A 144,179-nucleotide genomic window follows, 5' to 3' on the forward strand; every position below is an offset into this window, starting at 1 on the left:
TAAATAAAATTGAACTCACCTTATTTGGGTTGTAAAACGAACCACAAACAACAATTTTTCTTGCTTTTCTAGGAGAGAAAATTCTCAATTTGGATTGTAAAAAGAACAAAACAATATTTCTTTTGGCAAAGATAGCTTTAAAAAGAACTTCACCATCCTTTGGTGCATAAAAGGATTCACTTCATTTTTGCAAAGTAAAAGAATCACACTTGTCCTATTTTGTTCAAAATAAAGAGGGAAGTTCTTCCCCTTTTCCGATTTTCTTTTGTTGACCACATCGAAGTTTTGCTTTGTTGACCACATTCTTTTGCTAGATTAGATAATCATTGCTTTGAGGAAATAAAAATAACACCATGCTTGTTGGAGCAACATCTCCAAGTAGAAGTTAGCAAATCATTGACTTGAAAGGTAAAAAGAACTTTGTTTGCCTTGTCTCAAAAGTGGAAGGTATATGCTCTCCCCTTAACTGGGTGACCAAAAAGCTAAACCACTCTTATGCTTTCAGTATTTCAAGCAATAAATCCTTTAGCAGGTCTACCTTCCCGAGGAGTTGAAATCAACTCTTAAAGCCATTTATGGCCAGTGTCAAGGGAATGACTTAAGTGGGAAATGACTTTGATGCCAAGTGTTCCAATCCACTATAATCAAAAGTGGAAAGTGATGAAAGTCCTTTTCAATGGTTGTGCGCAGCTATTAGCCTTCCCCCAATATCCTTGTGATATGTAAAGTCTTTGTTCTAAAGGTTGGGAAGCCTCCTGAGGGAGTTTATCACTGATGGCCGAACAGGAAGCCTGATTATGAACCATAGAAATAGAAACCTTGAGCCAAGTCAGTAACCAGACATTTGTAATATCATAGTGCAAGGGTGGAGAAGAATCCGCCCCCAAGATCGCTCACCATATATCTCCCAAGATAACTACTCAATTGTGAAGCAATTCACTTTGAGTTAATTTCTGGCAAAAGGTTAAAAAATGGGCTCCCCCTAGGGGGTGACACGACTGTTTGAGCTGACGAAGTATCGAGACTAGTGGGCTATGATATTACTTATGACCTTTGAATAAAGAGTCTTCTTGAAGTGTATTATTTGTATCCAAACTTGTTAAAACATTGGGGATTTGAACACATCCTTGCAGAACATACACTTTTTGTTAGATTAAGCAAGATGGTTGTCTCTTTGGTGCTATGTTTGCATTTATTACTTCAGAAAATCATCCATCAAAACTGAAAAACTCATAACAAAAATCCAAAAATTGCAAAAAACCAACCAAAGGAAAATATCAGGACAGTCTAGCGCGTGAGAACAACCTCTTAGCGCGTGTGGTACTTTTTTTAGTGCATCAGAACTTCAAGTTAGCATGTCCAGTTGAAACAGTAGCGTTCTACCAAAATTTCAAAATAGCATTAAATAGTTAGCGTATCCAGAAAATAGCCTAGCGCATTGAAGCATCAGCTTAGCGCATATGAGTCAAACAATAGCACGTAAGCTTTAACAGTTAGCATGTACCAGGCCCATATTAGTGCATAACTTTTTGGGCAAGACAAAAAATCAGATAAGTAGTCTAAAATAGTTAGCGCGTAGCCGAGGGAAGCTTAGCACGTGTGGTCTTTTCCTTAGCGCATTGAAAACTTTCTGTAGCGCATCCCGTCTCTGTTTTAGCGCGTGACCAAACCCAGAAAAACAAGGGGAAAAATAGTGAAGAATTTTGAAAACTTAGAAGACATGTTTGGAAACCTCTTTTCATCAGCATCATTTTTCGTCAAAGCAGAGTATCAAAAATAGCGTTTTAAAAACTATTTCTTGAACAAAATTTGTGTCAAACAAAAGTTGTAAAAATCCAAAATAGGTTGCACGATAAAACATATCTATCCTATGAAAATCAGGAAACATCATCACAAGTAACAAATAGGTCCTTTATCATCTCACGAATTTTATCTCAAAAACACTTGTTTAAAACCTCAGGTTGTCAAATCAAGTTTCCATATCAGGAGACTTTATCCATATCATTTGATACGCTTTGTTGTGAGGGGGCATCTAAACCTTCACTTTGATAAAGTAAAACTTGAGTTTTCAAAGCAAGATCAACTGAATCCAAAACAATTCAAAGGAAACCATTGATTATTTATGCATGACTAATCCCCATATTCTAAGAAGAAAGAATATTTATCGTAACACCACGTTGAAGAAACAACAACCAAGTTTTTCCAAATTTGTCAAAAGAAACAAATTTTTATACATCAATCGTCAACTCTTCAAATCTCATCGAACATTCCTTCACCACGTCAAACTTTATATCCAGAACAAATCCAACAAATTTAACAAAGAGCCTTTAAAGACTAGAGCATATTGTCAAAAATCCTTATTCAATCAAATCATAAACCGTGGAGGAAAGATCAATCCAGCATTCTTTCCCAATGAGTGCATCACTTACAACATACCCCAATTTGAACCACCAACCTCAGAGCAAAATATCAAAGGGGATTTCATCCCCTTTGTCACGAAAAGTTTCTACTAAAATGCTTGTTACTCGCTCTCAACAAAACAAACAAAGCAAGGCACAAGCAGAATCTAGTATGAATCGGAGGTTATCAAATCCTTTTGAAGGTCCACATATAGAGGATACTGAAATTTATGAAGAACTTCTTCAGGAATGCCAAGAAAGTGCTTCACTCCAAAAACTTGTGGAAAGACTCATGGAAAATGACAAGGAAAAATACTTGCTCATGCTCACAAGAAAAGGGGTCAAACTCCCTAAAGATTTTGACACAGACGTGTTTAGAATGAGACCTCAACATTACAAATATCAAGAACGACAATGAGAAGGGGAAGCACACGACCCTGAACAAGACATCCCCAAGCAAAACATACCGGAACAACATACACTAGGGCAAAACATCCTTGAGCAACACATCCCCGAGAAAAACATACCATTCCATACACCATTTCAACCCAGGATTAATGCAATGGAAGAACTCTTCCCTCGGCAAAACAATGCGCCTTTGGTTACCCTTACTCAACAAATGCAAATGTTACAAAGACAAATGCAAGACATGCAACAAGGGATGATAGTACGATACTCATTAAATGAAATTTGTCCTTATCCCTTTGACAAAAGATTGCACATAATCCCTTTTCCTCCAAACTCAGACATACCTAAATTTGACAAGTACGATGGAAAAAGCGATCCCCGTGATCATGTCAAAGAATTCTGTACCATGAGTCTTAAATTTTCTCATGATGACACCTATCTGATGAGGTTATTCCCAAGAAGTTTGGGAGGACAAACAATGGAATGGTTATCCAAGATCACACCTCCTATCAAATCATTTGATGAATTGGTCAACAAATTCATAACACAATATTCCTATGACATTCAACATGCTATAACCATGCTAGACGTCTGCAACACCAAATAGAAAAATAATGAAACATTCATGATATTCCTTCAATGTTGGCGATGTATGGTTTCACGATATCCTCGAGACATTCCTAAAAAGGAGAAAATGGAAATTTTCATCGACAACTTGAATGGTGAGATGAGTTATAGGCTCAAACTCCAATGCATATTGTCTTTCGCTAAATTGATTGAGAACAACATTCAAGTAGAAGAGGCATGTGTCAAAAAGGGAATGCTCAAATTCTTCAAAGAAGGAACAAGTTCATCAAACTATAATAATCAAAACAACAACAACTTAGAAAAATCTAGATTCTGGACTTGAAACAAAAACGAAGGCGGTAATGAATCATCTGACCCAAAATCTAAACAACCAGTGCACACATTATCAAGAAATCCTCAAGCTTCAAAAAATCCTAAAGGTGCTAACCCAGACGCTAAAACATACGCACCGAATACCAATCAAGGTCAACCCAACATAAACAACACCAACGATACTCAAAACAAAGCCACAAATCGAGGACCTAATAACAATTCGCAAGATGGCACCAACAATTTCCAAAAACATGTCATCACACCACTAGGACAATCACTGGAGTCAGCATTAAGAGAACTCCTGACAAACAAGATTATCCCTTTACCTACAATCAGCAACTATGACCCCAAATCAAACCACCTTGGTGGAAAGACTCACACTTTTGTGATTTTCATCGCAACAAAGGTCATCGAACAAATGATTGCATGAGATTGAAAAACATTGTTCAGGACATGATTGATCAAGGAGATTTAACGGTGGATGGTCTCAAAACAAATGGTGACCATGAGGCCTTTAGAAATCCTCTTCCAAACTACAACAAAGATGGAGCTTCAACCTCGAATGATACATGTGGATCTCATATCAATCACATCTACAATAACACCATCAATCACATATCAGCTGAAGACAATCATGTAAACGTCATCACAATCTGAGACCAGCATAATCATGAATCTGTCAATGAAACAACCAGAGCTCAGAAATATGTATTGAAGGGCCACACAACAACAATAAACACTACACCAAAAATCCAATATGATTTAGTCAGCCAACTACGCAAAACTCCTGCTCAAATATCTATACTAGAATTGCTGAAACTATCACCAAAACACAAAGACATATTGGAACAAGCGCTATTGGAAACCAATGTATGTCAAGATCTGGATGCTGACAAATTCTAAGCCATGGTCGCTCATATGACAGGACCTCATAATCTCACCTTCTCAGAGCATGATAATACTTCCTTAAGTCATCCACATAACACTCCTCTCCATATTGAAGTCATCATCTATAAGCACCGAGTAAAAAGAGTATTGATAGATGGAGGAGTTGGACTTAATATATGTACCTTAAAACTTATATGCGCATTAGGCTTCTCTGAGGAGTCTATTGATCCACATAAAAAGATTACCATAAAGGCATATGATGATGAGGAAATATCATCTAAAGGAACCGTGATGTTACCCATTCAAGTTGGACTAGTGCAAAAGGATACTATTGTAGGATTTGAGAAATACAAATCCACAGAACCCAAAGAAACCTGCATGCAAGAAACCTGTCACAGAGAAAGAGAGAGAACAAAACAAGGGTTTTGGCTCTGACAAAGTGAAAAGATTTATTATCAGAGAAAAAAATGAATCAAGAAGTAGAAATAATACAAGAGATCAATCCTTATAAAGGAGATCAACACCGAAAGGAAAACCTAACCCTAAGGTGAGTGCATTTAATAATTAAATATTAATTATTAAATGACTAATATATGCATAAAGTGAAATCTTAAGAGGAGAGTAAAGTTAATTAATTACTTTACTCTAACACCCCCCCTTAAGATGAGCTACAATGTAGCTACAAACAATGCAGAAGAAAGCAAAGGAACTACAATGCAATAGAGGGTCCTGGCAACAAGGCCTGATCAGGTACCCGAAAACAAGAAAATCTCTATAAAGTGGAGTAAAGGAGAAAACCCAATGGGAAAAAACTCCTCCCCAAAAAGAGATAAAGAATCATGCTAAAAAGAAAACATGAAGGAAGGAAGGCCTCACTGAGACCCCTCTAGGACAACTTCCTTCACCCCAAGCATGGAGCGCAACTGAAGATAGCACGAAGATGCCAAAGGTTTAGTGAAGATGTCTGCAACATGCTCCTCTATAGGAATGTACTCCAAGATGAGAGAGCCATCCTGAATCAACTGCCTGGTGAAGTGCATGTGGATTTCAATGTGCTTTGTCTACTGATGCTCCATTGGGTTGCGAGAAATGTGAATGGCACTCTGATTGTCACACCAAAGAATAGTGGGACAATCTGGAGGAAACCCAAACTCTGTCATCAACTGCCGAAGCCATAAAGCCTCCTGACTGGCTAACATTGCTACACGATACTCAGCCTCTGTAGATGATAATGCAATGGCAGACTGGTTCTTGCAAGACCATGTGATAGGACTAGAACCATGGCAAAAAACAAAGCCAGAAGTAGACTTCCAATCATTGACATCACCAGCCCAATCGTAGTCAGTGAAGCCAATGATGTGAGGGATCCTGAAGTGTAGTGAATGCCATAATGAGTGGTGCCCCGAATGTACCTCAAAATATGTTTGGCTGCTTGCCAATGGCTCTCATGGATCATGGGAGAATCAAGAGACAAGGCCAACTACAAAGGAAATATTAGGATGAGAATGTGTCAGGTACAACAAATTGCCAACCAACTACCTGTATAAAGTGGGGTCTACTGAAGGAGTAGAGCAAGTGGAAGACAAAACAACACCTAACTAAAATGGAGTGGGGGCAAACTTGCAATCAAGCATGCCAAATCGCTGAAGCATATCAAGAGCATACTTCTCCTGAAATATGGAAATCCCATCCGAAGACTGAATAACCTGTAGACCTAGAAAGAAGTGTAAGAGACCAAGATCTGTCATCTCAAACTGCTCCATCAAAGCTCTCTGAACACGTTGAATCATAGAGGATGAGCTACCTTTAAGGATGAGATCATCTACATATAGCACAAGAATCAAAAGATCACCCTCCTGACACTGAATATACACTATGTGATCGAAATGACAGCGTGTGAAGTGAGAGGAAAGCAAGTAAGAGTCCATCTTCTCATACCAAGCCTGAGGGGCTTGTTTGAGACCATACAATGAACGTCGAAGTCTGCAAACCAAATAAGTGTCCTGCACAAATCCCTGAGGCTGCTCCATATAGATCACCTCATGTAGGTCTCCATGCAAGATGGTACTCTTCACATCCATCTGAAACACTGTCCATCCCTGTGAAGCTGCAAGTGAAAGTACCAGGCATATAGAATTCATCTTGGCGACAGGAGCAAAGGTCTCAGAGTAGTCAATACCCTCTACCTGAGAAAACCCCTTCGCAACAAGACATGCCTTATACTTATCAATAGAACCATCTACAACATACTTGGTATGATACACCCACTTGCACCAAACCAACTTTCTTCCCTTAAGAAGAGGACAACAATCCCAAGTATGATTCTTCATCAAAGAAGAATACTCCTCACCCATGGCCCTATCCCACTCAAGGTGTCATGTTACCTCTGAAAACTTTTGAGGATCATCTGGAATGGCATGACTCAAAAGAATAGAATCAGATGTCTGAACACGAGTGCGATGAGTATCTGAAGGATCACCTACCAAAGAACTAGCTACATCAATAGTGACACAGGCCCACCTTGGCAAAGACGGAGCAACTGGTGGTGGTGGAGATGGTGGATCATCATCTACATCATCCTCAAGAGATAAGTAATCCTCAAGAGATGAAGAGGAAGGAGTAGGCAATGAGGGAGAAGCTGGTGATGGAGAATCCATCTGAGGATAGTGCTCATCAAACTGGACATCCCGCCGAAACAAGACCTCTCTGGAATCAGGATCAAACAACCTGTATGCCTTAACATCCTCAATGTAGCCAACAATTATGAGTGGTCGGCTCTTCTTCTCCATGGCTTTCCGCTAAGCATCAAGAATAAATGCCCAAGCCTCACTACCAAAAACTCATAATGTAGAAACATCAAGCTTGACATGGGTCCAAGCCTCCTCAGGAGTCATATGTCGCAATGCCTTATGAGGCATCCGATTCTGAATATAATTGGCACAATTGACTACCTCAGCCCAAAATGAAGAACTCATAGCTCGAGACTGTATCATATAATTTTCCATCTCCCGTAAGGTTTTGTTCTTTCTCTCAGCAACACCATTCCGCTGACGGGTGTAAGGAACTATAAACTGATGCTGTAAACCATGCTCAGTGCAAAAATCTCTGAAAGCCTGATTAACATACTCCCCCCCATTATCTATGTGTATTCTCCTGATAGAAAGTCCAGATTGCTTCTCCACAAATGTCTTAAAAATCCTGAATGAGTCAAAGACATCAGACTTGTACTAAAGAAAGTACACCCATGTACGTCTAGAGAAGTCATCAATAAAAGTGAGCACATAACGGGCCCCTGAAAAGGAAGGAGTCGGAAAGGACATAAGATCACTGTGTACCAACTCTAGGGCGACCTTAGCACGAGAGGCTCGACCCTTAGGAAAAGGATCTCGATGATATTTGCCAATGACACAATCATGACATACACCATCAGTACAAGAAATCTGTGGAAGCCCAATCACAAGTGCCTATGTACTCATCTGTTGTAGATATCTATAATTGACATGGCCAAAACGCTCATGCCAAAGCCTGCTCACTGAATCTGCATGTGCTATAAGAGAGGAACCAACAGTGTCTGAACTCTCAAAGCCATCAAATCTATATAAGTGAGATATAGAATGCACACTCCCAGTAGCCACAACCAAGTCAGGATCATGAAGATCTCGAATAACCACATCATGAGGTGAGAACTCAACTGTCTTACCAGAGACAGAGTGGCAAATCTGATAAATGGATAGAAGGTTTGTCAAAATGTCAGGAACCAAAAGCACATCCTGTAGACAACCACCATCCAATGAAACAGTACCGGAACCCTAAATGAAAAGTTGTGCTGAGTCACCAACTACAACATGTCTAGTTCCTGTAGGGGCAAGAACAGTGACCAAATCCTCTATGTGTGTCATATGGTGAGAGGCACCAGAATCTAGAATCCAAGTGGATGCTGAGAATAATGCTCGTGCAGAAAGAGCATGACCTTTCCCTGTGGGCTGTGAAGGAGGCTGAGGTGCACTGATATTATGTTGCTGCATGGCTTCCTCCAAAGCCTCTAAACATTTCCAACACCTAGAAACGGGATGGCCTTCCTTGCCACAAAAACTGCAAGGATCACCAGAGTTCTTCTTAGTCTTGGAGGAAGACTCACAAGACTTTGAAGATTTGCCCTTTTTAGAATTGGACTGTGGTTTTGAATCAGACTTAGGTGGTGGCTTGGAGGGATTCTCACTAGCCTCTGAATCTTTCTTAGGCTTCAATTTCTACTTCTGTTTTCCTTTGGAGGACTGGGCTACCAATGCTTGGTTCTGTGAACCTGAAAGTGAAATCAACTGCTTAAGCTTAGCTTGCTCACGAGTCAGACGATCACAAAAGACCTCAAAAGAAGGCATGACATGTCGAGCACCCAAGACATCCATGGTGGAATAGAAGGTTGAAGAGAAGATCTGAAATGGACCCCGAAGCACTCTGTATAAGTCTTAGTCTTACCACAACCTTGCAAGATAGATCTTTGTTGTTTGAACTTCATCAGAAATTCCTCAATAGAGGGAAACGAATTAGGTACTAAGGAAGTTAACTCTGCCTCAAGCTGCAAAGCTCTGAACTCATTGACAGTACTAAAAAGTCCATCAAACTTGGTCCAAATGGCTCGAGGAGTGAGACAACCCTCAAGATGAAATAGGAGACTGTCGAAAATGTGTAAAGCCATCAATCCCATAGCCTGATTGATATTGTTCCTATGCTGCATAACCTCAAAGGCATGTGTCAACTGAGGTTGAACCTCATCCAAACAGGACCATAACCCTCGAGACTAGAGAAGAGTCATCATGTGACCCTTCCAAGTGTGGTAATTATACGGTGTGAGAGGTTCAATAGGTCTGTCGGCCATCCTGTGAACTGTGCCTCAACTGCTCTGAATTTTTTTAATTATTATTAAGTGGTCTTTCAGAACTAGACAGAAGATGCAGAAGGGGTTTGTTTGTTTTGTTTTGGTGTTTGTAGATTCTGGTTTTCTGATGTAAATAATAGAAAGCAAGAAAAAAAACACCCCCCCATAATGCAAAAAACTAATCCCCAGTACGAACTGAAAGCCGAAAAATGATAGAAAGCAGTAACTAGTTGAGACAAAATTTTGAGTACCTAAAGAATTTACTGATGAAACAGACTATAGATCTGGAAAGAGCACAGAACCACTTTTCTGACGCTTATTCGCTTTCAAAAAAAGAGCAAAAACGAGCAAGTTATGCCCCTCAAAGTGCAAAAAGGCTCATCAGAATTTGACTGCGAAAAAATGTAATCAAACTGGAAAAATCTGAAAAAATTCCTACACTATTAGAATGGGCTCGGATCCAGCTTTCCAACGCCTATTTATTTTTGAAAAACAGAGATCAGACACCTGATTTATACCCGATTTTGTAAAGCAGCTCCAAAAGGTCCAGTTTGACCATTATAGCCCTCAGAGGCTTAAAAAAAAGTGGCCCCTGGTCTGCTGGGCGACCAGGAGCTGGCGCAAGAGCTGGTGGCATGGGGGCGGCGTTGTTGGTGCTGGCAGAGGGTGGGAGTCGCGTGGGTGGCGCAGTGAGCGGCGCTCTCGCCGGTGGCGTGGCGGTCGTTGCCTGGTCGTGGCCGGTTGTTACCGCCGACGGCGGTGGCCAGGCAGTGGCTGCTGGGCTGCACACCGGCGGCACAGGGGTTGAAACTAGCAGCACCCAATTTTTTTCAAAACTTCATTTTTTTTTTTCAATTTTTTTTTTTTTTAAAATTTTTCTCACCTCAAACTGCGTTCCTTGGGGTCGTACGGCCTTGGGGCAAAATTTTTTTGCTTTCTGGAGCAACTGTGTCCGAATCAGACATATATTATATTAAAATAGGGCTTTTTGGGCGCTATGAGCTCAACGGTGAGGTCCGTTTGGGTGCAAAGTGCACCAAAAAAGAAAGTACCCCCCTATTCCAAAATAAAAAACAAAAGACAATCACAGATCTGATGCAACCAAAACCTAGATCTCAAAATCTTTCAAAAGACTGAACAAGCTATAGTAGATCTGGCTTTGATACCATGTAGGATCTGAGAAATACAAATCCATAGAACCCAAAAAAACCTGCATGCAAGAAACCTGTCACAGGGAAAGAGAGAACGAAACAAGGGTTTTGGCTCTAACAAAGTGAAAAGATTTATTATCAGAGAAAAAAATGAATCAAGAAGTAGAAATAATACAAGAGATCAATCCTTATAAAAGAGATCAACACTAAAAGGAAAACCTAACCCTAAGGTGAGTGCATTTAATAATTAAATATTAATTATTAAATGACTAATATATGCATAAAGTGAAATCTTAAGAGGAGAGTAAAGTTAATTAATTACTTTACTCTAACAACTATGTGTCAGGTCTTAGACATAGACCTTACGTACAATATTTTATTAGGTCGACCCTGGATACATGAAATGCAGGCAGTGCCTTATACATATCACCAATGTGTCAAATTTCCCTATAACGGACAAGAAATTTCTATATCATCTTATCACAATCCATTTCAATATTGTAATGCAATGGGGGCAGCCCAAGATAGTTTGGTTCCCCATAATAGGGAAAAATAGAGATCCTCAACATCAGATCTATAGAAGGCAAAGTTCGAATCATTACCTGGAGATTTCAAGCAGAAAATGCAAATCAGAGAACAAGGCATGGGGGAATACTCTTTGAAACCCATGTGTTTAGCCAACTTACCAACATCACCCAGATCTCATGGATTACCCACAACATCAACACATCAGGTAACTCAGCCCATCACCAAATTTGATGGTACCTTCATCCAACTCGGCACTCTAGCACATGAATAAGAGGAAAAGGACATCCTTAGCTGGTTATACAAAGATGAGGAAGAAGATAATAGAGCAGCTGCTCTGGACATAGTTCTACCAACACACCTCTATGGAAAGGGCTACTTAATCATGCAACAAATGGGATATGGTAAAGGACCTATTGGAAAATGCAAAGAAGGAGTCACTGAACCAATAGACCTTCCTTCGTAGCTCAGTAGAGACAAAATAGGATTGGGCTGTAAACTCACTTTCCTATTAAGAAAGATACCATGCATAACTCCAAAACTTCAATGGAAAGAAAAGAAGAAGTACAAAGAAGAATCCTAGCAGGAAGCACTATTTGAGTCAGCAACAACAATCTGCAAGGACTGTGAACATAAACAACAAAAACAACATCAGGAGAAACTTCTCAATCACAAGAAGGCCATATCTACAGCAGTAGCTCATATTCAAACACCAATATCTAAAAAACCAAAACTACCTCCTGATATCATTATTCCTCCCCAAGGAGGAAGAGCATATGAGCAAATACAAAAGGTAGAAGTAGGATCTGACACATAATCAACAAAGACTATCAAACTGGTCTCAATTATCAAAGATCTCTTTTCATCATACAACATACCTATTTACAGCACTGAAAAGATCTAGGATAATACCTCTAAGACTGATTCCAATGAATATGAATGGGGTAGCTACTCAAATGCTACTGGAGATACTGCTAACAATACGAGCTCCATATCCCTTTCTCAAGAAGATTATAATGTAGAAGATGGACTACCTGAATTTGGACCATAGAATATCTATAATGTCAAGGAAAGTGAACTGAAACATTATGAATAAGTCTATACGAAGGATGATACCATCGAAGACCTCGACGGAATCCTGAACTTCTTTAGCACCTAAACCAATCACGATGAAACCTCTGTCTTGACACTTACAGTAGCAAAACTTGATCCACCAAATGATTCCTTACCACTTGTCTTTCCCAACCTCATTGACTGGGATGAACCTGAAATGCATGATATACCAACTTTCTCAGATGATGAATCTATTATCCACTACCTATGTACCATTAACCCGGAAATAGGCTCTACTAGTAAACACGATGACGATGTCTGCAAACCAGGGAGTGCCAAGTCTCTCACTCATAAAAATGAACCAAATAAAAGATCGAATGCTGAAAACCAATCAATGGCAGCTCTAGATCACAAAAAAGTAAAAATAAAGGACTCATTTGAGGGTGAAAACCTTTTTAAGGCACCTAAGGATGGGCGACTTGACACTCTTCCTAAACATTTTCATGACTAATTTCCCATATTGATTGAGCCCACTCAATCAATCAACATTGGTACTACAGAAGTAGCCAAAAACATATACCTAGCAGAATCTCTGACAGAGGAGGAAAGATCAACATTTATCATCTTTTTTAAAGAAAAGAAAATTAACTTTGCTTGGTCATATGCAGATATGCCCGGAATTGATCCACACTTGATCATGCATCACTTGTCCATCTCTCCAGGAGTTAAGCCAGTCAAGCAAAAACTATGAAAGATGAATCTGTAGGTGGCACTCATGGTCAAGGCTAAACTAAAGAAACTATTAGATGTCGGATTCATTCAACCCATCAACTATGCAGAATGGATCTCCAACATATTACTGGTATCAAAACCAAATGACAGTATCAAAATCTGCACTAATTTCAGAGATGTCAACAAAGCCTATCCAAAGGACGACTTTCCTTTACTTAGTATCGACATAATTGTAGACCTCATAGTGGGCCATGCAATGCTATCACTAATGGAGGTTTTTCCAGGATATAATCAAATCAACATAGCCCTAGAAGATCAAGATAGAACAACATTTACCTATCCTTGGGGAACGTACTGTTGGAATGTTATGCCTTTTGGCTTAAAGAATGCAGAAGCTACTTATCAACAACCAATGACAACAATCTTTCATGACATTATGCATACCTTCATGGAAGACTATGTGGATGATTTGCTAGCTAAATCCTTCACTACAGCAAAGCACCTCAGCATATTAACAAAGATTTTTGATCGATTGGAAAAATTCTAGGTTCGGCTCAACCCTAAGAAGTGTGTCTTCGGGGTTACATCAGGCAGGTTACTAGGCTACATAGTCTTAGCTAAAGGTATTGAAGTGGATCCAACAAAGGTACAAGTCATTATGGAGATGCCACCACCAAAGAATATCAGTCATCTCAGATCTCTACAAGGATGACTCCAATCAATCAGGTGATTCATCGCTCAACTAGCTGATAAAAGTCTACCATTCAATCATTTGCTACATAAGAATGTACCTTTCAGATGGGAAGCCAAGTGTGCAGAATCTTTTTATCAAATCAAACAGTATCTAATGAACCCACCAGTTCGAGTACCACCAATAGTAAGAAAGCCACTCATTCTATACATTTCAACAATAGATATATCACTAGGGGCACTATTGGCACAAGAAGATCAACAAGGAAAGGAACAAGCCATATACTACATCAGCAGGACATTGAATGGCTATGAACTCAACTATACATTCATTGAGAAGGCTTGTCTGATAGTAGTCTTTGCATCTCAAAAGTTCCAAAATTATATGCTAGCACACATAATTAAGCTAGTGGCAAAAATTGATCCTCTCAAATATCTACTCAGCAAGGCAGCTGTTACAAGCCGATTGGCTAAATGGGTCATGATTCTTAGTGAATTTGATATCCACTACACAGAATGAAGAGCTATCAAAGGACAAGCAATTGCAAACCAACTAGCTAAAGCACCGCTACCAGGAAAACAAACTATGGAGATTGAATTTCTAGATAGAGATGTTCTTGCTATTTCTACCAAACAATGGACCCTATACTTTGACGGATCCTACACCCAACATGGTTCAGGTGCTGGCATTCTTTTCATCACTCCTGAAGGACACACTATACCAAGATCATATCGGTTTATGTTTCCATGCACAAATAATGTGGCTAAATATGAGGCATTGGTTATAGGCATAAAAATGGCCATATAATGGAAAATCACGGAGTTAAAGGTCTATGGAGACTCGCAACTAGTCGTCAATCAAATCAATGATGACTATCAGACAAAGGATGACAAGCTACTACCCTACAAACGAATGGTGGATGATTTCAAACAATATTTTGTATACATCACCTTCGAGCAAGTACCAAGGTTGAACAACAAAGCTGCTGATGCAATGGATACTATCACTTCATTACTACAAATTCTAGAGCAACAGAGTCGTTACGAGTTCCTAGTAGAGCAACTGTTCTCCCTAGCCTATGACCACTCTAAATCCCATGTTATCTATGCCTTGACTGGTTCAGATTCTCCTTTGTATGGACCGATATATGATTATCTAAAGAACAACATCCTACTCATTGACTTGTCCCAAAACCAAAAGCGTAACTTTATCCAACAAGCTGCCTGTTATACCCTTACCGCTGATACTTTGTACCATCGAGGTCTAGATGGTATTCTTCTTCATTTTCTTGATCATAATGAATCTGATTCCACTTTACACGAACTTCATGAAGGTATTTGTGGCACACATTCAAGTGGGACTACTCTTGCTAAAAAGCTTCTAAGGATGGGATACTACTGGCCTACAATGGAAAAATATTCTTACCACTTCGCCAAGAAGTGTCCTAAATGCTAGATCCATGGCAATCTGATACATGTACCAGCACAAGAACTACAGCCGTTTACAACATCCTAGCCCTTTTGTCAGTGGGGACTCAACTTGGTCGGCAAAATTCATCCTTCATATTCACATGGACACAAGTTCATTATAACTGCAATAGAATACTTTACCAAGTGGATAGAAGCAGTCCCCAAGGCTACAGTAACTGGAAAACAAATTGCCTCTTTTATCTTGAACTATCTAATCTATAGAAATGGTATTCCAAGTTCCATCATCACTGATAATGGACAACCATTCAAAAACCAAGAAGTTCGAGAACTATGTGAACAATTAAAAATACAACATCGGTTCTCTACACCATACTACCCCCAGGGGAATGGTCAAGCAGAAGCATCCAACAAGATAATACTGAAAATCCTAAAGAAAACAGTGAATGATGCAGGCAAAGATTGGCATGTACAACTCAATCCAGCACTTTGGGCATACAGAACTAGCATCCATACACCTACAGGAGAAACACCTTTCTCCTTGGTCTATGGATCAGAAGCTATTTTACCACTGGAGGTAGAAATTCCATCTCTTAGAGTCTCTCTAAAAGGCTTAATCCTAGATGAAGAGTATCGAGTCAACTGACTGCAAGAATTAGAATTATTAGATGAAAGATGTCAGCATGCTTACACTCATCTCAAAGCATATCAGCAACGCATGTGCAGAAGCTACAATCACAAGGTCATCCCTCAAAACTTCAAAGTTGGTGACCTAGTCCTCAAGGAAAATCCAAGAAATCAGCAAGATCGAGAAAAGAAAGGGAAATTTGAACCTAATTGGTTAGGTCCCTATGTCATCATATCAGCCTATGGATTAGGTGCTTATCAGCTTACAACTTCAGAAGGAGATGTGCTCGACGAACCAACTAACAACATTCATCTGAAGAAATACTACACTTGAGTAGTCTAATGCACAGAAAAAGTCAAAAAAAATAAAATCAAAAAATCAAGAAAAAGCATATAAAAAGGTACAATAAAAGCAACTGGTGAAAACTTGGTAAAAGGCGCTATTGTGAGAGGATGGCTCCTTTATCTATATCCATATCTCCACACCCAAAAACTATCGGCCATCACCCGACACTTAGCAAATATCCATTTAGGACATACTTAGCGTAGTCACTATCCTAGTTTATCCCTATATCCTTTCACCATATCTCACCATGGCTTGGTAATCACTATACATATCCACATTGAGAGACACACTTAGATAGGGGCAATAATCGTCAAAACTTGCAGCATGTTCAAACCATCCAGACTATTTGCAAAATTCAGAACACCACATCCAACAACCAAACACTTACTCAATCATAGAACAAAGCATTGAATCGCTAAAAACAAGAATCACAAAAACAATACGATGGATGATTTTCTGAAGTACCAAATGTTGCATTTTGCATAAAGTCTTGACTATTTTTTTGCATTTGTACCTTTTAAATTATTGGATTCTCTACATTTTCTCAACAATGCTTCCAAGCTAGAGATCATCAGGAAACTCCAATATTTTCTTAGTCTTCTGTCTGTGAGGCGATCATTTGTACTGTGTAAATACTTGTCTTGAGATGTGATACAATGAATATCACAGCAGACATGATTCCACTTTACGCATACATATGGTTTAATCTTGTCTATTTATACGCAATCTGCACTCTGGTCGTCCTAGTTCAATTATACCTTGATGCTTGTGCTATCTTGCAAAATCAAACATCATGTAAATTTTTCTCAGGTCATTATGGTTCAATTATACCATTATGCTTGTATAAATTTTCAACATATCCCAAACAAATCAATGCTCAATGATGATACCTATATCAAAAGAAAATAACATATGGTTATATCGAGATGACAAATGCAGAATGAGGATGCTCCAAAAACAAGTAGTTGCATATCATTTTACAAGTAGTTGCATATCATTTTACAATTAGTTGCATATCAAATCATACATCTCATTTTCAAGATACATCTCATAGCATATAAAATCATACATTTCATTTTCAAGATACATCTCACAGCATATCAAATCATACATCTCATAAAAATCATACATTTACATCATGCATTTCACTTCATCATATCATCTATCTAAGCATTGCATCATTATAAAATAAACACAAGCATATAGAAAGCATCATCCATAACACATCACATGATCAACGAAAAATGGTGTCATATATATATATATATCAAAAATGATCAAAATGTACAATATTTGTCATGTCTGTGCCCTGTACAATAAAAACAATGATCCAAAAATACAATAGAGACATTGTCTCTCAAGTATGACTATCTCCTGAGGGGGATGGTCTCACCGCTCATGTCCCAGGCCCTGGATCTCCAGGGGGGTCCTGTCTCGAAGGCCCCGTCACGCCTCTGCCCTCTGACTGCGACCCAGTCTCTCGAGATCAACTCGATCTCGACTGCATAAAGCTCTGCACTCTATGCTCCCTAGGCACTGCATCCTTATAGTGGCATCAATAGTACTCCGCCTCCTTGACTCTCAAGGACATCTCTTTCATGATGTCCCTCATCAGACCACCTGATGCTGCTCTCTGCACACTCCCTACCAGCTCCTCTGCTCGACCTCACCGCTCTATCTCAGTATCACACTCTAGGGTCAGCTGGGTAATCTGACACTGCTATGTCAATAGATGTGCCTACAGCTGCTGTACTATCAACTATAGGGTCCTGATCTGGGCGTCCTCCACATGCGTTGGGATCTAGACCTGTAGGGGCACCTGTGATGGGGTACCCCCTATCCCTCTACCTATCCTCGGTGTTGGTGGAGGTAACTCATCAGTCCTCCTCCTCTGCACTAGTCATCTCCACTCATCAATCCCTCCCACCACTTCTATCACCTCTCCCACTCTCCCCTCCTCCCCTACTCCAATCACCAAACCTCCTCTCCCTCTATCCATCATAGCTTGTCAAACTGCTCTCTCCACCCGCACTCCCCTATCACCCCCATCCCTACCTCTATCTCCTCTCCTCCCCCGATATCCTCTCCCTCATCATCCTCCTCCACCTCCTCCATCATCTCCCTCATCCCCATCTCCCCCTACCTCATCTTCGTCATCATCGAAAGTAGGCTGCATCACCACAGGATCCGATATCCTAGCCATGACATGAGCTGTGAACAAACCAGCAAACTCATGTGTCATCCCAGCATCTAATATCTCAGGAGCATAGTCCCATATCTGGCCCGTTAAGCTAGAAAACTCCTCTACAACTGCTCCACTATCAATAGTCAGACCCCAATCCAGTATATCCTGCCTCCGACGCGCATACAAGCAAGTCCCCTGTGGTATCCCCTGCTACCGACCATACTGCCGCAAAACTCTGGCCACCTGAAATCTCTCAATCACAAAGGGCATCCACCCTATCAAAAACCGACTCATAAAAACATATGGCATCTCCAGCCCATCCTCGGCCCATACCTCGCAATCTGTATATGGTTGCCAGATGACCGTATCGATGTCATCCAATACCCTCCAGTGCTCAAGCTTTCCTAGATTCTGCTGGACAACTAACCCTCTATATCTATATGCATATGCTCGCCCAATAGGCTTGTCTCTATCCACCAGTGGCCTAGTTGCTAGAATGTACTCCCAACACCATACCTATAGGAGTGTCACGCTAGCTGACAAACTGTCGTAACTCAGGTATACCACCTCATGTAAGTCCCTGTACAAATGAGCTAACATGGCTGATCCCCATGTGAATCTACGGCCCTGTGTCACCATCTCCTCTAGCACCAATCTCCAACCTATGAAAAATCCCTTCGACCTACGGTCGAGATATAGGAATCCACCTATAAAACCTGCTAGTACTGATGGAAGAGGCACGTAGTACAAATCCAAGAACTCCTGCCAAGGGATCTCATATCCACAAACTGTCTCATCATGAAATATGCGACGCAGTGCCTCTGTCTTGCCCTCCTCTATCTGCTCATAAGGCAATAATGCACCTGCTACAAGAATCCACAATATCCTATAACAATCCTCAGGAGTCACCGTCATCTCACCTATGGCAAAGTGGAAGGTGTTCGTATCACTATGCCATCTATCTGCGAGCGTTGTAAGTAAACCCCAGTTCATAGTAAACTGAGGCATATCTAATAAAGATGACATGCCACATCTCTTAATAATATCTCAATCAACCTATTGCAACCATGGTATCAATGCCCATGGTCTAGGAAAATGCTCGTGTGACTGAACAACTCCTAATCGCTCCTGTCAAAAAGCAAAACAAGTCTAATATCAGTTTCCTCATCAAAAGAAAGATATCAAAATCAAAATCACATCAAAAACTTGAAACATTTTGTAGATATAATCAAGTTCTACATCATATCATTCCATATCAACTTGTAACACAACTCAAGTTTTCAAAAATCATATCAAACTTGTAACACAACTCAAGTCTCCACATCACATAAAATTGTAAAATAATTTAAGTTTCCCACCCGTATCAACTTGTAAAACAACTCAAGTTTCCAATCCATATCAAACTCAAGTTCCACAATCATATCAGCTTGTAACACAATTGAAGCTCCACACATATTAACTTGAAACAATACAAATCAAATCAAGTTAAGATCACAAACACATTCATAACTACATAAATAACTTGAAAATTCACAAATCAAACCAAGTATATCAGTACTCATATTGTACAAACTATCAAAAACATGATAGCTGACACAACAAATGGTAATAATCTACCTCTCCAAGCAAAACTGACCTTATCCTATGTAATTTTCTACATTCACAAATCATCCTATCTTGTAAAACCTATTGCATGTGCTAATTAAATTTGGCTACGCGCTAAACCATATCCATGTGCTACCCTGTATTCTCCACGCACTATCCTATCTACCATATGCGCTACCCTTTTTTCTCCATGCGCCAACTAATCTACCCTAAGCACTAAACTTGATCCATGCGCTAACCTATCCTGTGTCTGCGCTACCTATTTAACCTTATGCGCTAGGTCTAACCTACGCGCTACATACCCCTACCCATGCGACCCACTGTGTGCCCTATGTGCTAGGTTTACCTAATGCACTACCCTTTTAACCCTAAGCACTACCCTGTGTCCCTCATGCGCTAACCTAATGCCATGCGCTACCATAAACATTTTCAGACGCTACCATAAATTACAACCCTATGCGCTACGAACTTTTTCATATGTGCTAAACTAAGACCCCTATGCGCCAAAATGTGAAAACTGCATTTTAAAATTCAAAAACTGACCAAAATGATCAAATTAAAAATCAAAAAGGGGTAATAAAGGTTGAATTACCAGTGGTCCATACACAGCAGGCCTCTGATACCTCTAAATGTGCTCAAATCGATGCGTAGAATATGGAATAGGCATTTTGTCTTCTCTCCAAAAGTCTCTTTCTCCAAGGTCAACAATGCACTTTTCCCCTTTTATAGGGTAAAATAATATTAGGGTTAAGGAAATGAGCATGTAATTTGCTCATGGTCTCCCTCATACCCTCGCACACGTCAATTATCAGGAGATGAATCAATTTAAACATTCCACCTTGCCAAAATTTTGCACAACAAACACAATTATCAAATCAAATCAAATTTTCCAAAATTTTGATTCATTTCCCGAGGGGGCATTATCAACATCATTTATCAAATCTGGGGCATCACACATAAAATCTAGGGCATGACATGAAAATCTGAAAATACCATTGATTATAATCAAATTTGACGACACATCATTTTCTTTGAAATATGACAAGAAACCAAATGTAAGTTATTTTAAAATATTTGGAAGTAGATGTTATGTTCACAAAGATGACAAAAATGGAACATGTGAACACACGTCACTTCAAAGAGGGGCAAAATGTAGACGTATAAAAATCACCATATTCCTAAATGAAAATTTTATGTTCACTTATCTATTTAATTAAATCCAATTTAATTGAATAACCCACATTCCTCTATTTAATTAAGTAAATTACTCAATTTATTTAAATTAAATTCACTATACCTCTTTTACCATTTAATAGAATAAATCATTTTATTCAATTAAAACCCCTATCCACTTTTAATTAAATTCAAATTTAATTAAATAGTTATCCTAAATTGAATAAATTTAATTTATTTTCCCCAATTGCAACCAAATTGAATTAAATTCATTTTATTCAATTAAAATCCTATTATCCCTTCATCCACTTGCAAAATCCTACACCTCCCACTTGCTTCCTAAACCCTAGTCCTAACCCCTTCTAGATTCTTCTAATCACTTCCAATTAGCCTAAACCCATCTCCTAAACTTTGTCACATCCCTAAACAAGGGGAAGTCACTTCTCAAACCCTCAAAGTCCTTGAAAACCCTTAAAGGCTTCAACCACTTAACTTTGGAAGTCTCCCAAACCATTAATGGTTAACTCAACCCTTTAGCATGGTTAAAGAATTTCCATAAACTCAACCTCCATGTAACCCAAGGGTCTCATCAAGAATTTATTGCTTTGACCATAGTTATCTCTTTAACCTTTGCACAAGAGTTTATCCTTTGGGTAAAAGCTTTATCCAATGGATAACCCTAACTTAACCTTAACTCTTAACCCCTAGGGTAACCATGAGGTCTTCTCAAGTATTTAATGCTTCTTACATCTCCTCTCACCCAGTCTTATATTGACATTTGTCACCATTTCATTGGTGCCAATTGCAAACATGGATTCCCAACTTTCAAACTCAACCTTTGATTAACTCTTTCAATCCTGACCATCCATTGCCCTAGTTTTGCTATAAATAGAGCTCTCATTCCTCCATTTTTGATCATCCAAGTCTTTAGCATCACACTTATACTCAAATCCATGCAAGTTTTAATATATCATTTGTGCTCATCATTTAGCCTCTCTTTTAAATAGGAATTAATCTAAATATGCATGTTTAGAGTATTTTTCTTATGATTTAGCTTAATCATAGACTAGTATACCATGCTAGGATAGTCTTGCTACTAATCTTGTCATCTTATAAGCTAGTTTATTGTATTTTATAGGATCATGCATAGCTTAGGATGCATTTTATCTTAAAATCAATCAAAGCATCTCTCGTTCTTGCATTTGTCATCCCTAAACCACTTTGCTCAGTGATCTAAGAGCAAAGACATTGGTTTGAGGGAGCTTGTGAGATAGAGAACCATGGAACCAACTTTGGGAAGCAGAGCCATACTTCATGACTCTGTAGCTTGCACCAAGAAGTTCTGTGGGTGTGTGAGCAAGGCTCCTTAGACTCCATTTTTTTCCACATATTGAGTTCTATCGACCCACTTTTCCCGCATACAACTTGTAATGATTTATTGAGTGCATTGTGGTTGCAGGTACAGGTACACTTCACAGAGCATGACAACAACTATCCCCCCCCCCTCTCAGTTGGACATCGATTATCCCAACATTTAGTACTTTGAGCATGTTCTACGAGGCCTGTGAGCTAGTTATGCTATAACCTAGTTGTTACCAGTTGGTTGTAATCAATTTTCATGTTATAATACAATCTTTTATGCATTGCCTTCATCATATGTTTGTGTTTTTGTTATGTTACTCTTGTTGACTACTCTGGATTGATCTCTTTGAGGTCCCTCCTCATTGGTGACTACTTCAAGTGGTATCAGAGAGAGTTTCACTATGGAGGTTGTGAGTCTTGAAATTTTGTTGTAGGGTTGCGGTTTGTGGATCCGACCTACAGCTGCAGAGGACCGACATGAACGATGGCATGAAGAGGAGCTAGCAATGGTGGAGCGCATGGGAATGCAGACTCTATTGTGATGGAAATGTTGCAAGTGATAGCAGTGTAGTTGGAAGTCATGGAGATAGCCTAGAGAAGAGGCCGACATATTGAAGATGTAAGTGAAAATGAAGGAGACGAAGCCCTGACAGAACAAGAAAATCCATTGGTGGTTGATCCGGATGAGGAAAGGTTTTTGAGGGTTTTGAGTAGGGCAAATACTAAACCTCATTTTACCCCACCGGAATATGATGGGAAGTTGGATTTGGATGAATTGATGGATTGGATGTTGGAGATGGTGAAATACTTTTATTTTGAAAACACTGCAGAAGAAAGGAAGGTGAAATATGTCTATACCCGGTTGAAAGGTCATGCATCTCTTTGGTGGGAACATTTGCATGTTGATAGACAAATAAGAGGTAAAGAGAAGATTTAAGACATGGGAACAGATGATTGTTAAGTTGAAATCAAATATAATGCCAGCTGATTATCAAGTGAATCTATTCTAGAAGTTGCAGAATTTAAGACAGAAGGAATCTAGTGTGAAGGAAAACACAGAAGCATTTTACATGTTGAATATTAGATCTGGACATGTTGATGATGAAGTTGAACAAGTTTCAAGATATTTGAATGGATTGCGGATGTCTATAAAAGATGAACTAAGTTTGATCAAATTGGAGAGTGTTGAAGAAGCTTACCAGTATGCCCTAAAGGCTGAAGGGAAGTTAAACACAAGACATGAGCAGAGGCAAAGTGGAAGAGGTGGAATGCTTATCGGAGGAAGATTTCAAGGAGGAAGAGGTTATACCGGAGGTAGAGGAACTTGTACAGATCAGAACAAGAACAAGGAAGTGAAAAAAGAAGGCAATTCATACCAGAAAGATGATAGAAATTTTTGTTGGAGGAAAGAACTGGATGGCTACTAAAATGAGAATTTTGGAAGACAAGACAAGAGAACATTAAGAGGAAATTTCTATAGGTGTGGAGGAGAAGGATATCATTCTTTCAAGTGTATAAAGACAGAGAATATCGGAAGAGAAATAGTGGTGGAAGAAAACCCCATTGGATTAGACAATAAACCAAACGATGGAGAACGATCGATGATGAGGAGAGCTTTGTGTTATACCAGAGGAGATGAAAAGCCCTTGCAGAGGAAGAATTTTTTCAAGACCAGATGTAATGTATCCGGTAAGTGTTGTAAAGTTCTTTATGATTGTGGTAGTTTCGATATTCTTGTTTCAAAAAAGATGGTGAATAAGTTGAATTTGGAGAGATTGAAACACCCTAAGCCTTATCAGATAGCATGGATTCAGGATGAATATAAGTTGTTAGTAAGTGAGCAATGTTTGGTGAAATTGAAAAATTAGGAATCATCATGATGAAGTCTTATGTGATATTATGCCTATGGATATTTTTCATATTTTGTTGGGTAGACCTTGGCAGTTTGATAGATAGGCAGTACATGATGGGAGGAAGAATACATACATTATTGTGGCCAATAGGATGAAGCAAACCTTGTTACCTTCAGAGGAACCTTTGAAGAATGAAGTCTGTATGAATGCTAGAATCTGTTTGGTAGATGGAAGGGAATTCTCAGATGAATTGAGACATGAGAATGTATGTTTTGCCTTAATTACTAAGAAGACTAAGAATCCAAATCATGAAGAGGAACAACCAGAAGAGATAAAATATTTGCTAACAGAATATGAAGACATCATTTCAGATAATGTTCCTAATGGATTGCCACCTGTGAGAAGTATCACTCATTGCATGGACTTGGTTCTCAGAGCTAGTTTGCCTAACAAAGTTGCACACCAAATGACACCAACAAATAACACAAAACTAAATCAACAAGTAAAGGAGTTGTTGAAGAAATGTTTGATCAGGGAAAGTCTAAGCCCTTATGAAGTACCATCAATATTAGCACCTAATAAGAATGGAGAGTGGAGAATGTGTACTGATTCCAGAGAAATAAATAAGATCACAGTGAAATACCGGTTTCCTTTTCCTAGGATGGATGACATAATGGACTGTTTGAGTGGAGCAAAATACATTACAAAGATAGATTTGAAGAGTGGATATCATTAGATCAAGATCAGAGAAGGAGATGAGTGGAAGACAACATTCAAGACAAATGAAGGACTGTATGAATGGTTGGTCATTCCTTTTGGATTAATTAATATACCGAATACTTTCATGAGGTTGATGAATGAGGTATTGAAGAAATTCTTGGGTAAGTTTGTTAATGTGTATTTTGATAACATTATGATTTTCAGTAAGACAAAAGAGGAACATTTGTTGCAGTTGAGACAAGTTTTGTAGAGGTTGAGAGAAGAAAAGTTGTTGATAAATATCAAGAAGTGTAATTTCATGAAGGAGGAGTTAGTCTATTTGGGATTTGTGACATCTGAGGATGGTTTGAAGATGGACCCTGAGAAATTAAAAGCAATTGTTGAGTGGGCTACACCAGAAAGCATTGGAGAGGTAAGATCATTTTATGGATTGGCTAGTTTCTATCGGAAGTTCATCAGAAATTTTAGTTCAATTTGTAACCCTATGACTGAGACCATGAGAGGATATGAAAAGGAATTCAAGTGGACCATTGGAGAAAACAAAAGTTTTGAAGTATTGAAGCAAAATGTGACTGAGAAACCTTTGTTATCTTTACTAGATTTTAATAAAGTATTTCAAGTGGATTGTGATTGAAGTGGAATAACAATAGGAGCAGTCTTGAGTCAGTAAGGGAGACTAGTAGCTTATTTCAGTGAGAAATTGAATGATGCTTGAAGGAGATATTCGGTATATGATCAAGAGTTTTATGTTATAGTTCAAGCCATGAATAAGTAGATACATTACCTATTGCCTAAGTAGTTTGTGTTCTATACAGGTCATCAAGCTTTGCAGTATTTGAATAGTTAGAGTAAGTTGAATCAAAGACATATGAGATGGGTAGAGTTTTTGCATAGTTATACCTTTGTGTTGAAGCATAGAAGTGGGAAATCTAACAAAGTTGTTGATTCATTGAGTAGGAGAAGGAATTTGCTAACAGAGATGAGAGTGACAGTATTAGGATTTGAGGAATTGAAGACTTTGTATGATGATGACCCTGATTTTGCAGAACCTTGGAAACCATGTAGACAACCGGTTATGGTAGATAGAAGCAAGTGGTTTGATTACATCATTTAGGATGGGATGTTATTTAGAGGCGTTTAATTGTGCATACCTAAGAGTTCTATGAGGGATAATGTGATAAAGGAGAAATATAGTGGAGGATTAGTTGGACATTTTGGTATTGACAAAACAGTAGCATTAGTGAGTGAGTAGTACTTTTGGCCCCAAATTCATAAGGATGATAAGAGATATGTTTAAAATTGTAGAGTTTTTCAAGTTTCAAAGGGTAATAGTTAGAATGTGGGATTGTATAAACCTTTGGCAATACCAGTAAGACCTTGGGACGATATACACATGGATTTTGTACTTGGAATGCTTAAAACACCGAGAGGGAATGATTTTATATTTGTGGTAGTGGATATGTTCTCGAACGTGGCTCATTTCATACCTTGTAAGAAGACATCAGATGCATTACATGTAGTAGACCTATATTCCAAGGAATTAGTGAGATTGCATAAATTACCTACAAGCATAGTTTCAGATAGAGATACTAAGTTTGTTGGCTATTTTTGGAGAACACTTTGGAAGAAGATGAAGACAAATTTGAAGTTTGGTTCTAATTTTCATCCATAGACTGATGGACAGGCAGAAGTCATTAATTGGAGCTTGGGAAATTTGTTGAGATGTTTAGTTGGAGATAAGACCAGAAGTTGGGATTTGATCCTTGCACAAGAAGAGTTTGCCTACAACAATTTAGTAAATAAGAGTACCAGAAGAACACCTTTTTAGATTGTTATCGGAGTGCCTCCTAGAGGTATATCATAATTAAGAGATATCAGTAGTGAAGACCGGAGAAGTTCAAAAGTAGAAGACTTTGTAGATCATATGGTAGCCTTGCATATTCAGGTTAAGCAACATTTGGAGAACATGAAAAACAAGTATAAGGAGAAGGCAGATGAGAAGAGGAGACATAAGGAATTTGAAGTTGGAATGAAGTGATGGTATCTTTGAGAAAAGAGAGATTCCCAGTTGGAACTTATAACAAATTGCAGATGAAAGAGTTTGGACCTTGCAAAATTTTGAGGAAGTTCAGTTCTGGAAATACATATGAAGTGGAGTTACTAGATAGTCTGAGTATTTCACTTGTGTTTAACATTGCAGATCTTCATGAGTATCATGAACTAGAATTCAGTGAGGACAGTATTGCAAACTTGGATAAATAGTTACCTCTAAAGGAACCAGATCAGATTGAAGAAATTTTGGATAATAGGATTGGGCGTAGTACCGAGATTAGTCAATATAAGGAGTATCTTGTGAAGTGGAAGGACAGACTAGTTCAAGATTCATCTTTGATTTCTCAGGCAAAGGTAGACCGTGTTGGTTTTCTTCTAACCCTAGGAAAGTGAGAGGCTCACTTTTTCAATAATCCTGGATGTCTAATGCAGGATAGTCCTCGGTTCATAGCAATCTTGCATCAACCAAAAACATTTCCTTTCTATTTTTCTTTTTGTTTGTAGTTTCAACTTTTCTTTCTATGTGTCTCGGTTTTGGCTCACCGGATCCTATGGAGTTGGATTCTACTTGAAGACTTCATCATCTTTTGTATTTCCAAATTGCATCGTATTTGGATCATTTTCTGGCAAGATGTCACTATCGGTTTCCTTGACAGTTTCCTATTACCAGTTGACAGCTTCTTGTTACCGATTGCCTAGACCTATTTTGGTGATCTACCAAAACCCCATGTCAAGCTTGTGGAGTCTTGGGAATTTATTCTGATGCTCCTTGGCATGTGGCCGACCTTTTCTGACTATCTACACTTCATCCTTTGGATTTTCAGAGGAATATCTTGGCAGAGCCCGACCTTGTTTATTTTACACATTAGGTCTTTTTTTGGGGGTTTTGATCGCTTTTGGGATGACCAGATGCCATGGATCATATATATAATTGTAATTGCGCATTAGAATGTAATAAGAAATTGAAGAATCAAGTAGCAAGACTGTACGTAGAAGATAGATCTTCAGATTGAAGGTCTCAGTTGTGACCTATTATGTACTTTGAGCATGTTCTATCAGGCTTGTGAGCCCGTTATGATGTAACCTGGTTGTTACCGATTGGTTGTAATCAATTTTCATGTTATAATACAATCTGTTCTGCATTTCCTCCATCATATCTTTGTGTTTCATTGTGTTACTCTTGTTGACCGGTCTGGATTGATCTCTTTGAGGTCCCTCCTCACCGGTGACTGCTTCATAACCCTCTGCTGCATCGAGGGCCTATTTATATTATGTATAAATATGCCTTTGACCACTCTCCCCATCGTAGCTATTTTCTTACCATTCTTGGAAACTCGAAACCTTAGGAAGAGGCTCATGGCTCCTTTGTTAAAATTGAGCTCATAGAGACTAATTCTCTTCCTTCACCTGATAGTACCCCTATGACCAAATCCAGTGGAAAGAAACCCTATGCTACGCAAGAACAAGAAACCATTGAGGTGTCCTTGCTTAAAATCAATCCTGATAAAAGAAAATTTGAAACCCCCTAAAAAAAGTCTTGTTAAAGCCAGAAAGCTTGACAAAGATTCCTCCAAAAAAAGCATCACCATTAACCTCAACCTACATGACTCTAACCAAGAAGAGGAGAGGAAAAAGAAGAAAAAAAAGGAGGATAGTTATGGAGAGATAAGTTATGGTCGTCTCCTAGCCAAAGATAGAAGGGTTATGATCGAGCTTAAAGTGATCACTCATAATTTAGCTGAGGAATTTAACCCAGAAGATGATGAAACTTCCTCTAATGAGGACACTAAGGATGAGGAGTTTCATGTGGAAGAGGAAGAACAAGAGGAACACTACAAGGAAGAAATGGAAGAGGAGAGTGAATCCTTGGAGGATAGGGAGGATTATATCCTAGTTTCCCCACCCCATAACTATCTGGCTAACATTGATATGGTACCCTACTCCTAGGATTCACCCTCTAGTATGGGTAAGAACAACACTAAGAATATGCAAGAGTAGATAATTGATCTGCAAGTTAGGGTGATGAACATGGAGGCAAAAATTGAAGAGTACGGGCAAGGATTTCAGCAAATGGACAACTCCTTAAGCTCTTTGTGTGCCATCCCTTATGGCATTATGAGGAAAGCGACTATGGAATATGTTTCTGGATAGAGTAGGATAAAAAAACAAAATTAGGAAGCTATCGAAGCAAGGAATACTAGATGGCGAACACAAAATAAGGAGACGATTCCCCTAGACATATAGAATGAATAGGTGTAGAGATGGGAATGTAAATGGAACTTCATCAGGGAAGATTAAGCAGTTCCTATTTTACTTTTTTCTATTGATGATATCTAGTATAGTTAGGTGTAGGTGTTATATTGAAGCTCTTTTGAATAGGCTTGTGTGTCATTTACTTCAGACTTTTATTAAAACTATTTTCTCTGCTATGTTCATGGACTCTTTATGTTGAGTTATTCGTAGCTATACTTTAAGTACATGGGGTCTTGATTAGAATAGTGTGTTTAGTTATATGGACATGATGATTTTGTATTACTTTTGAGAGATGATGAAGTGTTTTGTTGCTCTGGATGTTTGACGTTGAATTATGTGATGCTACTCTCTAATTTTGTTGTTTTGTTGGGTTCAAATCCCTCTCCCTACTAATATAATAAAAAACATTTCAAGAATGACATTATTGGTTGATTATTTGTTAACATTGAGTCCTCTTATCAATTAGTTTACTTAGAACATTATATTTTTGTAGTGTTAAATTTGTTGTCTTTGTGTATATTTGAAGGTTCTTGCATGGATTGATAAGTTACTAGCTTGGGTGCCTAAGTATTCCTTAAACTTAGTGTCATCCTATACATCGATTTAATTTCTCTAATCTACTCTATCTCTTTATCTTTAATTTATCATGAGTGTGACTATAAGTTCATACTCTTGCTAAAGTCAAGGCCAAATGTAGTGTCACAAAATATAACCCCTTAAAACTTCACACACTTTCTTTGGTCCTGACTTTTAGTGAGAGTATTTTTTCCTTATCAAATCCAAATTGTCATCATATAATCCTGAGGTGACCTAATCTAATGCCTTTGGAATGTGCACTCTACAACTAGCTATACTTTTGAGTGGACTATGGTGCCTAGAACCATACTTTGATTGACTATGGCACCTAGATCAGTAGTCCTAGTGGGATATGGTGCCTAGATCCATAGTCCCCCTAGAAGGGACCCAAATTTGAATATGTTTGACTGTCGACTCCCACAATTTTAAATTTAATCCTAATATTTTGATGACTATTGGAAGTCAGCCTAAAATTTAAAATACCTTGAGAACCCTATATAATGACATCATCTCTAATTAATTTCATCATCTAACAATTTAATTTTAAGAGCAAGCATTTCTTCATCAAAAGAAGAGCTATAAACAAGGAGCATCAAGCTACATCAGGTTATCTTAAAGAATATTTTCATATTTAATTTTGTTAATATTTATCATGTTGTTAGATCAAACACTTGAAGGAATTATCTAAAGAGAATTTCATCACCACTTTTATCAATTCCAACTATATAATCTTGACAATTCAAAATTTCATTTAAGATTTAACCTACACCCTAATAACAATAAAGTTTCTTGAAATCACCATTTGTTACAATGGAGGTTAATACCTACCTAGGGTTTGACTTAGGAAAACCACTATATAAAGTTGTATATTTGTGAAATATAGATGAAGACACATAGTTCCATACTTTTAACATGATAAAACCTTGAGATTAATCTTATTAGCTCTGTTTACTAATTATTTTTTGGATAATTTTCAAAGACATTGAACTATAGAACCTCTTGGTCTAAGATCCTTGGCTTTTAGGGAACTTGTTAATACTATCGTACCTATCTCTATTGTGTGGCTATTTTAGCTCTAGATTTTAGACGTAGGTTCATCTCTGCATCCCATTTCTAGGTCTATACTTTTGATTTAATTTTGAATTATATTATCAATTAGTGCCTATTTCGCATCATTTCTTATCTAATCATATCTTATCATATCAAGTCAAAAAGTCAAATAATCGATCATAGTGCTGAACTCTCTTATGGGACTGAAGATGAGCTTGATTGGTTCTTCAATAATGAAATGGTAATTTTAATTGGAAATTATTCCTATTTTGTATTTCTAAGCTAGAGACAACCATTTTCATGCTTTCAAGTTCTAAATATGTTTGATTTTTATAGCCTTTTTTATGGATGGATGGAATATGGTTTCAAACGTTTGATGTATCTATTCTAAATAGTATGTTTGAGGAAGGCACTAAGAGTGTTTTTTAGCATTTCAATTGTGTTCTTGTTGTCATATATAGATTAGTTTAGATTCAAATGATATTTGTTATTTATTTGGAGCGAGATAATTTATTATTTTTTTTAGTCAAGTGGTATATAGTTTCCAAGTTTTTTTTTCCTTTGTTGCTTATTATTATGGGTTTACTTATAATAATGATTTATAATAGGAGAATAATAAGATATATGTGCCATCTAACTTGTAAATCTTGTATCATTTTACTAGTTACCAACACTTTTGGAAAGTGTCTATATACAATTAAAGTGAAATTGAAATCAAATTATAATATTTAATCTACTTAATTACAATACACTCATAAGGAAGGAGGGTCCACTAGATGTGGTAAATCGGACTTATAAATGAAAACTAATTAATTAAAAATTCAACTTGCATGCAAAACTATTGGGAAAGATTACATAAATCTTTAGTTATAAACTTTTTCCTTTCAAAGTTCCTAAGTTTGGTGCTTAGGAGAGAGGAATGAATTTTGGATATCCAATGATGTGTCTTTTGGAATTCATAAATTTGGGCATATTTGAAGCTAGGAAAAAATATTTTTAGGATGTATGTAGTGACCTTACATATTCTGAGAGTAAACCCAAATGTTGGAGATACGTAATATGAGAACAAGAATTTGGGTACCATCTTTGATCATTTTGACTTCTCCTTTATCTGTTAACTCTATTAATTTGTTCCTTTAACAGTAAAGCTGTTAAAGGGAGATAACGAGAGAGAAATATATTAAATAGTTTGAAGGAACTAAATAGGCAGTTTGATGTATTATGATTATTCATTAGTATATATGTGCTACTAGAATAAAGGAAAGAAATTGAATAAAAGTTTGATTATACTGTAATCTTAATTTGAAAGTTAATAGGTAGTTGGGATGTCTTCTTGTAGGAGTTTATTTTGAAAAAAAAGTTCATGTAAATTGTGTTATGTGATGCAATGATGAGTTTTTTCAAATTTTGGTTTTTTGTTGATTTGAATCCATTAAATTTATTGAATCTAATTTCAAGGTTACGAACACTTAATTATATATTTGTATGGAAGTTCCAATATTTTATTGTTTTGTAGCATAAGCATTTTATCTCAATAGTTGACATCATAGCTTGATAATGAACATTTTATCCTAGACCATTAGATAATAGACAAAAATTAATCAACAAAATTTCCAATCCTTGGTCATTTCCTTAATTCTCAAGAATAATTTCACATATTGTCAAATGAAACTATATTTCTATTCTTTTTAATATTCGTTCCCCCTTTCCTATAGTCATTCATAGCCAACTTTTGGAATACATTTAATTGACTTATTGTTAAATGTCCTGATATTTAAATATTTTTTAATCATTTAAACACATCTAGAGAATTTGATCATTTAATGTAATTAGAAATATCATTAGCCTTTATGCATTAGTAGACATTAGAGAGAATGATAAATATAGACATAAAATTGAATACATATCTCGATCAGTCCTATAAAATGATTTTGTACCTTAGAAGACTTCTCTACATCATACAAAAAAGTCTAACATCTATCAATTTTATATGCTAAAATTTTAATTAATAAATACAACATATTAATAGATAATCCTACTCTTCCTGATCACTTTATATTATACCCCATAATTCCCAAGTCTAAATACCCATTTCCTCCCATTTAAATTAAAAATGTCTTTCTATTATGAATTAATAGATAATGCAAATGGTCGAGAGTTAATTTCTATTATGAATTATGATGTAACTTTATAGTAGTAATATTTCAAGTTATGTAAATAAATATACAAAATATTTTTATATCTTAATTTGTAACATAATATAATCTCTCTTAATAGCTTTTAACAAACAATAATTTCTTTTATAGATTGATTTAAGCAAATATGAAAAAGTTGAAAAAAGAGGGATGTAACAAAAAAACAAGGTTAGCATAGATATAGAGACAAGAATGTCATGAAATAGTGATTAATGAATGATGACATCTTCCACCCCTTTTTATGGATATCAAATTGTCATCTCCAAAAATGTCATGTCCTCTTCTCTCCCCTGCCATTCATAATCTGAAAACATATTAATGCAAATGGTCGAGAGTTAATTTCTATTATGAATTATGATGTAACTTTATAGTAGTAATATTTCAAGTTATGTAAATAAATATACAAAATATTTTAATGTTCTTAATTTGTAACATAATATAAACTCTCTTAATAGCTTTTAACAAACAATAATTTCTTTTATAGATTGATTTAAGCAAATATGAAAAAGTTGAAAAAAGAGGGATGTAATAAAAAAAAAAGGTTAGCATAGATACAGAGACAAGAATGTCATGAAATAGTGATTAATGAATGATGACATCTTCCACACCTTTTTATGGATATCAAATTGTCATCTTCAAAAATGTCATGTCCTCTTCTCTCCCCTGCCATTCATAATCTGAAAACATGTTAATGCAAATGGTCGAGAGTTAATTTCTATTATGAGTTAATGCAAATGGTCGAGAGTTAATTTCTTTTATACATATTAATAGATAATGCAAATGGTCGAGAGTTAATTTCTATTATGAATTATGATGTAACTTTATAGTAGTAATATTTCAAGTTATGTAAATAAATATACAAAATATTTTAATGTCTTAATTTGTAACATAATATAAACTCTCTTAATAGCTTTTAACAAACAATAATTTCTTTTATAGAATGATTTAAGCAAATATGAAAAAGTTGAAAAAAGAGGGATGTAACAAAAAAATAAGGTAAGCATAGATATAGAGACAAGAATGTCATGAAATAGCGATTAATGAATGATGACATCTTCCACACCTTTTTATGGATATCAAATTGTCATCTCCAAAAATGTCACGTCCTCTTCTCTTTCCTGCCATTCATAATATGAAAACATGTTTTTATGTCTGTTGGAGAAATCAAATACTTGGGAATCAGTCTATTAAAAAACTAAGTCTAATTAAATGCAAGATTCCAAAATCATAAAAAATGAAACTAATGTATGCTCGCTTCTTATCTCTCAATCATAGATTTCAATTCAAGAATAAATACAAAGATTAGTAATAATTTGAAATGAATCTATTAAAAATCAAATCTTATGAAATGCAAGGTTATGATATCTTAAAAAAGAAACTAATGTATGCCTTATCCCTCAATCACAGATTTCAACGCAAGAGGACATACAAGACTCGGGATATTTAGTAATTATATATGAAACTCAAAATCACATTTGCTGAATAGACAATACACTGGATAAACATATTAACTCTTTATGTTTCAGTTCCAGCCATACACGTCAACCCATGTGGATAGATCCCTCTTCTTTTATCTCACCTGCAGTCATGATTGATCATGTACAATCAAAATTTATGTGTGTACAATCAATCTTCCACTGATCGGTTAGGACTCCAGACGTTGTTGCTCCTTTCATAATCATCCATGTCTACAATTTGAAAAGATGGGTTGTTTATTTTCGTTCCTAGTTTGCTAATCTTCAGCCCATGTTCATGACAAGGTATATGGAGAATAAGGAAGCCAATTTCAACATCTGTGTGATGTTGGAAGTGGATTTACTCTGAGAGGGGTGAATTAGAGTAATGATAGATTTTAACAACATGGAAGAATATGATCAACTTACATAAATGCTTTCACAGTGATCTTTTGACAATGCATCATTTTTAAATCAACCAGACAAATTGACAACATCAACTTGTTAGAGCATGTTTTTTTTTAATTGTTCATATGAAACTCGTTGAATAATACTTTTACTGCTTTGTATTTAACATAATTTCAAGACTCCTACAACTATTCAAACATAATATAAAAGCATATTAACAAATTTATTATGACCAATGAATGTATAAGATCATGACACTTACTAAATATGAAAGCATGAACCCAAATCACACAAACAATAACAGATATTCACATGACCGACCACATAACATAGAAATTTTCCTAAGTGAAAAAATCCTCATGGGGTATAAAAAACCACTCGAAACCTATCACTTTTTTCAATCCAAAACACCAACTCTTTACAATGGTGGAGTATCAACTCAACGCCTTTTCTGAAATGTCAACTTCATGGGAGCACCAACTCCTCAAATTAAAAAGTCACTGTCTATGGCTGTAGTCAATAATGATCCTACAACTGCATCAAATTTGCAATCCTAACACCATCATTGAATACAAAAAAATGTATGATTTTTAATGTTGCCAATTACAATATGTATTGAATGCAACAGTACAGCAAAATAATTTCTCTCAAATTGAATAAACTTCTCTGTTGTGAAAACCAGAGACAACAAAACCCTCTTTCAATCTTTTCAAATATAACTCAATAAAACCATCAATAATGCTCCATTTCATCTTTTCAATCATCGATAGAACAATGGTTTGAAGCCATGAATTTCTACCAAGCCATCAATAAAACCCTTGTCAAAGAGTGTATATACTCGAGTCATGAATCAAACCCTCAAGTTAGGGTTTAACATAAATGAAATTGTCAAAAAAAAGGTTGAAACCAAATTTCATTTTTTACTTTCAAACAATCAACTATAAATTCCTTTCCAAGAAACTGGTATTCTCATTTTCTTGCATTTGATTTGTTTCACAAACATGCTACCATAATAGATGTGAATTTTTGTAATGTGAATGACGGCTAGGGTCTCACAAACCCTTGGTGAACAAAATGCAATAAGATTGCCTTTTTTTTTTTTCTTCACATAGTTTCAAAATACTTTGCAAAATTCAATAATCACTTCAAGTCTGGTAAATATATCATCACGAAACCAAAATATGTGGATGACCGGCATAATTATGTGATAAATAAAATGCCAAATAATATTGTCTAGCTCAAAACCCGTGACCTATTAGAATATCCATTTGCTGCTCATATCAATAACCAAATATCTTCAAATGTCATGTTGTACTACATATCTATCCACATGTCAGTAGTGTCATGATGCCTATCAATTGAATGAGCTCAATAACAAGTGATAATACACTAATCAAAATCAACAGGTTAATACTTAACACACTTAACTCGAGCCCCGTATCATATACCAAAGTCATCTTAAGTGGCAACTTAAATGCACTTTAATCTCAATAAGATATGTAACATAAATGAACCCGACATTTATGAAAAGTGTATAAAGTGCTATGTGTTATGTAAGCCTGATACCAAAGAGTAAGAATGAACTACCTTAATTCTTAATACTAAGCATTATTTCATGCTAAGAAAATCAATATAACCAAAGAACTAGATGAACCATGATTACCATTTTGACAACCACCAAAAACATATGAGCAATATGTATGGATAAACTACTTGCACCAAGGATATTCAGTTGAATATGAGGTGCAGTTTGTATGAATCTATGTAATGGCCAACTCATGAATGCAAAGTTGAGTGTGAGCCAATACAAAGTATATCATAAAATATACTGAAATCAAATGTATATTACTCTCAATCTGAAAACAATCACTTGAACAGTGAACCATAACCCTGTAATCAAGATCTCTTTTAATATGTGCATGGAGCCAAAAGATCAATACCATCAAAACTAAATAGAAACCATCTCAATATGAACAAGTGTGTCAATGTCATATGTCAATATCAATCACCAAGATGCCAAACCAAGCCAACAATTTTGACATCAAGGACAAATAACAGAAGAGAAGTCAACAAACTCCCCCTTTGTCCTTGATGGCAAAAAAACTGAGCACAAAGTATACCAACTGAACCAAAACCAATTAAGCCATCTAAATCAACCAATTGAAATGAATCAACACATATTTCTCCCCCTTTTTTGTCACAAGGAAAAAGGGAATACTATAGAATACCAAGAAAACTGAACTGAAAGAGCTGCAGATATAACTTGAAGCAACAAATAGTAACCATCAAAAGTAGCAATAAGCTACTTAGAGAGCCTAGAAGCTCCCTTTGAATCAATGATGAGACTTTAAGAGAGCAAAGATTGAGAGACAACTCCTAATCGCAAACGAAGCCTTTCAAAAGATTTTGTAGCCAAAGGCTTAGTAAAGAACTCAACCACATGTGCTTGAGTAGGAACATATTGCAAAGGGACTTTATTAGCCAACACTTTTTCACGAAGAAAGAATAATTTAATAGCAATGTGCTTCATTCGAGAAATCATGACTGGATTTTTGGACAGACTTATAGCACTAATATTATCACAGAATATAGGAATAATTTTTTTAATATTAATACCCATATCCAATAGAGTTTGAGTCATCCATAGTAGTTGAGTACAACAAGATGTAGCATAAATGTACTTTGCTTATGTTATAGAAAGAGAAATGAAATCTTGTTTCTTTCTTTTCCATGCCACAAAACAATCACCATGGAAAAATGAAGCACCATTTGTGTTTTTTCTATCATCTAGACAACAAACCCAATCAGCATCAGTAAAATCCATTAAAGTAAAATTGTCACTTCTAGGATACCAAAGACCAAAATTAAGAGTGCCCCGAATATACTTAAATATTCTGTGAATAGTTGTAAGATGAGACTATTTAGGAGCAGATTGGAATCTAGAAACCATACAAACTAACTGCATTAAATCAAGTCTTGATGCAGTTAAGTATAATAAACTGCCTATCATAGACCTATATTCAGTTTGATCAACATCAGGAGATTCATCTACTTTAGAAATTTTACAGCCAATTACCATAGGAGTGCTTACTACACAACAATCAGCCATCTGAAATCTTTTTAACATTTCTTTTGCATATTTTGTTTGGGACATAAATATTCCATGTTCAAGTTCAGAAACTTGAAGGCCAAGAAAGAATTTTAGTTCACCTAACATTGACATTTGAAATTCTGATTCCATAATCTATGAAATTTTTTTAGAGAGAGCATCATTATTGCATCCAAAGACAATATCATCAACATATACTTCTACAACCAGAATATCATTACCATCCCTTTTGACATAGAGATTTCTATAGACACCACCTCTTAAGAAACCATTTATTGTCAAATGTGAATCCAGTCTTGAATACTAAGCTCTAGGAGCTTGTTTAAGACCATACAGGGCCTTTTTCAACCTATAAACATGATTAGATTTGTCTTTTACAATAAACCCTTCAGGTTGTTCCATATACACTTCCTCATCAAGATAGCCATTCAAAAATGTTGTTTTAACATCTATTTGATACTTTAAAATTCTTGAAACATGAGTATGCTAAGAATATTCTAATAAATTCAATTCGAGCAACAGGTGCATAAGTTTAACCAAAGTTAATACTTTCCTCATTATGCATACCCTTTGCACAGAAAACATGCTTTTATTTTGAACCACCTTTCCACATTCATATAATTTATTTCTAAAGATCAATTTGCCAACAATGACATTTTTATCATCATCTTGGGATTAATTACCAAATTTTATTCTTCTCAATTTGGCTGATTTCTTCATGTATAGCTTTCAACCAGTAGTCATCATTTTAGACATCATTAACAATTTTAGGCTCAAATTTAGTTACTAGACAAAAGTGTTCAGCAATTTGAGCTTGTTCCTCTAGTGTAGCTTTTCTTTTGGTTAAAATTCCTGCATCTCTATCCCCAATAATCAGATTTTGAGGATGCCTCTTGGTAACAATCCTGGAGGGTGTATTTAGATGTGTTACTACTTTAGAGCTTGACGCATCCTCCTATTGAGTGTTATCTGTTGCAGTAGATTCAGGACACCTGTCAAGTCCTAATGTAGGTTCCTCCTCAACATCCTGCACATTATTATCATCTAGAAGCAACTTCTCATCAAATGTGACATTTATAGATCCAACAATCTTATTGAGCATCATATTGAAACATTTATAGGATTTACTATGTGTAGAGTATCCTACAAAGACACCTTCATTAGATTTAGATTGAAAGATGCCAACATTTTCATCATCGTTTTTTATAAAACATTTACAACCAAAAATTTTAAAATATTTGATAGTAGCTGAAGGACCATGCCATATCTCATATGGAGTGAAATTGGATTTCACTCTTATATGTACTCTATTTAAGATATAAATTGTTGTATGAACAACTTCTTTCAAGAAATTATCAGGCAATTTGGCTTTATCTAGCATTGTTCTTGTCATTTCTTTCACAGTTTTGGTTTTTCTTTCAACAACATCGATCTGTTGAGGTGTCCTAGCAGCATCATACTGACTTTTGATACCATGTTATTCACAATAATCAATGAACTCTTATGAGGTAAAATCACCTCCTTTATCTGATCTCAAACATTTAAGTTTGAAATCTGATTCTTTCTCAACCATTTTATGAAATATATTGAATCTTTCAAAAGCCTCTGACTTATGTTTGAGAAAAGTTACCCAAATCATTCTAGTGTACAGTCATCAACAAACAACATGAAGTATTTCTCAACATTTAATGAACTTGTTCTAGTAGGACCACACAAATCGGTGTATACAAGCTGCAAAGGTTTAGTTGAGGAGTGTTCCTTTGATTTGAAACTTACCTTTGTTTTCTTTCCTTTTAGACAACCTGTACAAACAACATTTTTTGGTTTACTTAGCATTGGTAAACCTCTTAAATTTTGGTATTTACTAATTCTAACCAGATTATCGAATTTTATATGCCCTAAATGTTTGTGCCACAATATTTTTCTTCAACTTGACCCATAAGACACATGCCTTCATTTATTTCAATATTAGAAGAGTTAAGAAGATTTTAAATATTTTCATGTGTTCTTAATCTAGTTGCAATTGTTTTACCAGACTTAGTCTTGATTGCACAACCTTGTGAGTTAAATGAAACATTGTATCCACTATCACAAATTTGACTAACACTTAAAATATTGTGTTTGAGACCTTCTACATAGTACACATCATGAATAAGTGTATCATCATTGATAATCAAGGAACCTTTACCATTTATCTGTATCCCTGAGTTATCACCAAACTTCACAAAACCACCAGAATAATCTTCAAGTTGTAAAACCTTGTCCTTATCCCCTATCATGTGGTTGGACAAACCACTATCAACTACCCATAATGTCTTCTTATTGGAGAGAAAGGCTTTTTGCACAAGCATGGATTATTCTATGCTTGGAATAAGTTTTGTTCTCCAAACCTTTTTTGTATCTTGTTTATTATTTTTGCACTATTTGTATGTATGCCCAATAGTATTACACTTAAAACACCTAATTGTATTTGGAAAGCCAAAGTATTGTTTGTGACCAAATCTTGGTGTTCTAGGATTCATGAATTTACAAGCACTCACTTTGTGGCCAAATTTATTGCAAAAGAAGAAATAGCCATTGAAAAAGGAGTTAAACCTGAAATTGTTTCGTTTATACTCAAATGATTGCTTTTTGCTATCTGTCTTGAAGTTCTAATTTACAATTTTTCAACAATCACCAGTGTCACTATGTTGGTTTTTTTTGCCAAGAATATTATTCAAGTGAATAGTTCTTTCATGCTCTTCAACTTGCTTAGTAAGAGATATAACTTGTTGTTTAAGATCTTGAATCTCTTTGTCTTTATCAATAATAACTGATTTGAGATTATCCATAACTCTTTTAGAGTAATCTAACTCAACTTGCAAAGATGTAATACTCTTGTTTGGGTTTTTCTCTTGAGAAGCAATTTGTTTCTTAAGTCTTTTGATTTCTTGTAGGGTACAAAGCAATTCACCCTTAAGATTTATTTCACAGTTATCTAGAATAGATTGACTATTTGTTTGATTATCTAGTTGATTTCTTGAAGCTTTTTATGCATCAACTTCAGCCATGAATAAGCTTTCACCTTCATCACCTAAGGAATCATTTGATTCATCATCAAAGTCTTCTTTGTTGAATAGACTCTTTTTCTTTCTGAAGTTGTTGAAGTTAAATTTCTTTTTAGGACTAAAGATATTTTTCTTGTAATGATTTTTAGTATGATCATCATCATTGTTTTGATTAGCATGAGGACATTAGGCTGCAAAATGGCCAACCTTACCATAGTTAAAACATTTGAGTGGCAATTTTCCTCTATATTTATTTTTTAGTTTTCTCACTAGAAGTGCCTCTAACGAATCAGACAAATCTGATTAACTATCTACGTCCTCTTTCTTTCTTGTTTAAAAAGCATCTTCTTTCAATGATGAATTAGCATTATCAACTTTGCTTGTTCTCATTTCAAAAGCAGTTAATGTTCATTGAAGATCATCTAAGGTAAGCTTGTTAAAGTTTTTCTTTTCTTCAAGGGCTGAAACCTTGGTTTGATATTTAGGTAGTAAGGTTCTAATGACCCTCTTAACAACTATGAACTCATCTACTTCTTCACCTAAGCCTCTCATACCATTAACAGCTTTGTCAATCCTCAAAAAGTATTCAACATCATTTTCATCATCTTTCATTTTCATTTCCTCAAATTGGGTTTTGAGGGTAAGAATATTTGACTGTTTAACCTTTTCATTTCCTTGATAAATATTTTCAAGGTTTTCCCAGATTTCATGAGTAGATTTACAATGCATGATTTTAACAAAGACATCTTTAGTCAGGCCACACAATATAGCATATTTGGCTCTTGCATTCATTTCATGTTGTTTTTTTCTCATCAGGGTTTGTAGGTATGGTATCAGGTATAGTGTACTTGCTACAAACTATATTCTAGACATCAAGGTCTATAGAAATCAGATATGTTTCCATTCTGATTTTCCAAAACACATAATCAGAACCATCAAATAATGGAGCTCTAGTAACAGATGACCCCTCTGGAACATGTGACACGATGAAAGACTTCCAAGACTAGGACCAATCCTAGGAAAGACCTAATGCAAGACCCTATGCTTTGATAGCACTTGTTGGAAGTGGATTTAATCTCAGAGGGGGGTGAATAAGAGTAATGCCAAATTTTAAAAAGATGCAAGAATAAGACTAAATTACAAAAATACTTTCACGGTGATATTTTGGCAATGCATCATTTGTAAACCAACCAGACAAATTAACAAGCATCAACCTTTTAAAGCATGTTTTTTTTATTGTTCATATGAAACTGGTTGAAAAATACTTTTACTGCTTTGTATTTAACATAATTTCAACTCCTGCAACTATTCAAACATAATATAACATCATATTAACAAAATGATTATGACCAATGAATGTATCAGAGCATGATAATTAATGACTATGAAAGCATGAACCCAGATCACATAAACAATAACAGATATTCACATGAGCAACAACATAACACAGAAATTTTCCTGAGTGGAAAAAAATTCATGGGGTATAAAAAACCACTCAAAACCTCTCACTTTATTCAATCCAAAAGACCAACTCTTTCCAATGGTGGAGTATCAACTCAACACCTTTTCTGAATTACATTATATATTGAATGCAACAGTACAACAAAATAATTTCTCTCAAATTGAATAAACTTCTCTATTGTGAAAACCAAAGACAACAAAACCCTCTTTCAATCTTTTCAAATTTTTCAAATGTAACTCATTAAAACCTTCAATAATGCTCCATTTCCTCTTTTCAATCATCAAATAGAACAATAGCTTGAAGCCATGAATTTATAACAAGGCATCAATAAAACCCTTGTCAAAGAGTGTATATACTCGAGTCAAGAATCAAACCCTTGAGTTAGGGTTTAGCAGAAATGAAACTATCAAAAAAATAGTTGAAACCAAATTTCATTTTTCCCTTTCAAACAGTCAATTGTAAATTCCTTTCCAAGAAACAACATTATTTCCTTTTTCAAAAAATAAATCACAAAATTATGAAAGTAAAAACTCTTTCATTTTTTACTGCTTATCAAACTCTTAACCAATTTCAATTTATTTCATTATAAACAAATCACAGCTTCAAACTACCTTAAAAAATGAAAAACCATTTTTCCATTTCACATTGAAATGATTTAACTTCAAACTATTACTTCCAACTGAAGGAACAAATGAAAGAAACATTGTTTTCAATTTTCACTGCAAAATGACCAAAGAGCTTGTAAAGATGTTACCTTGTTTTAAATTGGCCAAATGTCAAAGAGAAAGAACATAGAACCTGTCCAAACCTCCATTTATGGCTTCAACAAGTCAATTGCTATTCTCATTTTCTTCCATTCGATTAGTTAAACAAACATGTTGCCACAATAGATGTGAGGTGTTGTAATGTAAATTACGGCTAGGGTTTCACAAACCCTTGGTGAACAAAATACAATAAGATTGCCTTTTTTTTCGCATAGTTTCAAAATACTTTACAAAATTCAATAATCACTTCAAGTCCAATAAAGATATCATTACGAAACCAAAACATGTGGATGATCGACATAATTGGGTGCTAAATCAAATGCCAAATAATCTTGTCCATCTCAGAACCCATGAGCTATTAGAATATCTATTTTATTGCTCATATCAATAACCAAATATCTTCAAATGCCATTTCATACTACATATCCATCCACGTGCCATCAGTGTCATGATGCCTATCAATCAAATGAGCTCGATAGCAAGTGATAATACATTGATCAAAATCAATAGGTTATTACTTAATACACTTAACTCAAGCCCGATATCATATACCAAAGTCGGCTTAAGTGCCAACTTAAATGCACTTTAATCTCAATAAGATATGTAACATAAATGGACCCTACACTTACAAAAAGTGTATAAGTTCTATGTGCTATGTAATCCTGATACCAAAGAGTAAGAATGAACTACCTTAATGCTTAATACTAAGCAATATTTCATTCTAAGCAAATCAATATAACCCAGGAGCTAGATGAACCATGATTACCATTTTGGCAACCACCAAAAACATATGACCAATATGTATGGATAGACAACTTGTACCAAGGATACTCTATTGTATATGAAGTCTGTATGAAGCTATGTAATGGCCAACTCATGAATGAAAAGTTGAGTGTAAGCCAATACAAAATATATCATAAAATATACTAAAGTCAAATGTATATTACCTTCAATCTGAAAACAATCACCTGAACCGTGAACCATAACCCTATAATCAAGATGTGTTTTAATCTACACGTGGAGCCAAAAGATCAGTACCATCAAAACTAAATATAAACCATCTCAATAAGAACAAGAGTGTCAATGTCACATGTCAATATCAATCACCAAAATGCCAAACCAAGCCAACAATTTTGACATCAGGGACAAATAACAAAAGAGAAGTCAACATATGATGTGTGGAGAGATATACAAGGTTTCCATAATTTGAATATTTTGCTTCATTCTATGAATAGTGTGTGACCATGAGCGCAAGAGTTCTAGTTATTGTAGAGATAAAGATATTGTTGCAAGTTTAGGAGAACGAAATGGAGGGTTTGAGCATAACGTTTACTAGACACGTCTTAGGAGCTACTCTATCAATGTTGAGTTCTTATGACACAAAACCAATCCTTAGAGATAATGATTTTATTGATGCTCATGTAATAGTGTTTCCCTTTGCCTTTCCAAGTGTAGGAAATCTTGCATTTGCAAAAAAGGTGGAGGAGATTGGTCTCAAAGTTCAGAGGCTTGTAAACAATCGAGACGTCATTGCATTTGCATGAATGAGATGATGGAGATTTTTAGCAGGTGGCTAAGTTGACTTCCATGGTCATACTTTCACCTTGGAGTTAGGATTTGTTCAGTTGACAACTATTCCCGTCGTAAGCCTTGGCATAATCTTTCTTTCTTTCATAATTTAGATGTTTATCTGTGTTCACCAATTACTTATAATAGGGACAACTAATCCTAAAAAAATTAGTATATGTAATATGTGGAAGCCATAAATCTGTGTGTATGTAAGAAATTATCATAAAAAGTTATTCTTTTAGCATTTATTAAAATAAATTTTAATATTATATTGATTGTTTTTAGAAATATATGTGTAATTTGTTCATTTAATTATAATATGATCTATTTATTTAATAGTAAATTTATATTTTGAAAAATTTATGTAAACTATGCCAAGAGATATCATTTTCGAGAAGACTTAACCCTTACTATAATTGAATCTGAACTTCAAAATATCTAAGAAAATCTAAGATGTGTTATTCATGCTAGGAAGCAATCCATCCACACAAGGCAATGGAAGCTCCTCCAAATTCATAGTCACTAGAACTTTCTCTTTAAAGATAGCTTATTCTGGGAAATATATAGAGGTGTTGAAATAATTAAGATTATTAAATTGTCCCTATCTAACAACCTGTCTAAGAGCTCAATACCTGGAAAATGTGGCCATGTTCAAGCCAAGTGAACATAAATTGACATAAAGTTGTCCACCATTGCCAGGCTGATCAGAGTTGTTACAATTCAAGGAATCCATTAAATTAAATAAGTAGATAATTCAATAAAAAATGGATAGAGAAAATTAAAGGTTTATGTTACATGAGATGTTTGGATTGTATATGTAGACACCTAAAATTGTCCTGTCTAATTAAATAAATATCTTTATTTATTTAATTATTTGAGCATAATTCTTCTATTAATTGAATAAATCTTTTATTATTTAATTAATTCATTTATCCTCTTCTAGCCTTATTTCTCATTTAAATAAATACTTTTATTTATTTAAATTATCCTTTTCCTAAATTAAATAAATATTTCATTTATTTAATTGATCCCACTTCTTCTATTAATTAAATAAATCTTTATTTATTTAATTAATTCATTAGCCTTTTCTACCCATGACACATGTCATTCATCTCTTAATTCCTACACTACCTACCCTCTCATTATTTTCTTATTTTCTCTACCTACCCTCTAATCATAGCCAACCTATCTTTTATACCTCTCAATCTTATCCCTCCATTTCTTATAGTGTCTTCTATATAAGGAGATGCTTCCTTCATTATCAATCCCTCAACTACGCATTCGGACCTGACTACTCTACGCTTTTGAACTTTCATATGCAATCTAGCTATCAACCACATTTATGTTCTTTGTTGAGCTCTTGTGCACATATAAAATCTTAGAGCAAATATATCAAGCAAGATCAATGGAGATAGGAAGAATGGAGATCAAAACCCTATTAGACATGTGATGGTATAATCTTTGTGATTTCATTTGATTTGCATTGTCTTAGGTAATCTTCATATGTTATGGTGGATCTTTATTGATTGTTAGGCTTGGGTTTTGTGGTTGAATTCATTTAGTCTTTCAATATCATTGTTATCCATTTTCACCATATACATTTTGGCATGCCCGGTGGGACTCTTGTCCCTTTTGCATTTAACATCTTTTGTTGCAGATTTTGTGTTTTTGAAGTTGCAGATCTGACATTTTCGACAACATTTCGACAATTTCCGTGTCTACGCATTTTGAGATCGTGTTTTTGATTTTCTACCATGTCTATGAACCTCTTAATCGCGTCTGTGTTTCCGACAATATTTTTCATTTTCCAATTTGTAGGTTTTCATTATAGGCGCGTCTGTGGGAGATTTAATCGCGTCTGCAAGATTTAGCCGCGTCTGTGATCATTTTAATAGCGTTTGTCTTGCAGATTTTACTATTTTACATTTTTTTGTAGAAACGCATCTGTGGGGTGTTGAAACATGTCTGTGTTGTAGAACTGTGTTTGTGTTCTAGAATCATGTTTGTGTAGGGTAAAATCACGTGTGTGTTTCAGCTTTTACAGTTCAGTCTTTTATCTAGTTTTAGAGTTTTTACTTCATTATTCGGATTTTAGATCTGATTTATTTTGAGCTAACATCTTCAGATCTAGCTAACGAAATTGGTTCAGCTTGTCTTGAAAGAAAAAAATGTTTTGTCGAAGGCCCCTATTTGACAAAGTCTTTTGGATCCAAAATTTACCTAACGTGTGTGCTTGTAGGAAGGGGTGATCATTTGAGACAATTCCAACTACTAACTGTTGGGTGAATATTTTGTCACTAGCGTATTGATGACAAAACATAAAATTCACACAATGCTATGCTAAGAAATTAATCTCTCCTCTCATCAAGGGGAGGTTCCCTATGAAATTTCTCCTCTAATTAATAAGAAATTAAATTTGTGGGTTGGTGTTGGGCATATAACTCTTTTTTTTTAGAGTTTATGTATTCTCCCTTCACCTAGTTACAATTTCTCTACCTCTTCAGATACTTAATGAAAAGAACTATTAGTCTAACAAACTACACAAAGAGTTACTTTTAAGTAGCACAAAGTCTCCTTTATGGTAACACCAATTCACACTGACTGTTACAAATTAAAAAATTAGAAACTTAGCTCAAATCTCAAAGTCTTCAAGTATCGATTTCTAATCTATTAAACTACAAATAACTGCAGCAATACAAAGCTTACTACAAGTCACTTAATTTATTAGCAGATTTCTCAAGTATGCTAAGAGCACAAAGTCTATTGGCAAGATTTGAGAGCTCTCTAACCACACAGCAATATCTTAAAGATCAAAGAAGTAAAGGTAATATGGATTCAATGGATATAGGAACATTAAATAATATAAACAACTTTCTTGAAACAACACAAAGTTTGCAATCAACAAAACTGTTTTCTTTATTTATTTGATTGAATTTTAACCACAAAAGCCCAAAGTCTTAATTGGGATAAAATCCAGCAGAGTTTTGCTAAGCATGAAAAAGATAAAAAATATTTACAAAAAGGTCCTCCTTATATAGGAAAAGGAGTTGAGAAAAAGGTGGGCACAACTGACTTGTTCAACCGCATAGTTCCATTTTAATACAACTACTACATAAAGACAACGTGCAGCTGCACAAAAATTGACAACATCTATCGGTGCAGTTGCATGAAGAAAGAGTGCCAAAAGAGGGTACTTCATTCTTGATTCTCTTCTTCATTGGATTTCTGGAAAACTTCAAATTTAACAAGGATGGCTTTGACCTCTGCTTTGTTCGGCATCAAGGTAGAACTTTTGATGATTTGGACGTGGGACATTGCATCTTGAATCTTCACCTGTTTCTTTTTAACATCCTTCAACATGGATGCGAGGAATTCAATGTTGACCTGAATTTCTAATAGTTTATCAAAGGTATCAAGCGAGAAATCCTGTCTTGTGCATTGGTCCATCAAGGAAAGGAATTCTTGTGTGACAACTTCAGTAGTGATGAGATTTTGATCACTATCATATAAATAGCAAGGGAGATCACCAACTTTAGAAAAAATAAGGTCAACCTCATCATCACCTTCTTTCTTCTCCCGGTCCAGCTCTGCAATCATTAACTTCATTATCTCTTGTTTATGAGACAATAATGACAAGATCTAAATGTACTTCTCCCTTGTGGGAATTACCTTGTTCTCAACCAGGACATCTATCTTGAAATACTCCATTTTGCTCCACAAGGTAGTTCTTTTCACAACTTCCTCAATTTCCTATGATAAAGAGGTTTTGAGTCTTTGCATTCGACTCTGGATCACCTCATAATCATACAATAGTTCAACTATTGAGCTCAGAAGATGAGAGCCTTCTGACCTTAGCCGTGAATTCCAATCATCCATGACTTGGGCTTTAGCTCCTACCCGTTCAATATTTTTGAGAGCATCGATGTCTATTGATGATCCTATAAGTTCAACCTCTTGAGAAGATTGTGTTACCTTTAAAAGGACGTTGGTCAATTGTTCACACTTCTATTTCAAGACATTTTTCTCATCCCTCTCTTGATCCAATCTTCTCAATAAAGAATTAAGGATTGTCTGAGAATCTAATTTCACACTCTCATGTGTTTCCACCCCGAGCTCTACAACCTGCATGGTATAATCTTCTGATTGTATGTTGCCTTTGTCCTTGTCTGATGATGGCACCATAACTTCAGCGTATTTCCTCTTGGAAGTTGGGTCTACAACCACTCGGGATATTGTCTTTGGCTTTCTCGTTCCCTTAGGCTTTGGAGGAACTAAAAGTTCAAAGTCAAATTCATCAAGAGATATTACCTATTTTTTCCTCTTAGGGGCCACTACTTCCATCCAAGGGGGTAGTTCTGGATTGGATGATGGAGTAGTAGCTCCTTGCTAACTTGGGGTTGAAGATTCAGGGGCAGGTTGACTGGAACTTGGAGCAGTTGTGAGTGTTACTGATGGTGCTGATATTGAAGCATTTAGTGTAACATTTGTTGCTGCCACCTCTTCAATTACAGGTGGGAGAGTCGAGGGTGCTGTGAGTGTAACTTCAACACTTACCAATGGAGGAATTGTTGTGATGGTGGTAGTAGTGGCGGGTAAATCTACCGAAACCTGTTCTGCAAGTGCATCTTGTAAGGTTTCATTAAAATCCATCATGGTAGACTCAAAAGTAGATGAAGGGATATCATCTAAATTAGAGAAGGTGGTTATTGTAAAAAAATTGACCAATGGGCTTTGATTGTGTCATGCCAATACTTAGATCTCCATCTTCATGAAAATATTCATCCTCTTGCTCAGAGTCAGAGTTAGAGTCAATAGAATGGACGATTACCTGTGAAGTAATCGGGGCATCAACTTCAGATGGATGTGATACTTCCTCTGCCTGTACTTCCTCTTGTTGAGGAATTTCAGTTTCTTTGACCTCTTTTCCCTTTCCAGCTTCACTGGTAGGCAGTTGTTCTGACTCCTTCATCACTGCTTCCTATGGTGCAGATGATGATTCACCCTTCTTCAACCCTTTAACTATAAATTTGATTTTGGGCCCTTTAGCTTTTGATTGTATCACAGTAGCTAAGGATAGTGCTTGTGAGTCTGCCCTGCTCTTTGTTCTTTTTTTAGCTATTGTTGTCTTGCCCAATGGACCATCACTATTGTCATCATCTCTTGAACTAGTGGGAAGTTGTTTCATCCTGAGATTCTTTTTTAACAACCAAGCATTGGTGTTTTCTAAGATAGGAGAGATCCTTTGCGTAATGGACTTTCTTTCCTTCTTCGACCATTGCACAAGTGGAAGTGGGGAGTCTGCAATCTTCTTCTCATAATAAATAGGATCCACTATGTCATCTGTGTCCTCCACAGTCATTGGGATCTTAGCTAGATCCAAATTTTCAATTTGTTCTAGAGTAAGGCGGTTGAAATCCATCCTTCTTATATCCTCCTCATTTTGACAATCCGCCCAAACAACCTCAAACCTGTAAACATGAGTGTAAGTCCTTTTGAGCTTTCTCTTTATACCCTAGAAATCAAAATCGGTTTGGGCCTTGAACCTTCCCATGGTATTCCATTTCATTTCTTCCTCCATAATTTTGGCCTTGGGGTTGGTTAGCACTAAATACTTGCCATTTGACTCTGGGAATTTCAGCCCAGTCTTATGTGCTTGTGATTGTTTCTCATGCACATTAATCAGTTGTCTACATAGCTCAATAAGAACAATTTTGTCTTAAGGGAACCTTGGAAGAATAAAGGGCTCACCTGAAAAACATCTAATTCAGATATAGGTGAATGTGGGAAACTGTAGAAATATGCACCAAAATGAGACACCCTGCTGTAAGCAGCCTCTGATATTCTTCTCTTGTGTAGGCCTTTATAAAAAATGCACTTCCATACACCAAAGAAGGCATCATTAACCCTCCTGTAATGATTACCTTGATTTTTGATAGTTAGCTAGTCATAGTACTCCCAAACAGGCACCAGTCGTCTATCACCCTTGGTTGACAAACTTGGATACTGCCTCATTGAAGCAGCTACGTAAACCAAGTATGAGGTCATATAAAACTTTAGTGTTACCTTGACCTCTTTCAATTGGGCACAAAGCACATCATTGATCTGTTCTCCCCAATCAATTCTTGCAGCTCCCTTTCTAATTATATTTATGTAGTAAGTCATCTAGCTTTGGAAATAATGAGAGTCCTTTAATCCTCTCATTCTAGATAACATGGTGACCATGTCGTTATATTCCTCATTAAAATCACTCCTCTGGAAAGACTTAGGCCATCATGAGATGAGGGAAGTTCTTGCAGTAGAGAGATAAATAGTATTGATTACTTTTTTGCATTTATCCTCATGTTTCTCTTAGTACTCTTGAGCACTCTCTTGAGAAATATCAGCTACTTCTTCAACTGGTGAACCTTTAAAGACACTATTGAATAATACACTATCTAGAGTCATGATGACATTCTGATTTTCATCTTTCACTTGCCTTGTTCTTGGATCAAAGTGATCAGCTATTGCCAATACAAATTTAGGATCATGAGCTGCAACTAGGAAAGATGCATACTTATGTAGCTCAGATTTGATTAAACTGGTTAGATGTGCAGGAGCCCTTTGAACTCGGTCAACAAATTCCTCCATATCAACATGCCCAATTTTCGTGTCTCTGATCTCCTTAATATTTGAGTCCATTGAATTCTCTAGGTACATATTCAAGTACCTATCGTACTTGTATTTCATCTTTTTTGATGATGCTTTACTTGGAGAAGGTTGTCCTGAGGAAGACTCAGGTTTGTTGTGAGAGAAATTTGACATTCGTGCATAATGACTACATTCAACACTAATGATTAGCTATTCATCATAATCAAAATCAATTTTTCTCAAACAGATCAAAAAACGGGACTCAAAACAGGCTTAGGAGTAAAACTACCAAAAACAGTAGGTCGGAGAAAAAAGTCCGATCTGTTTCTTTACAAACAAAAATTTGCACATCGGAGTTTAAAGTACGATGTGCAAAAAAACATGCATCTGCACGTTGGACTTTAAAGTCCGATGGGCAATTTTGTGAAAGGTTATCAACACATCGGACTTTAAAGTCTGATGTGTCAATCTAGGGAAAGACATTTACACATCGGACTTTAAAGTCTGATGTGTAGGGAAAAACTTAAAACAAGCACATCGGACTTTAAAGTCCAATGTACAATCTAGGAAAGCTTAGAGGCACATCGAACTTTAAAGTCTGATGTGCTTCTAAGGGGAAGGATAACTGGTTGACATGTCGGGTTTTAAAACCCGACATGTCAACCTATACCCCTCTACATATCGGATTTGAAAGTCCTATATGCGGAGGTTAATAGGCCACATATTGGACTTTAAAATTCGATATGTTGAGGGACAAATCTTGAGCTACACACTAGACTTTAAAGTCCGGTATGTAGCTTTAGATAGGGGGATCTGGAGGACAATCGGGTTTTGAAATCTTATTGTTCTCCAGAACAAAGGAGGCAATCAGACTTCAAAATCTGATTGTCCTTCGGATCGAAATCCAAAAAAGGCAAACACCAACAAAAAGAAAAGGAAAAAACAAAAACAAGTGAACAAGAACAAATAAAAACCCAAAAACAAAAACCCCACCTCTTCTGCTATGATGATCAAAAAATCTAAGTATGGAGCGATCCGATCGAGCCACGGAGAAGAAAATTCGAGTCACGGTGAAAGAAAACGGAGGAGGGGGCACGCGATATAGACCAAAACGAAGATTAAAATGCAAAAATTAAATTTATAAAGCATTTTAACCAACCCTAATTAGCAATAAATGCGTCATTAAAACAATGCGCAGTCATAGTTCGGACTTTAAAGTCCGAACTGCAGGCAAATACCACCTACCTTTAAAGTCCGAAATGAAGGCAAAGACCACATGTAATTCAAACTTTAAAGTTTGAACTACAGGCACAAAGACCAGCAAATACACACTAGACTTTAAAGTCCGAAGTGTATTTGGCCAAAAGAACACTACAATTCGGACTTTAAAGTCCTAACTGCGGGTAAAACTGCAAACTTAAGAAACAAGGAAAACAATAAAAATGAAAAGCAAAGAATGAAATGAACTAACCAACCAAGTCGATTAAGCTCTCCTGGAGACCATAAGATATGAAACAGACCAGTTTCATAGGTTTGCCTCATGATTTTGGTCATGCTGAAATTGAGGACAATAGCTGGCTCTAACTGGGGAACAAGCTACACCACTTGAAGCTTGTAGAATCTAGAACTCCGAGTGCCTATATCCATTGGGCTATAGAGTCAGGTGATGAAAAGACTGAAAAGAAAAGACTGTAAAATATGTACTTCCTTTACATCTCTCTCTATTGAATAAAGAGCTTCAAATGTTCTCCGCTATGTGGTAGCAAGAATGGGGTACCATCTGCATATGCAAGTAAGTAGCTATTCTCGCCACATACTTCATGAATAGTAAAGGGACCTCTCCATAAAGAATCAAACTTTCTGTGCAAACCCTTTGGTTCCCTCCTTTTGTCCCACAACAAGACTTGATCACCAACTGTGAAGTCATGGGGAGTTGTTTTCCTATCAAACAACACCTTCACTTGGCTCTGGTGTGCAACAATCCTATCTACCACTTCAACCCTTGTTTCTTCTAGCTGAGAAAGAAACATAATCCTCTTGTCTAGTGAATCTTGATATGTTTCATCTTCAATGGCCTTGGTGAGCTTTAGTGCTGGAAGTTCCACAGTGATCGGAATCTCGGCATTCAACCCATACAAAAGTTGAAAAGGTGACATACCAATTGCTCTTTTTGGAGTTATACAATCTGCCCATAGCTCATCATAAAGAGCTTTATGCCAAATCCATTGTTTCTCATCAACAAGTTTCCTCATAATAGTAACCAGATTCTTGTTGCTTGACTCAGCCTGACCATTTCCTTGCGGATAATAGTTAGATGAGTGTGAAAGAATAATACTATGATCAAAACAAAAGTCAATTATCTCATAAGATGAAAAACATGAAGCATTCTCAGCTATAATCTTATGAGGAAAACCAAACCTTGAGATGATGTTCTCCTTTAGAAATTGACAAACCACCGCCGAGGTAGATTGTTTAGTTGGAATTGCTTCCACCCACTTGGTGAAGTAATCCATTTCTGTGAGGATGTATATGTGAGCTGCACTTGATGTTGGATTGATAGGTCCAATGAAGTCCAATCCCCACTATTTGAAAGGCTCTTTAATTATTACTGGCTTTAGTGGGAGTGTAGCTAGTTTAGGCTTGCCAACAAATTGCTGACATTGCTCACAATTGCGAACCCAACTATATGTATCTTTAAATAGTGTTGGCCAGTAATACCTAGCATGCAATATTTTGTGTGCAGTAATAGGGGCAGAAAAATGTCCTCCACAAGCAAGATCGTGAAAATCTTAAAGTAATCTCACTTGTTGTTGTTTGTCCACACAGTGCAGGAAATTGCCATCCAGACCCTTCTTGTACAAACCATTATCCCATAGGACAAAATTCACTGCTTTAAGATGTAAGGTTCACTTTTCTTTCCTTGACAGGTGTGCAGGACAATCTCCATATGTCAAGAGATAAGCCAGGTCAGAATACCACTAATCAGTAGTGCTAACAAATAGAACATGAGGAAGATCTTGATTAATACCTTCTTTTTCAAGTACCACTTCATCTATTAATTTATTGTCAGCTATCAACTGACATAGACATTTTCCATGAACCAACTTAGTGGGCCTTATTTCCATATCATATTCTTGAATCTTGGCAACCCAATTGGACCTTTTAGTCTCAAACTTTTATTGCATCAGAATCGACTTGACAACAACATCATGAACAAGAGAAATGACATGCAAATTCAGAATATAAAACCTGAAATGTTTAACCACTTTCACCACGACAAAAGCATGCTTCTCCATTTCTGATTATTTCAACTCATGAGCCTTCAGTGGATAACTCATGAATGCAATAGGTGATTCCACACCTTCCTTATTTCTTTGCATTAGTATAGTCGAACAAGTATGATCTGATGCATAGCTATACATAATGAATTCTTTAGTATAATCTGGGCATACTAAGACTGGAGCGTTTGCCATGGCTTCCTTGATTTGATGGAAAGCTTGCTTCCCTTTAGGATTCCATTTAAAGAGAGAATTACCTTTCATCATATTGACTATATGACAAGTTTGTTCAGTGAAGTCTGGAATGAATCTTTGCAGGAAATTAACTTTTCTGAAGAAAGAATGAATGACAGTCTTTCTTGTTGGCAAGGAAAGGTCATAGATAGCTTTTACCCTTTCCGCATTAATTTTTATACCTTCCTTTGAAACAATATGCCCAAGCAATTTACCTTCAGTGACCCCAAAAATAGATTTCTTGGGATTGAGGGAAATTCCATGTTGACGGTATTTTTCTAAGACTCATTGTAGGTGAGAAAAATGATATTGACGTTCCTTAGAATAAATTGTCAAATCATCCAAATAGACCACAATGAACTTACCAAGAAAAATTCGGAAGGCCAAGTCCATTGCATGTTGGAAAGTTGCTCCCACATTTATTAATCCAAAAGGAATCCTACAATATGCAAAGGTACCCCAAGGTGTAGTGAATGCGGTCTTATGTTGATCTTTCTCCAGCACTTCTACCCGATTATAACCTAAAAACCCATCCAACATGGACATCATTAGCTTGTATGACATGGTCCATGATAGGTAAAGGATAATTATCCTTCAAGGATGCTTGATTCAAGTTTCAGAAATCTACACATATCCGAATTTCACCATTCTTCTTATGTACAGGTACAATATTGGCTATCTAAGAAGAATGGTGGATGGGGAAGATTATCCTTGCTTTCAACATCTTTTGTACTTCAGAAAAGATAGTGTCGGAGATTTTTGGGTTGTATTTCCTTTTCTTTTGATGGAAAGGTATAATACTTTGTTTCAATGGAATGTCATGGCAGAGCTCTTCGGGACAAAAAGACTTTAGATCTTCACAGGAGTATGCTAAGACATCAACATACTGCTGCAATAATGCAACAAATTTATGCCTTTCTCCTTGTGAACAACACTTTCCAATGTTGATCATTTTTGGATTGTCTTCAGTCCCAATGTTTATTTTTTCATAATCCATTGACCCTATAGTTGACCTTTGTTGCTTCTTAACATAGCGATCATGCTTGTCAAAAAGATTTTCTAGCGAAACTAGACCCCTGGGGATCTTGTTTCCTTTTAATTGCAAAAACTTCTCTCATGTTTCTGCGTCAACACTTTCAATTGCATCCTTTGAAGGGCAGTAACTACCTTCAAAGTACAAATCATCAAAATTGTTAGAAGTTTGCAAGAAATTTATTACATGATGATCATCATTAAACACCTGCCAATGATCAAAGTTGTCAGGAATGCTTGGCCGAAAAACTAACTCAACAACATAAGTTTATCCTGAAAAATCTTTGTGAGGAACCAAAGATGTTGCTGATACTGCTAATGAGTCAGCCCTATCGTTGAATTCATGGGAAACCACAGATATATCAAAAGCTTCAAATATTTCTATTAGATCCCAGACAAGGTTGCGGTAATGCTCCTTGTTTGATAAATGTTCCTTATCTGATAGACTATTCACTTGGCATCTCTTTGAGCATGCAAGTTCTTGATTCCCTTCTTCTGAGCAACATTCTTTCCCAGAAGGAGAGACTCGTACTCAATAGTGTTGTTTGTATTATCGAACTGCAATTTAAAAGAGAAAGGGAAAAGATTACCCTTAGGAGAAATTAAAACAATACTGGCTCCTGATCTGGTAGAAGAACATCTGCCATCAAACTCCAGCATCCAAACATCATCTAGACTACCAATGCTGATGGTATCAAAATTGAGAATTTCTTGTTGTGAAGTTGCAGATCCTTTTGATTCAATAACACTACTTTCACAACTACTTTCACAATCAACAGGGAAATAATTGAGTGAAGTATCAACTTCACTCTCAGGAGTCATCTTTAAACCATCATTAGCATGCATGAAATAATTACCCATGCTAGATGATTTGAAAAGAATCTGGGCCCGCTGATCATCAGACTTGACAACGGTATATTTTGATTCTTTTTCTAGAAGTAACCTTTGGACAACTCCTTTAATTGGGATACGAGCCTCAGTCATATCCATGTTTAACTCACCCCAAACATCTCTATAGAAATTTCTTCCCAACAATAGCCCATAGGAAGCCGGTACATCGGCTACCAGTACTATCATCTTGATTTTATTTTCTGGGAATGAAGCAAAGGCAAACTGTGCATCCTTGATTTGACCAATCAAAGGAACTTGTTTGTTCCACAGAGAAACACCTTCCAAATGTTTTGGTCAAAGTTAAACCAAGGGCATTGGCAACTTTTGATGGCATAACATTATCAGATGCCCTAGAATCTATTACATAGTTACTAAGCTTGTAACCATTTATTAACAAAGAGATGTAAAATGGTTCTATCTTCTCGACAGGAGAAGGGGAAGATACTAGATTGTTTTGAAGAAAGTTTGATTTTGGAAGATTGGTAGGGGTAGTATCTTTTTCTTTAACAAATTTGACCAAGCGCTCAAATTGATCTGGGTTAGATCTCAAAAATTCAACTTCAGACATTTGTATTTTGTTTTTCTTTGCATGATCTAAAATATCAAATGACTGAAAGGAATTCATCATCAAAGACGGATTTTGATTCTCATTTTGAGAATTAAAAATATTTGGTACACTAGTCTTTGATGCATGTGTAGAAGAATTGACAGGTGCAGAAAAATTGATAGCAGTTGAAGAATCACTTACATTTTTCTCCTTCGTGGTGTCCATTGAGATAGTGTTGTCCTTTGCAAGATTTAGTATAGGAGCCCCACTTCGCAATAGAAATTGGCAAACGTTGAGAGTCCTTTATTTGAGTAGAATCGTCACTCTTCTCAATGATAGGTGGCTGAGCTGCCTGTGTTTGCAAATAGGTGAATACTGCAAAGACATCTTCATCATGTGCAACTGGTGTATCATCTTCTTGATATTGTATAAACCTGATATTAGAGTCGCCAGCCAACTTTGCATCACATTCTTGATGCGAATTAGCATCTTCTTCACCGAAAGGAGGAAGATCATTCTATTCAGCTTCATAATATCTAGTAGCTGAACTTTGGGGTGGTGCTTCCAATGCAAGCCTCTCTGGAGTAGGAGGTAATTTATTCTGATTATGCATGACATAATTGGAAGCATTGTTTGGATAAGTCCTTCTTGGAACATCATGATAAGAAGTATTTCCTTGTGAGGAAATTTGCTTCTTAAGCGCCAACAACTTATTTGCTAGCTTTCGTATCATAGGATCTGCAGAACTAGTTGAAGGGAGAGATGCATTGGCAACTTGATTACTCCTAACCTTGTTAAGATCTCTCCTTATCTTTCCAGCAAGGATAAGATCATCTTCAACCGATATGGCCATTTGTTGAGCTGCAGCCAAATCTATAGGATTGTTCCTTCGCAAAAGGAAACTCACCTCTGGCAATTGGGAGTTGATGAAAAAGCATTTCAAGTTTCCAGTAGTAGGTCTTGAAGCGAGTGGAATATGATTATGTAACTTGTCGAATTTTGCTACAAACTCACGCATGGGTTCCTGAGGCTCTTTCTTCAACTAAGTTAATTGTGCCAATAAAGCATGATCATCTTCGGCGGACTTGAATCTCGCCTCAAACAACATTCTGAGAGTTGCCCAATTTGTGATACAAGCATTAGTAAGATGATAGAACCAATCAGTAGCAGCTCCATGCAAAGTCTCAATGAGTAATCTCACTAACGTCTTTGTGCTCAACACCTAGGACTCCACATGCGATGTAGAAGGCAACAATGTGTTTGTCTGGGTGCTGAGAACCATTCCCAAAAAATTTGGGTAGATTTTTCCGCATACCTTTGAGAAGTTCATGCAAAGGTGCGGTCGGGTTCAGAGGACCAAAAGCAGTGCCCCAAGGGCCAGCAATAGCCATCCTTAATGGATTATAAGGTGGTATTACAAAATGATTTGCAAATGGAACAACTGAAACTTGCAAACTTGATGACTTGGTACGGGAGATCGTCATGCAGATGGAGGAAAACTTCATGTCCGCTGCAAAGGAGAAAGTATCTGTCGAGGTGTCACAAAGGGAAAATTGAATTGCTGCAATACTTCAAAAGTAGGATCAACAATTCTTGCTAATAGTTTCCCACTAGTGTAACTTTGATCAGCTAGATTATGATTTGAAGAAAAACAACAATATGGAAATTACAATGAAAGCGCACTGCAACCCAAGAGACAATCCAGTTGCACGTCACTCCCTAGCAGAGTCGCCAAAAAACTGTTGGGTGAATATTTTGTCACTAGCGTACTAATGACAAAACATAAAATTCACACAATGCTATGCTAAGAAATTAATCTCTCCTCTCATCAAGGGGAGGTTCCCTATGAAATTTTTCCTCTAATTAATAAGAAATTAAATTTGTGGGTTCGTGTTGGGCATATAGCTCTCTTTTTTTAGAGTTTATGTATTCTCCCTTCACCTAGTTACAATTTCTCTACCTCTTCAGATACTTAAAGAAAAGAATGATTAGTCTAAAAAACTGCACAAAGAGTTACTTTTAAGTAGCACAAAGTCTCCTTTATGGTAACACCAATTCACACTGACTGTTACAAATTAAAAAATTAGAAACTTAGCTCAAATCTCAAAGTCTTCAAGTATCGATTTCTAATCTATTAAACTACAAATAACTGCAGCAATACAAAGCTTACTACAAGTCACTTAATTTATTAGCAGATTTCTCAAGTATGCTAAGAGCACAAAGTCTATTGGCAAGATTTGAGAGCTCTCTAACCACATAGCAATATCTTAAAGATCAAAGAAGTAAAGGTAATATGGATTCAATGGATATAGGAACATTAAATAATATAAACAACTTTCTTGAAACAACACAAAGTTTGCAATCAACAAAACTGTTTTCTTTATTTATTTGATTGAATTTTAACCACAAAAGCCCAAAGTCTTAATTGGGATAAAATCCAGCAGAGTTTTGCTAAGCATGAAAAAGATAAAAAATATTTACAAAAAGGTCCTCCTTATATAGGAAAAGGAGTTGAGAAAAAGGTGGGCATAGTTGACTTGTTCAACTACATAGTCCCATTTTAATACAACTACTACATAAAGAAAATGTGCAGCTGCACAAAAATTGACAACATCTATTGGTGTAGCTGCATGAAGAAAGAGTGCCAAAAGAGGGTACTTCATTCTTGATTCTCTTCTTCATTGGATTTCTAGAAAACTTCAAACTTAACAAGGATGGCTTTGACATCTAATTCGTTCGGCATCAAGGTAGAACTTTTGATGATTTGGACGTGGGACATTGCATCTTGAATCTTCACCTGTTTCTTTTTAACATCCTTCAACATGGATGCAAGGACTTCAAAGTTGACTTGAATTTCTAACAATTTATCAAAGGTATCAAGTGAGAAATCTTGTCCCATGCATTGGTCCATCCAGGAAAGGAATTCCTGTGTGACGACTTTAGTAGTGATGAGATTTTGATCACTATCATATAAATAGCAAGGGAGATCACCAACTTTAGAAAAAATAAGGTCAACCTCGTCGTCACCTTCTTTCTTCTCTCGGTATAGCACTGCAATCATTAACTTCATTGTCTCTTGTTTATGAGACAATAATGACAAGATCTAAATGTACTTCTGCCTTGTGGGAATTACCTTGTTCTCAACCAGGACATCTATCCTGAAATCCTCCATTTTGCTCCACAATGTAGTGCTTTTCACAACTTCCTCAATTTCCTATGATAAAGAGGTTTTGAGTCTTTGTGTTCGACTCTAGATCACTTCATAATTAGACAATAGTTCCACTGTTGAGCTCAGAAGATGAGAGCCTTCTGACCTTAGCTGCAAGATCCATTCGTCCATGACCTAGCCTTTAGCTCCTACCCGTTCAATCTTTTTGAGAGCTTTGGTGTCTATTGATGATCCTATAGGTTCAACCTCTTGAGAAGATTGTGTTACCTTTAAAAGGAAATTGGTTAGTTGTTCACACTTCTATTTCAAGACATTTTTCTCATCCCTATCTTGATCCAATCTTCTCAATAAAGAATTAAGGGTTGTCTGAGAATCTAATTTCACACTCTCATGTGTTTCCACCCCGAGCTCTACAACCTGCATGGTATAATCTTCTGATTGTATGTTGCCTTTGTCCTTGTTTGACGATGACACCATAACTTCAGCATATTTCCTCTTGGAAGCTGGGTCTACAACCACCCAGGATACTGTCTTTGGCTTTTTCATTCCGTTAGGCTTTCAAGGAACTAAAAGTTCAAAGTCAAATTCATCAGGAGATATTACCTATTCTTTCCTCTTAGGGGCCACTACTTCCATCCAAGGGGGTAGTTCTGGATTGGATGATGGAGTAGTAGCTCCTTGCTGACTTGGGGTTGAAGATTGACAGGTAGGTTGACTAGAACTTGGAGTAGTTGTGAGTGTTACAGATGGTGCTGATATTGAAGCATTTAGTGGAACATTTGTTGCTACTACCTCTTTAATTACAGGTGGGAGATTCGAGGGTGTTGTGAGTGTAACTTCAGCACTTACTAGTGGAGGAATTGCTATGATGGTGGTATTAGTGGCGGGTAAATCTACTGAAACCTATTCTGCAAGTGCATCTTGTAAGGTTTCATTAAAATCCATCATGGTAGACTCAAAAGTAGATGAAGGGATATCATCTAAATTATAGAAGTTGGTTATTGCAAAAAATTGACCAATGGTCTTTGAATGCATCATGCCCATACTTAGATCTCCATCTTCATGAAAATATTCATCCTCTTGCTCAGAGTCAAAGTCAGAGTCAATAGAATGGACGATTACCTATGAAGTAATCGGGGCATCAACTTCAGATGGATGTGACACTTCCTCTGCCTGTACTTCCTCTTGTTGAGGAATTTCAGCTTCTTGGACCTCTTTTCCCTTTCCAGCTTCACTAGTAGGTGGTTGTTCTGACTCCTTCGTCATGGCTTCTTGTGGTGCAAATGATGATTCATCCTTCTTCAACCCTTTAACTGTAAATTTGATTTTGGGCCCTTTACCTTCTTATTGTATCATAGTAGCTAAGGATAGTGCTTGTGAGTTTGCCCTTCTCTTTGTTCTTATTTCAGCCATTGTTGTCTTACCCAATGGACCATCGTTGTTGTCATCATCTCCTGAACTAGTGGGAAGTTGTTTCGTCCTGAGATTCTTTTTTAACAACCAAGCATTGGTGTTTGCTAAGATGGGAGAGATCATTTGCATAATGAACTTGCTTTCGTTCTTTGACAGTTACACAAGTGGAAGTCCGGAGTCTGCAATCTTCTTCTCATAATAAATAGGGTCCACTATGTCATATGTGTCTTCCATAGTCATTGGGATCTTAGCTAGATTCAGATTTTCAATTTGTTCTAGAGTGAGGCGGCTGAAATCCATCCTTCTTATATCCTCCTCATTCTGACAATCCACCCAAACATCCTCAAACCTGTAAACATGAGTGTAAGTCCTTTTGAGCTTGCTCTTTGTACCCCAGAAATCAAAATCAGTTTGGGCCTTGAAACTTCTCATGGTATTCCACTACATTTCTTCCTCCGTATTTTTGGCCTTGGGGTTGGTTAGCACTGAATACCTACGAATTGACTCTGAGAATTTTAGCCTAGTCTTATGTGCTTGTGATTGTTTCTCATGCACATTAATCAGTTGTCTACATAGCTCCATAAGAACGATTTTGTCTGAAGGGAACCTTTGAAGAATGAAGGGCTCACCTGAGAAACATCCAATTCTGATATAGGTGAATGTGGGAAACTATAGAAATATGTACCCAAAATAAGACACCCTGCTGTAAGTGGCCTCTGATATTCTTCTATTCTATAGGCCTTTATCAAAATGCACTTCTATATAGAAAAGAAGGCATCATTAACCCTCCTTTAATGATTACCTTGATTTTTTATAATTAGCTAGTCATACTACTCCCTAACGGGCACCACTTTTCTGTCACCCTTGGCTGACAAACCTAGATACTGCCTCATTGAAGCAACTATGTAAACCAGGTATGAGGTCATATAAAACTTTAGTGTTACCTTGACCTCTTTCAATTGGGCGCAAAGCGCATCACTGTTATGTTCTCCCCAATCAATTCTTGTAGCTCCCTTTCAGATTATATTTATGTAGTAAGTCATCTAGCTTTGGAAATAATGAGAGTCCTTTAATCCTCTCATTCTAGATAACATGGTGACCATGTCATTATATTCCTCATTAAAATCACTCCTGTGGAAAGACTTAGGCCATCGTGAGGTGAGGGAAGTTCTTGCAGTAGAGAGATAAATAGTATTGATTACTTTTTTGCATTTATCCTCATGTTTCTCTTAGTACTCTTGAGCACTCTCTTGAGAAATATCAGCTACTTCTTCAACTGGTGAACCTTTAAAGACACTATTGAAGAATACACTATCTAGAGTCATGATGACATTCTGATTTTCATCTTTCACTTGCCTTGTGCTTGGATCAAAGTGATCAGCTATTGCCAATACAAATTTAGGATCATGAGCTGCAACTAGGAAAGATGCATACTTATGTAGCTCAGATTTGATTAAACTGGTTAGACGTGCAGGAGCCCTTTGAACTCGGTCAACAAATTCCTCCATATCAACATGCCCAATTTTCGTGTCTCTGATCTCCTTAATATTTGAGTCCATTGAATTCTCTGGGTACATATTCAAGTACCTATCATACTTGTATTTCATCTTTTTTGATGATGCTTTACTTGGAGAAGGTTATCCTGAGGAAGACTCAAGTTTGTTGTGAGAGAGCTTTGACATTCGTGCACAATGACTGCATTCAACACTAATGATTAGCTATTCATCAGAATCAAAATCATTTTTTCTCAAATAGATCAAAAAATGGGACTCAAAATAGGCTTAGGAGTAAAACTACCAAAAACAGTAGGTTAGAGAAAAAAGTTCGATCTGTTTCTTTACAAACAAAAATTTGCACATTGGAGTTTAAAGTCCGATGTGCAAAAAAACAAGCATCTGCACATCAGACTTTAAAGTTCGATGTGCAATTTTGTGAAAGGCTATAAACACATTGGACTTTAAAGTCAGACATGTCAATCTAGGGAAAGACATTTACACAGCGGACTTTAAAGTCCGATGTGTAGGGAAAAACTTCAAACAAGCACATCAGACTTTAAAGTCCGATGTAAAATCTAGAAAATATTAGAGGCACATTGGACTTTTAAAGTCCGATGTGCTTCTAAGGGGAAGGATAACTAGTTGACATATCTGGTTTTAAAACCCAACATGTCAACCTATACCCCTCTGCATATCAAATTTCAAAGTCTGATATGCGGAGGTTAATAGGCCGCATATTAGACTTTAAAATCTGATATGCTAAGGGACAAATCTTCAGCTGCACACTGGACTTTAAAGTTCGGTATGCAGCTTTAGATAGGGGGATCTGGAGGACAATCTGGTTTTGAAATCTGATTGTTCTCTGGAACAAAGGAGGCAATCAGACTTCAAAATTTGATTGTCCTTCGGATCAAAATCTGAAAAAGGCAAACACCAACAAAAAGAAAAAGGAAAAAACAAAAACAAGCAAACAAGAACAAATAAAAACTCGAAAAACAAAAACCCCACCTCTTCTACTATGATGATAGAAAAATCCGAGTATGGAGCGATCCGATCGAGCCACGGAGAAGAAAATTCGAGTCATGATGGAAGAAATTGGAGGAGGGGGTGTGCGATATAGACCAAAACGAAGATTAAAATGCTAAAACTAACTTTATAAAGCATTTTAACCAACCCTAATTAGAAATAAATGCGTCATGAAAACAACAGGTAATCGTAGTTCGGACTTTAAAGTCTGAACTGTAAGCAAAGACCACCTGCATTTCAGACTTTAAAGTCCAAACTCCAGGCAAAGACCACATGCAGTTCGGACTTTAAACTCTAAAATGCAGGCACAAAGACCATCAAATACACACCGGACTTTAAAGTCCAAAGTGTATCTGGCCAAAAGAACACTTCAGTTCGGACTTTAAAGTCCAAACTGCAGGTAAAACTGCAAACTTAAGAAACAAGGAAAATAATAAAAATGAAAAGCAAAGAATGAAATGAACTAACCGACCAAGTCGATTAAGCTCTCCCGGAGACCATAATGTACGAAATAGACCAGTTTCGTAGGGTTGCCTCATGATTTTGGCCGTGCTGAAATCGAGGACAACACTGACAAATCTTTATTGCAGGACCTTGGCAGGGGTTTTTGATCTTTATTATGTGCCTTGTTTTTATAGATTATCAACCACTTCAATTGGTGCTCTAAAATTGAACCAGTCGTTTATGTCTTGAGCAATAGGCTCTTTTTGTTTAATCTCTAGAGGGCCTATCTCCCTGTGTGGTCATTAGGACTACTTGTGAGGAGAGGATGACCCAAGTGGTAGTGAGGAAAACCCACCTCTTTCAAACCACTATAAACAACTATATTAATGGTGAAAACTATGGATAACGTGTGCTAATTAGTTCATATCGATACTATGTCTCCCCATAAACCCGTTTGATCAAATTTATTTGATCAGTTGTAGGGTGTAACCCCTACTGGCTGGGAGCCTTTTGTATTTACAAATCTGAAAGTGCCGCATGTATGGCCACACAAGCGGATGCCCTTGCTAGCGCCCTTTTGTTTTAGAAGCCAAAATCCTTCTAGTTGTTGGGGTAGGAGGTCAGACCTATGGAGTGGCCCACACACATACGGTTATTAGTAAAGATACAAAGTTCGCCACAGGCAATTTTCGTGGGGACTGATGCTTGGCTGTCGTGAGAAGTGAGTGCCGAGGGTGGAGCCAGTGGGGTCAAGCATCTAAGTATCCACTCTGAATAGCGTAGCCTCAGGGGAAACCCCATGTGGGATCAACAACTATTGTCCTGGCCAGCCATAAGAATTGCGCTTGTCTTATTTTGAACAATCAAACATTCAAGACCAAACATCATAACATTGTGTCTTTTGTGTCTTCAAGTGTATGCAAAACAATTTTACATCAAACAACACACTTTTCTTTGAGTCATTTTGAGTCTAAACACTTGCAAACATTGAGTCTTCATCAACATTGTGTCCTCTTGTCACGAAAAACAGTTAGAAATTCAGATTTGGTCACAACAAACAACTTTACACATTGGAAAAATTGCACTAAGTTTTCAAAAATGCGTCTGTGTCTGACAGAACCATGTTTGTGTCATTAAACCGTGTCTATGGAGGGCAGAAACGCATCTATGTTCTTCTGAGCAACATTCATTTACAAACCCTCAGAAATGAGTCTATGTCTTATAGAACCACGTCTATGTCATTAAATCGCACCTGTGAAGAATACAAGCATGTTTGTGTTCAGTATTGGGAAAAACTCATAGTCTAGCAAACAAGAGCAATTAGTTTCAGATTTCTTGAGCTTCCTAGGTTATTTCTCCTAGTTTTCATCTAGCATTCAACCTATCTTTGGGTCTCACAAAGTTCATCATTGCTCTACATCTTCCATTACATTCATATTTGTCTAAACTTGAGTCAAAAGGTCACTTGCTTATCCTCATCATACTTTGTCAACATACTACATACAACAACATTTTGCTAAGTGGTCCCTCATCAAGGTCTATCACCTTTGGGTCTCATTTAGTCTTACTTAGAGTCAAGGTCAACTTACCTCATCAAGAGAAACTATCATCTCTTTGGAAGCCACACCTACTCTACTACACACATACTTGGTCTTACACTTTGGACATTGCAATTACACTTTAGATTCATTTACATTCCATCCAACTCTTGGTCTTCCATACTCTTTCCATTTTCATCTAGTCTCTCACATCTTGGTCAAGACCTAGTTCATGGTTGAAACCCATTCCCAAAAATATAGGAGAGAAGCTAAAGAGGCTCAAGAGTCCGCAAACATGAGTGCCTATGAGTATGACAATGATGTCTTTTTCAATTCTAATCATAACACATTACTCGACATGGATGCCTATAGAAACATTCCAAATGTTGAGAACATGGACACTACAAACAACAATGACACACACAATGACAATATGGACAACATTTCAGTATATTCAGCAGAAGTGGAAGACTCCATTATGGATCTCCGTTTTAATAGATTAGTTAACAAAATAATGAGGAGAGATAGACAATACTCCTTACAAGTGATGGCACAAAGTGGAGCCAAGATCCCTCATGATTTTGACACATCTCAAATAATGGAAAATCAACCTTTGCAATAACCTCATCCCAACATGGATCAAAGGAGGCCTAATAGTGGAGGCAATAGAGGACCACATCTTGTGCCTGAATCACCATCATCTTTGTTTCAAAAACTTGAGGTCCCATACACACATGGTCAAGCATATGATACTTAGCTTCCCAGAGCATTATGGAAGTCTTATGCAGAAAAATATACTCAATCACATACAGATGCTAAGGACCAACCACCAAAGAAATTGGATATCCAAAGGCATGTTCAAAATTTGGACACAAGGAAACCCCATGTCAAATTTGGGGGCAACACATTAGAACAAACTCATGACATGCCTGTAGAGTATGGTATACATGGACAAAACAGATATTCCATTCCTCATCATGACTCTATACCAAGTGGTCCTTATGCACAACATCACTATAGACATCCTCCATATGAACATGTGTATGATCAATATCATCCATATATGCAACATACTCCTCCTCCAAATAGTGGCTCAGGCATGGGATATGGTCTAAGAAGTCGGTCTCCACCGAAGAACAATTTGGAAAAGCAAATCCAGGACTTGCAAAAGAAAATAGAGGACATAAATACACCAAATCCGACTTACACAATGAGAGACATATGTCCTTATCCATTTGACAAAATCATTCCAATGCCTCCATTTCCTACACACTTTGTGACACCTAAGTTTGATAAGTACAAAGGCAAAGGAGATCCTAAGGCACATATAAGACAGTTTTTCATAGCTTGCATTGAGGTAGCAGCAGAAGAGACATATTTGATGAGATTATTCCCACAAAGCTTAAGTGATCAAGCTATGGAATGGTTCTCCCAAATTCCAGCTAGAATTAAGTCATGGGGTGACTTAAAAGAGGCATTTATCCAACATTTCTCATACAACATAGAGACAGACATATCAGTCACTACTTTGTGCAACACCAAACAAAATGATGGAGAATATTTTTCATCATTTTTACAAAGATGGAGAAATCTAACCAGCAGATGCTCTTGTGAAATTCCACAAAAACAAATGGTAGAGATTTTCACCCAGAATGTCCATAGAGAAATTGGTTATGATCTAAGAAAATCTTGTTTGTCCACCTTCAAGGATGTCATTGAAAAAGGCTTAGCAACAGAGAAGGTCCTAATTGAACAAGGAATCGTTAGGATATTCAAGGAAAATAAAGAGGACTTTAAAGAAAAAGACAAGCCAAGATTTTGGAATAAAAACAAGAACACAGTCAATGATGGTGTTGTTGATGCCAATACTATATGACCCAAAATCATTTTTTTCTAGATCAAGCTCTACAAACAATCAGGTGAATACTCAAACAACTTCCAAATCATGAAGGAAGTACACTCCATTGGGAGAACCACTAGAGTCGGTTTTCAAAAATCTAGTGGCAAACAAAATAATAACAATTCCAGATTTGCCTCCATATGAGCCAAAGGTTAAACCAAATTGGTGGAATGATGATCAGTATTGTGAATTTCATAAGAGCAAAGGTCATAAGATAGGAAATTGTCATCGACTGAAGAACATCATACAAGATCTCATTGATAGAGGTGACATTGAGATAGAGAGACACTCATCCAATCAAGAACATGAGATGTTTAAAGAACCATTTCCAAAACATGACAAGGGAAAAGCTAAAGCCACAGATGATCAAACCAACTATACCAAAGCATCCTATAACTATGATTCAACTATCAATCACATTTCGATGGACAATTATGTCTCTACCATTATCATCAAGGACAAAACACCTGAGAATTCTACCCAAAGACCCAAGATTGTCCTAAAAGGCATTGGATCTTCTTCCAAACCTACCTTTGAATGTAATGTCACAACTCATCAAGGTAAATTCACCTTGCAAGGTGCTCTAGCTAAGAACACCACTTCCTCATCAACCAAACCTGTGTATGACCTTGTAGAACAGTTAGGGAAGACACCCGTGCTCATCTGCATCCTTGAGCTCTTATGCATATCCCCCGCACATAATGCCATTCTTGACAAAACCTTGAGAGACACTTCTATTCTACTGATTTGAACATGGACCAGTTTCAAGGCATAGTGGGACACCTTTCCATTCCACACTCCCTTACATTTACAGAAGCTGACGACGCCTTCGTGAGCCAACCACATAATGCACCTTTACACATTGAAGCCTTCCTACACAAACATCGAATAAAATGAGTCCTGATAGATGGAGGAGCAGGTCTAAACATTTGTACATTGAGCACTATTAAAAAATTGGGATATTTTAATAAAGCTATGAATTCTACAAAAAAAATTACCATCAAAGTATATGACGATGAAGAACTTTCATCCAAAGGCATAGTCACATTACCACTCAGAGTTGGGTCAGTTACAAAGGATGTCATTTGTCAAGTCCTAGATGTAGATCTCACATACAATATATTGCTAGGACGTCCTTGGATTCATGAGATGAGGGAAATCCCATATACATACCACCAATGCATTAAGTTTCCTCACAAAGGAGTTGAAATAATGGTTAATTATGATCCTAATCCATTCATATATTGCAATAACTTGAGACCAAAAACTGAGACAATCATTCCAAGTAATAGAGAAGTTGTCCCTTCTTCTACATACATTGATCCTGAATCATTGAAACCTTCGACATCAAACCAAGGTGAGCTTAAAGGGAAATATCAGGACAAAGGCATGGGTGAATACACCCTAAATCAAACCATGTGCTTACAAAAAGTTATGAGTTCACCAAAAGAATATGGATGACCACATCCTTCTAAATGGGTATCCATCATTACACTCAAATGGGATCCTACTATCTTCCAAAAGTGGGGTGAAGTGGAGGAAGAACATTTATACAAAATGCTTTACAAAGATCCTGAAAAGGATACACAAGATCACATCACCATACCATGTGAAAAATATGGCAAATGATTCAAGATCCTACAAAAAATTGGGTATGATGGCAAAAGTCCTCTTGGCTTAAGAAAGGAAAGCATCATTGAACCTTTACAACCTGAATTGACATCCAAAAAGGAACGCTCGAAAGGACTTGGTTTAATGTCTCCCAAGGTAAATACTCGAAAGACAGGAAAAATATTACAAATCAAAGCTGCCAAAAATCAATAAGAGAATCGCTATTCCACAAACTCCAATGAATGGGAATGGGATTCAAACAAATCCTCTAGTGACTATGAACTCATTAAGACATTCAAAGAACTAGGTGAACCCATAGAAGAAGAGGAATTTTATATAATATTCAAAGTGGATCAAGAAACAACCCCTGAGGATACCACATTGTCCTTGCCTCTAGATGCTAGGTCAAAATCATGAAGAATGAAGACACCTGCCTTGGAATGTGCTACTAGTGATGACAATTTAGATTCATTCACGATCGAGATAGATGAGGAGAGTGCCAATGATGACCTTGATAACTACCTTGACATACCTGAATATAACTGCATTTTCACCCTTAGTCCCGCTAACTTTGAAAACATCAAAGGCCTTCCCCTTGTTCATCACCAACTTATTGACTGGGACCATGAAGGACCTACACAATTTGACACATTCCAAAATGATGAGGCCTTTATTGACTATCTAGGCATACAAGATAATCTTCCCCCTGGGGACCATAAGGCAGGGTACACTATAGAACTCAACAACATGGCATATTTTGGTGAGGGTGTTGGGCCTTCCAGTCGCAAAAACATAAAAATAAAAATAAATCAAGGGTCTTATGGTGAAAACCATGTTGTGGCATTGTTTGACCCCCAAAAAGTTAAAAGAAAGAATGTATCTGAAGGTGAAAACCTCTCTAAGGCACCCGAAGATGGAAGGCTTGACATTCTCCTAGCATCATATGAAGAAAAATCATCTATGTTAGTGGAGGAGACCATCAAAACAAACATTGGTATAGAAGAAACTCCACATAACATATTCTTAGCACAATCTCTGACAGAGACAGAAAGACCAAAGTTCATAAGTTTCTTCACAGAGCAACAAATCAATTTTGCATGGTCATATATTGATATGCCTGGACTAGGTCCTGATTTGGTAATGCATCATTTGACAGTCAAACCGGGGGCAAAACCAGTAAAATAGAAATTAAGAAAGATGCATCCATAAGTGGCATTATTAGTCAAAGCAGAGCTTGAAAAAGTATTGGATGTCAGATTCATACGCCCAATTGACTATCCTGAGTGGATTTCCAGCTTAGTACCTATCAGTAAACTGGATCGAAGCATCAGAATATGCACAGATTTGAGAGACATCAACAAAGCTTGTCCTAACGATGATTTTCCATTACCAAATATTGATCTAATCGTAGATCTCATAGCAGGTCATGCGATGTTATCTTTAATGGATGGATTCTCTAGCTATAATTAAATAAAAAACACATCTGAGGATCAGCACAAAACAACATTTACTTGTCCTTGGGGAAATTTCTGCTGCAATGTCATGCCCTTTGGGCTAAAGAATGCAGGCGCTACATACCAAAGAGCCATGACTACTATCTTTCATGATCTCATGCACATTACTGTGGAAGATTGTGTTGATGACCTCTTGGGCAAATCAATAGACATAGATACACTTTTGGACATACTTTCAATCATTTTTGATTGGTTGGAAATGATAGTTCTGATACGTACTATTAAGTATAGATGCCAAGCTAACAAGATGAGAGGGGGTGGTGAATCATACAAACTTATTCTTCCATAAAAACAAAAGATTCAACCTCGGTAACATATACTTCAGTAATATAACCAAAACTGCTAAACATACAAACTCATAAGAATATAAACATCATAACACTCATAACACCAGATTTAACGTGGAAACCCAAATAGGGAAAAACCACTGTGGGATTTTGGACCCACTAAGAAATATACTCTTCTAGAGTATGCTTGGTTAAAAGCAAATCCTATTAAAGATTACAAACACATTGCTAGATGTGACCCGGTTAAGGGATTTCCCTCAGGTTTGTTAGGAACTTCACCTTATTAGAAGTGACCTTGTTAAAGGATTTCAAACACTCAATCAAAATATCACCTTGCTAGAGGGTTTTACAAATAAGACTGTTAAGTCCACTTGGTTAAGAGATTTTCTGTTACTTTACAAAATAACAGTAATAAAAATCTATCTGTAACTTCACATCTAAAATGCTAAAGCAGATTCTTATTTTCTCAATACAATTTAGTCATAGGACTTATCTTGTCCATCTGCTGGGCTCTATACTCTGATATTCAAAACAAGTCTTCAAGCTTATGTCCTCGGTAATCACTATGTAGCATCCCTGTGCATACACTTGCCCGCATTCATTGTTTATTAACAGTTCCTTATTTATAAACAATTTGCCAATCGCTTAATCTCCTTGATCACATATCCCATGATCAATCATAGCCATCAGATCTTCAAACTTGACTAGGTTCAATGTATCCTTCGATCTGAAAATGTTTTACCCCGCCTTGGAACTTGCATACATTTATTGGAACTTGTGCTAGGGTATTGTGGTTCAATCTGAACTGTAGATCTTCCTGCTGACTTTCCTTTGCCATAGATTCTTTAACAAACTTCATGCATGACATACCAGTTATTCAATCAGTTCCAGCTCATCAGCTTCCTTCATTAAATAATGCTTTTATTCATTCAATGTATTCTGTTATTACTCAGTTGCAACTGGGTAAATACTAAACTTCACTCGGTAGACATTCTGCCTTCATTAACCGATAGTGATAACCTTGGGGTTTACCGACTAGGTTCCTTGCTCGGTAACATAGTATAGTATTAACCTTACAATCAACAACATATGTAGAATATCAAAATAATCTAAACATCATGATCTCATCATTGTCTAACCTGGTAATAGTTGCCCATTGAATAACTTATTTCTCCCCTTATTCATCACATTCTTTCTGTGTCTTTTACTGACATCTTTATACTCATCAAATCATACTTCTTAAGATATGGCGACATCATACTGAATTAGAAAATCAATTTCTTGACATCAATGACAAAATAATAATACTAAGACAGTAAACATCCTTAATCAGTTATATCCATAATCATCAACAACCTTCTCAATATCCTTATAGAAATGCCAATAATCTCCCTTTGTCTGTTATAATGCCAACAATCTCCCCCTTTGGCATTGATGGAAAAACCTATTGATTTGACCTAATTGATTCGGATTGCTATGAGATTCTGAAATGCTCTCCCCCTATCACCAGTTTTCTCCCCCATACATTAGTCTTCTCCCCTTTTCTTCAGTCTTCTCCCCCTTTGACACAATGTCAAAAAGTAAAGAACGAAAACATAATTTCTTCCTATATGAAGTGATTTCCTACTGTTATGTGTCAATTTAGTCTCAGTCAGAGCATTTTGTCTTCAATTCCTATTCCTTGTTATTGTTTCCTGCACACCTTTAGAAAAAATTCTAAAGTGTGTAAATCAGCATCAACTCCTAAAAGATATTCTGTAGAGTCATCGAATTGATGCTTTCACTGAACTTGGTCAGTGAATAGAAGATAGGGGTAGGACCCCTAACTTACTTCTGAGATACTCAAAAGTGTCCCTTGGTAGTGGCTTGGTGAACATATCTACTATTTGTTCCTTTGTGCTAACATACTCCAACACCACTTTCTTCTCTTGAACTTCTTCTCTAAGATAATGATATTTGATAGAGATGTGCTTTGTCTTAGAGTGCATAACAGGATTCTTTGAAATGTTTATGGCACTAGTACTATCATAGAATATAGTTACTGGCTCAGTAACTTGTTCATTTATACCTTCCAACAGTTGTTTGATCCATGCTATATTGGTACAATTCAATGTTGCAGCAACATATTCAACTTCTGTTGTTGACTGTGAAACACATCCTTGTTTCTTGCTAAGCCAACTCACTAGTTTTTCTCCTAAAAAGAAAGCTCCTCCACTTGTACTTTTTCTGTCATCAATGTTGCCTGCCCAATCAGCATCAGTATAAACTTTCAAATCAAAAACATTTCCTTTCTAATATACTAAGCCATAATCCTTAGTGCCTTTCAAGTATCTGAAAATTCTCTTGATTGCTGTCATATGTGTTTCCTTGGGATTTGCAGAGAATCTTGCAACTATACCTACTACATGTGCTATATCTGGCCTGCTGTGAACAACATATTGTAGCTTTCCAATCATGGATTGGTAAAGTGTCTCATCAACAGATGCAGATTCATCATTCTCTGATAGTTTATAGTTGGTAGTCATAGGAGTACTTACTGGTTTTGAATCCTCCATTCCAAATTTCTTCAAGATTTCCTTTATGTACTTGGATTGAGTAATGAAAATCTCATCTTTCATTTGCAGTATTTGTAAGCCTATAAAATACTTTATCTCACCGATTAATGACATCTCAAATTTTTTGCTCATTTCATTTCCAAAGTTCTTGCATAAAGAGTCATTTCCACAAATATGGCTAAGATCAGTATTCCATTTTCATCATTCTTCATGTACATATTGTTGTTTTCACTTGTCCTTATAAAACCAATCTTGATTAAATAATAGTGCAATCTTTCATACCATGCTCTAGGTGCTTGTTTCAAACCATATAATTCTATGTTCAATTTACATACCTGATCTTTATTTTTGTCTTCAACAAATCCTTCAGGTTGTTCAATAAAAACTTCTTCTTCTAATATACCATTCAGAAATGCAGATTTGACATCCATTTGATATACCTTGAAATTCTTGTAAGCAGCATATGCCAACAATGTTCTTACTCCTTCAAGTCTTGCCACAGGTGCAAAAGTCTCACCATAATCAAGTCCTTCTTCTTGGGCATAACCTTTGCAAACTAATCTTGCTTTATTTCGAATGACCTCACCTTTTTCATTCAACTTGTTTCTGAAAATCCACTTTGTACCGATTACATTTTTGTCCTTCGGTCTTGGAACCAATGTCCATGTGTCATTCTTCTTGATTTGATCAATCTCTTCCATCATAGCATTTATCCAATCTTCACTGTTAAATGCCTCTTTCACTATCCTCAGTTCAAATTCAGATATCAGACATGTGTTCTGTATCAATTTATTCCTTGTCGTCACTGGATCATTCTTATCTCCTATAATCTGACTTGATGCATGATGTCTTCTGACATACTTGGCTAATATAGGCTCTATAGGCTCTATATGATCTTCTTCATCACTCAGTAACTAGATATTCTCTTCATTTTCTTCAACAGTTCTCTCGGTAAGACTTGTTGGTTGAACATAGACAAATTCATCATAATCTTCTAGTTCCTTGGAATTTCTTTCATCATTTCTTTCTGTAAATTCATCAATTTTCACATTTGCACTTTCTACTATTTTGTTAGATGATTTGATCAGACATTTAAATGCTTTGCTTCTAGAAGAATAACCTAGAAATATTCCTTCTTCACTTTTCTAGATCAAACTTTCCATTTCTATCATCTTTTTGTACATAGCATCTACTTCCAAAGATTTTGAAATAACTTACATTAGGTTTCTTGCCATACCAGATCTCATATGGTGTCTTCAAAGTTCCTTTCTTCAGTTGTACTCAGTTCAAGGTGTAAACTGCTGTGCTTATTGCTTCTCTCCAAAATGTTTGTGGCACTTTCTTTTCAACTATCAGGGTTCTGGCATAATCCACAATAGATCTATTTCCTCTCTCAACTATCCCATTTTTCTATGGAGTTCTCAATGCAGAGACTTGTCTTTTTATACCATGATCATTGCAGAATAAGTTGAACTCATCAGAAGTGAACTCACCTCCTGTATCAGATCTAAGACATTTTAGTTGTCTTCCTATTTCATTTTCAACTCTTGCCTTGTACCATTTAAACATTTGAAAAGCTTTTGATTTTTCTTTTAAAAACATAACTAACATCATCTTTGAATAATCATCCACAAATAATATGAAATATTTATCACCATAATAACTTTGAACTTTCATAGGACCACAAAGATTAGTGTGCACAAGATCTAAAATTCCCTTAGAAGTATAGGACTTACTTGTAAAGCTTGATCTTGTCATCTTACCCATCTGGTATCCTCAGCACATAGCATTCTCAGGTTTTTCAAGACTCGGTAGACCTCTTACTCAGTGCTTCTTGCTTATTTTGATCAGATTATCAAAATTTACATGACAAAACCTTTTATGCCATAACCAGGTATCATCTATCTTTGCATATACACACTTATTCCAAGTTGAGTCAAGGTGAAATGTATTACCTTTTGTCTGTGTCCCGGTAGTAGCTAACTTTCCATGCTTGTCATGAACTTTGACAATTCCTTTCTGAAATTCTATTCGGTAACCTATATTGTTTAACTGTGCTACACTCAACAAATTGTATTTCAAACCTTCAACCCAATAAACATCATTGCATTTAGCATTGTCAAGAAGTGTTATGGATCCTTTACCTTTTACCGGACATGGTGCATCATTACCAAATCTTACATAACCTCCATCATAATCTTCTAATATAACAAACTTGTGTTTATCACTTGTCATGTGATGTGAGCATCCACTATATATGATCTAAAAATCATTAGTATTTATGTGAGATATTAGGGCTTTTTCTTCATACCTTTCTTCATTTGATCCATCTTTGATAGCCACATAAACTACTTCCTCTGTATCAGTTTCATCTGATTTATCATCATTGGATTCCTCATCAGCTATTAAGCATGACTTTCTATCTCTTCTTATGAAGTCTCGGTGTCCTCTGTAATTATTATCTTTATGTCTGTCATCTCGGTAATCTCTCTTTTCAGTAGATTCTTTGTCAAGATAGTTAGAAGGCATATGTCTTATCTTATCACAATTGAAACATTTCAAAGGTAGTATGCCTTTATACTTACCTTTGCCTCTCGGTAACCTTCTAGCTAATAGTTCTTCAAACTCTTCTTGCTTTCTGATTTCCTCATTCATTTTATGTACTTCCTCCATGTTTTTACAAAATCTTTCACTTGCTCCACTATGATCTCCTTCTGAATACTTATTCATTCTATCATTGTAATCATTAGATTTACCAATATGAAAAGAATTGAATGCAGATTCAACTTTATTTACCGATGACCCACTGTTATCAAAATTACTTAACTCAAATGCATGTAGCTTACCAATAGTAGCATCTAAAGAAACTGGCATATTGGGTACAGACCTCAATTCATTTATTGCAGAGACGCGGATTGCATAAGCTAGTAGAAGGGTTCTTAACAACTTACTTGTTATATCCTTTTCTTCAATAGTTCCACCTGCTCCTTTGATTTAATTGACAATCTCCTTTAGTCTTTTACTGTATTGGGTTATGTTCTCACCTTCATTCATCCTCATAGATTCAAGTTGTCCTCTTAGACTATCCACTTTTGCTCTTTGAACATGTTCATCTCCACCATACATAGATATGAGCTTGTCCCACATTGCCTTTGCATCATTGCAACCTTCTAGATCATTAAACTCTAAGTCAATCAATGGAGATGTTATTTCAATCATTTCTTGGATATGTTCTTGCTTTTCCTTTATCTCTTCCATTGTCAATGGATAGGTGCTCGATGTAATGAAATAATTCTCCAGATAATATATAGCATATTCTCCAACTCCTGATAGGTGCAGCTTCATCCTTTTCTACCATGTAGAGAAACTCGACTTGTTCAGCTTTGATGCATCCCTCTTGTACATCTTTGAATCTTTTCCTCAAGTACCTTTAAACTTTTCTTCCAGAGTCCAAAGCTCTAATACCAATTGATAGTTCTGATACTCACTGTTAAGTACAAATGCCAAGCTAACAAAATGAGAGGGGGGGGGGGTGAATCATACAAACTTATTCTTCCATAAAAACAACATATTCAACCTCGGTAACATATACTTTAGTAATATAACCAAAAATGCTAAAAATGCAAACTCATAAGCATATAAACATCATAACACTCATAACACCAGATTTAACATGGAAACCCAAATAGGGAAAAACCACTGTGGGATTTTGGACCCACTAAGAAATAGACTCTTCTAGAGTATGCTCGGTTAAAAGAAAATCCTATTAAAGATTACAAACACATTGCTAGATGTGACCTGGTTAAGGGATTTCCCTCAGATTTGTTAGGATCTTCACCTTGTTAGAAGTGACCTTGTTAAAGGATTTCAAACACTAATAAGAATGTCACCTTGCTAGAGGGTTTTACAAATAAGACTATTAAGTCCATTCGGTTAAGAGATTTTCTGTTACTTTACAAAATAACAATAATAAAAATCTATCTGCAACTTCACATCTAAAATGCTAAAGCAGATTTTTATTTGCTCAATACAATTTAGTCATAGGACTTATCTTGTCCATCTGCTAGGCTCTATACTCTGTTATTCAAAATAGGTCTTCAAGCTTCTGTGCTCGGTAATCACTATGTAGCATCCCTGTGCATACACTTCCCCGCATTCATTGTTTATTAACAGTTCCTTATTTATAAACAATTTGCCATCCACTTAATCTCCTTGATCACATATCTCATGATCAATCATAGCCATCAGATCTTCAAACTTGACTAGGTTCAATGTATCCTTCGATCTGAAAATGTTTTACCCCACCTTGGAACTTGCATACATTTCTTGGAACTTGTGCTAGGGTATTGCGGTTCAATCTGAACTGTAGATCTTCCTGCCGACTTTCCTTTTCCATAGATTCTTTAACAAACTTCATGCATGGCATACCAATCATTCAATCAGTTCCAGCTCATTAGCATCCTTCATTAAATAATGCTTTTATTCATTCAATGCATTCTCTTATTACTCGGTTGCAATTTGGTAAATACTAAACTTCACTCGGTAGACATTCTGCCTTCATTAACTGATAGCGATAACCTTAGGGTTTACCGACTAGGTTCCTTGCTCAGTAACATAGTATAGTATTAACCTTACAATCAACAACATATGTAGAATATCAAAATAATCTAAACATCATGATCTCATCATTGTCTAACCCAGTAATAGTTGCCCATTGAATAACTTATTTCTCCCCTTATTCATCACATTCTTTCTGTGTCTTTTACTGACATCTTTATACTCATCAAATCATAATTCTTAAGATATGGCAACAACATACTGAATTAGAAAATCAATTTCTTGACATCAATGACAAAATAATAATATTAAGACAGTAAACATCCTTAATCAGCTATATCCATAATCATCAACAACCTTCTCAATATCCTTATAGAAATGCCAACAATCTCCCTTTGTCTGTTATAATGCCAACAATCTCCCATTGTTTGTTATAATGCCAATAGGAAAAATACAAAGTAAGATTAAACCCCAAGAAATGTGTCAAGGCCAAAGTAAGATTAAAGGAATTGAAGTCGATCCAGCAAAAGTCAAGGCCATTCTATAGATGCAACCACCAAGAAATATCAGTAAACTTTGCTCTTTGCAAGGGAGACTCCAATCCATTTGAAGATTCATAGCACAACTTGCAAATAAATGTCATCCTTTTCAGCATTTGATACACAAAAACATCAAATTCAAATGGGATGATAACAGTCAACAAGCTTTCCAAATACTCAAAGATTATCTTCTGAATTCACCAGTCTTGATGCCACTGGTTTCGGATCAACCCCTATTATTATACATATCCACTACTTCAACAACACTGGGGGCACTCTTTTCACAACAAGGTACTGAGGGCAAGGAAAAGGCAGTCTACTACATTAGTCGCACTTTGGTGGGATATGAGCTAAACTACACACCCATTGAGCATGCATGCCTCGTTGTGGTCTTCACTTCAAAGAAATTATGACATTACATGCTAACTCATAAGACTAAGTTGGTCATAAGGATTGATCCATTGAATTGTCTTCTCAACAAAGCAACACTTACTGGGTGACTAGCCAAATGGGTGATGCTCCTGAGTGAATTCAACATTGAGTATGTGGATAGAAAAGAAATAAAAGGACAAGGTATCATAGATCAATTAGCAGATGCTCCTATGATAGATGATGCTCCTCTAACTTCATAATTTCAAGATGAATCCATTTTGACAGTATCACACACAAAGCCTTGGCAACTATACTTTGACGACTCATACACACAACATGGTGTTGGAGCTGGCATACTCTTCATCACACCTTAAGGGGATTCCATAGAAAAATCTTATTGATTATCATTTCCTTGCACTAATAACATAGCAGAATATGAGGCATTAACAACTGGGTTACGGATTGCAGTTCAGTGGAAGATCCAAGAACTTCATGTTTTCAGGAACTCTCAACTTGTAATTAGTCAAACAAATGATGACTATCAAACAAAGGATGAAAAATTAATGCCTTACAAAAGAATGGTGGATGATCAGAAACAACATTTTGTGAAGTTAAACTTTGAGCAGAAACCAAGAGAACAGAATCGAGCTGCAGATGCCATGGCTACTATTGCTTCATTGATCGATCTACCACATAATGAAACCCACTATGAGTTCTTGGTGGATAACATTTTGGTTCCCTCGTATGAGATATCACTAGCTGAGATGATATGTGTCGTTGGTCCTGATTCCTAGTTATATGGTTCCATTTTCACATACCTTCACAATAATACCCTTCCTCCTGACTTATCCAACAATCAACGTCGCACTTTCATTCGCCAATGCTCCCAATACATCATTTTAGCTGACATCCTATACTGTCGAGGTCTAGATGGCACTCTCCTTAGATGTTTGGAAAGGGACGAAGCTTAGATTGCGTTATGCAAAGTTCATGAAGGGATATGTGGTCCACATTCTAGTGATCCTACCTTGGCCAAGAAACTCATTAGGACTAGATATTACTGGCCCAATATGGAAAAAGACTTATATCAGTTTGTTAAGAAATGTAAGCAATGTCAAATCCATGGAGACCTCATTCATGTGCCAGCACAAGAACTCCAACCAATTGCGACTCCTTGGCCCTTTTGCCAATGGGGACTCGATCTCATAGGCAAGATTCATCCTCCTTCCTTCAATGGCCACAAATTCATCATCACTGCTACCGAGCATTTCACAAAATGGATTGAAGTTGTGCCTCTTACACAAGTCACTAGAAAACAAACTGCTACATTCATTCTCAATTACATCATTTGTCGTTACGGTATTCCTACTTCCATTATCACCGATAATGGGTAGCCCTTCAAAAATCAAGATGTTCATGAACTCTGTGATCGCTTCCATATTACCCATCATTTCTCCACACCTTATTACCCCCAAGGTAATGGCCAAGCTGAGGCATCTAATAAAACTATTCTTAAAATCCTAATAAAGACAGTCGATGACACTGGCCGCAATTGGCATATCCAACTTAATCCCGCACTTTGGGCTTACCGCACAAGAATCAGCACACCTACAGGAGCCACACCTTATTCACTTGTCTACGACGTTGAAGCTATCTTTCCTATCAAGGTTGAGTTACCCTCTTTATGAGTCTCTTTGAAAAACATTATTAGTGATGAAGACTACAGAGTCTCTCTCTTGCAAGAACTTGAACTATTGGATGAACACAGAGAAACTTCTTTTAATCATCTCAAGGCTTATCAACAATGAATGAGTCGCAGTTACAATCATAAAGTCAAGCCTCGCATATTTGAGGTAGGTGACTTAGTTCTGAGAGAAAATCCTAAAAATTAGCAAGACAAAGAGAAGAAGGGCAAGTTCGAACCAAATTGGCTTGGTCCTTACATCATTACAATAGTCTATGGATCTAGTGCATATCAACTTTCAACACTGGAGGGCGAACCTTTGGAGGATCCTATCAACAGCATGCACCTTCACAGGTTTTACACATAGCTCTTCGAAATATCCTAATTAAAAAATACAAAAAAAAATCAAAAATTCAAAAAGACAAAAAAAAATCATAAAAATAAAATAAAATTGGAAAACAAAAAAAAACATTTCCGTCCAACGGTGAAAACCACTTTGGTGGCGCCCTGGGCAAGTACCATGGTGAAAACTAGGTCACTGGTGCCATGCGTAGAGACATTTCTCCTCTTTTAGGATTCACTTTTCATCCCTTCACTTTGCACACACTCATGACCTATTCATGCATAATAAACTTACTCATTCCCATCATGGCTTGTTATTAATCTACCCAAGATTGGTTAGCCATTCATAATAAACATTCCTTTTTTACTCCTATCCATCCATAATAAATCAGCTCGTATCTATGGCTAAGGCAAATCCTACGTCTCGTGATGGGTGTGGAACTGAGAGCATCACATGTTCCGAGGAGTACAGTTTCTTCCAAATTTTCTTCAGTCTATCCACACACAATCCACAATAAAGAAGCATTTGCATCACCAGTCCACAATAAAGTTTTGTCTTCTCCATAATAAAGTATCAGTTGCATGGATTCAGTCATTTTCAGATGAGACACAACAGCAACAATGGGCTTCAACAAATCAATCTTTCAACAGACTCAAACAACATTATGGTTCAATGCTATCTATCATTTTGTGAAAGTAAACATTGTGACCACAATCAAATAGACTTATACAAGTGTCAAGAGACACTAAAACTTGAGGACTACAGTGGATTTTGGTGTCAAGTCTTGGTTTTCTTTTGATTTTATCTTTCTGGTGACATGTCTTTTAGCTTTTCCAAGATGTCTCTGACTAGAGATTCTATCTCCGGGATGTCTTTGAATAGAAAGGCGAGGATGGGGTATCGTCACCTATTTTTCTTTGTTGTTTGTGGATTGTCTCTTAGTAATGCTATGACTTGTCCAAGGATATGAGGACACTTCAAGTCTAGTATAAACTGGGACATTCCTTGTTTGCAACTATCTTATCTCCATGCAAACAAGTACAATGACTTTCTGGGTCGAACATATGCCTCAATTGTCATAACCTATTTTGCCATAATAAAGCTCAATGATGATAATGCACAAGAAGCTCTTTCACTTCCATATCTTCTATCTTCCATCCCTCTTTCTTGATTTACCTCCATTTTCTTTCTTGAGTCTATGTAGCCCACTAGCACATGACTAAGTATAATGACACACCAAAAATATCTGCATTTCATGTAGTTTTCACCTACATTACCACATATTAAGCATTTCATACATACATATAGATATCACAATTACATCACATCATGCACACAACACATGTTAGCACATTTTACATTCTCATCATGTAAATAGTTATTTGCATTATCATATTCATCTGCATTTCATACATTCACATTCACATTTGCATAAACATATAAAACATAAAAGAACAAAAATATTGCATTCCATCATGTACATATTTATATCCATATCATAAAACATATAGAAGCATCACACGGGTACACATGCATATAGCTACTGCAAGGATGAATCATCTCATATATAATCATAAGTGCCATGATACAATGATGTCAAAATCATATGGCTACAATCACCCACAAGTGTCTACATCATCATACAAAATGGTACAAAATTGATACATAGGGAACCCTCTAAGGCTATCATGAACTCCCTCCCTTGGAGCTGCCTAGCCTCGACGAAGTCCGAGCCCTAGAAGGACCCATTCGAGGACCATCTCTCCTACCCCCTCTATCTGGTGGTGGTGGAGAACCCATGACCCCCCTGCTAGACATCTGTCTCCTGTCTCTCCCTCCAGTGGTCGTCGCTATCCGCGATGTCTACGAAATATCCTAGCCTATTGCTCTGATGGCACAAACCCATAGTATAGGTCTATCCAGTAACCTATCTCGTCCCTGGCTCGCAGAACATAGGCGTATCCAGCTCTTGTGTTCTCTATACCCTATCTCCCTACCCTCAATGTTGTCTCAGCCTTTGTATAACACTGGATAGCTTGATCTCTCTCCCACTCCATGTCCCTCAGCTGTCTCCTGAGTCTAGTTGTCTCCCTCTCCAAATCCTGGATCTCATCTACCTGTCCCTAGTAGATCTCCCTCAACTCTAGTATCTCATCCTCCTCCTCCCCCACTCACCCTGTGGTGGCTCCTGTGGTTGTCCCTGTCCCTGTACCTATGGCTACTCCTATGGCTGCCCCTGTCCCTATCCCTGTCCCTGTCTGGGACCCTATACTACTGGCACTTGTAAAGGCAATCCACCTCTTCCTCTCACCATGTGATCCTACTGACCTTGCCTCTCCTCTCCACCCTCTCTCCATGGAACCACTCTCCTCCATCGGCCTCTACCCCTGCCATCTCCATCATCATCCCCATCCCCTCCGCCATCTCCATCTATCAGCTCCCCTGGATCTGTCAACCATGGAAACAGATGCTTAGCCCACTATGAAATATAATCTACATCCATCCCTACATCCTCTATCTCCATCCATATATCCCAAGGCAAGGGCACCATCTCTACCAGCTCCCTCACTGTCCGAGCATACATCCCAAAAGCCCATGGCATCCACTAAATCCTATCAAACTGCCTACCCACTCTGTCCAGCAATGGCCTCTCCAACACATATGGCATCCACCCAATTAGATACCTACTCCAAAATTTATATGGCAGCTCCACTACATCATCCTCCCACTCCCCGCACTCTTAGTATGGCCGCCATACTACAGTGTCAATCTTATTGATCACCCTGTGCCAGTACTCCAATTTCCCAATCCACGGCTGTGATGTAATCATATCATATAAATACACAAAACTGCACCCTTGGCCCCTGCCTCTGAAGTGAATCGATCGGGTAACCCACAGATGCTCATAAGCCCACACCTGTAACAATGTAACTCCATAGCCCAATCTTCTTGATCCATGGTATACAAACTGATGAAGCTCATAATACAAATGTGCCAGCAGACACGGTCCCCATGCAAATCTGGTATGTTGTGTCACTAGTGTCTCTAGTGTACTCCCCCAGCCCATAGCCAATCCTTGTGTCGCCCTATCCAGACAGAGGAACCCATTGATCACTCCTGCCAGTACTGTTGGTAGTGCTAATTTAGTCTATGTCATCGTGTCCCATGCCACGTGTCCAACCCTCATCTCCAATCCTGGATCCTAAAACACTCGCCTTAGTGCATCCCTATCTCCCTCTTGATCGTAGGGTACTAACTCCCCATCGATCGGTATCCTTATAATCCTGTAAAAATCCTCTAATGTCACTGTCATCTCACCCATTAGCAAATGAAACATACAAGTCTCTGAGTGCCATCTCTCAGTAAGTGATGTCAGCAATCCCATGTTCGCCCGAAACTCAGGCACACATAGAATATGGCGCAAGCCCATAACGTCAATCGCTGCCCTATCCTCAAATGTCAACTCCGGTTGTAAACTCTGAGTTGATGGGAATCTCTCCCATGACTCTAGCATAGGTAGGTACTCCTGTAGTCAAGCAAATCAACTTTGTTAGTCAAAATGGTATTCCTTGTTCATCACAAAATGTTGCTCTCTATCCTAGTGACACTCACTGTTCATCACAAAGTGTTGTTGTTTATCCTAGTGGTACTCCCTATTCATCACAAAGTACTACGTGTTTTTGCACTCCCTGTTCATCACAAAGGGTTGCTCATATTTGTACTCCGTGTTCATCACAAAGTGTTGCTCATATTTGTACTCCCTATTCATCACAAAGTGCTACTCTTTTTAGTACTCCCTCTTCATCACAAAGTAAGCGCTATATCTTGGTACTCCCTGTTCATCACAAAGTACCTTGATCTATCCTATCCTAGGGCTCTACTTGAGTGTATCCTCTTGAGTAGTTTCCTGATTGGCAACGTATGTTCTATCACAAAATTGTCAGTCCTAGCCCTATCTTCTATCCTAGTCTTCCCTAGAGGACCTGCTTGAGTGTATCCTCTCAACAGCTTATCCAATCGATAGTGTATGTTCATCATAGAACTGCCGATCTGGCCTAGAAGAAATAAACACACATTTAAGAGATAAAGGCACTTACATACTGTACATACGCACCTCTGCTCTGCACAGATGGGCCTAAAATACATAGACGTGCCTGCTCTACACAGATGTGCCCACATAGCACATATGTACCTGCACAACAAAGACACGCTCACATTTGATATAGATGTTGTTGAATTCATAGACACACCTGACACAAACACAGACGTCCCTTAGCATTTTTTGACCTTGTTTGACATTCCTAAATGCATATTTATTACCTAATTGACATGCATTAATGACAATATTTATTGTGACAAAGTACAAGGAGGTTTTGTGGTACTCACCGGCTCTCCTGCATCTGCTGGCCTCTGAAGTTGGTGAAAATGATCGAATCTATGAACCAATGCCATCACTGTTGACTGTTGCTACTCTATTCTCTCTCTGCACTTTGATCTCTTGGATGTGTGGATGACAATGAGGACGTTTTCCCCTCGTGGTCTACCCTAGCCCTATCCCTCATTTCCCAAGTCAGTCCTCTTTATCCTGTGACTCTATCACTTTATCTTGTCTATCCATTCTACCCCTTTCTTTCTTATCGAGATATTGTCTGTGATCTTTTCAGACATTTTCATCCAATCTCTTGAGGGGGCATATCATTCCCATCTTGGCGCAACTTTGTATCAATTCATATTATCTTCTTTGAAACAACGCGACAAGCCGCATTGTCTCAAAGAGGGGCAAAATGTAGACACCTAAAATTGTCCTGTTTAATTAAATAAATATATTTATTTATTTAATTATTTGAGCCTAATTCTTCTATTAATTGCATAAATCTTTATTTATTTAATTAATTCATTTATCCTCTTCTAGCCTTATTTCTCATTTAAATAAATACTTTTATTTATTTAAATTATCCTTTTCCTAAATTAAATAAATATTTCATTTATTTAATTGATCCCACTTCTTCTATTAATTAAATAAATCTTTATTTATTTAATTAATTCATTAGCCTTTTCTACCCATGACACATGTCATTCATCTCTTTATTCCTACACTACCTACCCTCATTATTTTCTTATTTTCTCTACCTACCCTCTAATCATAGCTGACCATTTATCTTTTACACCTCTCAATCTTATCCCTCCATTTCTTATAGTGTCTCCTATATAAGGAGATGCTTCCTTCATTATCAACCCCTCAACTATGCATTCAGACCCGACTACTCTACGCTTTCAAACTTTCATATGCGATCTAGCTATCAACCACATTTCCATTCTTTGTTGAGCTCTTGCACACATATAAAATCTGAGAGCAAATATATCAAGCAAGATCAATGGAGATAGGAAGAATGGAGATCAAAACCCTATTGGACATGTGATGGTATAATCTTTGTGATTTCATTTGATTTGCATTGTCTTAGGTAATCTTCATATGTTATGGTGGATCTTTATTTATTGTTAGGCTAGGGTTTTGTGGTTGAATTCATTTAGTCTTTCAATATCATTGTTATCCATTTTCACCATATACAATATATATATATATAACCTGATCGAGTCATACATATCATTCTACATTATAGTTAGTATGAAATAGAAAGATTACAATATTATTAATTTAACCATTCTAAATAGAATTCATATTGAATTGTCTAAAATCAAACACAAAGGTTACAATTTGATAACTTTTGGTTCATGCCACAAGCTACGTATTTCATAGTTATGCTTTTATTGTAGTGAAAGATGCTTTGGATGCTTCAACGTAATTATATCTTATTTCTAATATTACATTGATAAACTCAAGTATATAAATATTAGTTTAAAATATAACTTATGCACGTTATATAACCATTTTCAAGGCTTTTTGTACTCCTTTAAAGAACCTGGGTCAAATTTTTTTACTATTATCACCAAAATGTTTCAACACCCCAACACAAATAACACTTGCACACCAAAATTTTAATTATTTTTCATAAGTAAGGAATCTTGAAAAATTTAACAATCATTGACATGTTAATATCACTCCCACTAAGTATAACAAGGGAAGCCACAAGGCCTAATAGAAGTTTCCCTATCAAAAAAGTGAACAAACTATTTAGGATGAAAAATGGATGGGCTAATTTCACTCAACTAGGAGTAAACCTTCTTCATTAAACCTTGAAATACAAACCACAAGGGGTGTTAACATTGACTTTCTTTTATTCAAAGAGAGTCAAGAAATCTTTACTCTATTAATTTATTGCTTTAAAGATTGCTTGTTTGATTTACATGTAAACTAACTGGGTCCTAAAGAATTTATGGATGAACACATAAACTAATAGAACTAATTGATAGAGAATATGAAAGATAAATAAAGTATACAAATGAAACATAGACCTAGAAATGCACCTGTGGTAAAAAATAAAGTTGAAACTAGGTGGAAACTAAGGCTAGGTTGCCTAGGCCTAACTAATGCTCAACTGGATATGGAAAGAAGATATGAAATTCCGCTATGCTATATTCCTCCCAAATTTTAACCCAAACTGGGAGGACTATGGCACTAGGTGCTCTAGTCCAAGAGAATTATGATACCAGGAATCCTAGTCTAGACAACATAGGCACTTATTGTTACAGTCCATGCCCTTTTTCAAGAAATTTCCTAAGAAATTTTGTCTCTAAGTCCTAAGTGCTTATGTATGTTCAAATTTTGACTGATACATATTTTAGAACCTGCAGAAGAGAGAGAAGATAAAATATAGCTATATAGAGGCTTGCCCCAATCAAGCCCCTATTTAAGTTATTTCCAACTCCATGGATGGACAAGTTAAATATGAAAACGATCTAGTGTCTACTCTGAACCTTAGGTGCATCTTATATTCTGACAAGCATAAGTTCATAAACATTTTTAAGAGTCCTACTCAAATGTATTAGAGTAAACCACAATTGAAATAGTCAAAAGTGATCCTTAAATTAAATCAAGAATACACAAATCATATAACTCCATGATAAAACTTAGATATCAAGCTAAATTGCAAAAATATAAGAATGACATGAAATCATACCAAACCCTTAGGGAGAGGCTTAAGCCAATCATTTGTTAGTGACTCTCTATCATCCTCTAAAATTCTGTGAAGCTTCTATCATAATGAATAAATATTGATGAAGACTTGATGTTTATTGATTATTCCTCATATCTATAGACCTGTAGACTCATTTTTTGCTGATCTCTCTCATCATAAATATTGCATTTCAATTACTTGCAAAATGAGGGAAGTTAATTTGCTAATATATGAGTTAAAAGCTTTGAAATGATAAAAAGTTAAATTACAATGGTCATATCACAATTTCAAGATAAGATCTATAAATGCCAAAGCCAACACGTTAGTCTCAAAAATAATTTGTGAAAAAGTATTAGAGTATGTGGCTAACAAACATTGTCCCAACAAATACACTCCAATATTTAGGGAAGCAAGATAATAGGGCCCTAATATCAAATCTAGAATATATATTAGGATTGACAATATTTCAATGGGAAATAAAGTACTTTGAAAAGGGTAGAACCCCAAATAATCTTGAAATGGTATAGAAAAAATGCACACTAAAGTAAGGGTCCAAATAGGAATGTGTTGAAGTTTTAATGTGAGATAGGACTTATATTCTTAAATTCGGGGTTAATACACTGCTAGAAATGGTCCTAAAATGCTAAGGGGAATTTAAAACTAAAATGACTACTAGAGTGTAAAATCAAACTCATAATTAAAGGAGTATAATTTATGACACTATATTTAGCCCCCACTTTAGTGGTCAAATATCACTGCATGCATAAGCAAACTAAAGTATAGGAAAGTAAACAAAAAGTGATATTTTGAAGCATGTTGAATTAATCCCTTAGTGTAGTAATATGTGCAATACAATGTTAGGAACTACATTATACAAAACCACTTTGCTAGTGCAAATCAAAATCACCTAGAATGATTACTAATAGTGATGAAATTTGAGGGTAGATATATGTCCCCTTGTGTCTAATTTCTCATTTACGATGTAGAAATGGGGTACCATGTGTACAATGTCAAATTTTGAAAAGAAATGATGAAAAATGCCAACAATAATCTCTTTAACAAAATTAAAATCACTAAAAGAGTAATTGGTAGGAAAGAGAATGCAATCATGATTTCAATGCAATGAAATACATGCAAATCATAGTTCTCTAGCTCAAGTTAAAATAAATTGATTGAACTATACTAAATTAGGTTTTATAGAGAATTTACTTTTAAATAGTAAGAATTCCACTCTTCATTTGTCTTATTCATTTTTTGTCTCTAGTGCAGAGGTCTGTTAGTACCCTCAACGAAGAGATTCAATGAAGAAAATCAAAACCCCATATAAAAAAATTAAGTGTCCTTTTGGAAACAATATTCTTTTCTTTTATTGACCTTCTGCTCCAGTCACCCTCAATTTGAGTTGTCCCTAAGGAGATTCTCACCATCCAAAAATTGGCCCCAAGTTCCTAGTTTGCTCTTTTCAGCTGGTGACCAAAGGGCCTAGTATAATATGATCGTCTTACCATTATTTGCATAATGTTTAATAACCTTAAACCCAAAGCACGTGATCCTAAACTATTAGGTGTGGGCCCCACATTTTAGTGGGCCCTCTTCAAGCATGTCGAGTTGTTTGATATGGAAATCTTTTGTTGTTCCTAAAAGGAATTCGACACTCAGCTAAAGGGTTTTTCTTAAGTTTCCAAGTCTTGAGTAGCCCCATAGAGGATTAAAAAGGCTTGGAACTCGATAAATTTTCTACATCCAGCTCAACAAAGTATCTAAGGAAAGTTGTTGAGAATGCACTCGAAACTCACTGAGGGTGCCTTTTTCACCTCATTGAGTCTCGAGTAGGAGAAAGTTGGTGCATTGTCAGCAAATGAGGAATGACCCGATGAGTCTGCTTGATGCACGATGAAGTGCCTGGGACAACTCTACCAACTCTTGAGTAAAGGAAAGAGGTGCTAAGAATATAAAAGGATTTGAAAGGGGCACAAAAGAAATAACATGTGTCTAGATCAAATATCAAGAAATTTTCTTCATCATTTTTTAGATCTAAGCATTATATAAAAGTGCATGGCATGAACCAATGGATAGGATAGGATTGAAAGGGTTGGCATGAGGGAAGTTAAACTGCATACAACATAGAAGTGCAACTTATGTGATCAAGGGACAAGAAAAATCATTGCAAAATTGCTTGTATAGGATTAGTTATAGAAGGGATGATTGAATTGACCATTGGGGAATTGGTGAATGGATTTTATTTTTCAAATGGGGATAAAGAAAAATTAATGGTTTGCATGTGTGACAATATAGAGATAGACTATTTTTAGAGCCTTTGAGGTCTTATTTTTTTAAAATGATTGACAATCAGCACATTGGCTAGATGCAACAACAGAAATAGCTCTCTGTGTTTATGTGAGAGAAGTTTCAGAGATGGAATATCCATATGCAGAGAACTGTGAGGTCGTGAGGTGAAACATTTGTGACACAGGTTGGAGAATATTTTAGTGGGCTGCTTTGTAACTAAAGGAATAGATCAAAAGTTTGTAAGGTATTTGAAGGGACATTGAATGGTGGTTGCAAATGGAAAACACCTATCATGGGCTACCTATCTTCATCCCTTTATCATCAAATTATTAGGTAGTGGTGAAGGAAGGGGGTGAATAGCTCAGGTGCCAATCATCTAAAATTCATCTTGAGTATGGAAGTTGTGTCGTGTTCTCTGCTTGTAGTATTCATCTATAAGCTTCTCCTTCCACTTTGCAAGAGCTTCCCTCAGTTATGAGGATATTTCTTTTGTAAGGCTGTAGATCTCTTCCTATAGTTGGATGAATGTCTTTGCCAACTTTTGTCATGAAAGTTCTTCACTGGCATGATGATGGCATGACTCAAAGCATTATGAATTTTAAAAAAATTATTCTCCACTCTCACATCTTCTTATATGCATGACCCATTTTGTCTTATATTGAATGGGTAATGAACCTCCTCTTCTCTGTATTTGGTCTAAAACATGTCAAAAGGAAAAGGAGCCACATGTAAGCAGCTTTAATCTTTTTCCTTCCCTTATTGTTATAAAAGGGATACCAAAGCTGTAAGGAAGGATTCTAGAATTTTCGCATCTCTAGGTGGGTAGAGGTAATTCTTTGCTAATTTAGGGTTTCTAAGTAATCTTGTAGAAAAGGAATACATTACCTTCATGTTGTAAATATCAATTAGTTATGAAGAAATGCTTTAATGTTGTAGATTTTGTCTCCTTGTGTATTTTTCTGAATTCATGTAAGCTAATGTATTAATGATATATTGGTTTTTCTTGATATGTTTCTATCACTATATGATTACGCTTATGGGTTTTCCTCATGGAAGGAATTGAATTATGTATGCAAATCGCAATGGGTTCAAGAAGTATTTACAAAAATGACTAGAATAGGTGAATATAATGAACCAACAAAATCATGTTAATGTTAGGCATTAGCATTGTGAGGATTCTCTAATTTGAGCTATTTTATAAATGTGGGATTATTCTTTCATTTTGTGGGTTTGACTCAGTTCCCTCAGATGTGCACTGGACTGTATACTTTGTTACAAAAAAATTTCAGGAACATTCAAGTAAGCAATTTCCTCTCCCTTTCTTTCTTTCTTTAAGGCAGTGAAGGGTTGATTTCTGAGAGCATGTTGGGTATTCCATTATACCTTTTCTATGCATTGAATAAGAAATTTTTGCAATTAAATTTTGAAGATATTGGGACTAGGGATACATGTAGAGTATATATCAAAAATTCCCCTTGCAACTGAGAAATGTATACCATCCATATTTTTGCATAACTACAGATTTTAGAAGTTTACCATGCTTGTGGGTTCAAAATAGGAATACCCTCTTGAGTACATGGATCTCAAAGTGAAGAAGGCTATGAAAGCCTTGTTATGTTGTGTTTTCTTGTCCTCAATGGGGTGAAATGTATGACCTAGATGTTCAATCCCATTGCCTAGGGTTTTATAATTTCTCTTAGGACTAAGGGTAGCAAGAAAAATCCATGAACAAGGTCCATGCTATTTCAACCAACTAGGATTAAGGTCTTTAGGTGAGCCATTATTGTTGGGATATGAGAACCTGAGAGGGGGGGATGAATCAATGTTCTGTTGGAATCAACAATATTTAACTTTCTAGACCATGCATGTATGTACCGGTAAACAAATAAGCATATAACAAGAAGCAAATAAACCATCCATATAAATGAACACCATAACACACAAAATTTATACGTGGAAAACCTCAATGAGGAAAAACTATGGTGGGATTTGTGACCCACAATATCAATTCATTGGCCATATAAAACGATATTACATAAATAGGGGCCTGCACTTGTAGGAAGGCATACTACCTAGAGCATACTGGTCATCACTAAATAGCCTCACTAACTACAAGCTTTCTACCAAAGTAAATTACCAAAAATGAACTCAAGAATGCATCTGCTATGCCAGATAGAGTTCCGGTTCCGGTTCTCCTTTGTACTAGTTCACAATCTTGAACTATCACCGGTATTAATTCTCCTCCAAGAGTGCTTTCCTATCTATCTATAGATCATTGGATGATACAATGTTTGCATACAAAAATGATCTCCATACATATATTTTACGTCGCATAGTTTTGCTATATGTCTATCGCTATACCATCTCTTCATATCTTAAATTGACCTAGCAAACTGACTTATATACATATTACATATGACATGCCTTATGTTGTCTTACAATACATTTACAAACAATATTCAATATCAGCCTAAAAAATATTACAAAATGGTTTACAAAAATAAATCTTTCTTGATGTCGACTTCCTTGAAGTACTGATGTCGATGTAGCCCTAAATGCTTCCAATGCTGGTATCTGTCGGTATATGCCTCCTAGTGTTAGTTTGTGACTTTCATCAAGTCATGTTTCCTTATATCTGATCTTATTGCCATCAATGACAACAAAATGAATCCAATGAGTGTCAATTGATAACAATCTCCCCCTTTGGCATTGATGGCAACACTCATGTGAAAAATGGATTCCCTGCCAGTGTGCTCCCCCTAAGCAACACACTTCAATTGATAACATATTCCCTGATATTTTTCACATATGTACATACTCCCCCTTTGACATTAATGCTAATGAGCGGTGAAGGAATAAAAAATGAAAGAATACAGTTAGAGTCATTCGCGCTTAGTCATTTTCAGAATTTCTAGGTATGCCTTTTGCAACAACTAAAGATATGTGTTCCAGCCTGATTTGAAAGTGTCTGATACCGATGCAAGTCCACTGAGTAAGTGGGTTAAATTATTCCTTCTCTTGAGTATCTACCAATGTGGGCTTGGCTAGCATGTCCATGCATTCTCTTTTGTGAACACCCAAAGAGTCAAGTCTTGGACTCACCAGTCCTCTTAAATTTCTTGCTCTCCTCAGTATTTTATCTTTTTCTTTCTCAAAAGAAAAAACTTGGTTCTCCAAGGACAAATTTTTTCTATCAGCAGAATGTAGTTACTGTATTTAGCCCATCAAAAGAATTAGCAATAATATCCATTTTGTCATATAATTCTTTCAATCTATCATTTACATTAGCTGTTAGACTTCGTATATTACAAAATACTCTATAAATATTGGTGCATTGTTTCAAACAAACCTCAATAGAGATAATTTTGTCCTCTACCTTCTTCTTCCCAATTACTATAAGCTGATCAAAAGCTACTCTTTTTGCAGAAAAGAAACTATCCAAAGCCTGTCGATCTGCAATCTGTCTCAAGGATTGATAGTTATTTGATATGTGTTTTGTTAAAGCTTTGAGCTTATCAGAAGGGCTTGCTCCATCCTCTATCTGACAGTTAGGCATTATTCTATGTAATACAGAGATCAATTTATCAATTAACCCTTTTTCTACAGTTCCTTCCTTTAACAACTTCTAAGTGGCCGTCATCATTAGTTTTGTTGGACTTAACTAAGAAATTGATTTCTTTTTGACCCGAGAAGTGTCAATTGCCAAGAATTTTTCTAGTGAATCTGTTTTGTCTATCAGTATGGACTCAGTTGATTTAACCTTGTCCATCTCAACCTCTTTTACACCGGTGGCTTCACCACTTGGTGCAGTGTTGGTACTGTCGGTGGAGTATTATCCATAGTGTTTCTAGTTTCCTGTACACTCTTTGTGACTGCCAGTTGTGGAAGTGTGCCTTTAGTTGCAGTCAGTTGTGATTGTATCAAAATTAGAGTGAAACTGCCTAAAATACCCTTTCCTTTTGATTTGTCAAGAATTGTAGGGGATGTTGCCTTTGCAAATTCTTCTTGAGATGTGAGAAAGTCTATGTTTTTTAGAAAGAATTTTTTCCACCCCTTACTATTCTCATTTACTACTTCATTCACTCTACCCATCATAAGACTTATTTGTCAATTTTTACTACTAAAACTTTTCCTATTAGCAGTATCTATACATCTTTTCATCTCTTCATTATTTATAGTGCCACATTGTTCCAAAAGTGAAAATTCCTTGTGTTAGGACTCATTAAATTTTGTGAATTTAAGAGGCCCATTTCAAAAAAATTCTCTGCATTTCCAAATGATCATAAAATGAGTCAACTTGAATGGTCTAGTTAGAGAAAGGGTAAAATGGAGCCAGCTGATTTTCAAAGGGTAAGGCTTGGGAAATGTGTCCTACACCTTTCATTTGGCCTATGAAGTGTTTTTCAACTTTTAGTTTTCAGTTTGGATCAGTTTATCAGGTACCCATTTCAAGGGGTGAGCTGAAAGTGCATGTTAGGTGCAAATGCAGATTTTATTGAGTAGCCTACTTTGAACTCCTATAACTTTTGCCTAGTTGATCGTGATGGTGAAATTCAAAGTGGATTTAATTATATGCATAAAAGTGCGCCTCCGTGCAAAATTTCAAGTCTTCATGAATCCATTTGCTCAGTTTTCCAAGCTTAATCTATTTGCAGTTTGTATGGTTTGACAAGTCCTTGTTTCAGGACCTAGTCAGAGCCTCGTTTTACATAAGTGTAAAAGTTGCCCCGGTGAATGTCATGTTAGAATGTTTTTTTTGAGATATTTTTTTATATAAAAGGCAAGCTATGTTTCAAATTTCAAGCTCCTACCAATCTGTTTGATCAGTTTTCAAAAGGGTTTCTTGAGACTCCTTATTCAGTATTTCATACTTTCATTGCTAGATCACTTAAAGTAGCTATTTTCATGAGCGCACCATTTGCACCCAGTCAACTTCCCAGTAAAACTAAGCATTCTAATATTTGATATGTACCTCAAGGTACCTATGCCTTATATTTGAGGGTCTACAGAGATCGTTTGATATTTTTAAGAAAGACATCATGAGTTGCTTGTGCATTGATTTCATCAGGTCCGCAGTGCTAACAAAGTCAGTTGGTCATCTTTCACCATTAATATTTCTTCACTCGGGATTAGTTTAGAAAAACCACTTGGTAGAGTTCATGTTTGTATATCAGAGTACACGCCTCTTAGATGGTGAGGTCCAGAAAGCTGTTTTGACCAGTTTGAAAATTACATCTTTGCGATTAAATATGAAAATGTGGCGCAGGCACCTGAAAGTTGCAAAACTCAGTTTGATGATCCGAAAACACTGTCGATCGATGATAACTCAATGATGAACAGTGAGTACCAAACTGGTACTGAGAGGGGGGGGTGAATCAGTACAGGCACAATATCTTTTCCCTAACTGGTTTGACTACAAGCAGTGAACTTGACTGGCAATCACTAACATCGGTCAAAACCAGATTACTAACGGTTAAACACAATGCTACTATGAAAGACATAAACCGGCAACACTTATCTTTCCATACAACCTACTCCCTCATTTCCACTTTATCCTTATGCATAAACAAATAATCTATCATCAGAGATACAATAATTTACTAGCATAACATGATTCACCACTTGACAGAAAATAACAAAGCATCACATGAAAGAGGCATCACACATGACACACATATTTTTCACATGGAAACCCAATAGGGAAAATCACAGTGGGGATGAATACCCACAAGCTATTTTTGAACTCTTTAGAAGTTCGATCTGTTAGGAGCCTAGTCCAGTTAAAAACTGTTACAATAGGTTCTGTTAAGAACCGATCCTGTTAGGGATCACCCGGTTAAGGGATGGCTAGAATACTCAGTTAAGGGTTAAACCCTGTTAGAGGTTACCTTGTTAGAGGATTTTATGAACTCAATGGCTTGGAGTCACCCTGTTAAAGGATTTACAACAAGCTAGTTAAAGCTACCCGGTTAAGGGATTTTCCAACTGTTGAAGTAGTTAAAGATCAACAATTATTACAATGATCTAATAATAGCACTCAATGCCAATGCAGATCCGCTTTAGTTCCTTCCTTCTGCACACACACTATGCAGGTTTCAATCCTCTTATCTATTCTGGCAAGAATCATGTATCTCTGCACTTAGATACACATACAACATTTGCCAACAATCTCAACATGAAGCACAACATCGACCTTGTAGAACATAGATAGGTCGGCAACATAAACCCTAAACCTTAAACACTTAGGTTAAGAAATTGATCAGTTCAATCCTGACCATTGAGCACTTTGCATTTGAATACAACAGTCTTGAACAGATTTCAAGACATTCTCCATCGTTCGTTCTTCATCGCTTCATGGAGGTGATAACCCATCACGTGTTCACCATTTGCAAAGACTTCACACATTCCCAAGGTAGATAGGATCAATCTCCTTCATGCAAGATCCTTCACGTGCATGAGGCTGACATGGAAACACGATTTGATCTCCATTACAATGCTAACTCATCACACAATATCATCGGTTGAATCACATAGGCTTGGAAAACTTCAACCAGAAACCCTGAAGCTAAGACTACCAACTAGTAGTCCTACCACATTCCATGTACCAGTTCTCATTCTGACATACCGGTTCTAGTTCACAACATCATACCAATTCACTTGGATAAGCATACCGCTTCACTTATTGTACATATACTAGTTTACACCACCATACCAGTTCTCTTTGCCAGTTGCTTAACTTCAATATACCGATTCACTTCTTAGCATATTGACATCAATGACAACATACAATATCATCATGTCATCATACTCTTGCACATATGCCAACAATCTCCCCTTTTGGTATTGATGGCAATATACAAAGACATCACTGAGCATCACATCTACTCCCTATTGCTGCAGATATCTTCCCCGCTTCACATCTTCTCCCCCTTTGACAACAATGCCAAAGTGGAGGCACAAGCTTCCCTGTTCCACTATGTTGTTCCCCCTGAGGAGTAGCATCCTTCAACACATCAATCCTGAAAAATATTGGACATTGCAATACCCGACTGATGTGGAGCACATACTTTTAGTTCACATCTTGAAGGGGCAACACCCCTAATTCACCTCTCAAATAGGTAAATGAAGCCTTTGGTAGAGGCTTGGTGAATATATCTACTAACTGCTCCTTAATGGAAACATGTTCCAATAGAACTTCTTTGTTCTGAACCTTTTCCCTTAAGAAATGATACTTGAGTTCAAAGTGCTTGGTTCTAGTATGTAAAACCGGATTCTTGGATATGTTAATTGCACTTGTATTGTCGCATAATATACTTACTGGTTGAGATATAGGAACTTTGAAGCCATTCAATACATGCTTCATCCAAATAGTCTAGGTACAGTTCATAAAAGCTAAAACATACTCTGCTTCTATTGTAGATTGAGAGATACAACTATGCTTTTTACTCATCCATGAGACCAGTCTACCACCGAGAAAGAATGCACCAGTGGTTGTGCTCGTCCACTCATCTACATTACCAGCCCAATTAGCATCTATGAACACTTTCAGGGTGAGCTCATTATTCCATGGATACCATAACCCATAGTCAATAGTTCCCTTCAGATATCTAAGAATCTGCTTGACTGCTACCAAGTGGGATTCTCTTGGGCTTTGCTAAAATCGAGCGGTAATACCGACTGCATGTGCAATGTCCGGTCTGCTATGCACTACATAATGCAACTTACCAATCATTGATCGATATTCCTTCTCATTTACCAGTGTTGAGTCATCTTCTTTTGATAGTTTATAACCAGTCACCATTGGTGTACCAACCGGTTTACTATCTTCCATGCCAAAAGTCTTCAACACCTCTTTGACATACTTAAACTAAGTAATAAAGATTCCATCTTTCATTTGTTGAATCTGCAGTCCAATGAAGAGCTTAATCTCCCCTATGAGTGACATCTCAAATTCCTTCTTCATCTCATCTGCAAAAGCATGACTCATCTTGTCATCTCCTCCAAAGATGATGTCATCAACAAATACTTCACAAATCAAAATCTGATCTCCTTCTTATTTCAAGTAGATATTTCTATCTTCACTTGTTCTTTCAAATCCTATCTTCACAAGATGGGAGTGCAAGCATTCATACCATGCTCTAGGTGCCTACTTTAGTCCATACAAGGCTTTATGTAGTCTACACACCATGTCACTATCTTCTGATAGGGAAAACCCATCTGGTTGCTCTATATACACCTCCTCTTCAAGTATTCCATTTAGGAATGTAGGTTTTACATCCATTTGGTATACCTTGAATCCTTTAAAAGTCGCATATGCAAGAAGCATAGGAACTCCTTTAAATCTGGCTACTGGAGCAAAGGTTTCTCCATAGTCTTCTCCTTCTTCTTGAGCATACCCCTTACACACCAGTCTAGCTTTGTTTCTTATCACAATCCCATCTTCATTCAGCTTATTTCTGAAAATCCATTTGGTACCAATGACATTTTTATGCTCTGGTCTGGGTACCAAGGACCATGTACCATTCTTTTCTATCTGATCAAGTTCCTCCTCCATTTCCTTGATCCAATATTCATCTTTATGTGCCTCTTTGAATTATTTAGGCTCAAATTCAGAGATCATACATGAGTTTTCTCTGACCTTTCTTCTTGTAAGGATTCCTGAATCCTTGTCTCCTATGATTTGCTTTGGATCATGATTGAGTTTGACATACCTAGGTATGTTCTTAACAGATTCCTCTTGCTTTTCTTCTTCATCCTCATCTTCATTAGCATCAGCATCCACCAGTGTAGGAGCACAATTACTAGTACTGGGCTGATTTGCAACTGGTTCCTAGAAGGTTACTACTAGTTCATCTCCTATTTTCTCACTACTGGCTTCCTCAAGTTTCCCAGAGTTTTCATAAACCCTAACAGTGATGCTTTCAATAATTCTCTGAGTGCTATTGTTGAAACATTTGAGAGCTTTTCTCTTAGTGGAGTACCCTAGGAATATTCTCTCATCACATTTAGTATCAAACTTGCTATGATGTTGACTCCTCTTGATGTAACATTTACTACCAAACACTCTAAAGTAGCTTACCATTGGTGTCTTACTAGTCTAGTACTCATAAGGAGTCTTATCCTTTCCCTTTTTGATGCGTACCCAGTTCATTGTGTAGACTGCAGTGCTCACTGCTTCTCTCCAAAAGGTGTGAGTGACCTTTCCTTGGATCAACATAGTTCTAACTGCTTTAACCACAGTCTGGTTGTTCCTCTCTGCTAAGCCATCTTTCTGTGGAGTCCTGGGGGTAGACAATTGCCTCTTCATGCCATTCTCTTCACAATATTTGTTGAATTCACCGAAAGTGAATTCCCCTACTTGATCGGTTCTAAGGCATTTGATTTTTCTACCACTTTCCTTTTCTACCAGTGCTCTGAAAGATTTGAACTTTCCAAAGGCTTCAGACTTGTCCTTCAAGAATGTGACCCACATGATTCTTGAGCAATCATCTGTAAGAATCATAAAATACCTATCTCCCTGCACACTCCTAGTTTTCATAGGACCACACAAATCAGTATGCACAAGATCAAGTAAGTTGTCAGCAGTGAAAGATTTACCTTTGAAGGTTGAGGAAGACATTTTCCCCTGTTGACATTCTCTACACAAATGATTTTTTGATTTTCTCAGCATCGGCAGTCCTCTAACTACCTTGATCTTACTGGCCTTTACTATGTTATCAAAGTTTACATGGCAAAGTCTCCTATGCCATATCCAGCTATCATCAAACTTAGCCATAAGACATGTACTTATATTTGCACTTAGCTGAAATAAGTTACCTTTGGTTTGCATACTGGTGGCCATCAATTCACCATTCCTTCCTTTGATTTTGCATACTTTGTTTTTGAATTCCAGAGTGAGTTCTCTCTCATTCAGCTGGGAAACACTCAATAGATTGTGTCTGAGACCTTCCACCCAATACACATTGTCAACACTACTCTTTCCATTTAGAGAGATGGACCCTCTGCCTTTGACCATACATGGTGCATCATTACCAAAGCGAACCACACCACCATCATACTCTTCTAGAGATATAAACTTGCTCTGGTCACTAGTCATATGGTGAGAACAACCACTCTTAATAATCCACTCATTTGAATTATCAAAGCAAGATACAAGAACCTTTTTGTCTCACACATCTTCCTTGACTGCAACAAACACAATATCTTCATTTTCTTCATCTTCTGATTCCTCATCAGTGACACCTTCATCAACTGCTACAAAACAAATTCTTCGGTTTCCTCCTTTGAACTTCTTGAACCTATCCGGTTGGTTCTTGTTGTCACCATTAGGACAGTTTATAGAAATGTGTCCTATCCGATTACAAGAAAAACATTTCAAAGGAAGCTTACCTCTATATTTGCCGGTTCCCTTAGGAAGTCTCTTGGCAAGAGGAGCTTTAAATTCCATCAGAATCTCCTCATCATCCATTTCTCTGCTCTTTCTTGGTTCACCGTTGGTGCTTGCTTCTTTTCCTTTTTTGGATGGTGCAATAGATGCTCTAAAAGCTGATTTTGTCTTCTGAATAGTGCCATCAAAACTATTTATCTCATAGGGTGTCAACTTTGCAATGATGGAGTGTAGGAATACCTTAGTCTTGTCTATAGATCTCAACTCCTGAATAGCAGAAACCCTTATTGCATAGACTAGTAATAAGGATCTCAAAACTTTGCTGACAACAATGGAATCTTCCATTTTACCATCTACACTCTTGATATCTCCAACAATGGTTTTGATTCGTATTCCATATTGTTGAATGGTCTCACCTTCAACCATCTGCATGTCTTCAAACTTTCCTCTAAGGCTTTCTTCCTTAGCTTATTCTACATGCTCATCACCACCATAGATATTCTCAAGAGTATCCCATACTTCTTTGGGATTGTCTTTATCCTAGACATCAGTAAACTCAATGTCAGATAAGCTACTGATTAGGGCTTCCATGACTTGCCCATTCTCCTGAATTTCTCTGTTTTGGTCATCGATGAGAGTACCGGTAGGGATAACATAAACATTCTCAACATAGCTCCAATGTTGAACACCCATTCTTCTGATGTATATCTTCATTCTGTCCTTCCATATTTTAAAGTTATCTTTGTTGAACTTTGGACCTTCACTCTTCATCATTACAATAGGATCTTTCCCTCAAGCGGTTAAGCTTACAACTCAGAGGACCTAGAGGATGCTCTGATACCAATTGATAACTCAATGATGAATGGTGAGAACCAAACTGGTATTGGAGAGGGGGGGTGAATCAGTATAGGTACAATATATTTTCCCTAATTGGTTTGACTGCAAATAGTGAACTTGACTGGCAATCACTAACACCAGTCAGAACCAGATTACTACCAGTTAAACACAATGCTACTATGAAAGACATAAACCGGCAACACTTAGCTTTCCATACAACCTACTCCCTCATTTCCACTTTATCCTTATGCATAAACAAATAATCTATCATCAGAGATACAATAATTTACTAGCATAACATGATTCACCGCTTGATAGAAAATAACAAAGCATCACATGAAAGAGGCATCACACATGACACACATATTTTTCATGTGGAAACCCAACTGGGAAAAACCACGGTGGGGATGAATACCCACAAGCTATTTTTGAACTCTTTAGAAGTCCGCTCTGTTAGGAGCCTAGTCCGGTTAAAGACTGTTACAACAGGTTCTGTTAGGAACCGATCCTATTAGGGATCACCCAGTTAAGGGATGGCTAGAATACCCGGTTAAGGGTTAAAACCTATTAGAGTTTACCTTGTTAGAGGATTTTATGAACTCAATGGCTTTGAGTCACCCTGTTAAAGGATTTACAGCAAGCTGGTTAAAGCTACCTGGTTAAGGGATTTTCCAACTATTGAAGTAGTTAAAGATCAATAGGTATTAAAATGATATGGTAATAGCACTCAATGCCAATGCAGATCCTTTTTAGTTCCTTCCTTTTGCACACACACTATGCAGGTATCAATCCTCTTATTTGGTCTAGCAAGAATCACGCATGTCTACACTTAGATACAGATACAACATTTGCCAACAATATCAACATGAAACACAACATCGACCTTATAGAACATAGATAGGTCGGCAACATAAACCCTAAAACCTAAGCACTTAGGTTAAGAAATTGATCGATTCAATCCTAACCATTGAGCACTTTGCATTTGAATACAATAGTCTTGAACAAATCTCAAGACATTCTCCATCCTTCGTTCTTCACCGCTTCATGGAGGCGATAACCCATCACGTGTTCTCCACCGTTTGTAAAGAATTCGCACATTCTCGAGGTAGATAGGATCAATCTCCTTCATGCAAGATCCTTCACATGCATGAGGCTGACGTGGCAACACGATCTAATCTCCATTACAATGCTAACTCATCACACAATGTCATCGGTTGAATCACACAGGCTTGGAACACTTCAACCAAAAACCCTAAAGCTAAGACTACCAACTGGTAGTCCTACCACATTCCATGTACCGATTCTCATTCCGACATATCGGTTCTAGTTCACAACATCATACTAGTTCACTTGGACAAGCACACTTCCTCACTTATTGCACATATACCGGTTCTCTTTGCCAGTTGCTTAACTTCAATATACCAGTTCACTTCTCAGCATATTGACATCAATGACAACATACAATATCATCATGTCATCATACTCTTGCACATATGCCAACAATCTATTCCAGAGGTATGTTTAAGGTTCGTGAGGAATTTTGAATGTCAGTTGCATGAAAACAAAAAGAAATTAGCCAGACCCACTTTGGGGCCCGACCTAGCTCATGCTCGTGCATTGAATTTACTGGCGATTTGGTTCACTGGGAGAATTTTAGAATTTTATAACTATGGATTATGATCATAAGACATGGTATGAGAGTTCAAGATGCTAATAGAACTCTAGGCAAATGCTACTGGCAGGCATAGTGCTCAATCCTCCTAGCAGATGGCATGGCAGCTTAGAGGCCAATTAAGCTTTAGCAAATGCAAAGGGGATGCGTGGTATAAGATAAAACACTTTGAACCTTTAGAAAATGCACGTGGCATGTGAAATGCCGAATTAAAACATCCTTCTTGTGTAGGTTTCAAAGGAGGCATTAGATTTTTTTAAAGAAAAATTCCATTTGCCATGGTGTAAAGCCCAAATTCTACAACCTTTATCAGTCCTCCCTATTGTGAGAATGGAGTGGGAAGTTTGAGCTTCTTAAGAAATGCAATTCGCAGGTGCCAGCTATGGTGAGAAGGCATTCAAACTTCAAACAAATACGGTGGCACATGAAAAGTAAAGGAGGCATTATTTTTTTAACCAAATGCAAATTAGCAGCCACCACCAAATCCTCCCTTGCATATGGCATGGAAGTGGTTGAGGAAAATGTTTATAATAAACTCATCAACAACAAATTCAATTGGCAAATGCCAAAGACAAATCCTCCCACATACATGGTGAACAGATTACATTTTATGGTTTCTGCAAATTGCAATTGGCAAGTGTAAAGCCAGATTCCAAAACCTTTCTAGCATCCTCCCCTACGTGGTTATGAAGGGGTTTTTAAACTTTCAGCAAAATGAGATTGACATAAATTCATCTCCTCCTTGTTGTGCATGGCATTTGAATAGGAAAGTCTCAGAAGATTTAAATAAAATGCAAATAGCAGCTTTAGAAACTTTTAAGCAAATGCCAATGGCAGATTGTATCGCCAAGATAAATCTTCCCCTCTGCTGTGGTATGGCTAAAGGCAAAAGAAATTTTTGATTCTATGCAATGGAAGGTGTAAATTTGAAAACTCATGCCTTTTGCCAGTCCTCCCTCCTCTACGCAATGGTAATGGAGGAGGGCATTAATAAATCTTTCAAACAAATGCAAAGGAGCCATTAAAACTTAGGTAAAACCTTCAGAAAGTGCATTTATGGGCAAAACCATTTATCCCACATTGGCTGTGGAGGGGTAAATTGTAATGTTTAAAAGCAACACGCCACTCATCTATAATGTCAAAGCTTAAGGGCTTTTGACGGATGGTGCCGGTTGGGCACCCAGGCGGACCCCACGCACGTGGGTGCATTTCTTGAGGCGACCAAGGAGGCTGAGTGGTGACCAGGTGGACCCCACATGGGCACGGATCCTGAGGTAGATGAGATTTGTAGAGAAAGGGTGACTGAACTAGTGAGCAAGTTCATCGAAGATTTATGGTGCACGCAGTTTCGCGAGGCGAAGATGCTCAAAGAATAACCATCGCGAAATGGCAAAAAGAACGTGCGGAAAAGGTGGCAATGGTTAATGATCATGCAAGTTCATCGAGATCCGACGACCGGCGTGGTTTCGTGAGACAAAGATGCACACTTGTTACCCTTCATGAAATGGTGAAAGGTGACATGGCAGGTCCAAGTGGCAGGTGAGCTCACATATCTTGCTGACGTGCCGCTGAGGTGGCGATGACAAGGCAGACAAGTAGCAATCCAATGGCAATGATGAGGCGAACAAATGGTGAAAGATGAGGTGTCATCCCAGGTGGCGCCCAGTGGACCCTCCTAGCGAATCGCAGGCTGCCACGTGGCAGGGCGTCAAACTAAAAATTAGGCAAAAAATTAATGTTAAATGCATAGTTTCAACTATAGAGAAATTCAAAAAATTTAAATGATGGTTTCACATTCAAGATTAGTTTGCTCAAAGGTTAATTGTTGGCCAAATATGCAAGTACTATATATCACCGGAAAGCTCTCAGAATGAGGAATGCAGTTATGGAATTAGTTTCAACAAATCTTAGATTTTTTTAGAGAAGTTTCCATGGGAAGAAAAGGAGATATTCTTGCAATTATGGAAAAAAGGACACTTGGCATGTTCTGATGAAATCTGATCCTTTTCCCTGTCCTTCTTATTCCCAATTCTTCTCAATTGTAAGGGTTCCAGAATTCTATGAAAAATACTCCAGATTTCTTGGTAACTTCTAATTCTGGGTTAGCTTCAAATTTGCAATGTAATGTCTGCTTTCAAGTAATGGAGTCTTATTTTCATGCTATAGGTGTTTTCTATTGTAGATTTATATGTATGTAAGGCATACATAAATTCACACAATATTGTATCTAGATTTGTATTTTCATTTTATTCAAATTAGATCCTCAAGGAGGATGAAATTTGTTATCTAAAGGAGATAGTTGTGATTATTTTTAGGGATTCTTCAAGGAAGAATTTAAATTTTATAATAAATCATGAATAATGGAATATAGTCTCAAGATTTGATGATTTTGTGAATGATCTTAGTAATGCATTTATGCAAGGCATTAATGTAGGAATACTTAATAATGAAGATGGATTTGCAGTAGAAGTTTTCACTTATAGTTGGATGTATGACGTTGTTGCCCTTGGATAAGGCACTGATCTTACAGATTTTGGGGTTTTCTCAGAGATTTAAAATCAAATCAGAATATCTACCTTTATTTTATGTTCTGTGGGAATGTTTCATCCATCTCATGCTTCAACTTAGCTGAGATGTTAATGTGGATTTAGCCCATCTACAGTAACCTCCTAGTTGTTAAGCCTTGTGAGATCTATTTGCTTTATTGATGTTGTCATATGTGGGTAAATGAGTTTGATTTAGTGCATCAAAAGGGTGTCCCCCCTAGGTCTAGTAGAACCTAAAGTGTAGGAGGATCAATTAGGGTCCTATGTTAGGTTGTCCAAGTCCCGATGTGCTCTGTAGAGTGAAATTGGCCATTTCATAGAAGGATTGCAGGTGAATTTGGGTTAATTAGTTTTGATGAACAACACCTTGATTTCCTTATCCCTCTTTATAGCATCAAGTCTCCTAGATTCAAGTTTATTGTATAGAGATAAAGGTATCTCTTTCAAAATTTCAACTAATGCCTTCTTATAGATATCTATATACAATAAAATAGCTTCCTCTAACTCATTTTGCTCACTCTCCTCAAAAACTTCCTAATATTTTGATAAATTCTTTAATATCCCAACTTTTGTTACTTCATCAATAATTTTAGCACAGGTCATTGTTGTCTTACTAGATTTGGTATCATCACCCTTCTACTTTTTGCTTGTTGTTCCCGGTGAGATTGGTTTCTTCTTCTGTATAGGCTTCCTTACCAATGGTGGAGGTGTAGTAGGTTGAGCTGCCTTTCTAACAAGTCTCCTCCTTGGTTTTTCCTATTGTTTCTCTATCGGTGTTTTTACCACATCCTTTGCACTCTTGTAAAAGCCAAAGGCTCATTATCCTTAGGGAAAGAGTCAAAAGTGATTGGGGAAATGTGAACTTGTGGATTCTTCACTTCTTTAGTACCAACCTCTATCAGTTTGACTGCCTTCTTAGATTTGGAACCTAGCTAAGTATCTTTATTGTAAATCACATTCTGCACATATGTAGACATTTTATCAATTTTCTTCTCTCTCCTTTTTTCATTGAAACCTGTTTTCACTTCAAGAGCCTTTTCTCTTGTTGTATCGAAGTGCTTTGTCTTATCATCTAAAGGGGCATCTAACAACATCTTTGCATAAAGCTCAAAAATACTATCATCTACCTCATATCCAAGCTTAGTGATCCAGATTTACCTTGGTTCAACTTCTTCCATGAGTGTTTCATCAGTTTTCACCATGAAACATATGTTAGTGGAGTACTTCTCCACAATGTTCTTAGAGATGCTTTCCCTTTGTCTCATGTTTTCTTCAAATGTCTTGAAGTAACCCCAGAGCTTCTCATCCCTATCGGTACCAAGATTGGTGATAGCCATTTTGATTTGCATACCTACCGGTATGTTATGAGCCCATTTCTTCTTTCCTAAACCGATTAGCTCATTCAGGAAATAAAGCATTAAACAAAGAATTAAGTTTCCATATCTAAATGTGCCTTTCTTGGTTCCTTTGATCTTTTTAAGGTTTAACATTAACTCACTCCTCATCCATTCACATAAGTCATATTTCACATTATTTCTGAACATTTGATATGTGGCATGAATGCATGAACCTGCAACAGAATTCAAGTGATTTGATTGAGTTGCCTTATATCCTATGATCATGCTTGCAAATTTATGTCTGAGTCGGTTATTGTTCTTATCCTCATTGATCTGTTATCTGGTGTGGAACCAGTGAGTTTTTGAACCTCCGTGTTAAAAAAATTCTTACCAGGTTCTTGTCCAACCCTAGGTAAGCCAGTGACATCTTGAATAGCTTCCTTTGTGATCATGTAGGGTCTGTCTAACCAAATGAATTCGTTATGAACTCTGCTCAAGTTCTATCTGATAACTTCATCCTTGAATTTTGGTAAATACAGAATACCATTTAACCCTAGATCCTCAATTGCTTTAAATTTTGGTTAGATAATTCTGATGTCTCCTAGTATCACTGATTGATACATGCTTTTTATGTCTTAGGTACCCAAATCCTCAAGAGTGCAGTGGATGTATGCCCTCACATCTTCAACATACATTACTCCTTTAGGAACCCTAGAAAATGCTCCCGTAGAGTCTTCCTTCTTTGCAATTTCGAGAACCTCCTTAAAGACTTTCCTTGAACTATCCTTAACTTCGACGATTGTCGGATTTGCAATAAAAGTAGGAGCGGAAGATCCAGATGCCGTGTCAGAAAATACTTGAGTGAATGTCGGTGGACGATTTGAGTGCTTCAGATAATTTCTCAAAATCCTCTCTCAATGTTTTTCTCTCTCTTAGTTCACCTTTACTTCTCTCTGATTGCTTGAATGCTCGGTGAGTGAAAATGAATTCACTTAGCTTCTTTTATCAGTGAATAAAACCCTAATTTTTTATCACTAATTTTTCACCAAAAACCCTATGGATGTCATTTTCATAGTTAAGTGCCAGGGTAACCTTCATCGATGATAAACATAGTTCTCCAGTTTTCTTTCCAGATCCCCTTAGATCTCTTCCTGGGTAATATGCAAAATTTAGCAGTGACTTTTCCAACCCCTAATGCTTATGCCTCAGTTACCGATGGAATTTCCTACCAGTGGAGGAATATTGTGTTCTACCAGTGGATTTGTTAGTATAGATCCATCTCCAATTTGTTCTTCAAATTTTCTAAACCCATCTCTTGGTATGATCTTGTTGTATTTCATCTACCTTCTTCTTTCCTTTTTCATTATCTTTATCATTATTAGCCATTTGAGTCTTGCTTCTGCAATACTTAGCACTATGGCCTATTTTGTTGCATGCATAACATGTAACATTTTTCTTCTGAATTGCTTTGACATATCCGGTATTATTATTATTTCTTGACCCACAATGATTTGCAAAATGTCCAAACTTTCCACATGCATGACATTTAACATTCATCTTGTAGTCTTCTGATTTATGACCATATTTCTTGCAGTTTGTGCATTGACTGAGAACAGAATTGTAGTTTTGATTTGCCTTATTTCTATATTGTTTAGCCATATGCCCAAATTTATTGCAAACAAAACATCTACCATTGAATTTATAAGCATTAGATTGCCTTACCAGTTTCCTTTTTTCTGATGAATTCTTCATATCGGTTGTCTGATCTTCATTAGCACTACCAGAGCTTTCACCTTGTACAAATCCAAGTACTCTAGAATCATCAATCTATCTTTGTCTTTTCAGTAAGTCATCCAATTGTGCAACACCGATCCTAAACTTTTCTTTATATTTGCTTGCAGTAGTCAGATCATCTCTCAGAGTAGTTATTTGTCTTTCAAGTTCTTGTTCATTGTTCTGGGAGTGTGCCAAATCAATTCTCAACAAATTATTCTCATGAGTCAATCTTCCACATTCATCAAGTTTGTTCTTCAAAGATAAAACAAGACTATCTTTTTTCTTCTTTCTGTCCTCAATATCTTTTGATAACCTCATGGTCAGATCTTGTATTTCATTCTTCATAAGCATATTTGCTTAACTTAGTTTCTGACATTGTTCCTTAAGAGCATTCTTCTCCTCATCATCCGGTTGTTGCACAAGTTCTTTTCTTTTGGCTTGAGCAGATGACAACCTTTCTTGCAGGATAAGAATGAATTCATTTGCAGAATTCAATTCTTCTTGCAATTTCAAATTCTTCATCCTTTCAACATCATAATCCTCAAGAGCCATCTCAAGTTGTTTCTCCATAGCCATGTTCAAATATTCCTATTTCAAGATCTTCCTCAAGATGTTAAACTTCTTTTGAGGTACTAAGCTCTGATACCAATTGTTGGGATATGATAACACTGAGAGTGGGGGGTGAATCAATGTTCTGTCGGAATCAACAATATTTAACTTTCTAAACCATGAATGTATGTACTAGTAAACAAATAAGCATATAACAAGAAGCAAATAAACCATCCACATAAATGAACACCATAACACACATAATTTATACGTGGAAAACCTCAATGAGGAAAAACCATGGTGGGATTTGTGACCCACAATATCAGTTCACTGGCCATACGAAAAGATATTACATAAACAGGGGCTTGCACTTGCAGGAAGGCATACTTCTCATCACTAAAGAGCCTCACTGACTACAAGCTTTCTGCCAAAGTAAATTACTAAAAATGAACTCAAGAATGCATGTGCTATGCCAGATAGATTTTTGGTTCTGGTTCTATGTTGTATCGGTTCACAATCTTGAACTATTATCGGTATTACTTCTCCTCCAAGAGTGTTCTCCTAGCTATCTATAGATCATTGCATGATACAATGTTTGCATACAAAAATGATCTTCATACATATATTTTGCATCTCACAATTCTGCTATATGTCTATCTCTATACCATCTCTTCATATCTTAAATTGACCTAGCAAGCAACTTATATACCTATTACATATGATATGCCTTATGTCAACTTACAATGCATTTACAAAGAATATTCAATGTTGGCCTCGACAAATATTACAAAACGATTTAGAAAAATAAATCTTTCTTGATGTTAGCTTCCTTGAAGTACTAATGTCGGTGCTAGTGTTGGTGTCAGTGTGGCCCTGAATGCTTCCAATGCTAGTATCTACCGGTATATACCTCCTAGTGTCAGTTTGTGACTTCCATCAAGTGATGTTGCCTTCTATCTGATCTTGTTTCCATCAATGACAACAAAATGAATCCAATGAGTGTCAATTGCCAACAATTATATAGGGTAATCAAACACAAATGGTTAGCCATTCTGACTTTACTTTGTACTACATTTTTTTTATTTTGAGTTTAATCTTTTATGAGATCACCTAGGTGATCTTGTGGGCCCCTCATGCTACGTGCCATGGTGAAATATCATTGCCATGGTCCCATATAGATGTAATGGTTCTAGATGGGAACCATGGAATCCATAGGAGATGTCGCATGAAATTGATGAAATAAGGTAAAATTTGATACAAAAGCACTAATAAAAACTCATTGTTATACTTGCAGGGTTTTCCTTAGATACGAGAACATGTGGGAGGCCACATTTACACATATCTATGGGTTAGTTAAGGAATATTCCACCTAATAGGCTAACACACACATACATCTTCAAGAATAGACCTATTGTGGGTATACCATATGCCTACCATGAGGTACAATGATATAATTTTGATGGCACTGATGGAGTCCTAGATTGCCAATACCTTTACCTTCCATCTGTCGATAGGAGAGATAACAATTACCTTAGAGGATGTGTATCGGATCATGCAACTTCTAGTACAAGGTTTCACTATGAAACGGGTTGGACCATATGCCCCTACTATCATTTCTATGGATTAGGTATATTGTATAGGCCATACCACAATGAGAGATATGAGAGAAGAAATCCTCATATAGTGGTTTATGTATAAAATCAAATATATCCTCATCCTCTACTAGATATTTATCTCTATGATTTCCTTGATGATAGAACTTAATGGGTGATGAACCCACCTAGTCAAGAGTCTCATCCATGCTAGAGATATGTAAAAAATATAGTAATAATATTCTAGTAGAGAATGTATGAGTTCATTTTTTGCTACCATAGAATATAATCTTTGAGATGGGTCATATGTTCGTGAACAATTTTTACTCAGTAGTTTGGGCTATGATGGTTACCAAAATTTACTACATTCCATCCATGTATAGATGGGAAAATTGAGGTGGTAAATTTAATGATCATTCACATAATTTATGTATGTATGTATATATGTATTACTCAAAACATCCTCAAAAATGAGTTAAGAGTATACCATATAAAAAACATAGTTGCAATAATATTATAGGATCCATCCTTTTTTGTGGTTGTGTTGTAGGCTTTTAATCATCTTTACTATATATGTGATAATTTTTGAGCTCTAAGTTGAGACATTTCACATCACGATAATCCCATGAAAAAGATAATTCATAGAAATAGATCATTGTAATCACTTTACTATATTACCGCATGTTGAATATACTATTAATCCCAATTATCTTGTTGGTAGATGTCTCATCTTACTTTAATAATTCTATCATCAAAAAGTTATTTGTATATAATATATTAAGAACACAACTATGAGGCAGTAGATAATGGGATTGATGAATGTCTAATATGTATCCTCAAAACTCTACTATCAAAATATGATTATGAAGTGGACAAGATGCACATGTTAATTTTTATACATTGTTGATCGATACTTTGATATTTTTATGGTATTTGAAAGGATGATCCTAGTCTAGGGTTTCTATCACAAGGATTTTTCCTATATTCATCAATATTTGAATTGAGTATTAGTTGTTAGCCTTAGGACCCAATCACAATAATTATTTTTATCAATAGAGGGTTATATTGGTGGATACAAAAAATATATTTTTATTTACATTCCTATTGATAATAATCATGCTCCCTAATGTATAACCAATGAATGTATTAGTTAGTTCAAATAACAGTATTCATAGGATAAGAGAATATCCTCCTAGGTTGTCATTTGGCTATAGGATGATCAAATCAACTGTATATTCCAAAGATTCAAGTATGATGGAAAAATATTTAACGAATCCATCTAGTTTTATAGTTGAATAGTCTTATAACTATAGCATTGTGGGAGTAGGATAAAGATTAATAAGATGTAAATTCCTCATTTTTTTCGTTTTTCATAACATAAATGGATACACTTAGATCAATTAAATAATTTTGTATAACACCTTAATTAATATCAACATATACAACTAGATTTTGAAATTATTCATATTTAGGGACAAGAATATTTGTAAGTATAATATATACAACTTGTCTAATAACTTAGATAATTTGCAAATATTTACATTTTAAGCTTGGCTTCTTTAGACTCAATTTCCCTAAACTCTTGGTATAATGGTTATATTCCTAATTTATTAGATTATGGTAAGTTTGATAAAATATTATTTAACTACTTCAAAAAGTCAAACTCTAGTTTAAATTTCTTCTTAAATTATGCAGTAGACCTTTCTACGAATGGAGGATAACAATTTAAAATTTTAATCTCTTATAAGCCTATCTTAGTTTCATGGTTTATTATATGTGTAGGAATTAGGAATTTATTTATGCTTATAAAATGTGGGACACACATTACTAAGTTGACCTGCCAAATAGTAAAACTAACAGAATAAACTAGGTTTTTCAAATTCAAGCAACTGAATCCATCTACCTAGGTGGGCTTCTAGGACTACTGATGGTGGTAGGATTTTGTGAGGTTGAATAATAACATCAATTGAGAAAAAACAAACCTATTCTTGTATATCATAAAAAAATTAATTAATAGGAACTGCCCAAAAGAATTAGGAATCCCAGCAATAATCTCCTTATACTACAACTCCAAAGAGAGACCTGATAATCACACACAAGTAGGAATAGAGCTTGTGATGTGTGTGGGTGAGTCAAAAATTAAGCACCACTTACACAAAGAAAAGCTTTGTTTATAAAAAACCTAGGGACCCAATGTGAGAATGTGGAGATAGTCCTCCTTAAGGAAAAATGAAAACTAAAATAGGTCTTTTGGAAGCATTAGGATAGAAAAATTACCTTTAACAATGTAGTGAGAAAAAGACCATTTTATAACCACAACTATGTTAGGCCATCTACCAGCAAACCTTTCAACCATAGATATTTCCATTCAGGCCAAGGATCAATCAAGGGAGGGGTCTTTGATTTTAATAGTCATGCCTTCCTTGAAATGCACAATCTAGATATAATCGAAGGATTTGAATTGACCACCTTTAAAAATTTATTTTCAAAGAGGCGAGTGGACGAAAATCTTTGAAGAATCCACTAAAAAACGTTTGGGAGCAAAGGACCTACTCACCTTTCTTATCTAAACTTTTTCTCCCTTTGCCTACATGATCTTCACTAAAATTTGAATATTGAATTTATTAGATGTAACATTCATACTCCTCTAGATAAATATGTTATTACCATATTATTGGTTTCCTCTATTAGTATGTCATGTGTGCTTTGAGTAGGAATTCATATAAGTCTCCTTTAGAGCCACAAACATCTATACAATTAATGGAATTCATGTGGAATGTATTGGATTACAAGATATGCCTTTACTTATCGATGTTAATAGCTAGATTTTTTCATTATTTAGCCGTAAAGAGAGAATTATAGATCACTTTTTATGTCTTGCATGACTTATCTTTTCTATACCATCATGCATGCATCCTTATATCAAATCATTCCACTTGAGCATTGTCATGTTTAATTTGCATACTAGAACTCATTACGAAAATTGGTAAAATTTCTTTAAAGATAATTATCTTGTACCACTACATTTTTCCTCCCCTCATGCTTTGCATGAATAAACCTTAGTCTTTATAGAAAATTATGCTTGATATATTATACTACCTTATAATATGGAAAGGAAATTATATAGTTTTAAATTGTGAAGTGTGATGATCCCAGTATCTAGGTTTGCATAGTATAGAGTATGTCATGAAATTTATTTTCTTATCATAACTTCATCTCCCAGTTAAGAGAAAAACATGCATCTAGTTCTGAATAATTTGTCTCTAGTTATGAAAAATTTGCCTCTTTTATATTAACATTCTTTATATATATACTTGAATGAGGAAAACATGCATCTAGTTATGAATAATTTATCTCTTTTATATTAATGATTATAGCTCTCAAACAGATTAGTAAAGTGTTGTCTAGACTTTCTTATACTTAATTATTAATTTTTACTTGAATGTGTTTCTAACAATTATAAATGAATTGAAAATGTTGAAATGATATCAAATTTATAATGAATAAAGTTAATTCACTTGCTTTTATATGCAATCTTGTGTTACTGATATAAGCTTGAACCTCAAATTAACTTTCTTATTGATAAACTTATCATATAACTATGCAATGTTTGTTCTTGTCAAGTAAATGAATTGATCCATTATATTTTTCACTTAGCTTAAATTTTTTCATATGTGGCTGAAATGTTCTTTGACTTGACTCCAAGATTAGATGCACAATTGTTTTGTGGTATCTTCCTATTTGTGTTTATCATCACTATGATTTTCCTTGTGTTTGGGATGCAATTTGACTCTATGAAAAGGTATCAAATGGTTAACTCGTTACTTATAATTGCTTATGTATGCTTGTGCATCATTTGTATTGATTGTGATTTATGTGTTTATGGATGGTCTTGAATATGAAGGAATAGGGAAGGATAGATATATTAACCAAAAACATTATATTTATTGATATTTTATATTATAACAGTAATGTAAATATGTTTAACTAATGACTTGAAAAATAACATATACTTTAACAATTGTTATTTATTAGGGTAAAACAGGTTATGAAGGGACCCTAAAACCCTTTATGAAGAAATGACAACCACCACTACAAAAGAACCAAACGCCAACCAATAGCTGGTCAACATCAAAACAAAAGGAAAACCAAAAAGATCAACAAACCCAAAAACCTATTGAAAATTCTTTAACATTTTTATAGCTTAATACCTTAACATTTTTATATCTTAATAACTTAACCATTGTTAATACATGCTTAAGTAATAAATATTCTCACCTACCTTTTCATGAAAATGTATTAAATAACTAAAGCACATTATACTTGTGAAAGCATTGCTCGCCTTAGCAAGCTAATACGGATCCATCTAGAAGATGAGTTGTCATGTTCCCCATCGATAGTGCAAAATAATATACTTTGTGTTGCCCATACTTCACATGTAATATCGTAAAGGATCACCAACTCTCTGCTAAGTGTTTTCATGCCTGAAATCATTAAATCTATGTTAATTAGGAAGTAAGAACGAATCACCAATTCCTAACTAATTAACAAACATAAAACATAATCAATACAAAATGAGATATGAATTAAAATAAAGACTTCCTCATCCTGTATCTTTTCTTACATTGTGCTTCTCCAAATTTTTCTTGTAGGTGGCTCTCAAGTATTGCACTGGGATTCCTGCATAGATTAGACAATTGTTTGAAGACTCTGATTCTAGATTGAAATGAGAAATGAGGTTGAATTTATAGATTTTCAACACAAATGGGGTGAGAAATAGAACTCAAGTAATGGCTGATAGTCAACTAAAATTGATTGATCAGTGAACTCAATAGATTGATCTATTAACTCATTTGACTGGGGAGTCAACTAAATAGATTGGCTAGCAAATTGAATAGATTAGCCAGTTGACTCAGTTGATTGAGAGATAATTGGTTAGTCTGAAAGGGTGATTGAAGGAGATTGAAGAGTTAACTAAGTTAACCGATTGGCTAACTAATTTGATCAACAAGTTATGATTTTCAACATGTGATGTAGGAGATTGACTTGAAATTAAATTTCATTTTTATTTGCATTTGAATTTGGGTTTTCGAATGCTGAAATGCACATGAGATTAACCGAAATTCACATTTGGTGAAATGTTAATTTGGAATAAATGAAATTAAGTGAAATGAAGTGAAATTCAAATTTGGGAAAAGATGAAATGAAATTAGATGAAATTAAATGGAATTAGAATTTCGAGAATTGGAGGAAGAATTAATTAATTTAAATAATTTAAATGAAATTATTTGAACATTATAAATGATATTAATTAAATAATAAAGATTATTTAACTAAGGAATAAATGGCAATTAATTAAATAATCAATATTTGAGATGGGTTTGAATGACGAAATGATTAAAGTATGGAAATTGGATAATTAGTAATGTAGAATGTGATTATTTGAATTAGTAAATTAGCTTAATTAAATAATTAAATAATTACTTAATTAAATAGATGAATAATTAGTATGTGATAAATGAGACATTTTTTAGGTGTCTACATTTGCCCCTCTTTGAAACAATGTCGAAGTGATGTTGTTACAAAGAAAATGAAAAAACTTATGCTCCAGTATGCCTCGGTGACACTAGGGTATAATGCCCCCTCGAGATATTGTTTTTGCATTGAAGGCATGAATGATCTCTCGAAAGAAGAAGAAAGTTAGATGAGAGATAGAAGAATGGTTAACTTGATGACAAGAATGAGTTTGATTATAGAAAATAAATGGTTGAAGTGATTTGTAGATTGATTGATTTGATAGGATTGGATTGATAAGATTGATAGGATTGATAGGATTGATCTGATTGATCTAATAAATATAAAGTCTGGTTTCAGGAAGGACACATCCTATATAAGACAAAAATGATCAAAACATCTAGTTTCAGGAAGGATACATCCTATATAAGATGAAGATAGACGATCGTGTCTAGTTTCAGGAAGGTCTAATCCTGTATAAGATAGAGATAGATGATCATGTTTGGTTTCAAGAAGGACTAATCATGTATAAGACATGTGATAGATCAAAATTAGATGAAAGTGCTGAATAATTGATTGATAGATAGAATAGTTGATATGAGAATATCATAGAATCAGAGATGAGAAGATTGGAATTAAGTGATGAGAGAGAGAATGTTAGATGAAAGAATGATCAAGTTGATAAAAGAAAAAATACTTGATGAGAGAGTGATCTTGATTGATACATCATCATGATGAGATCAGAAAACAATTGGTAAGAAATGAAATGATATGATTGATGATGAATAGTCTTCTTGTCTTTATTCATAGTGCAATACATTTTCATCACTGAGCCTTATTATGTAACAATGAAGTTGCATACATCAAGGTATAAGGAACCAGGATATAAAGATATCTCATTGCAAAAAAAAAACATGTAGCAGACAAGGAATGAACACTCCATTCTGGGAACTACACTAGGGGTCGAGGTATGTGTGGTATTCACAAGCTGAATGCTTCTATCATAGACACCTGCTAGAGAAATTGCCCTAGAACTTCATTGGTTAACACCACAAAACAACAAACAAAGTAAAGGATCATGCCCATCATGGCTCCTCTAGTCACTTTTGAACATCCTTGAGTAGCTAGAAACATGATCTGTCGCCAAATGATAAAAGATAAAGACTAACTATAACAAAAATCTAGCAGCCGTACTGATCTGTGTCTTTGTTTTAATTTGTTTGATGTGATGATTGATAAAAATTTGGTTTTAGAAAGTTGCGAACCCCATTTAAGACTGACCTGTCTGGTTTCGAGTGTATCCTCTTATGTTAAGAAAAGATAATGTTCACTTGATAAGGATAGATTCTTGATTGATAAGACTTGATTAGTTTGATTGCAGATGTTTGGTTCTAGATAGTTGTATTCATTGTTAAACTTCATGCAAAGTGTTTGTTGGATATCCGCTAGGATATTTGATTCTTGCGAGACATGTTATTGCAAGTTTTTGATGTTTTTTAATTTTTAGTTTGTTTTCGAAGAGCTTTTCGATGTTTAGGGTTTTTGGTATTTTCTCATTGTTTTCATTCTTTTTTTCAGGATTGTGAATGTTTTTGTTGTGATTTTGATGTTTTCTAATTTTTTATTTTTCAAGACTTTTTTCAAATGTTTCATTATTTTTATGGTTTTCAAATGTTTTCGGTATGTTGACATCGTTTTTTATTGATTTTTGGATTTTTTTGAAATATGACTTGCCATTAATTGATAAAGATAAGACTAACCTGGACAAAATCCAACACCCATATTAATCTATGTCATTGTTTTGATTTGTGTGATCACTGATAGGAATGTCTAGTTTCAAAGAGTGAGCACCCCATATAAGACCGATATGTCTAGTTTTGAGTCCACCCTTCCATATATAAGACATGTTAATGTTTGATAAAATTTGATCAATAAATTGATTAAAAAGACATGTGATCAGTTTGATTGTAGACTTTGAGAGTTTGCTTGTTATTGATTTGATTTGATGGATGGCTCATGTTTTCTTGCTCTGATTTTTCATTTTTTGATTTTATGATTTTGATTGCCTTTTTAATGACATTTTTGGATTTTTTGGATTTTGGATGTTCTGATTTTTAGGATTTTTCAATAATTTTTAAGATTTTTACATTTTTTTCACTTATGCCCCCAAGTATGCAAACCTGTATGATATGATGATCTAGGCAATGCACATGCAGACAATGAATTTTTGATGTGAGTTATGCTAATGCAAGATGCATGATGAAAATAAAGTTCCTATTCTAACAAAGATGATTGTGTGCATTCTTCATTCTGAAATGCACTAATTGAATCAAAGGTAGGAAATGTTTCAGAGATCTAGGAGTTTAATCCATTCTTAGAAAACTTTATACCATCAAACCTAACACACTATGTAACCAAGATTTATGAATGGAGGCACGAAAAAATTCTCCATCAATTCTTAAAACTTTTATCTTCTTTTGCCCATGTGTATGTAATTGAATTTATTTTGACTCGTATAACCATCAAAGACCCTTGGAATCCTATGTGAATAGCTACATAGGTTATTCTGACTTCAAAAGCAACTCGGATAGAGCCTCGCTGCCAACAAATTTTTAGGGCTCTGACGAGGTTATGCACTGTAATCTCAAATATTGCTCCATTGTCAGCAGGCGTCCATAGCCCTGATGGAGTTATTTATGTGTTCCCATAGTCAAACTTTTATTATCACACTTGTATGCATAATATTTCAGTTATATGTCTTTGCTCTTTTTGCCATGATATTTTGATATTCATTTTGGCATAGAACTTTTTCTTTTAAATATTTTTTTTCCTTGACCTGTAAGTAATGAAACCTTCTTGGGTATGATGATTACAGTGGCACTGAAGTAGAACTTTGGGTTTTTCACTAGCCACATGACCAACTAGGTATCTGTAATGACTTAGAGCTATTGATTAATGTGTGAGATATGGCAATTGATTTTGGGTAACAAGACTTGATAGTGAAACTTCTACAGAGCCAAGGATAAAGCTTAATCACAAGGTGACATTGAAGATGAATGACTAAAGGCCTCCTAAAGACTATATGAATAAGTATCTAGGAAATGAGACAACCTTCGTTCCTTTCAGTGCAAACAAGTGAATGACTCAGAAAATCATCATGTCTTTATTGATGCAACTATATGAGAAAGCAATAATGATATGCAGCTGTATGTTGTGCAATGGTGATAAGAAACTATGATGTACTTTGAAATGAAGATATGCAATGTAGTAAAGAAATATGCAAATGCAGTACTAAAATTTTTAATGAGCCCACTCTTAGATGTAACATCTTTTTAGGTGCATATTGTTATTGAATTGATATGAACTTTGTGTAGATAATTCATTGGTCTTTGTTTGAAGAGTTGGATGAACCTATCTTTTCTAATAGGATATTCAACTGGGAGTATTTCATGTACAGTTTCTGCTATAGCCTCATTATTTTCAAACCAACTCAGTTGTGGTAGATCTTCTTGCCTCCAGTCTTTCAACTATGGGTGTATGGGACAAATAGATTTGTGTTTCAAAGTTGTAACATGAGCGGGTGCTATGTTTGTTTTTATGGATGCACTTGAAGAGGATGATGAATCCAACAAGGTGTTGATCTCATTAGCGAGTGTTATGCTTGTGCTTGAAGAAGATGATGTAACAATTTGGGTGTTGATTTCATTAGTTGGTGTCATGCTTGTTTCTATCACCACATTGGTGTGTGATAATGAAGCACATACAATTGTTGACAAGTTGTCTTGTGTAGTATGAACTGGATTGGTGATTCCATCAGTAAGGGATTCATGAACAACTTGTATAGAGACATTAGGATCATGAGGGAAACTAGGAGATATGGTAGATTCATTTGGTGAGATGGAAGCTTGTGAGAGACATGGAGGATTATGACATGGAAATGATGGGATGGAGGGATCTTGACAAGAATCTAGAGAAATAATGAGATCTTGTTTAGCACATGAAGGTAAAGGTATGCTTTCATCTTGGCTTGGAAAGGGATTATTATGAAGGATAGAAGGGCTATCATGGTCCTGCTTAGGAGGTGGATGTTGGATGGGACTTGAAAGAACACTTTTCTCTTGAGATAGAAAGGGGTCATTATGAGTGGAATAGAAGAGAATGTGGGGGTCATCATAAGACTCTTGGTTGGTGGGATCTTGATCAGAAATTGGGTAGGATGGAAGGGTTTGTTCTTGATCTTGATTTATTTCATGACTGATTTCTTCTGATTTTGGATTATCCTCTTGACACGGAGAAGGAGTTTGGATATGCATGGGAGATTTTTGGAAGGTTTCAATACTTTGGTTTTATGAGGAAGGATTTTGAATGAGATCCTTTCAATCATGACTTGAATTAGATTGGATTTATAGAATGGATAGCCATTGGGAGATTGTGTTATTGGATAGAGATGGCAAGGATTTCTCTTGTGTAACTTCAAGGGATGATGAATTGGTGAATAGATATGATTGATTTGGATTTTGGTTGAATGGGATTTGATTTTGGTTGAAAAAGGTTTGGTTTGGGTTGAAAGAGTTTTGGTTTTGGTTGAAAGGAGTTTGAATGTTGGGCTGATGTGATTGATATGTTTGATATGTTGTGTTGAAAGAAGGTTGACATGACTCTAATATTGGTTGAACTAAGGTAGGAATGATTTTTTTTAAGAATGAAGGTTGGCATGTTTGAATGTTCTCACTAGAAGAAGAAGACTGGCTTGATATTGATTCCCTTGTGGTTATCACTTCTCTCATCATTTTTTCTAACCAACACTTATGGTTGTTAGGACTAGTCATGTCTATCATTTGTTGTTGCAAAGTCTTGATCTATTGAGCTAAGGTTTTTATGGATGGCAATGGAATAGGAATGCAAGTTATAAATTCTCCACCTTTCCTATGAAATGTATAATGCCAATACATGATGTTTGACTGATTGGTTTGGACCTAAGATCACAACATGTAAGATGTTTTCTCCATTTCTATAATGTTGCAATGTTTGATTGATTTTTTGATCTTGACAAGCTTGTTTGTTGCCCGGTTTTGATCTTGTTGATTGAAACTTGACTTTGTTGAGGGGTTTGATATTGTTGATGTTGAAACTTGACTTTGTTGAGGGGTTTGATCTTGTTGATATTGATGTTGCAAAGACACAGTAGCAAGCAAAGAAAACATTCTAAACTAAACAAAGAGAGCACTTGTTTAAAGGACTTTTTCATCCTCATGAATGTTGAGATCATTTTCAAGACCCCACTTTATTTTTGATAGTACTTTGGCAATTTGATAGAACATCAAGCAGACTCTGCTAAGGTCAAAGGTCACAAGTATTATCACAGCCCACATTTTGATACTTCGTCAGCTCAAACAACCTTGTCACACCCTAGGGTGTGCCCATTTTTTTGCCTTTTTTCAGAAATTAGACCAAAGAAGATCGCTCCTCAATTGGCCCGTTATCTTGGGAGATATATGGTGAGTGTCTTGGGGACAAATTATTCCCCACCCTTGCACTGTGATAACTCAAGTGTTTGGTTACTGACTCAGTTTGGCCTCTAGATCGTAAGGTTTTTAATCAGGCTTTCGTTCAAATGGGCATAGATCTAGCGAATTTAATCATCGCTGTGCCATTCCAGTACCTATTGCTTACAATTTTCATTGTAAAAACATTTATTTTATAGTGGCTCAAAATACTTGGCATTAGCTATTACCACTTTAGGTCATTCCCCTCTCACCAGCCTTAATGGCGCCGTAAGGGCAACTCGGGAGGGCAAGCTTGCTAAATGTTTTATCCTATTGTTGAAATTCAAAGAAAGCATAAAAGAGATGGGTTTGGCTTTTTGATCACCTAAAAGAAGGGAGAGCATATACCTATCACCTCACAAACATGCAAAACAATGTTCTTTTTAACCCGAATTCCAAAATTGTCTAGTCTAAATAAAGATGTTGCTCCATGAAAACATGGTGTTCATTTTATCCCTCATAGAAATTATGAAAAAACAATAGATTGTTTGTGGTTTATTTTAAATGCACCAAAATGCAAGTTTCTAAGATACCCCTACAAGAAGACCAGAAAAGGTTAGTTGACACATGGTGGGCTCTCTAGCCTTAATTTTTTATTTTTTTTTGTTACATGAGAAACTTGCTAAAAATGGAAACTACCAAAAATAGGAACTTTACAGAAATGGAAACCTGCCAAAAACAAAACTTTCCAAAAATGGAAACTTGTAAAAAATGGAAACTTTCTAGAAATGGAAACGTGCCAAAAATGGAAATCTACGAAAAACGGAAACTTTCCAGAAATGGGAACCTACCAAAAACAAAAAAATTCCAGAAATGGGAAACTGCCAAAAACAGAAACTTTCCAAAAATGGAAACCTCCCAAAAAGTGGAAACTTCTGAGAAATGGAAACTTGTCAAAAATGGAAACTTTTTGGAAATGGAAACCTGCCAAAATAGAAACTTTCCAAAAATGGAAACCTTCTAAAAATGGAAACTTTTCAAAAATGGAAACCTACCAAAAATGGAAACTTTCCAAACACGGAAACATATCAAAAATGAAAACCTGCCAAAAATGGAAACCTGCAGGCATACACAATTTTAAATTGTTGTTAGTTCACGTCAGATTCACCATTGTTTTCAGAGGTAAATTAAGCATAAATAACATAATTAGATTATCAGAGCGAATCACCGACTCTAATCTAATCAAATTACTCCTAAATTACAATGAAATAACATCAAATCAATTACATAATAAAATTAAATCTAATTTAAACTCCCTCAATTGATGTGATGAAGCTTCCATTGTGCTTCTCCAAATTGTGCTTGAGGGTGGCTCTCAGGTATTGCACTAGGATTCCTACATAGATTAAACAATTGTTTGAAGACTGTGATTCTAGATTGAAATGATTTTCAACACAAAGGGGGTGAGAAACATAACTCAAGTGTTGATTGATAGTCAACTAAAATTGATTGATTAGTGAACTCAATAGATTGATCTATTACCTCATTTGATTGGGGAGTCAACTAAATAGATTGGTTAGTGAACTGAATAGATTAGCCAGTTGACTCAGTTGATTGAGAGATGACTGAATTGCTTGAGAGATAACTGGTTAGTAAGAAAAAAGGTGATTGAAGGAGATTGAAGAGTTAACTAAGTTAACTGATTGGTTCAACATGTGTTGTAGGAGATTGACTTGAAATTCAATTTTATTTTGATTTGCATTTGAATTTGGGTTTTCGAATGCTGAAATGCACATGAGATTAACTGAAATTCACATTTGGTGAAATGTTAATTTAGAAGAAATGAAACTAAGTGAAATGAAATGAAATTCGAATTTGGGAAAAGATGAAATGAAATTAAATGAAATTAATTGGAATTAGAATTTGAGGAATTAGAGGAATAATTAATTAATTTAAATAATTTAAATAATTTAAATGAAATTATTTAAACATTAGAAATGAGCTTAATTAAATAATAAAACTAAGGAATAAATCGCAATTAATTAAATAGTTAATATTTGAGATGGGTTTGAATGATGAAATGATTAAAGAATGAAAATTGGACATTAGTAATGTAGAATGTGATGATTTGAAATAGTAAATTAGCTTAATTAAATAATTAAAGAATTACTTAATTAAATAAACGAATAATTATATGCGATCAGTGAGACATTTTTAAGTGTCTACACTAAGTACATCAAAACATTGTCAAACTGAAGTGAAGTAGACATCAATGTCTTCCAAAATTAGAATGTCGTAGATGGAAAAATGTAGACACCTGTCAAGAGGACATTTGCTGAATAGACAATACACTGAATACACTTATTCACGTTTTCCGTTTTAGTTCCTGCAATACTTGTCAACCCATGTGGATATATCCCTCTTCTTTTATCTCATCTGCAGTCATGATTGATCGTGTATTTATACGTGGCCTATGTGCAATCGGAATTTATGCGTGTGAACATTCAATCTTCCACTGATCAGTTAGGACTCCACCTAGGACGCTGCTGTTCCTTTCATAATCATCCCAGTCTGCAATTTGAGAAGATGGGTTGTATATCTTCAGCCCAAGTTCATGACAAGGAATATGGAGAACCAGGAAGCCAATTTCAGCATCTGTGTGATGTGTGGAAAGATATACCAGGTGCCCACAATTGTTATGGTTTGCTTCATCCCATGGACCCCATTCTCAAAGCTGAAGTTCTCAGGTATCGAAACCCTTGCAAAGGTTTGTTATGACGCATTTGATGGTGAAACTAGTTCCAAATATTATAATACGTGTAAGTACAGTAAGAGGGAACTGTTGCAGAAGATTTGCATTTCTGAATGTGGCTACCGAGTCACTAAATATATATACGTCAATACTGGTGCGTTAGGCTCACTTTTCGGCTACAACTCAAGAATGGATACAAGACCTTAGGGATGTTCTCGTGCCTGCTAAGTTATCATACAAATGTCAAAGAACGACCAAAGATCATCAAGCATTAGTTCCACCAGTAAATGATGGAGTTCGAAATGAGCGCAAGAGTTGATGTGATTGCAGAGATAAAGAGATTGCTCCAAGTTTACGAGAGTGAACTCGAGAATTTGAGCATAACGTTTACTGGTCACAGCTTAGGAGATGCTCTGGCAACGTTGAGTGCTTATGATACAAAACGAATCCTTGGAGCTAACCATTTTATTGATATTCCCGTAACAGTGTTTTCCTTTGCCTCTCCAAGGGTAGGAAGTCTTGCATTTGCGAAAAAAAATGGAAGAGATTGGGCTCAAAGTATTGAGGTTTGTGAACAAGTGGGACGTGGTTCCAGAAGTGCCCGGAGTTTTCATGAACGAGAAGATGGGATGTGTTAGCAGGTGGCTGAGTTGGCTTCCCTGGTCATACTTTCAAGTTGGAGTTAGGGTTTGTTTAGCGGACAAAACTCCGTGTCTTACGTCCCTGCACAATCTTCCTTACTTTCATAATTTAGATGTTTATCTCCGTTTACTTGTAACGGAGACAACTAATGCTAAAAAAATCAGTATAGGTAACATGCAGGAGAAATAAATCTGTGTCTCTAACAAATTATGATAAACGCTATTCTTTAGTCATTGTTAATTTAAGTATTAATATATATGCAACTTGTTTGCATAATTTATTAAAACTTAATAAAATATATAAATTTTTCATAAATTCTAACTAAATTATGACATCTATATGATTAATCATCATTTCATGTCAAAACTTTCAAGTATATTTAGAACTATATAAATCATTTTTCAATTCATATATCATATATTTATGATGTATATTTATAGATTGTAGATCAATTAACATCCAAATCTTAAACTCTCCACTTAAAATATGTTGTAATGCCAAGATAATCTTTAATCTTATGATGTGAACAAAAATTTCACTATTAAATATTCCTAGATATTATCAATGGCTATTTAGCACCAATCTTGACATGTTCTTCTCAAATAAAACATCTACCTTGAAGTTGATCTTGTTGATCCATTTGAAATCAATCACATTCATTGCTTGAGGTAGTTCAATTAATCCCATCTTTTGATTTTTTGATGCAATGAATTTGTCCATCATTTTTTTCATGCATTATGTTATATCGTGTCTTTAAAGAACGTAGATCAAGTTTTTCACTTTTCTTAAAGATTTTGGACTTTGTTACTAGTACTTAGATTCCAAGAATTAATAGCCCTTTCATGCATTATGTTATAGCCCTTTCATAAATATCTCTAAAGTTTTTCACTTTTCTTAAAGATTTTGGACTTTTTTACTAGTACTTAGATTCCAAGAATTAATATATTACTTTGGACTATGAAATTTGAAGATTAGTGTTATCTTTTGATGACTTTATTTATGTACTTGTCGATGTTCTATTTGCATCCACTTCTCATTCCTACTCCCCCACTCTATCAAGTATTAAAGTCACTACAAGTGATAGTTACATTATTTTTATTTTTATAGAGAACATGAGAATATACAATATAATTGAACACCTTTAGATGACTTGCATTTAGATGAATGAATTTCTAAGCATCTTCTCTTTGTAGGCCTCTATCATTTCAAATAGCATCAATTTTAAGTATAAATTATAATAGATATAGATTTATTATTAAAAAATATTTCCTTTTAAACTTATCGAACCAGAGCACTTGAGACCTCACCAAAATTCCTTTAAAGTTTAGCCAGTGCAAGTGTCAGCCTTCAACATTTTAATTATAATCTGGATTTTAATATTTGACAATTTTATGTTGGCCTAAACTCAAAAATACCTTGTGAACCCTATATAAAGAACATACTCTATCATTTACTAGAGTTAATTGATTCCACGAGAATCCAAGCATACAAAAGTCAAGGTTTCTATATATACAACAACAATCTACAACACTCTACTTTAAAGTATGATTTCATGTTGATTATGTTTTTTTATTGTGTTATTTTATTAACACTTGTTGGACTTGTCTAAAGAATATCATCGCCTGTATGCGAAACTTCATAAGAGTGTTTCATACCTGACGTATACTTATTTCATTTTACGAGTTTATTATTGTCTAGCATTTTTTCTCCCTATGACAAGACTTCTTTTTCAATAATCATTGCTATTGTGGAGGTGGGAACACTGCTTGGACTAGGTTGCCTGGCATACATGTCATGCACTTTTAGCACCAGATTAGGGCTATAATTTCTCTTAGTATCTTACTTTTAGATATGGTTTACTATGTTTGTTTTCTATTTTATGATTTAATATTATTGTTGAAAGTCGTAATTTTCCTATCATTAAATCTAGCTCTTAAACACACACTTCACAAGCTAAATTCCATTGCAACAAAGGAATAGAATTAGATTTAATAGCTCTCCTTTCAAGACTAAAGTTGGGACTGCTCATGTTCCAATTATATGCTATGGATATTTGAGATCTTAGTTTGCATACATAGACCTAAGATCTCATTCCTATATATCTCATGTATGATAATAGAATCTTAGGAGTTAAAATTTTAGAGTTTCGTAGAGTATAAAAGAATTAAAATTATGAAATAAGGAAGTAAAACTATTTTAATAAATAAATATATTCTATAATTCCTTCAAACTTGTTGGCATATGCACACTCCAATGAGACATTGTAGGTGATTGAAGGTTTTATCATTGATGGCAACCTTACAATCCTATGACACCGGCAAGGCATTACACTACACCGGCACTAGCAAGATCAGACTCTACACCGGCACTCAAACCATCGGCACCGGCACCGGCACAAAGGCCGACAGGATTTTTCATATATTATATTTTGTTTATTATTGTAAAAACTTTGTAAGCCGACTTGGCAAGTTGTAAAGTGACTCTTACATATAAGAGAGATCATTGTAGACATTTTGTAAGGAAGTAAAAAAAAAGGATAGAAGATCATATTTAGGCGAAATAAGGCAGACCTATTATGCGAATTATAGGTTAAGGGTTTATGTAAGAAGCAGAGTAGAAACCGGTACTGGATCTGGCATTATAGATGCTATTCTAAAGTAGTACAAGATATTGGATTTGTATAATCCATCATTGTAAGTCAGTGACACTTCCCATTGAGCAGTGAGCTTTAGGCAGTTGGCCTTCCTACATGTGCAGGCCCCTCTTGTAAGTGATATTCTCTTATTGGCCAGTAAGTGAATATTGTGGGTCATAAATCCCACCGAGGTTTTTCCCACACCGGGTTTCCTCATTAAATCATTGTGTTATGGTGTGTTTTTCATGTGGTTGTTTTTAATTCTTTTTATTGCATTATTTCTTGCATACCGGTATACTGTTATAATATGCTCTACATGTTTTAAGTTAAGAAATTCTATTCATGGGTTAGATATTGATTCACACCCCCCCCCTCTCAGTATCTGTGGGAATCCTAACAATTGGTATCATAGCCTGGTCCTCTATTTTTAGAAGCCTAACAACTTGAGGAAGATCTTGACACCGGTAGATATGGAAAATCTGATGAAGCAACTAGAAGCAACTCTTCAAACTATGATACAGAGAAACTGAAAAATATCAAATTAGAAGATGATATAAAGGAAGCTCAGGATATCATTCAAGCACTTCAAGAAAATCTTACCATTTCAAGAAACAAGAGAAGAGAATTTTGTTAAAAGATGCAAAATGAGAATGATGAAAAGGAATCACTTAATGATCAGATAAGCAAGCTGAAACTGGAGAACATAACAATGAAGAAAGAGATGCAGGATATGACTATGAGATTTTGTAAAGAAATTGAAGATAGAAAGAAGAATGAAGAAGATTTGACTAGAAGACTAAGTGATCTTGCAAATGAAAACACAAGACTTAGTTATGAAAATGATTTATTCAAGACAGGTCTAATGCACACTCAGAATGACTCAAATGAACTGATGAGGCAAAAATAAGTCTTAGAAAGAGAACTAGATACTGCAAATCAACATAAAGAAAAATTCAAGAAAAGCTTAGAGGAACTTTGTAACTTGCTGAAAAATCAAAAACCTAAAGGTGACACTTCTGGAATTGGCTTTGAAGTTGGTGAAAGCTTCGGTACTACAAACACATAGGATCATAGCAAACCGATAAGGCAACCTAATACTTATAAATTCAATGGAAAATACTTTAACTGTAATAAGTATGGTAATAGAGAAAATGAATGTAGATCTAGAAATTATCAGAATATCAACACACCCACCAGTCAATGTTCAAAATGCAACAAAGTTGGTCACAACTCTGAAAATTGCTGAATGAATGTGAGATGTTATGTTTGTGGAAGATTTGGACACCTATCTAATCAATGTAGAACACAAACCAGCATAGGCTATGGCAAATCTATTCAGAAGAATAATGTGACTTGCTATGCATGTAACAAAATTGGACATATTGCAAAATTTTGTAGAAGCAAAGGATCACCGGCAGACAACAAAAGTTCTAGCTTGAAAGGGAAAGAAAAAGTTGAAGAGGTAAAATAAGAATTCTCAAAACAATGGATTAGAAAAATTGATCTAAATGTTGGGAATACTCCTCCACCGGTAGAACCAATCAACACTCTACCAGCAGAACTGAGTATTACTCCATCGGCAGAACAGAGTAGTGCTCCACCGGTAGGAAGCTCTTCACAAATTGAAGAAAGTTTCTTTGAGGGTTTGGCAATCTAAGGACACATGTGCTGTTATTCCCTCGGTTAGAGATGAGAAGTTGGAAATTACTTCTATACCGACAGACAATGTTAAGTGAATACTTAACCGACATGCATTAAATGTGGTAGATGGCAAAATAAACATTATAAATTTGTGGTTTTGGCTCCATTTCATTTCATCATGATTTCAAACATTCATAGAGCGTGAAATTTGTAGAGCTAAGGAATTTTAAGCAAAAAGGCGAAGCACTTCAAGCAATCAATCCATCCAAAGGCAGAAAAAGGTATTTATCACCATGGCATCCACCTCTACACTTGAATATATAGAAAACCCTATTGTAGTTGAGGTTATAAAATGCCCTAGGCTCGTATTTCAACTAGTTCCTGAGGTAGCAAAGAAAAATGACAATATAGGTGCTTTTTCCCAAATTCCAAAGGGAGTTGTTTTCGTAGAAGATCCTCGAATATATATTCATTGCAACATAGAGGAATTAGGAGATGAAGATATCAAAACAATGTATAAATCTGCCATATGTGATAATTCCGGAAATATAAAACCGGAACATAAAATCATTGAAACCTTAGGATTTACTGAAATCCTCTGCATTCCTGAATTTCCCAAAGATGTGATTAGGATAGTCTTAAGCAGGGTACATGGTGAATTTTTCTGGTTAGATACAATTCACAAAATTACCAAGGAAGCTGTGAAAGTTGTCGCAGGGTTACCGTCCACCAGTAAAAGACCAGAGAAGACTAAGAAGGTCTCAAATGACCTAGTAACTAAACTAATTGGTGCAACATCAAACAGAAGGTCCTTGAGGGTAAATTATGTAACAAATATAAATGTGAGATTTCTTAGCATGATTTTAGGGTGTAAAGATACTCATGCAAATAGACTCAACTCGGTTTCAAGTTTATACATTAAGAGTGCTTATGAGATGATTACAGACAATGTGAAAATTCACATATGTGAATGGTTAAAAGTTGAGTTAATTGACAACTTAGGAAAGATAAAGAAAGATAAGAAAGGAACTTTTAGGTTTGGTAATCTGCTTGTATGCTTGATGCTACACATAACCAAACAGGTTCCCAGTATAGGCTATAAAGAACTTGGATTTGATATACCGGCAGGAAAATAGTTAACAGAACTATTGAATAACATGGGTGAAGACAAGGAAAAGAACATTCATGACTACCTTCAAGTACTTAAGGCCAAAATGAAGAAGAGAATCAGATTATCACAGAAGATTGTTGACAAATTTAAGGATGATATATGTTTTGTAATAAAAAAGGATGAGATCTGGATGGAAGCATTCATCCCAAGAATAATCTGGGTAACAGAGATGGGTTATGAGACTAATGATCATATAATTGAAACTTATGCTAAAGCACTTCTGGAAGCACCAAATGAACCAAAGGAAGAAGTATTTGGTAGTGCTGAGACCATAGAAAGTCAAATACAATCTAAGAAGAGAGTGAAAAAGGTTGAAGCGGTTGTGAGAAGAGGCTCTAGATAGGCTAAAGCTATTAAAGAAGATGTATTGAAACAAACCGGTATCACTGAGGATGAGTTAGGAACTCTATAGCCCGAAACTCACCTATCACTGGTAGCTACTTCTTCGGAGAATGACATGCCTGCAAATTTCAAAAGAGTTGTAAGGAAAAGAGATCCTTCACCGGCAACCACACCCTCACCTAGGAGAACTAGATAGAAACAACAAGGAATGAGATCTCTGGTTAGAAAGACTACACCAAAGAAGAAATTGACACCAAAGAAGAAGAAGACAAAACAAAACATGGCCCCTCTTGACATATTGCTAAATGAAATTACAAAGGAAGGGAAACAAAAGAATATAAAGAAATTGTACGACACTCTAACAGCAGATGAAAAAGAACAAGTGGAAAACAGTTTTATTTTGCACATGGACATGTATAAGAAATTTTTGATGGAAGTGATAGATGAAGTACCAGATGAACTGTTCAAAAGACTGGAAGCAAGAAGACAAGGTGTTATAGAGCTTGATAAGAAAATCAAAATTGAAAAGTTACTAGCTGTTTACCTAGTAAACTCACCTAAGGAGATAGATGATTTAATTGCAGAAGCCAACCGGTCAGTATTCTCTACTACACATTGGCATATTGCTTTAATGGTTGGAGGAGTTAATGAGGTAACTGAAGAAACAGGAAATGCATGGGATATATTCCTAGTTGAAAAAGAAAAACAAGAAGAGTACATGAGCCACAAACCTATAAAGGTATATCAGAAGGACAAGGACAAGGGTAAAGGAAAAGTTGGTGGACCTCCTAGTATCAAAGTAAAGACAACTTACCCCCACCTCCTTTGTTTACATCACCGGTAACAACAACTATAGAAGATCAACTGGCAATTGAAAGTATGGATGTAGAGGATGTCAATCCTAATCCTGAAGTCCTATACATAGTAGATGTTGATACACAAAAGATCAACATTGTGGTAGATAAAGATACAACTGGTAAGACACACATGGCCAGTGAGCCACCAGTAACTGAGTAAACTGATCAAACATAAGAGAAACCGACAGATGATAACACAGACCAACAAACAGAGAAACAAGAAGAGAAAAAGGCTCCAGAACAAGAACAAGTACAGGAACAGAGTCATGAGGAAACAGTACAACTAGAAATAGGATAAGTACACAAACCATTTCTTAAGGAAATGCAAACACAAACAGACCTATCAGAGGTCACTACAAGCTTGGTTACTTCCTCCACCGGCAGAATTCAGAATGTCGGTACCTCCTCAGTAGGCCACAAATCAACAAATGTAACTAAAGTATTTTTGGACTCCATCAAAAGGATAACAGATTGTAGTTCATAGGCTTATAAAGCTATAGATGACACAATCCCAATTTTGAAGGTAATAGCTCCTAACTGTAACATAGAAAATAAGGATTCTTTAAAACAACTTTATACTTTGTGTAAATACATCACTGAGAACACAGTGACTATTGAGCAAATAAAGGAAGAGACTTTGAAGAATAAGGTAGAAATTGAAAAGAAAAAATTCTTTGAAGATCAGATAAAGAAGTATACAAGGGAATTTGACACACTTCTACCAAAACTGTGCAACTTATTAAAGGAATTTAAAAATCTGTATAAAGATACTTGCAAAACAAACTTTTGGACAGTAGACATAGATAAGAAGATGAGCAAGGTACAAGATGAAATCAATAAACTTGCAGATAGTTTTGTTAACTCACCTGATACATTATCAATTTTTGAACAGAAGATAGCAACTTTTGAGGAAGAGTTACTTAAGCTAGGAAGAGAAAAGGAAAGAATAGTGGATAAGGCAAAGAATTTGAGACTAAGACTGAGTCCAAGATTGGACTATCTAGCATTCATGCAGAAGGAAATATCTGAGGCACTTGTACAGGGACAAAGAACATCGGCAGAGCATATGTAGCACCTCACCGGTATAGTTCAAAGAACAGAGACAGCAATAAGAGATAGTAAGAAGTTTATGGAGAGTATAAACTTGATTTTGGTGGATCTATTTCAAATAGTAACTACCTAGTTACAAGGTTCAGGCTACAACTCTATTGACACCTTGACAACCTTTGTCATTGATGCCAAAGGGGGAGTAGTAGTATGAGAAAATAACCGGCAAAAGACTTATCTGCTCAGGGGGAGCTCTTATGTTTTTGGTAACATATTTTTGGAAACATAATTTTGGATTACAGTTTTTGATACACTTTTGAATTTTCTCATGAGTGTTGCCATCAATGCCAAAGGGGGAGATTGTTAGCATATGCACACTCCAATGAGACATTGTAGGTGATTGAAGGTTTTGTCATTGATGGCAACCTTACAATCCTATGGCATTGGCAAGGCATTACACTACACCAGCACAAGTAAGATCAGACTCTACACCGTCCCTCAGACCACCGGCACCAACACAAAGAAAGGAAGCATACCAGCACAGAGGCCGACAGGATTTTTGATATATTATATTTTGTTTATTATTGTAAAAACTTCATAACCCGACTTGGAAAGTTGTAAAATGACTCTTATATATAAGAGAGATCATTGTAGATATTTTGTAAGGAAGTAAAAAAAAAAAGATAGAAGATCATATTTAGGCGAAATAAGGCAGACCTATTATGTGAATTATAGGTAAAGGGTTTATGTAAGAAGTAGAGCAGAAACTGGTACTGGATCTGGCATTATAGATGCTATTCTGAATCAGTACAAGATACTGGATTTGTATAATCCATCATTGTAAGTCAGTGAGACTTCCCATTGAGCAGTGAGCTCTAGGTAGTTGGCCTTCCTGCATGTGTAGGCCCCTCTTGTAAGTGATATTCTCTTATTGGCCAGTAAGTGAATATTTTGGGTCACAAATCCCACCGAGGTTTTTCCCACATTGGGTTTCCTCATTAAATCATTGTGTTATGGTGTGTTTTTCATGTGGTTGTTTTTAATTTTGTTTATTGCATTATTTCTTGCATACTAGTACACTGCTATAATATGCTCTACATGTTTTAAGTTAAGAAATTATATTCACTGGTTAGATACTGATTCACCCCTCCGTCTCAGTATCTGTGGGAATCCTAACAAAACTAACTATGAATTACATAGAAAATGTATGATAAAGATACTTAAATTATAAATGTACAAATTTAGACTAAAAAAGATATAGCTTTAGTTTCAATCCACATCAAGTAGGCTCTTGCTTGGATAAACTACATATTTCTCTCTTCCTTCATGAACTATTATTTAAACTAAAATATTATAATTCTTATAATACTAAAATAATGAAAGATAATTATATGATGGAAACTCAATCTTATATTATCTCAATAATTTCTATTACATGCATAAAAAATGTATCACCCAATATTATGAATCAGACATAGTAAATATAACTACTTCTACTACTATAGATTTATTATGACACAACATTTTTCTAACAACTTCTGATCATACAAGATGATCATGTCTTCTTTTAAAAATGACAAAAAATCTAGAAGACTAGGTCTAGAACAACAAAGAGAAAAATCCCTATTAGAACATTCCAATGTGTGCATGAAAGGAGATTCATAGAGAAATATAAGGATGAGTGTTTGACTTTTCTTGATTCTCTGAAATCATCTCTATATCACTAGAGAGTAGATATTTTATCACTTTATGGAGTATTCTTCTTTATTGCTGCTAAGAAGCATTCTTGGCTCCAAGAAATATAAAATTATAGCCACATGACTACATGAATTCTATTATATTGGTTTTAGGTATGCTACAACCTTAGTTATGTGTTACAATCCTTAGCCCCTATAAAGAATAGTTAGTTCCACAAAAATATTTATTTTAATATCATTTTAATGAAGGTAAAATACTATATTATCCTAAAAATAACTACTTCAACACATGATCATTCAATGAAATATCTTGTAATAAAACATAGAATTTATTAAAATATTAGTTAGAATATCTAATTGTATATGGAAATGTACATGAAAATAAGAAAATAAGAAGTATATAGAGATAATTATTAGATTAAATAATAAGCAATATCTATATATAAATCTTTATCATCAATAATGATCTACATCAACTATAATGTACTACAAAACTCTAGCCCTCATGAAACATTTATTTATATAGATATAAAAAACATCCAAATCAAATATTATAAAATAATAATAAATAATAATAATAATATAATAATAATAAGGAATATCCTCAAGTAGTGCTCCTCAAAGCTTCCTCTAGAACCAAGGTACCTCCACACAAACTCCTCAATCAATGTAACTATCGTTTGAAATACTAATGCAAGATAAAACCCATGTAAGATTATTGGTCTAGTTGAAATTGAGAGACTATATTATTATCCTGCAACAACCCAAACCATATGAAACTTGAACATGGTGTCACCGCACATCTATACAATGCAATCTCTAAACTATGATACATAATAATTCTATTATAGAAAAATGTGTGAACTTTTTTAGATAACCCCTTAGTGGCGTACACATGAGATTTAGGTAGGACACTAGGTGAATAGAAACAACAAAGGAGAAATAATTATGAACAAATGACAATTGTTGCATTGGATGAGTGAGTGAGAACATTAGGAGAGAAGAGGTATATAAAGAAAAAATATCCTACCTACCACCCTACCTAACTTGTCACATGGGCATAACTACCTACCAACTACGCAAGATGTCATATAGGGAAACCACGTAAGCACCTTGTAGACATATAAAAATGACCATATTCCTATATGAATATTTTATGTTCATTCCTCTATTTAATTAAATCCAATTTAATTCAATCACCCACATTCCTCTATTTAATTAAGTAAATTATTCAATTTATTTAGTTAAATTCACTAGAGCCCTTTTTGCATCATTTAATTGATAAATCATTTTATTTAATTAAAACCCTTCTCTCTACTTTTTAATTAAATTCACATTTACTAAAATAGTTTACCCCAATTAAATAAATCTAATTTATTTAATATCCCCAACTTGCAACCAAATTGAAATAAAGCAATTTATTTTAATTAATTCTATTTTCCCTCACCCACTTGCACTTTCCTACATCTCCCACTTGCATCCTAAACCCTATTCCTAAATTTTTCTAGAATCTATCTAATCCTAATCAATTAACCCAAACCCATCAATTATCCCCCTTCCCTAAATTTGAGGAGGTCACTTTTCAAATTTGGAGTAAAGTCTTCAAAATGCATTAAAGCCTTTATCCATTCAACAAGATAAGTGCCCCCAAATTTGGAAGGACTCTTACAAATTTGTCCCCAAAGTCTTCAAACCATTAATGGTTAACTAACCCTTAGGTTCATGGTTAGAGACTTTTTGCCTAACTTAACCTCCATCTAACCCAAGGGTCTCATCAAGCATTTATTGCTTTGACCATAGTTATTCCTTTAATCTTTGCACAAGAGTTTACCCCTTGGATAAAAGCTTTATCTAATGGATAACCTTAACCTAACCTTAACCCTTACCCCCTAGGGTAACTATGAGGTCTTCTCAAGAATTTAATGCTTCTTACATCTCCTCTCAACCAGCCTTATGTTGACAATTGTCACCATTTCATTGGTGAAAATTGAAAACATGGATTGACAACTTTCAATCTTGTCCCTTGATTAACTATTTCAATCTTGGCCATCCAATGCCCTATTTTTGCTATAAATAGAGCTCTCCTTCCTCCATTTTGGGAATTAATGAATCCTTGAATCCATGAATCCATGAATCTAAGAAATCTATTATCTAAGATCCATGCATGCTTTAGTATCTCATTTATGCTTAATTTTAGCACATCTAGTCTCTCTTTGAAAAAGGAATTAATCTAATAAACAATTTAGACTACTTCCTTTATCATTAGCTTAAATCATATAACTAGTATATCATGTTAGGATAGTATTACTACTAATCTTGTCATCTTATAATCTAGCTTATTGCATTTGTAGGATCATGCATAGATCGAATGCATTCTCATGTTAAAATCAATCAAAAGCATCCCTCATTCTTGCATTTGTTATCCCTAAGCCACTTTGCTCAGTGATCTGAGAGAAAAAGCATTGGCTCGAGGGACCTTGTGAGATAGAGAACCATGGAACCATCCTTGGGAAGTTGAGTCATTCTTCATGACTCCATAACTTGCACTAAGAAGTCTTGTGGGTGTGTGGACAAGCCTCTTGGAGCTTCATTTTTCACATTTTAAGCTTTATAGCCCCGCTTTTCCTGCATACATTTCTGGCACACACCGTGGGGCACTACCCCATTAATCATATCGGTTTTAAAAAATAAACACTTTTGCAGGTACGCGGGAAACATGAATTAGCTTGTAGGGAACATCCCTTAGCGCATTTGGTGGATCTTTTAGCGCATCCAGTGCACTGTTTAGCACATGGAGTCTATTCCCTAGCGTGTGCGGTCTTTACCTTAGCGCATAGTCTCCACTAATTTTTTCTTGTAGGTCTCGATGTGGGAGAAAAATAGAGTAGCGCATTTGAAAAATAGTTTAGCGCTTCGGGCCTTTTCGATAGCGCATCTGGATTACTTTGTAGTGTGTATAGTTTGTTTTGTAGCGCATCACAAACTGAGGCAAAAAAATAAAAGTTGTAACTGAGTGCGAAATTAGACTTGTTGAAGTCCACATTTGTCTAACGATTTTGCTTGTTATTTTGCAGGGTTCTAACAATTTTCTTGCATAGATTCTCGATTGATAAGACTTGATTAGTTTGATTGCAGATGTTTGGTTCTAGATAGTTGTATTCATTGTTAAACTTCATGCGAAGTGTTTGTTGGATATCCGCTAGGATATTTGATTCTTGTGAGACATGTTATTGCAAGTTTTTGATGTTTTTTAATTTTTAGTTTGTTTTCGAAGAGCTTTTCGATGTTTAGGGTTTTTGGTATTTTCTCAATGTTTTCATTCTTTTTTTCAGGATCATGAATGTTTTTGTTGTGATTTTGATGTTTTCTAATTTTTTATTTTTTCAGGACTTTTTTCGAATGTTTCATTATTTTTATGGTTTTCAAATGTTTTCGATATGTTGACATCGTTTTTTATTGATTTTTGGATTTTTTTGAAATATGACTTGCCATTAATTGATAAAGATAAGACTAACCTGGACAAAATCCAGCACCCATATTAATCTATGTCATTGTTTTGATTTGTGTGATCACTGATAGGAATGTCTAGTTTCAAAGAGTGAGCACCCGATATAAGACCGATATGTCTAGTTTTGAGTGTAACCTTCCGTATATAAGACATGTTGATGTTTGATAAAGTTTGATCAATAAATTGATTAAAAAGACATGTGATTAGTTTAATTGTAGACTTTGAGAGTTTGCCTGTTATTGATTTGATTTGATGGATGGCTGATGTTTTCTTGCTGTGATTTTTCATTTTTTGATTTTATGATTTTGATTGCTTTTTTAATAACATTTTTGGATTTTTTGGATTTTGGATGTTATGATTTTTAGGATTTTTCAATAATTTTTAAGATTTTTTCATTTTTTTCACTTATGCCCCCAAGTATGCAAACCTGTATGATATGATGATCTAGGCAATGCACATGGAGACAATGAATTTTTGATATGAGTTATGCTAATGCAAGATGCATGATGAAAATAAAGTTCCTATTCTAACAAAGATGATTGTGTGCGTTCTTCATTCTGAAATGCACTAATTGAATCAAAGGTAGGAAACATTTCAGAGATCTAGGAGTTTAATCCATTCTCATAAAAATTTAGATCATCCAACCTAACACACTATGTAACCAAAATTTATGAATGGAGGCACGAAAAACTTCTCCATCAATTCTTAAAACTTTTATCTTCTTTTGCCCATGTGTATGTAATTGAATTTATTCTGACTCTTATAACCACCAAAGACCCTTGGAATCCTATGTGAATAGCTATGTAGGTTATTCTGACTTCAAAAGCAACTCGGATAGAGCCTCGCTACCAACAAATTTTTAGGGCTCTGACGAGGTTATGCACTGTAATCTCAAATATTGCTCCATTGTCACTAGGCATCCATAGCCCTGATGGAGTTATTTATGTGTTCCCATAGTCAAACTTTTATTATCGCACTTGTATGCATAATATTTCAGTTATATGTCTTTGCTATTTTTGCCATGACATTTTGATATTCATTTTGGCATAGCACTTTTTCTTTTAAATATTTTTTTTCCTTGACTTGTAAGTAATGAAACCTTATTGGGTATGATGATTACAGTGGCACTGAAGTAGAACTTTGGGTTTTTCACTAGCCACATGACCAACGAGGTATTTGTAATGACTTAGAGCTATTGATTAATGTGTGAGATATAGCAATTGATGCATTTTGGGTAACAAGACTTGATAGTGAAACTTCTACAGAGCCAAAAATAAAGCTTAATCACAAGGTGACATTGAAGATGAATGACTAAAGGCCTCCTAAAGACTATATGAATAAGTATCTAGGAAATGAGACAACCTTCGTTCCTTTCAGTGCAGACAAGTGAATGACTCAGAAAATCATCATGTCCTTATTGATGCAACTATATGAGAAAGCAATAATGATATGCAGTTGTATGTTGTGCAATGGTGATAAGAAACTATGATGTACTTTGAAATGAAGATATGCAATGTAGTAAAGAAATATGCAAATGCAGTACTAAAAATTTTAATGAGCCCACTCTTAGATGTAATATCTTTTTAGGTGCATGTTGTTATTGAATTGATATGAACTTTGTGTAGATAATTCATTGGTCTTTGTTTGAAGAGTTGGATGAACCTATCTTTTCTAATAGGATATTCAACTGGGAGTATTTCATGTACAGTTTCTACTATAGCCTCATTATTTTCAAACCAACTCAGTTGTGGTAGATCTTCTTGCCTCGAGTCTTTCAACTATGGGTGTATGGGACAAATAGATTTTGGTTTCAAAGTTGTGACATGAGCGGGTGCTATGTTTTTTTTTATGGATGCACTTGAAGAGGATGATGAATCCAACTAGGTGTTGATCTCATTAGCGGGTGTTATGCTTGTGCTTGAAGAAGATGATGTAACAATTTGGGTGTTGATTTCATTAGTTGGTGTCATGCTTGTTTCTATCACCACATTGGTGTGTGATAATGAAGCACATACAATTGTTGACAAGTTGTCTTGTGTAGTATGAACTGGATTGGTGATTCCATCAGTAAGGGATTCATGAACAACTTGTATAGAGACATTGGGATCATGAGGGAAACTAGGAGATATGGTAGATTCATTTGGTGAGATGGAAGCTTGTGAGAGACATGGAGGATTATGACATGGAAATGATGGGATGGAGGGATCTTGACAAGAATCTAGAGAAATAATGAGATCTTGTTTAGCACATGAAGGTAAAGGTATGCTTTAATCTTGGCTTGGAAAGGGATTATTATGAAGGATAGAAGGGCTATCGTGGTCCTGCTTAGGAGGTGGATGTTGGATGGGACTTGAAAGAACACTTTTCTCTTGAGATAGAAAGGGGTCATTATCAGTGGAATAGAAGAGAATGAGGGGGTCATTCAAATAAGACTCTTGGTTGGTGGGATCTTGATCAGAAATTGGGTAGGATGGAAGGGTTTGTTCTTGATCTTGATTTATTTCATGACTGATTTCTTCTGATTTTGGATTATCCTCTTGACACGGAGAAGGAGTTTGGATATGCATGGGAGATTTTTGGAAGGTTTCAATACTTTGTTTTGATGAGGAAGGATTTTGAATGAGATCCTTTCAATCATGACTTGAATTAGATTGGATTTATAGAATGGATAGCCATTGGGAGATTGTGTTATTGGATGGAGATGGCAAGGATTTCTCTTGTGCAACTTCAAGGGATGATGAATTGGTGAATAGATATGATTGATTTGGATTTTGGTTGAATGGGATTTGATTTTGGTTGAAAGAGGTTTGGTTTGGGTTGAAAGAGTTTTGGTTTTGGTTGAAAGGAGTTTGAATGTTGGTTTGATGTGATTGATATGTTTGATATGTTGTGTTGAAAGAAGGTTGACATGACTCTAATGTTGGTTGAACTAAGGTAGGAATGATTTTTTTTAAGAATGAAGGTTGGCATGTTTGAATGTTCTCACCAGAAGAAGAAGGTTGGCCTGATATTGATTCCCTTATGGTTATCACTTCTCTCATCATTTTTTCTAACCAGCCCTTATGGTTGTTAGGACTAGTCATGTCTATCATTTGTTGTTGCAAAGTCTTGATCTATTGAGCTAAGGTTTCTATGGATGGAGATGGAATAGGAATGGAAGTTATAAATTCTCCACCTTCCCTATGAAATGTATAATGCCAATACATGATGTTTGATTGATTGGTTTGGACCTAGGATCACAACATGTAAGATGTTTTCTCCATTTCTATAATGTTGCAATGTTTGATTGATTTTTTGATCTTGACAAGCTTGTTTGTTGCCTGGTTTTGATCTTGTTGATTGAAACTTGACTTTGTTGAGGGGTTTGATCTTGTTGATGTTGAAACTTGACTTTTTTGAGGGGTTTGATCTTGTTGATATTGATGTTGCAAAGACACAGTAGCAAGCAAAGAAAACATTCTAAACTAAACAAAGAGAGCCCTTGTTTAAAGGACTTTTTCATCCTCATGAATGTTGAGATCTTTTTCAAGACCCCACTTTATTTTCGATAGTACTTTGGCAATTTGATAAAACATCAAGCAGACTCTGCTAAGGTCAAAGGTCACAAGTATTATCATAGCCCACATTTTGATACTTCGTCAGCTCAAACAACCCTATCACACCCTAGGGTGCGCCCATTTTTTTGCCTTTTTTCGGAAATTAGACCAAAGAAGATCGCTCCTCAATTGGCCCATTATCTTGGGAGATATATGGTGAGTGTCTTGGGGACAAATTATTCCCCACCCTTGCACTGTGATAATTCAAGTGTTTGGTTACTGACTTGGTTTGGCCTGTAGATCGTAAGGTTTTTAATCAGGCTTTCGTTCAAATGGGCATAGATTTGGGAAATTTAATCATCGCTATGCCATTCCAGTACCAGTTGCTTACAATTTTCATTGCAAAAATATTTATTTTATAGTGGCTCAGAATACTTGGCATTAGCTGTTACCACTTTAGGTCATTCCCCTCTCACTAGCCTTAATGGCGCCCTAAGGGCAACTCAGGAGGGCAAGCTTGCTAAAGGTTTTATCCTATTGTTGAAATTCAAAGAAAGCATAAAAGAGATGGGTTTGGCTTTTTGATCACCTAAAAGAAGGGAAAGCATATACCTATCACCTCACAAACATGCAAAACAATGTTCTTTTTAACCCGAATTGCAATATTGTCTAGTCTAAATAAAGATGTTGCTCCATGAAAACATGGTGTTCATTTTATCCCTCATAGCAATTATGAAAAAACAATAGATTGTTTGTGGTTTATTTTAAATGCACCAAAATGCAAGTTTCTAAGATACCCCTACAAGAAGACCAAAAAAGGTTAGTTGACACATGGTGGGCTCTCTAGCCTTTATTTTTTATTTTTTTTTGTTACATGAGAAACTTGCTAAAAATGGAAACTGCCAAAAATAGGAACTTTACAAAAATGGAAACCTGCCAAAAACAAAACTTTCCAAAAATGGAAACTTGTAAAAAAATGGAAACTTTCTAGAAATGGAAACGTGCCAAAAATGGAAATCTACGAAAAACGGAAACTTTCCAGAAATGGGAACCTACCAAAAAAAAAAAATTCCATAAATGGGTAACTGCCAAAAATAGAAACTTTTTGGAAATGGAAACCTGCCAAAAAGTGGAAACTTCTGAGAAATGGAAACTTGTCAAAAACGGAAACTTTTTGGAAATGGAAACCTGCCAAAATAGAAAATTTCCAAAAATGGAAACCTTCTAAAAATGGAAACCTACCAAAAATGGAAACTTTCCAAACACGGAAACATATCAAAAATGGAAACCTGCCAAAAATGGAAACTTTCTAGAAATAGAAACATGCCAAAAATGGAAACCTCAGGCATACACAATTTTAAATTGTTGTTAGT

This window comes from Cryptomeria japonica, chromosome 9 (assembly GCF_030272615.1).
Source record: "Cryptomeria japonica chromosome 9, Sugi_1.0, whole genome shotgun sequence".
Taxonomy (NCBI): domain Eukaryota; kingdom Viridiplantae; phylum Streptophyta; class Pinopsida; order Cupressales; family Cupressaceae; genus Cryptomeria; species Cryptomeria japonica.